Below are 144,179 nucleotides of genomic sequence, written 5' to 3' on the forward strand. Positions count from 1 at the left end.
TCATGCATCTCTGGATCACCTCCTGTATCATAACTGGATCACCTTCTGCATCGCTGGATCACCTCCTGTATCATCACCAGATCATCTCCGGCATCGATGGATCACCTCCTGCATCATCACTTGATCACCTCCTGTATCACTGGATCATCTCCTGCATCACTGGATCACCTCCTGCACCAGTGGATCACCTCCTGCATCACTGGATTATCTCCTGCATCCTTCTACCTCATGCAGTTGTGAGTGGGACAGTGAACTGGCTCCTTTCTAAGCTCAGGTTGGTCCCTAATTATGAGACAAAACACTTTCAGAGAATATGGAGAATAATCAAAAACATTACAGAAGAAAAAATACAAACACATACTTACACATACAGGCATCTAGAAATTTAAAACAATCAAATTAAAAATAAAATCTATTTTACTTTAATAGACAAGTTTCCCGATTTGGTTTAATTTCATTACCATCTTATTGACAGTATATCAAAATTAACACTACAAAACTTCAGTTTCATTTGTAACTGGAGATCGTGGAAATAAAACCTCACATATGTATCAACTAGTATCACAAAGAATCATAAACTTAATAATTTAAAAACTTAAACTTAACATTAGGCAAATGGATTATCAGTAAGGGTAGCTGAAGACAAGACTGGGACCTGAGTTCAAATTTCAGCGACTAGCATGGTAGAAGGAGATGGCCAGTCCCTGTAATTCTTGCGTTATATAAGCACAAAAGCTATGGTATCTGCACACACATAAAACTCATAGGCACATACACACATGGCAGACACAAAATAAAAGTGTATTATTTATTTATTTTATTAATCATTTTATTTGTTTACATTTCAAATGTTGTGTCCCTTCCTTGTGTTACCTCCATGAACTCCCTACTCCATCCCCCTCCCCTTTGCCTCTAAGAGGGTGCTCCCTTCCCCACATACCCACTTCCACCTCACTCCTCTAGTATCCTCCTTCTCTGGGCCATCAAGCCTCCACAGGAACAAGCTCTTCCCCTCTCACTGATGTCAGATAAGGCAGTCCTCTACGATACATGCAGCATGAGCCATGGGTGGGCTCATGTTTGATTCATGTTTACTCTTTGGTTGGTGGTTTAGTCCCTTGGACTCTCAGGGCTCTGATTAGTTGATACTGTTGGTCTTCCTATGTGGTTGCCATCACCTTCAGCTCCTTCAATCCTTCCCCTAACCCTTCCTTTTGGGTCCCCAGGCTCAGGCCAATGGCTGTCTGTTAGTATTTACATCTCTGGTAGTCAGGGGCTGGCAGAGCCTCTAAGAGGACAGACATACCAGGCTCCTGTCTGCAAGCACATCTTGGCATCAGCAATAGTGTCTGGGTTTGGTGTCTGCAAATGGAATGGATCACATGGTGGGGCAGTCTCTAGATGGCCATTTCCTCGGTCTCTGTTCTAATTTTGGCTCTGCATTTCCTTTAGACAGAGACAAGTCTCACTTAAAAAGTTTTAGATGTGTGGGTGGCCCCATCCCTCCACTGGGTACTCCCATCCCTCCACTGGGTGCCAGGGAGGTGAGTTCTTTAGGTTCTATCTCCGCGCTGTTGGATATTTTGACTAATATCCCCATTCAGTCCTGGGAGCTCTTGCATCCCTGGCATCTGGGACCTTCTAGTAGTTCCCCAAGTAGCTCAGCTATTAAAATCAACAACTTCACGAACTTTGTAGGCAAATGGATGAAACGAGAAAATATCATCCTGAATGAGGTAACCCAGACCCAAAAGGACATGTACTGTCCTTTTACACAAAGATTAGCCACAAAGATTAGAATACCAATGATATAACTTAACAACCATATGAAGCTTAACAAAAGGAAGGCCAAAGTACAAGGTGGAACAAAATAATCATGGGAAGCAGAGGGAGGGAGGGATCTAGGTGGGAGATGGGAGAGGAGGAGAGAATGGGAAGCAGGACCAGCTAAGGGAAGAGACAGGAGAAAAGTCTATTTTTTAATTAAAACACTTACTACCACTGCCTTTATATCAGCAAACCTCTTCTGAGTTGATTTCTTTCCAGTCTTATCTAAAACATAAATTTATACTGTAAATATAAGATACATGGTATGGTATAATTTATTTTCATTCTTGACCGAAGATGATGAAGGTCAATTACATACATTTGTCAAACAAATTTCAAACAAGTTTCAATTTATCTATTTGTCTAAAAATTGAAATAGACACTAAAATTTAGTTGTAATCCATTAATTCCACTCTCCTGGTCTAGCCCACCCAAAGATCACAGCAGATGTGGATTAAATATAGATTTATTTGTGATTGTTGACCATTTCTGAACCTGGACCTATCAACTTCATAACAGTTTGTGTCACAGTACCCTGGATCAGGCTGTTACTGTGGCTGGAATAATATTCACCTACTGTCAGCACGCCTGTGTTAAAACAAATTAGTCCTGTGATTAATGGATGTCATAGTAAGTCTATGGGTTTTCTATACAGAAGCCTTAGTGTGAAATCCATCAGCTTCCAAGTTAGTGAGATGATTTCTAGACCAAAATAATGCCCCTGTGGACTTCAGAAGCATGTGGGAAAGTGCTTCAGATGATAGACCTGAGTAGAACAATCCTTGGGTCTCTAACAGATGGAAGACAGGTGAGGTTTGGTGTCTATTCCAGCCTCTGTTGTTAGGACAGAATAGATAGGGGCCTCGTTCATAAGGTATGTAGACACAGCCTATCATAAGGAAGACTGAAGAGCAAAGAGCTATAATCTTATAGAATGGTTTTCTAACATATAATGCTATAGATTTTAGAGAGAGGCCAACTTGCAGAACATCCTTTAATCTGTGTCCATGTCCCAAAAAGTAACCTCACTCTTGTATTGTTTACAATACACTTGTATTGTTTACAAGCACGAAGAGATATAATTTGAAAATATGTGAAGTTGACTCTGGAATGAGCTGAGCACGACTGGGATGTCTGTGTTTGTCAAGCTACAAAACAAATTAATTTATCCATGTGAATATAACACATGACCTATTTTAGAACAGTACATGTAGCTGATACATAAAATATTATAAACAATTTACTAATATGTACATATGCAACCATGCCCACATTGCTACATCTTTTACGTTTATATTATGTACATGCACATACCTGTATATGCATCTCTGAGGCACATTATCTTACAAAAATCTTCAGGAACTAGAGAGATGACTCAGCAACTGTGAGCATGCACTGTTCTTACAGAGGACCGGAGATGAAAGTTTGCTTCCACCACACACATCTACTGGATCACTGTCACCTATAACTGCAGTTCCAGAAGTTTATTGCCTTCTTCTGGCCTTGTGTAGATATTCAGTCTCTCACCAACATTTCTTTTCTGGGACCCCAGCTTATAATTACTCTTTTGAATTGATCTTCTTATTTTCTGCTTATTTTTTTCTCCCAGTTTCCCTCATTGGCTATTCTCAGCCTTTCTCCTGCTTTAAACTTTTTTCAAAGATCTGTTTTTATTTTTTTTATTTATGGGTATGTGTATGTGAACATGCTTCAGAAGTCAGAAGATGGCATTAATTCCAGGGAACTTTGGTTTTATAGGTTGTTTTGAGCCACCTAATATGGCTGCTGCAAACTGACCTCTGGTGCTGTAGAAGACAAACTCTGTCAGTTAATGAAGACTTGCTCCAGCCCTGACTTGGGAATTTTTGGAAAACAAAATTTTTGTTATTTTGTTTTCTTTGTTTTCCCTAACAGCAGATGTGACTCTTAGTTCTTGGGGTAGAGTCTCATTCCCCTTTGGTATCATTAATAGCTTTATGTCTTCTTTATATTCCGTCAGAGGAGTATGCTGCCTGCAAGACTGTGCAGGCAGTGTGTGGTACTGATCATATTGCTAAGAGGTCCTCCACTGGGCTTTCTATAGTTAGTTTTTCAATAAGTAAAAGTAGTGTAGAAAAATATTTTGAGATCATGCAAAAATTGTATTTCTAATTTTTACTTTTCCCAGCTATTTTTAACATCTACCAATGATTCTCATATGGAAAATTGTTACTGTGTATACTTGCTACATTCTGACTTCCCATCTCCAGTAGGTGCAGGCTCTTTCTGTGTCTGCTCATCGTATTTTAAGTTCACTGGGAGAGTCTCTACCTTTTGTGGAGTCAGTGGAATTAGTTTGGACACACCCACATTTATGACATGAGTTTGGACACACCCACATTTATGACATGAGTTATACAAGTTCATTACCATTCTCCCTTATTCTCTTGTACACACTCTCTGAGATTTGACTGTTGGGTGCCTAAGTCAGGTAACTTCTGTGCCCTTTATTATGAACCCAAGTTTTTGAACATTTAACTTTGTATTCAACAAGATGTTCCAAGATGATCTAGAACTTTCTTTGGACCAGTTCCTTCACTAAGGAGTCTTAGTTCATTTAACTTGACAGTGACGTTTAAAACCAAGTGTCTGTGACCATGATCTTTTAAACTCATGATTACTGCAAGATGCTAAGACATATCTAGGGAGACTATATTGAGATGTACCTATATTTACATACAGATATACACACTTATGTATGTGTGGAAATCTATATGAAGAATATCTTTATTTACATATTGAATTGCTTTTACATTTATTTTGTGTATTCACTTATTTTCTGGGGGTGGGGCAGATGCCAAGTCAAGAGTGCGGTGGTCAAAGGAAAACTGCAGAAGTTGGTTCATTCCCTGAACTACAGGTGTTCTAGGAATTATACTCAGGTCCTCAGGCTTGCAAGCAAGAGCTTTTACACACTGAGTCATTTCATCACCCTGTCTGTTTATTTACATGCTCATTTATTTCAATTATTATATTTTATGCAGATGACAATTTTACCTGACTGCATATATGTGCACCATGTACTTGTCTGTTGCCTCCCAAGGCCAGAAAATAGCTAAAGTTCCCTAGAAAGGGAATTCTGTATGGTCGTGAGCTTCCATGTGAGTGCTAAGAGTAGAAACCTGGTCCTCTGCAAAAGCAACAAGACAGCTCTTAAACTAAGAGCTGTCTCTCTAGCCCACAATCCATGTCTGATTTAAATTAATGAATTCATCCACCTCTGATTCAAATCTACTCTACAAAGCCTTTTAAAAAGGCTAAAAAAAAACTGTGGCACTCATGAATGCTTCAACCCCCATGAAACTTGGCTTGAATTTCCATAATACATTTGCTTATTTTCTAACCTATCTTTCTGTCTGTCCCTCAGTTCTATACAAACATGCTTGCACATGCAGGAATGTGCATGAGCATACACACACACACACACACACACACACATACACACACACTGAGTTGTGATATGTAGATTTTATAGATGTAGATTTTATATATGTGCATGCGTACATATGTGTGTGGGTGCATGCGCACATGTGTTGGGAAACTGGCTGACTAGAGCACAGTATTTGTGTTTATCATTTGTCTTTAGCATTTCGTATTGATAGTCAATTGAACACTATTTCCCAGATTAAGTTAGCTCTTATCTCTCTGACTTTATCCCATTTGAGTCTTATAGAGAAATTACTCTGACCAACATACCATACTGACTCCATAGCTGTGTCAAATATTCTGCCACACTATTATGCCATATTAGTCATCTCGTGGCTTGTTCTGGTTAACTATTCCAAACCCAGTATATTTTCAACATAAAAAGATGAAGTAAAATACAATTTTACTTTTTCTCCCTTTTGTTATTTGTGTACTGTAGAATACTTAAAAATAAAAAATATCAGATAAATACACAACTATATTTCCAATTTTTTAAATCCCAGGGTTAGGTGCTCTTTTTGTGTGCTTAGTTACTGTTATTATTGTCAGCACATAGTTCTTGTAGCGAAGGAAATTGTCGCAAACTGAACCACTTCTCATGGTAATGACTTTTCTAATGCTCAGTGTGGAAACAACGTCTGAACTGAAATCTCTATAGTGCCATGTGTATAATCCTATAAGAGTGGTATATGCGTTTCCTCTGATAATAAGATACCTTAAATGACAGTCACTTTTCATCACAGTGTCTCCACTAATAGACCAAAAATTGTACACATATATGGCTGCAGGTCCGTGCCTTCCTCTGCATTGCATGCAACTTTTAAACATCTACCATTTACCTCTCCCTCGGTCACATACCTGAAGGGATTCAGAGCAAACTCTAACCATGAGGAACTGATATCTGTAGTCACAATACTCTAGAGGTTTCTTGCTTATTTTTCTGTCTTTATGCATGTGTGTGCTCTATAGACTTATAATTGGTAAAGCATGTAAGTGGATGGATACAATTAATGAAAATGAAATTTGTTTTAAAAGCCGTATGGAATCTTACTTTTAGGTAAGAAAATCAAAATATGCCTGAAGGGGATGGTAGAAAGCCCATGATGCAAAGGAGGGGAAATATTGAGGGTTAAAGCTTTAAAGAGGGGCAGGAGGATGAGAAGGATGAGGTGTTAAGTAAACTCAAAACTAAAAATGTCTTATGGAGGCATTCCAGTTTGTAAACTAATTCAAAATACATTTCAAAAGCATTTTGAATACAGGTCCCCTGCTTATGAGAACCGTGCTGCCTTGGATAACCCAGAAGACATCAGGTATTAAAAGAAAAGCTTAGTTCCAAGTGAGGACTACCTCCCTACAAATTAAGGGGGGGGGGCCCAAGAGATCTCTACACACAACACACAGCGATGTTCCCATTTCTCTTGATTGCTCACCATGACTAGACAGTAAGGCCCTATTGCCAGAGAAGCAATACACTCTGGTTGATGACAAAGAGAAGTAAGTCTTGAACTGACTTGGAAACCTCCTCACTACTGGCTAGCTTTTGTAGCACCAGAAGGTATGTTGATGCTTATTAAAGAAGAAAAGACATCTACTGATGTCTTGCTGGACCTGGCATGCTAGAACAATAACCTCCCATTCAAATGTGCTCAGTGGTGTAATAGCAGCATGGCTGTCATTGATGTAGTCCACTGACTTCACAATGGGATTTCAGGCTTTGGCCACAGGAGGAAATCCATGCCCTGTACTGTGAACTTTCTCAAAAACCCATGGCTAGGAAGACCAAGGGACCCTAAGCGATACCTACTATGGTTAGTTTGATAGGCAGCTATGTTGTTCAACTACCTTCTAAATATTTTTGTATTTATACCTATATATCTATTCTGTCAAATTTAGTTAAAAATCTTTTTTTTTGCAGTGTCCACTGGTCAACAAAGAGATTCATGACTGATCCGAAGTGCTGAGAGCAAGTCATTGTGAGTACCCCATCATGTATGGGATATATAGCAACTATCCAGCTTCAAGGTCAAGAGAATTCTGAGGAAGAGAGGGAATAAAGAATATCAGGACTGAAGGATGGGGGAAAGTGCTGTGGATGTTGCCTTCTGAATATGACATGTCTGTTGTTCTCATGAGCGAACAATAGGTGGGAATAACCGCACTGGAATTTCACACAATCAAGTCTGTCATAATTTCATTGTGGGTTGAAAAGAGACTCAGGAGCCTTCTCTCCTAGCTGAGAAGCTATTGGAGCAGACACTGCAAGAAAAGAGTAATTTCTCTTTGGCTCTATGGTCATGGGTAGACTGCCCATGCTTCAATGAATTGCCCCACATCTCTGTGCATTCTGGAAGCATCGATCGGATTCATTGAGGTACTTAAAGAAACAAGGACATAAAGCTTTACAGGGAACATGTTAAGTTAAAGAAAGGAACTCAAAGACATGATGAAAACACACTGCATATATATATATATATGGGTGTGTGTGTGTGTACATATATATATGAAGTTGTCAAAGAATAAATCAATATTTTTAAAGCCTCTATTCTATAGAATTTATTTGTTTCTATAAAGGAGACAATTAGTTAACAGAAAACCCCAAGAGGAAACATTTACTGCACATGAAAACACTATTAGGGGACATCTCAGATCAGACATAGTTTTTCAGTCAGATGTTATTATCATCTGATTTAAGAGTAGTGAGGTAATCCCACACCTTTGATTGTCTTTTACTGTCAGACTTGGGGGATGAGAGAAGAGACATACACTGAACACGTGATGTGTGCATGTACACGCAGGTGGCAGTGTTTGGGTGTGAGTACTTGCATGGATGTTCTGTTGCACAGCTGGAAATACATTGGCAATCTCCAGTGTCTTTAACTTCCACCTCCTTTGAGCAAGTGTGTCTTGTTGTTCAATATTGATATTCCAGGCTGAATGGTTCATGAATTTACAAATATTGTCCTGTCTTAGACACAGAGAATTGTAATAGTGGTGCTGTCATGTTGGTGTGGGGACTCAAACTTGGGTCCTCTATAAGAGCAGCCAGCTCTCTTAACCACTGAGAAATCTCCCCAGCTTGAAGAATTTTTTTTCAAAAAAATTTGCATAATTGCCTCCTTTAACCAAAAAGGTCTAAAGCTGCAATAGAAATATTTGGCTTGGAAGGTTGTGAGCTTTCTATGTGCTTTACTAAATCTTAACTTTAGGAGAAATTAGGTGTTTGCAGAATGTTGCTGGGTTTCTAGACAGAGAGCATTTCCTGGCAGTACCTGATGCTATCAATAGGAATCTAAAACAACCTCGGATTTAAGTAAATGAGTAAAATGAGCAATTGAACAAACACCAGGAAAAAGTTTGCTGCAGTCATTTGACTACTCCATCACCTTGGCCCAACACTGCATCTCTCTGTCTGTGTTTTTTCCCTCACCAGAATAGTTCATGAAACTAAATAAAATGTACAACTTTCAAATGCCAAGGTGTCTCTGCTGCCCTAATTCAGTTCAGTCTTGGCATAGATACTGCTGGAGATGCCCTGCATTCACAGCACTGAAGCACAGTGAATACTTACTTGGTTTAGCTACACTTCTATTGTAATAAGATACCAGGGAAACATAGAGAAGAAATAGGTTATTGCTTGCTTACAGGTTCAGAGGGTTAGAGTCCATCACCAGCATGGCCAGCAGGCAGATGGATAGTGTGCTGGAGCAGTACTTACATCTGATCTACAATCAGCAAGTTAAGAGCTAATTCGCGATGTCATGTGCTTTTGAAACCCCAAAGTCTGTCCTGAATGATATACTTCCTCCAACAAGGCCACACCTCTTAATCTTCTCCAGGAAATTTCACCAACTAGAGAATGATTATTAAATATTTAAACCTATTTGGACTCACCACAATATTGGTTAAAATCTTGTTTCCTATGAAGATTTGGAAATGTTATAAGCATATCACAGCATATTATAAATCTAGACTTTCATAATGGATGTGGCTAACCATATTTTAATATATTCCATATATATATTAGTAGATATTATATATACCAGAATTTTATACATATTCTGCTGTTTGTTACAAAATGAATGCTACCCATACCTTAATCATACTGGACAAAAATCTCCTCAAGGAGAGCCTGATGGATCAACATATCAGCTTTTTTGATTTATTTTTTGTGCACATAGCCCAAGAAAACCAACTTCCTTTACTCAAAAATTCCTTTTTCTGTTTACCTGCATTTAAATGGTCAGTCCATTGTGAGTAGACACTCTTTTTCATGTTTTCTTCATTAAATATCCTAGCTGCTTTAGACCTACTGTTTGTGTCTCACATAAGAGACTCTAACAGTTCTAACAGGGTGTGTAATTTCATTAGATTAAGGCAAACATTAATGTGCCTTAATGTTTAGAAGAAGCTCAAGTCTTAGAAAAAGGTAGAAACAAAGATAGTCAAATTTAGGGACATGCACACTCGCATCATAGACACACACATGCACACACATGAGCACACATACACATTTAAAATCAACCTGAAACAAAGTTATCTTAACACCCATCTTTTGAGCAAGAAATACTATAGATGAAAATAAATCACCAAATATTCCTGACAATGTTCCTACCAATACTTTTTTTAAAAAATCAAGTGTTTTTCATTGCACTCTTTTTGGATACATTAAATAGTATTGCAAATATTTTCTATGTTGCTAATGTTTTGATACCGAGACAGCATATATTGAAAGTATGGTTTTGAACTTTTGCTGAAACAAGGCATTATTAGTCTAGATCTGAGAAATGGGTTGCAAAGTTGAGGGAGCAGGAATGATTGCCATTACTGTAATTGTCCCAATCCTGTTCATTGTCACAAACCCTGAAGTAATAATGATCTGAATGCCAGTGTTCAGGAAACTGAAGGAAAGTGGAGTTCCTTCAGTTGTGACTGAGGCATACCACCTTCACCAGGAAAGGAAAAGGAACCTGAGAAATCCAAGGGCAGTTTATACTTGATTTGTAAGTGCTTGCTGACAATTATCTATCCGGCTTGCGCCTCTTGTCATATCTCTGCTCCCATGAAAGTGCAGCAGACCAGATGAGTACAGTTTAATATGGTCACATGTGTCAGGATTTTGTTATTGATTGCTGGTTCGTGCTGTATCTTTCTACATCATAAAAGATAGCTTGCATTGTAGAGCAAGGTAAATCAAAGAGGTTGATATTGAAGTTAATAAAAGGAGATTGATATTTTTGGCATTTATTGAGTTAATTGTTTTCCTTTAACATACACTGAGTAGTTGTATAATATAAAAAGCTCTTTTTTATATCCCTCAGTGCATACTGGGACTTCACATATAGAATGTTGCCGCCCTCGCGGAAAAAAAAAAATTCAGTCGTTGCCAAAATCTACATTTTCATTTGGCGAACTAGTTAAATCTATTCATAATCTGGTGCCTGAATCAAATTTCAGAGCCGACTAGACTGCCTTGGCTCCTGGTTTTTGTTGCTCAACCTGTCTCCGACTGAATTTAGCTATGATGTTACATCTTTAGCTGCAGAATTTCTAATAAGGACGGCTTGTTTTCCTTTGCCACTGAGGGGTTCATACACAAGATTCAGCATTTCCCGAGTAGTGGCTTGCTCAGAGCCACCATGAAGCAGGCTTTAGAAAGAAACTTCTTTCTTTAACTCCTTTGCTTCATGTTCTCCTCTAAATGTTCACAATAGCTATGACTCAACAGAAAAGCCATGAACTCTGTTGTGAATATACAGTGAAGGATGAAGAGAAAGTCATGAAGACTTAAGGATGTCCTTGTAAAGACAGACAGCAACGTTCTATTTATATGGCAGAAAGAAAGTGTGAGGACCGATCAGGGTCAGACAGGACTGTTATCTGGCGGAGGTCCTTGTGTGTTTGCTTGCAATATAGCCTGTGAGAGGACAAGGTGGAAAGAAAAGACAGCACTGAGAAATCAGTGGACAGACCTCAGAAGAACTGGAGTTTCAATAGAAATGAGAAATTACAATTTTGACTTGGTTGTTGGTGGCAAATATAGTTTTTATTCTACTGTGCAGACCAGGTAGTATATCTGGTCTACCAACTGGGAGACAGACTTGGTAGTTAGCCTACATGTTACTCCTTTAGGGAACCCATGCAAAGTAAAAGCTAAACATTTTCATCTACTCATAAGAAATATTATTCTACTTTCTTTTTCTGAAAGGAGTACTAAGTTTTGTGATTCAAGAGTAGCATCAAATTCCATGCCATGACCATGTTTATTTAAACACAACTGTAGAATTATTTGCAACTATACTAAAAATTACTGTTAAGGATCATGCATACAAGCCCACCACTTGGAAATCAAAGACGCGATGATTTAAGTTAACAAGAGGATGCAAGAGGATGTAGTATAACATGATACATAGTTGCAGATAGATGGATAGATGAGAGAGAGAGAGAGAGAGAGAGAGAGAGAGAGAGATGAGGTTCATAAGTTAGTAATGTTTTAAACTCTGTGAGCCATAGAATCTCCATAATGTTTTTTGAGATCTGCCACTGTAGCTCACAGAAGCAACCAGAGACAATATATAAACAGATAGGCACAGCTATATTTTCAATAAAATTTTATTTACAAAAGGAAAATGACATTTTTGCCTTCTGTCACTACACCACGGACCATGGGCTCAATTACTATCATATGAAGTGAAAAATGATACAATATTGTTGCTTTCCTCCTTCAGTTTCAGAAGCAAAATATGAGGTGAAGAATTTAAAAGGAGAAAAGATTTATTTTATCTCACTGTCTCAGCACTTTGAATGCATGGTTTCTTTTTTTTTTCTTTTTTTTTTTATTCGATATATTTTTTATTTACATTTCAAATGATTTCCCCTTTTCTGGTTCCCCACTCCCCGAAAGTCACATAAGCCCCCTTCCCTCCCCCTGTTCTCCCACCCACCCCTTCCCGCTTCCCTGCACTATATAGTCTGCCTGTTTTCAGATAATTTATAACTGGAGTTACAAAAAACAACTGGGCTTCTAATCACTGAACCTTCCCTTCATCTCTTCATCTCTTTTCCACTTTTAATGGTGTCAATGGATTAGGATAAAACCATTGATGTTTAAATGTTTACAATGATGCTTCATATGCAAACTGCAAAAGTGTATGTTTTCTAATATATTTATGTAAAAAACAAACAATCATTGAAGTCTATTGCATGAAGAATGGCTCGAGTCTAGTAAAATCTTTCATGGTTTAATAGTACCTATGTAAACTCAAAGGTCTTTTTTCATATATTTTCTGCAGTGATTGTTATTTTATTCTTCTCCTATGAAAGAAAGGAGGAGGGTGTTCCAGGTTCCAGGTCATGGTGTCCCTGTTCAGGAAGTGTTGACTTACATGTGTGTATGACTGTTGGTAGAAGGACACTAGAGAGAATTGGAAAGTAGTAGTGCTGGATGGACACCATCAATATAAATTGAATAAATGTGTGCAGACTTAAATGGCTCAGAAACACTTAAGGAAATATTCAACATTCTTAGCCACCAGAGAAATGCAAATCAAAACTATGTTGATATTCCATCATACATGTCTCGGAATGGCTACAATCAACCAGGCAAGTCACAGCTCATGCTTGCAAGGATGTGGAGCAAGTATGCTCATCTATTGCTGGTAGGAGTGCAATCTTGTAAGCCACTATGGAAATCAATATGACAGTTTCTCAGAATATTGGGAATCAATATACCTCAATTATCATCTATACCACTCTTAGACATATCCCCAAAGGACACTCTATCCTTCTGCAAGTATATTTACTCACGTATGTTTATTGTAACTTTATTCATAATAGCCATAAGCTTGAATGACCTTAGATGCCACTCAACTGAAGAACAGATAAAGAAATTGTGGCACATTCAAGCAATGGATCATTACTCAATGGTTGAAAAAAGATGACCTGAAAAATGGAGACAAAAGGATACAAGTAGAAAGAAAAAAAATCATCCTAAGTTAGGTAACCCAGACACAGAAAGATAAATATATTATGCATTCACTTATAAGTGGATATTAGCTGTTAAGTAAATGGTATCTACAGATACAAAGAGGTGAATTGAAGAGGAGGGACCTAGAGATGGTTTCTAGGATATTTAAGAGTAACCCTAGTGAGGATTCCTAGTGATGGAGCATATGGAGTCTGAACTGGCTATCTTTTGTAGCTAGAAAATTCTCTACTGATGAGTTGCCAACCATTGATGTCCCTTGGAGATTCCTTAACAACCTGGGCTGATACTAAACAGAAAGTTAATGGAAACTGACAGCAGGCCTACATTGCAGAGGACAATATCCACTCTACTCAATGAACATAGAGAGGACAATCTATTGTAGGCTTGGGGCCTTCGCCCCTACATTGCAGTCTCTTTGACATAAAAAGATACTCAGAGGGCTATGAAATGAGAAACCTGAACACCAACCTGGGCACCAAACCCTCCACCTGCAATCCACCCTGCTTACAAGATCTGCTGGGGTAATGGTGACAAATAACATAAGGGGGAGAACAACCAATGTTCCATTTAACTTTAGACCTATCCCACAAGAGAGAGTCTGGATGGCCAGGAATCAGAAACTAGATAGCCCAAAGACTTAGGGCAGAACCAAACATGACTTGTTAAAAAAAAAGAAAAAGAAAGAAATAGAAAAAGAAAAAGAAAGGAAGCAAGGAAGCAAGCAAGAAGGAAAGAAAAAAAAGAAAGAAAGAAAGAAAGAAAGAAAGAAAGAAAGAAAGAAAGAAAAGAAAGAAAGAAAGAAGAAAGATGGCGTGATGACATGATTCCTAATGATGTTCTGCTACAGTGCCTGGCTCAGTGGTCATTGGAGCAACATCCTCTGGCGGCAAAATGGAGCAAGTACAGAGAGGTACAGAGACCAGACCACAGGCAGACATTATTTGGAAAGAATCTAAATTAAAACTCTCCTTTGGGTCTCTCCCCATGGAGATCCTGGAACTCCATAGAAGGCAGAGAGGAATGACTGCAGGAGTCAGAGGGAATGGAGGACACCAGCAGAACATGGCCCACCGAGCCAACTAAGCAGGGCTCACGTGATCACACAGAGACTGAAGATACACGGGTCTGCATCAGATCTCTCTCTCTCTCTCTCTCTCTCTCTCTCTCTCTCTCTCTCTCTCTCTCTCTCATGTGTGTGTGTGTGTGTGTGTGTGTGTGTGTGTGTGTGTTATGGCTCTTAGGTTGGCACTCTTGTGAGATTCCTTAAAGTGGAAACAGATGTATCTCCTTCCCCACTCTAAGACTCTTCCTACTATTGGGCTGCCTGGTCCAGCCTCTTACTGTATTTTGTTTTGTTCTGTCCATTCATCATCTTTTGGAGACATGCTCTTTTTTGAAGAGAAAATGGAGGAAAGTAGGTCGTGGGTGGAGGAGAGGTATAGTGGTGTGGGGAGCCAGGAGAATTGGAGGAAGAGGAAACTGTGGTAGGGATGTATTGTATGAAAGAATAATCTATTTTCAGTAGCAATAAAAAATGATTATGATAGTGGAGAAGGAACCAAAATGTGATACAGAGGCATGAAGTGAGCACATAGTATTGTGAAAATGAGATAGACTTGTGGAAGTCATCAGTTTATAAGGCAGACATAGTCTGTCAAGTCAAACACTATGAAGAGGAGTAAAGCAATCTATGTCTGTGTTTGGGAAGCGAAGACATTCTCAAGTGAGATGCACTGACTTACTAATATTCACATTTCCATTTGCTACCTGCAATCTTCCATGAATTATATTTGGCTTTACAGCACGGGGTCACTTTCTAATCCATACATCACCAAAATGCTGAACATGTCTATTGAAACGTTATGTCCATTTGTATACAGTTTTTACAACCTTTCAAAGGCAAATTAAACTATTAAAAGGCATATCTATGAAGTGACAAATGTACAAAAACCATGAAAATATAATGATAGTATATGAATTTCAATAACATTTCACCTTAATTCTCAACTAAGAATGAATGGACAAAAGAAAGAAAGAAAGAAAGAAAGAAAGAAAGAAAGAAAGAAAGAAAGAAAGAAAGAAAGAAAGAAAGAAAGAAAGAAAGAAAAAAGAGAGAAAGAAAAAAAGAAAGAAAGAAAAAGAAAGACAGAAAGAAAAACGAAAGAAGAAAGAAAAAAGAAAGAAAGAAAGAAAGAAAGAAGAAAGAAAAAAGAAAGAAATGGAGATTTTCCTGATATATCCAGCAAAAATCAGAATTTCTATGAAGAAATACTTAGGGAGGAAGAATGATAGACTGATAGAAAATGAACAAATATTGGAAAATTAGGATCTCACTGATAATTTGCATAGAGTTTGTACACTTTTTGGTTTTTGAAACAGAAACTCTCATGGCCTAGAAGAGCTTCAAACACTCTGTATAGCTGAGGATGACTGTATTCCTCCTACCGCCATCTCCCAAGTCCTAGGATTATAGCATGAGCATATTTAAATGTAAGTGCTTCCTTTGAGTCCAACACCAATAGGCATGCAGAAGTGGATGAGGAAAACCCCACCCCTACAACCTCAGGCAACAGAGAAATGCAGGGAGTGAGAGAAACTGTGTTCCCCAGGGAAGCACAGCAATTGTTTATCCAATACCAAGCAGTCAGCCCTGGAAACACACACATACAAGTGACATTACATAGACCGAGCAGATCATATAGGGACATATACATTTGCATATACAAAATGTATATAATAACAATGAATAAGGGGGCCATGAATTTAAAAGAGAGCAGGGGGTGGCAAGAGCAAGGAGGAGTAGATGAAAGGAGGGATAGGGAAGAGAGAATGCAATTCTATTATAATCTCAAAAACATGAGAAAAAAGCAAAGTGCTTGTAGTTTTTCCGTTTTCTTCTCCCGTTTTATGTTTGAGGTTTCCTTAGCCTGTTCCTGTCATTTCTCCACATCTATTCTTTGCTTTGTTTTTCTCTCTTCTCTTTGAGTGGAATGCCATTTTGAATCATTGGGTAGAGCCAGAAGCAGAGGCCTACAGTCAATGGCCACGAGCAATAATACTGCTTGCTGATAAATTATAAGCTGATTTCCTATAAATTAGTGAACTTTAAGAGCTTTCAATACTTAATCACATCTCATATTCCACTCTCTCTTAAAACTTTCTTCCTCTATAGTTTCCCAGGTGGGAACCGCTCTGGCTCTTTATCTTATCATCACTATGAGAAATGTCTGTTCCTTCCATCAGGTGAAAGAAAATCCAAATTAAATTTCTATTAACTTAAGCACATTAAGCCTGGCAATTCTCAAATTTTTGATGTATAGCAAATAGTTTACTAATTAATTAATTGGATCATCTAAAACTGTATTGTTTTGCTCTTTATCATTTAATGATGTTTAATAATGCCAAAGGAATATTATTTAGGATATCAGTGTTATTAAAACATTCCCCAAACCATTTATGACTTTTAGTACCACAATCAACAGACAAGATACCATAAAATCAAATAAACAAGCAAGAAGATAGACCTGAGAAAGAAAAATAAACCAATTATTCATCTTGTAACACATTGTGATAGTCCCTTTTTCCTTAGCACTTGAGGTGAAAATTTGAGGATGCACATTTGGATCCTTAGCGCCTTTATAAAAAGCTAAACACAGTGGCAAGCAGTTCTAATCCTGGCTGCGGTGAAATGGAACAGAGAGAGCTGTTTGTGCCTGGAACTTTCTGACCACTAATTTAGCCTACTTGGGAAAGCACGAAGGCCAATAAAAGACCCAGCTGGAAGGTTCCTAAGAAGTGACAACCAATGCTGTTCTCGAATCCCCATGTAGACAAGTATACACTCACTGTATACCCCCACACATGAACAAACACATGTAAAAGAGTTAAAAAAGAGTTGGAAATACTTCTGTAACTATAATGATGTCTGATTTGGGAGCATACCACATATTTCCACTTACCCATTCCTGGTCAATGGAAAGCAATATTAAATCAATAATTCACACATACAAGTCCATATTCCACAAATGCTGCCATCCAGACTTCTTGTATTATACAAACTCAACAGTAACAAAAAAATCACTTAAGAATGAAGGTGATATTTGCCTATGGCCATTATAATGTTTGTCAGTAAAACTTCAACTCTACTCTTGGGACAAAATAAAACAAAACAAACAAGCAAAAAAAAGAAAAAAGAAAACAGTCATTGAGTTACAGTCTATTTTATTATAGGTGGATCTCTTGTGTGTGAGGCCAGCCTAGTCTATAGAGTAAGTTTCAAGATGGCCAGGGCTACACAAAAATACCCTGCCTCAAAAGCAAAACAAAAGAAAACTAAACTAAAACTAGAAAAACAAAACAGAACAATAACAACAACCAAAAGCTGGCATCACTGCTTCACGGGCTCAATGAGCTTTCTTAGCTCTTTCCTCAGTTTGCCTCACTTCTTACACTTCCCTCTTCTTGGCCACTATTCAAACAATGCTCTATTGTGTATACAACCTGGAACCATTCTTATTTAACATTAAGGTCCTTTCCAACAGAAGACGTGTTTACTTTTTATGGCGATGTAGAGAAATATACACAATTCAGAAAACAGGTATTGTCGAGAGTTTGAGCTTAAATTCTCTTCACTGCTGATTTAGAACTCAAAGACTCCAAGGTAAATATATGTCAGCTGGAGATATACTTCACACTACCCAGGAGCAAAGACAGCTTTGCTCTTTGTCCTCAGACTAAAACAGTCCCAAATCCAAACCCAATTTCTACTAATTTAAGCCCATTTAACCTGAAGAGAAAGCCAAGAGGGTGGGTTGGTTAGGGTCATTTACTCTGCCAAGTTTGGGTGGGTTTGTACTCGCTGAGGTTTGGTGCCAGGCCTGATCATTACAAGCTGGCACAGTAAAGTACGCTACCACACCTTTAATGAACTTAATTCCCTTAGTTTGACAGAATTCCCATTTCCAGTGATTCACACTTTATGTTTTAGACACTTCTCCTATAGGTGTTTGCCAAGGACCCTTCCTGGCAGCCAAGCATTGGATTAGTTAAAAACTAGTACCAGGGAGAGGACCATCAAGAAGTCAATTTCTTCTTCTCTGTAAGCCAGACTTAGACATTTGGGCTATCCAGGTTCAAAGCATTTAGGGTGACCATGACACTCCCCTCAAATTGTACCTAGCCATTGTGATTTGGTTGGATTTTACACAATTAGGCGGCTAGGTTCTTGGGAACAGACTGTGAAAGCTCTCAAATCTGGACAGGTACAAATGTATTAAATTTTCAGTAGCTGCTAAATGCCATCACCAGGAACTTGAGAGAGGGGCAGGGGGAGCACATTATTTGGAGACAGCAAGCAAAGCTTACCAGAATTGAAACAGAGTATAGTTCTCAGTCATTGGTCTGTAAATGATACCTGGTTTCCCTTAGGATATTTGAGGCTAGTGGGAGTGGAGGATATAATCTTAGTTTCTCCTTGCATCTCAGCAAGAGGGATAACAAGGAGTAGCAGCAGCTTTGTTGGGGGAATTGGATGTTTTGTTTTGTTTAGATTTATTTATTTCATTTTATAAGTATGAAAGCTTTGGCACAATATATGTGAGTGAACAACTTACATGCCTGGTGTCTACTAAGTATAGAAGAGGACATCAGATTCCTTGGAACTAGATTTACAGATAGTTGTGAGTAACCATGTGACTACTGAGAATAGAACCTGGGTCTTCTGCAAGAGCAACAAATGTTCTTAGTCACTGACCCATCTCTTATGCCACCAAGCATTTTAATGCAATACCTACATCAAGCCTTAAATTTTTATTTAAGGTTAATGGCTATTAAGTATTAGAACTAAGACTAAGATCCATGTTTTAGTTCTAAAACCTTCATCATTTGTCAGCAAACTGCCATGTGTGAGTACGTATATAAATGCATAGTCTATCACTGCTCATGTGTGGAGGTCAGGGGAAAGCTTGCTAAAGTTGCTTCTCTCCTTACGTGATCAAAATCAGGCCAAGAGGTTGGTAAGAGCACCTTTGTAGTGTGGTTGGCCTTATGCTACTTGTATCATAATGTTAATTTTGGTCCCCAAAACTGCTTACATGAGTGTCTGCATATAAGACCTATCTCTAATTAGTTCTGTTTGGTAAATAAAGATGCAGTCTGAGCAAGGGAGACAGAGGTGGGGTTTTGAGGATTCCTAGGCTTGGAACAGAGAGGAAGGAGGAAGAAGGAGGTCAGCCATGTCAGGAGAAGAAGGAGGAGGAGGAGGAGGAGGAGGAGGAGAAAGAGGAGGAGGAGGAGGAGAAAGAGAAGGAGGAGGAGAAGGAGGAGGGGAGAAAGAGGAGGAGGAGGAGGAGAAAGAGGAGGAGGAGGAGGAGAAAGAGGAGGAGGAAGAAGAGAAAGAGGAGGAGAAGGAGGAAGAGAAAGAGGAGGAGGAGGAGAAGGAGGAGGAGAAGGAGGAGGAGGAGAAAGAGGAGGAGAAGGAGGAGGAGAAGGAGGAGGAGGAGAAAGAGGAGGAGGAGAAAGAGGAGGAGGAGGAGAAAGGAGGAGGAGGAGAAAGAGGAGGAGGAGGAGAAAGAGGAGGAGGAGAAGGAGGAGGAGAAGGAGGAGAAGGAGAAAGAGGAGGAGGAAGAGGAGAAGGAGGAGGAGGAAGGAGAAAGAGGAGGAGGAGGAGAAAGAGGAGGAGGAGGAGGAGAAAGAGGAGGAGGAGGAGGAGAAAGAGGAGGAGAAAGAGGAGGAGGAGGAGAAAGAGGAGGAGGAGGAGGAGGAGGAGAAGGAGGAGGAGGAGAAAGAGGAGGAGGAGGAGGAGGAGGAAGAGGAGGAGGAGGAGAAGGAGGAGGAGGAGACAGAGGAGGAGGAGGAGAAAGAGGAGGATTAAGGAGGAGAGAAAAGATGTCTGGCATTAGAAAAAAATAATAGGCTGCTAGGAATGCCGCTTAGTGAGAAAGTATCTGATTTACACGAGCAAGCTCCTAGGTTTCATACTCAGTACTGCAAACAAACAAGCAAACACATGTAATAAACAATCAAATCATGAAAGGAGATGGAAAGGCAACTTAGCAGTTAAGAGAGGTCATTGCTCTTGCAGATGACCTCAGCTGGATTCCCAGAACCCACCTTGGCTAGCTCACAGTCACCAAAAACTCCAGACCCAGAGGACCTGAAGCCTCCCACTGGACTCCACAGGTCCCTACCCTCAAGCTCACATATCCAGCACACACACAAAACACATACTTTTTTTTAAAAAATGAAGTAAATCTTTATAAAGCAAATGCTGCATTTGTTCTTTCATGCAGCCTTGAGGACTGGGTCACACAAGATTGCATGTTGTTATGGTGTTTTTTTTTTATTCTAGTCAACAAAGATAACTGAATACAGATTTATGAATATATTCTCTTCATTTCTTATCTTTGTTCTTCCTTAGTCACTTTTTCCTCCTTCCCTGTTGTTTGTCTGATGTTCCCTGCCTTCCCTTTACAAACAAATAAACAAAATCTTTGCTCTTCTTTCTAGAAAAATCAAGAAATCAATTTCCACTCACACCATCAGGTGATGTCATTTTAATATGAAGCTGTCCAGTGCTGCCCCTTTGGTCTCTCTGTGTGTCCTGTAGACTAAGCAGTTTAGGAATCTGCCACGAATTTGTCAGAGGGCCACTGTAATGGCAATGTCAGGACCCTATACTAAAACAGTTGTCAAGAGTTCTTTCAGAAATACAGAGTTTACCATTTTCATTTGGTTGAGCTTTCTGCATCTCAACTGTAAGTGGGCATTGCCACCTGGTGGAAAAAAATACTGAGGGGGTTGGATGGCCACCGTTCAAGAAACACAGATACCACATTTAAACCACCTGGAGAGTTCTACTCTATTATTCCAGAACTTTGTGGTGCTTTTACAATTCCCCATTTTGATCTCACCACCTAAAACAATTAAGTCCACGCAAACATAGCCAATGATGTGATTTCAATAAACAGGGTCCAGTTGCCATTGCAGAATGGAATTGTGTGAAGGGCTATTTGTTTTTTCTACTTATTAAAACTCCATGGAGCTATTTCCACCTCGTTATAGAATTTCCAACCTTTTCCCTATAATTTTAAATGACTTTTCCTTGGGTATTTTTCATCCCTATTTTCAATAATGCTCATGTCCTTGAAATATATCTCATTAAAATTAACCTCATTTGTATTTCAGCTATTTATGACACTTTTCTTCTTCTCGGTTTGTGGCTTGTGTCCACTGACCCTTGATTTTATCTTCCTATGTTCAGCCAACCCCCTTTAATTTCTTACCTTTCATTCCTAGGTTCTCAGAAATAGTATAGATAAGATCTATCTAAGTAGCTATCTCCCATCCTTATGGCCCTTGACCTCTTGGCAACCTCAACTTTATCTTTAAAACTTCTTCCTTGGTTTCCAGATGTCTGACTTCCTAATTCCATTCTCACTGTGTCTGTCACCTCCCCATCTCTGTCTGTCTCTGTGGCTCTGTGTGTGTGTATCTCTGTCTGTCTGTCTGTCTGTCTGTCTATCTCTATCTATCTATCTATCTATCTATCTATCTATCTATCTATCTATCCATCCCATGCATTCATCCATCCATCCATCCATCCATCCGTCTATCCATCCAACCATCCATCCATTTCTTCTTAATATGACCACTTTGCCTGGTCTCATGTTCTGTTTTGGGGCAATCAAAGATGAAGCTGTTACCAACAGGCCTTTCTTTCTCACAGTCAATCCTTCTGGCTGCATTCATTTATTCTTATAAATAACATTTCTTAGACTAAGTGGTTATCACCATACTCAGAGTGGTACCTCAACTCTGCCTCTAAACTCTGCCTTTTCATGTGTATTCAGGGAATATCATATGTTATTAATCCCCAGCATTACCTGAATTCTTCTCTTGGTGAAAGCAAGGGGACTTAGTTATTTTTTGTAACCATTTGATTTCCCACCTCTTCTACTTAAATTAGGGGTACCATTTCCAGTACTCAATATTATAAATCATAGAGCAATTAAAATAGCAAACTGTCTACTGCATTGTCTCTGCCTATCATCGTGGGCTTCTTTAAAACTCTTTAACAGATTCAGTTTCATGAACTGAAAATTTCTCTTTTAGTCAATCTGTGGGCACACAGCTGCACAATAAATATTTATTGATAAAGAAGTGAACAGGGACTGGTATGATGGTACAGTCTATAAAGTTCCTTGTCACCAAGCCTGATAACCTGAATTAAATCCCCATAACATACAAGGGGAAAGGCCAGAATTGACTTCCTTTGTCCTTTAACCTCCACACATGTACCATAGCATGCATGTATACACCCCAAGTACAGGATAAACAAATAAACAAGTATAATGCAAAAACTTTAAAAAATGAATTAACACATGTTTCAATATCAGAACCTAGCTTCTATTTCATGATCAATTCTCTTCATTTCAGGAAGTAAGGACACGCTTTTAGATTGTAGAATTCCAGTGTGGGTATGTATCAAAACTGCATGGAGGATACTAAAAATCGAACTTCTTTGGACACACTTCAAGATACTATGGATGACTGGGACATATGTGTAGATTTGAACTAAGTGCAATATATTGTCAGAGATTTTCTCAGTGGTGTCTGCCCAGCTTTATTTTTGTAAGCTTTTATCTGAGCCACTAACACTCTATCCTCCTGAGGAAATTCATACAAAATTAAATTAAAGATATTTCAAACCATTTCTGTGGATTTGACTCCCATATGAGAACATTCACTATGCTGATCGATTACACTGTTGTTTATATATTTCGTCTTTATAATAGTGGCAAAACAGCCATGCAGTGCATGCAAAAACTAAAATGTCCTTGGAATGCTTCACTTCCCATCTAGAGCTCTCTGATATAGTATATCCTTTATTCTGCTCCTAAAGCATAATTCATTATTTATGGGAAATCATATGTAGACCACTATCTAAGGGTGGAATTTTGGCTCTGTCCTTCAGAAGAATTGAATAATATCCAAACGTTAAAAGACGGAAACTGACAGAAACTAATAAAAATTTGTCTTTGCCCAAACCAAATAACTTGCCATGCATCAGGGTAACACATTCCTATAATCCCAGCACTGAGATGCTGAGGCAGGAGGATTGAGAACTCAAGCACAGGTTGTGCTATTTGATAAGACTCTATCTCAAAAAAAAAATCAGTTTCTTAATTGATTATTAATGCAAAGAGAAGACATGATTCTCTATATGTGAAAAAAAAAAGATAAAGGAAACACTGTGAATGTAATCCACTAAGTTTGTAACCAGTAAGTAGGAAATTTAAGAAAACCATGTCTGACCAATAGCAGAGCTCTGATGAGCTTTTGTTGTGAAGATGTCAAGTTTCCTACTAAGGAATCTCTCATTTCTAAGTGCCTGACTCTTCTGAAACTCTTCCTACCTTCTATTTCCCATGTGATCCCACAGCTAGGTAACAGCTTATATGCCAAGTGAGAGGCTAGCTAATTTCAAATATTGGCTAAATGAATAAAGAAGTAAATTATATTGTAAATGAGTGGGGCACTTATTCCATCTCTCTCTTTAAAAAATGGCTGTTCCTTTGAACCTTCGACCTAGACTTGAACGTGCAGGTGGACAGCAGGGTTGGTGAGCTTTACTGTGTGAATATGAGATACCAAGCATATTCTCAGAGAAATAGTCAACTGTGCTCTTGTTGCACCATAGCAGACATAGGAACTATATTAATTATTGGGTCTGACTGTGTTCCAATATTACTTTTATACACAAAAATAATAAAAGACATCAGGCCAGGGTTGAGATTTGGGCAGTAGCTTGCCAACACCTGACATAGGGCTTAATACAAAACACGTGGCAAAAGAACTCATGTGACTTAATCACCAGAGCAACCTGAAAGGCTCTTCTCATGGTAGAGATCTGAAACACAAACACATTCTGTGCTTCATTTTCTGGTTTCAGATCTCCAGAAAAACAGCTAATGTATACAGGACACACCAAAATAAAGTACCATTGTATTTATTCTTGTTGCTCTTATCATTATTATTATTATTTATTATTATTATTAATTTATTTTTACCATCACTATCTAAGTCAATAATTGTCAACTGATTGCCCATGGCTCACACCTGAAGTAGTCTTTATCTTGTTGCTGCTATCCACATGGTTAGGAAACTGACTGATGCAAGTCACCTTAGCTTTGCAGTGAACGGCGCATGCTAATTGTACCGTTGACAAATGAGAAAACAACGTTTCATTGTCCTGGCAAACTACAACACAGATCATAGAACTGGAATCTAAGGTTGAGATGTGCACTGACATCCACCTAAATCCCAAGCATTTGTGCATCATGGTCTCTTTGGGGGTAAGTGTGAGTTCTTTGGATGCTCACTTTGATTATTACAGGTCAGCATATTGTAGACTAGGATGAAAACATGTACCCATTTTCATTACTTTTACATTTACTTATTTGCACATGTGAGGGGCCATGCATCTGCCCCAGTTCCTTGCTACCCATATCTGGTGTATGTGAGTGGGCCACCTATCGTACAGTACAGATAATTAGAAAGTTCATTGGAGAAAACCCTGCTTTTTTTTTCTCATACTACATTTGGTCTTTTTTTGTTTCCATGTAAATTCAATCTCTCAGAACTTGACCTTTTGAGAACCCAGATACTTTTTTCATTAAGGGCCTTCAGAGGAAGCTACGCCCCCCCCCCCACCAGAAGTCTTTATTTAGTTTCCCTATGTTGCCTTCCTTTCTTTTTTTTTCTTCCTGCCCTATTTGACTTCGTACGCTTATGGTTCTTCCACTTAAGTGTTGGTTGTCAGCTCTTCAGCACTAATTGCTTCTCAGCTGGATGGAGACAGGGGATCCAAATTCATAAAAGGAGGAGAAAGGAGAAAGGGAGAGTCAAGACAATGTGAGGAATCTATCCTCCGAGTGTGGAATCTGTACACTAACTCCATTTTCGCACAGTCTATATGAACAGTTCCCTCAGTTATTATGCCTAAGAATGCCTGCTTTTTTTAAAAACTATTCTGATAACACTGAACAGGGGAGACTATGAGATACTCAGCCTCCTTCATTTTGAGTATAGTATGTTCTTGTGCAATTGGTCGTCTTTCTGTGTGTATATTTTCCTACCTCTTGGCAAACACAAAATCTCAGTGTTGCATGAAGAGCTTTAGCCACACCTGCCCACCCACATAGTGTAAATTTAAAAAGTTACAGTTTGGGGAAATCCACCATGTGTCTCAAATGCTTTTGTTAAAGCTGGATTTTTTTAAAAAAAAGAACAGTACCTAGAATTCATGAAGCTAGAAACTTCTGGGAGTGGGGGGTGGCACTTGTCTGAACAGGACAGAGTGCAGGTAGCATTTCTTGTATCCATGATCAGGATGGGAACATGACTACTCCTGCCTTCATTAAAGGGTGAAAGAGGCAAGACTCATGCTTACCTGCTGTATTTGCATATAGGATGTGAAATGCTGGGACATTCTTCTTAGTGGCATTCCATTAACAAGCAGGGTGAGAACCACAATAGGTCCTGGCCCTTTTTATCTTAAAGAATAAGCTTTTTAAGGGTAAAGATTCACACATACTGATGTTAGGGTAAAGATACACTCGTACTGATGTTAGTTAGTGTTCCCTATTGTCTGTCACTGTATTTGTGAGCAGAATACCATATTCATTAAAAGCTAACTCCATACTAGAAATCATGGGACTCTTTGTTATTCCAAGAAGAAAGTGAGAGGGACTTTTCTCCTCTTTTCCTATAGCAAGAATGGCTTTGAGAACCATGCTGAGTTTTGGATATTTAATGAAATGGCTAATTATTTGTCTTCTGGGGTGAGAATGGACTTTCCCTAATTTTCATTTAGAGTTCTCCATTGGAAGATAAGTTCAAATACTGATAAAGCATGAAATGAGATAAAAGGACATAGAATATGTGCGTGTTAGATAGTGTGTCACCAAAGGAAGAAGAAAACAAAACCTAGGGGCCTCTCCCACAGTCCTCAAGGGCTGGGAAGCTTCTTTAGAAACAGGAACAGTAATAACATGGATTAAGTTTATAGTGCTATACACATCAGGAGAGAGACTTCGTTTTGACATCCACAGGATCAAATCTTGGTATTGCTAGAACTTTCTTTTTGGTGTGTATCACAATTGGGTACATGAGAAACAGATGTTTCACAGAAAAAGATGTACTGCATGTCCCATCCCCAAATGTTCTTAGAGAATCCACAGCTACGGGTGTCACCTATAAAATCACCAACAGGAAGGTAGAACTTGATGGGACAAAGGCACAGGAAATGGATTGGCTAGGTAATGTCTTTGAGATGAGAGAAAAAAATCATCCCAATATTTTACGTTATACATTGAATAATGAATTTTTCACACTCAAGTGCTTCGAACTTCATTAGCTGATTTTTTTTCTCTAAATTTTCCTCTGAAGAGCAAAATAAGAAGAGTGAAAGGGGAATATCTTATTTGTGAGAGAAGCAGGGTTAAGGATTCAATGGATGACGAATTATTGGCTGGACAAACAGAGAATTGTGTGGTTCCTAGGTGATATACATTAATATGTTTAATGTATGGGAGGACAGAGAAATGGGGAGTTCTCACTTTCCTTCTTAAAATATTTGCTATTAAAGTGATCACCAGTTCCATCAGTCCAATATTTACCTAGAAGGTTCCAGAGTGGGATGAAACACGTGGCCATTCATGGTGCTACTGCCCATGCTAGAGTCAGATTACCTTGGTTTCACTATTCCTTCCTACTCTGACTTTTGTCATGGAGAAAATATGTTGCTAAGGAAATGTTTGCTGTCCACGGGTGGGATACTTTGTGATAATTAATAGTACAATTCTTGCTTAAGAATATATATATATATATATATATATATATATATGAAATATATTTCATATTTTAGAGATTATTATAAAATCATAATAGAATTATTCACTTGGAAAGATGTGTGTATATCTTTATATATTATTCATATACAGCCAAAGGCATGTTATACATCTTTAAACAATCATTTTAGAGGATATTTTGCATGCATGTATATGCATAGTTCATATATGCAAGTATGTGTGCAGACCAGACAGCCTCAGAGTATTATTTGACTTTTTGAGATAAGGTCTCTCATAGGCCTGGACCTCACAAAATAGGCTAATGGTTCTCATCAGATTCACTGCTACAGGTCTTCCTGCTTACACTCCCCATAGTGCTATAATTTCCAGGATGTACAGGGACTAAACTCATGTCCTTGGACTTGAAAAGCAAACACTTTACCAAGTGAGCTTGCTACATCCTCAGCCTGCTTCAAGATCATGCTTGGGCCAGACCTATGTCCCCTACACATATGTAGCAGATGTGCAGCTTGCTCTTTATGTGGGTCCCCTAGCAATTGGAGTTGTGGTTGGCTCTGACTCTTTGCCCTCCTTTGCATACCTTTCTCCTAGCTGGTCTGTCTCATTTGGCCTCAGTAGGAGAGCATATACTTAGTCTTTCTATGATTTGATGTACCAGGGTAGGATGGTACCCATGGGGGCATCCCATTCTCTGAGGAGAAAAGAAAGAGAGGGGATGGGAACATAGGGGTAAGAGTAGGACTGGGAGGAGAGCAAGAGACTAGGATGGAAATGTAGTATCCTGTTTTCAACAAATAAATCACATGCTTTAACATTTAAATTCATACTGGATCAAAAGGTTAACTTGAGTTTCTACTGGATGAGAGAGATGGAAGGGTAGAAATAGAGAACCCATAAAACCATGCAGATGCCAGGTTCAGAAATGTAGACAGTGATCTCTCCTTGGCCACATGCCATTTTTTCCATCCATTCCCTTTTACCTCCATGTTGATATTTCACTCGAGACAACTTTCTTTTCAGTAACTGTCCAACACAAGCAAATGTGGTGCTGTTTGTTGCAACAGGATTTACACGTCTGAAGTGACTCAGCTTTCAACACTTCTCAAAGATTTGCCACTTGAGTCAACTTCCTAACAAAATTAACCAAAACACCTAACTGGAGTCCTGGAATCTGTTTCTCAGGAATTTGGGCAAAGAGAGATAAACAGAGACTTGTGGGATGTGGGTACCATCCTGTTGTTTCTGCTAGGAAGTGGCTGGGGCGGGGTAGTGGGGAGACTTTCCTCCTCACCTCCTCACCTCCTCACCTCTCTGATTTTTCTAACACAGAAGTGGCCTAAACAAAAACATCCATTCTTTCAGTGTTCCCAGATTTCAGTCAGGTGTCTCTTGGTTGTCATTCTAATCTTTGAACTCTTTGACGTTAGAGCTATAAATCCAGATGAGGATCAGTGAATTTCTCCCTTAGCTGACTGACTTACCTTCTTCAAGATGAGGCCATATTATCAATGGTATTCAAGACTAATACTGATTTGGGGAATCAGTTTACCCAAGACCAAGGAAAATGCCCAAGTCAAATTTCCTTTAAATTCCTAACATTGAGAACAAAACTATTTTCTTAGTGTCACATAATTTCTGCAACCTTTTTCTGTCTGAAATTGTTTTCCTTAAAACCTACATCTTGAACTGTGCATGTCTTCATGTCTTACTCACTTTTTACCATAGAACTACTTTCTTTTTTTTTAAAACTCATTTCTTTTTTTTATTGACTATCGTCTTCATTTACATTGCCAATGGTAAAACCTTTCCTGATATCCCCCCTCCCCTAAGATTCCCAAATCCTCCCCCTCCTCCTTCCCCTTGCCTCCAACTGTATGCCTCTCTACCCAACACACTCCCTACCCCCCTCAGTGGTTTCCCTTTGTTCAGGCCTCTGTTGAGCCTTTACCTGACCAAGGACCATTCCTCCCACTGATGCCCAACAAGGCATTCCTTTGCCACATTTTTGGCTGGGACCATGTGTGCCCCTTGGTTGATGGTTCAGTACCTGGGAGTCTTGGGTCGTCTGGGTGGCCGAAATCATTGTTGAACTACTTTCTAAAGAGAGTGTTTCAAAATCAGGACTTGAAAATACAGATAAGATTTAAAAAACAAAACAAAACAAAACCTTTGTATGCTTTAGATATGTTTTTAGAGTTTCATATATACATGTAATATATTTTAATGATACTGCCCCAACCTTAGGAACTCCTCCTAGAAGCATCCCACACTTCATCTCCTCACAAATAAGAACATTTTTATTGTTCACTGTTCTCATCTCAATAACGATTCGTGTCCACTGATGACATGGGGCTGATGAGACACCAGATAGTCTTTTCATTTTCAAGAGTATTGGGAAGTGTCTAGAAAATGCAATAGCCTGTCCTCATCATAAAGCAATTCTGTATAGTTGTCACCATAAAAGAACTTCTTAAGATAAGGGCATCCAGGAGGAAAAAAATGAGGATGTGGCAAGTGGCTGCCTCTGGCCTTTTGACCCAGAGTGTTTCCAATGTGGTATCCATAATATTTACCAAAATATTATAGATCTCCTGGCCTGACCTCCTGTGTTTGTGCCCTCCCTTAGAGTTCCTTACTCTTCAGTGAAATAAGAGAGGCCAATGACTCTCTCCTTTAAAGAAGCTCTTCAGATGATCAGTGTGGCCAGCTTCTAAGAACCAGGTAATGTCACAGTAGTAGGGGACAAAAAAAATAGGTGACAGCTGGAGAAAGAAGTGTTCTAGAGAACAATGTATTCTGGATATGTCACGACCATCGAACCCATGAACATGCTATAGCTACAGTTACCAGCAGAAGTTCCACATAAGCTCTAGACAGAATTTTCAAAATATGAAAGAGGAGAAGAAGATAGAAGGAATGTAGATGGGGAATCATACATTGTATAACAATGTATCTGTCAATGAATAAGTCAAATATACTCTTAAAAATCAATTTATTGGGGGGTCATAATTACCCCACCACCACAAAATTGCTTTTCATGCTAAATTTTGAAAAGAATTTGAGTTTCAATGAACCAAACCACAAACGAATCTTAAGCTAACATTTGAACATAAAATAAGAGATCAATAAGGGCACTTGTTCCACAGTAATGAAAGACTATGTAACAAAAACCATCATAAAATTATACCATAATAGGAAATGGAAGAGAAATAATAATTTTGTATGAAGATCAACAGGTCATAGAGAAACATAAAGGTAACTGAGAAAGTTATTTGAAAGACATTTCATTAGATAATAAGCTTAAAGATTTAGAAACTTTAAAAAGTATTTAGTTTCATTAGCAAGAAAATGATAGCACTCATGAAGATAACCCATAGCAAACACAGACACAAAAATTAAGTAAAAATAGTTTTAATTAGGTGCTAAAAGAAAGTAACAGAAGAAAATAAATATAATTTTCTATATGCATAAAAGTTAAAGCACAATATGTGCATATATGCAGACATGAATAAATTCATCCACCCTGGGAGCATATACATGTACTGTAATGTACACTCTAAACTCACCACAGTTTCTTTCTAGAAAAATAGATAGGACCAAGAAAAGAACCTACTATTATAAATATTGCCAGTAATATCCCCTTGTTTCTAAATAGTATTCTATCTCCCCCTTTCAAATGCTTTATTTCTGGAATAAATACATGAAAAATATCGACCTGGTCTTTTGATAAAATAGAAATACTTTTTCTTCTCTGTTTTTCTAGCTTCCCTTTTATGTCAGGTTTTATTCATCATGTTTACAATTTACAGAAATAAAAATCTATCTTTCATCTTCTGCTTCATCTCATCTGCATTTTTATTTGCCTTCCAACTTCTAACTCTATGATTGCAGAAAATCTTTGTATCTCGGAGGTAACCCCTTTTATAAACCCAAGGACTGGCCAGTGGGGCTTAACTACTCCCATTCAGATTCAATAAATTAGACAAAAGCAGAAAACATGGTATGTTCAAAGGACATCAAAAAAATTTGGCTAGCTCTATGTGGGTTGCCTGTCCCCAGTCTGCAGTTGATGCGCACTGGTCTTCTTAGGGTGCGGAGGACCTGGAGAGCAGAGTCTCCATCAGGTGATGATGGCTGTATAATCCACCCAAGAGACTGTTCAGAATAGGGGCTAGAATGCACAGCTCCAGTCACGGGGGAGGGGAAGAAGAGAGGCAAGGGAGGAAGAGGTGAGGCAGCCTTCCAAGCATATCAGCTAGGTTAGCAGAATGCAGGTCACATGATCTCTGAGAAGCCAATTTGGCTTTATCAAGATGTGGCCTTTATGTCTATGGAGTTGTAGGGGTGCAAGCCTGATTTGGCTAGGAAGTAGCCTGCATCCTGCCTTGTTCTCTAAGAACTGTTTTGAGAGCTGTATGGGCAGTCATGCATCAGGCTTAGGAACCCACAGCTCCAGGGACCGGTGGCCAGGTGCTTACATAGCACATGTAACACCCTAGGTTCAAGCTACACAGTTGGGCACTGGGATGCCCTAAAGGATGACTACATTATCTCACCCTGAAGCCCTGGTAAGAGCCACATTTAATGCCTGTCACATCCTGTCACATGGATCTTGGTCTTTTAAGCATGAAAGTGTGCAAATTACTTCAGCTTCCTCAGCTGGTGCTGTGAGGAAATACCATCTTAGGCATGGAGAGGCATCTGCCTATCTTGTTCATAAGTACCTGTGGGAATATAGCCTATATGAGATTTGGCTGCAGTTTTCTGTGTGGGTGGCTCTATTTGCATTGCATGGTTGCATAGGAAAGGAGGTGGTTGCTTATGCCAAGGGAGAGATAATATTCCAGGATGGCAAGCAAACTCTACATTTTCTGATACTTTGAAAGACTGTCTTTGCCTCTCCTTTTTATACAAGGTCCTAAAATATTGAATAGGTGTAAAATTAAAGGATTATCCAAGTTTCAAGATAAACAGATCATGTATCAACGGAGAGGAGTAATTTTCCTGTGCTGTATGGAAAACAGACATTGACTTGTTCCTCATATGGACAGACAAGATTTGATAAATTCCCAGATGATGCTAAACAACCAACTTCTTTACTCAGGAAGAGAGAGACAGAGATGGAGGCTTGCGGTGGCCAATGCCTTCAGGTTTTAGTTTGCACTGAGGAAAACAAGACATCTGCCTTCTCTGATGGAGACACACACGTGTGCACTCATATCATTTCAGTTCTCTAAGGTGCACTTTGGATATCTTCTTTCCCTCATGAAGAACAGGATGCTGAAGAGTTTAAGTGACCTAAGTCCATGCAAACTCCTATCAGTAAGCAATAGATAGGAGACTCAAGCTGGTCTTACATGACTTCACAGCCAGTTTTGATGCCTTGATGCCCTTACACTATAAAGATTTTTATCACCTACCCAAAGCATTAAAGTACATGCAGCAATTCATCTAAGTAGACACGTGGGAAGTCCAAGATGCACTAATCTACATATTCATACACTATATATAAATGTGTGTGAGTAGACCTATTTATCATATATAGTGGCATAAATATAAAAAATGTTGTACCTCTTCTAAAAACAGTAGTAATCATTATCTTGAGAAAATATCATATTTATGCTCTATAAATCATTATGCCACCCCAAGACAGCTCAGGAATGTATGTGGCCTCAGTTTCCCACTCCCTGATTATTCTTAGAGCCCCATTTTCTCTCCCAATTTTTGTTCTGATAGTTGGGCATTACCACTTTTCCCATTTCCATTTATCTCCCTTTTGAAATGCTTTCTTTTCTTCCGGCAAACTCTTGTGGAAACACAATCTTTTGGGGGCACGATTAGGACAGGAATTATTCTATCAAAGGGTTAAGATGTCAAGATTGCCGTACCTTTAAATGATATCTTGCATTTGTGGATATTTTGAGGGCTGACAAAATGCTCTCTGCAATGCTGGATTTCTCAACCCTAGGAGCCTACTCTGGGGGTGCCATTCACCTCTCTTATCCTTTCCTATTAGCTGGCCTTTGCTTTTGAATCTGATCCCTGAATCCTATTATGGAAATTACTGCCCTCTTTGAATGTCTTAATCCCTAGAGGCTGGCTGATCCCTCCCAACATCCAACAGGAAGGAGAGGGCAACAAAGGAGAAAGAAATCGGAGAGCTTACTTTTCTATGCCCCTCTATGGAGCACAGCAGATGTATCGTATCGCTTTGCACAAGCACACTCAAATGCCCGAGCTTCCAAATTCACTTTGCCAGGGGAAGTCTGGGCGATCATTTCTGCACACACCCACATCATATGTCTGCTAATAGCCTAAATTCATGCAGCGCTGAAAGAATTGTGAGCTTTTCTGGGGGTACTGTTTTCCAAATGCTTTTCATCTCTTACATGAAAAAATAATTTCAGTAAGTACTCAGTGGCCTTGCAAACCAGTCTCCAAAGATTGGAAGTCATATTCTGAAGAAACGCTGCCATATTGCCATGTTCTCAAAACTCAGTCCATCTGGGTTAAGTTGGACATGTCACATCAAAGTTGTTATGGGTGATGAAAAACCGTTCAAGATCCCATAGTAGGTAAACAAATAGAAGGAGGCTAAGAGTGTCCCTTAAGTTGCCCTCATTCATGGGCCTCTGTTAACTTCTGTAGGCTTGGTTTTTCCTGCAGTTTTAAAAGTTGTCTACTGAAATAGGATTTTTTAAAAAATGACTTTGTTTTAGTTTTATCTCATTCTGGGAGCATCTTTTTTTTTTTTTTCATACCTCAATTGTTCTCAATTGAACTATGTCTTTTCTCTTAATGACAAACGTGTGAAGATCTCCATTTCTTCTGTGTAAATTCCAGAAGACTCTCATTTTATTGTCTTAGCTTCTTCAAGAAATGCTCCATGATAAGCATTCTCTGTGTTTATGTTTAGTCTGTATCCTGGGCTTCTTCTAAAACATAATGTGGTTGTTTTCCCAATAACTAGTAGCTGTTAGGCCTATGCAAATAAACCCATGAAAATGTAAAGTTAATAGGATAGAAACACACACATACATACACATACACACACATGCACACATGCAACACACACACACACAGAGATGAGAGAGGGGGGAGGGAGAGGAAGAGGAAGAGGGAGAGAGAGAGAAGATGGGATCTAAATTATTTACTTGCTTACTGTGGGGGTGTGTGTCCACTGGTAAAGTGCTTGCCTGATAAGCATAAGGATCTGAGTTATGTTCTTAATATCCACATAAAATCTGGCTCACATACATAATACAGGTTTTAAGAGGTCAGAGACAGAAGGGTCCTGGAACTCACTGGTCAGGCAATCTAGTTGATTGACAACATTCAGGTTCGGCTTTGTCATTCACAAAAAGTAAAGTAGAAGGGTACAGAGGACACATCTGATGTCAACCTCTGCCTCTACAGCAATGTGAACATGTACCTGCACACACATATGTATACATATGCATGTGGGTAATACCTTAAAGCAGCAATCAGCTTCAGGTCTATCTTATATGAAAATGTGTCTGAATTAACAGTCTTCCTGATGACAGAGAGGGTAGATATTCCTTTTTAGAGACAAGGTTCTACATACTGGAAAAGCATGTATACCTTGTCTTCCCCTTCTTTTTTTGATCTTATCAATTCCACATCTCTCCACTCTTCTGACATGAGTTCATGACCACCAATGGGCCTCCCGATTTCCCGGATCTTTGCCAAGGGCTTCTATTTCTTTCATTCATATCAGCTTTTCATTCTGAGAAACTGAACCTTGTTTCTCTCTGCCTTGCTTTTATAGAATTCTGGAACTTAGCCAAAACACTTGTTAACATGAGAGTCTTCAAACCTTACCCTTGGAAAGTTGAAACAGCTTCAGCAGGGTTGAGAAGTGTCACCTTCCAATTCTCATGTCTACTCTACAGCACAGGATGCCTGTCACCTTGAATGGTAACGGGGGTCTTTGCAGGTATAATTAGTAAACACAAGATCCTATTGACTTCAAGTGTGCTCTAAGTCAATGATGGATTTCCTTATAAGAAGGCCAAGAACAGCCAAGCTCATACACGGGGGAGGATTCCACATGACGATCCAGACATTTACATTAATGTGACTATAAGTCCAAGTGCATGAAGGATCCAATCTAACCACTGCAGGAAGTTCAAGCAGAGTAGTTCAGATTCCACCTGAAAATACCTTGCTTCTGGAACTGCAGAGTCTAGAGTCATGATGAAATAAACTTCTGGATGCATTGACACCTGCTAATTTGCTATATTCTGTTACGACATACCTTAATCAATGGCATCGGGAAATGGTCAATTCCTTTGGATTAGAATACATCTTCTACAGACTTGGGGATTTTTTTCTCATTTTCTTTAGAAATATTTGTTAGATTTATGGATCACCTGGAGCAATAGTTATAGGCAGGTATGAACCACCTGATATGGGTACTAGAAACCAAACTCATGTCTTCAAGAGCAGTAAGCACTCTTAACCAGTGAGTCATCCCTTTAGGGATTATTTGTTTTTCTTTTTAATTCCTTAGGTACTCTGTAACATCAGCACACATTCTTAACCACTGAGTGATCTCTCCACACCTGACATTAAAAAAAACAATCAATGAAACATTTTAAAATTGAGCAGCTATGCAATTTTATAATAACCTTGAAAAGTCATTTTGTTTTGTTTTGTTTTTGTCGATTTTTTTTTTTTTTACTAAGAATCTGCTTGGATATTCTGGTCTCCTCAGATTCTCCAGTGTATTCTCTTCTCAACTGTCAGCTTGACATTTAATGTAATCCTAAAGCATATATGCATCTGAAATGTTTCTGGGGTTCAACTTGGACATCAAAAACCAACCCCTCCATCATCCAATCTTCCTCATCAAAACAAAGTTCTGTTGCCTAGCATCACTGCATCTCTCACCTCTATTGCCCCAAGTTACAGGCGACTTAAGCTTGGGTTTTTTGCACAAATATTTTGCATGCCAGTCCTCCCCCCATCGTGCTCCCCCTCCAACAATGAAATTCTCAGAAGCAGACTCCAGTTTTCATTCATGCAGGTATGCATCACAATGCCTAATATGTTCATTCAATACCTGTCTGTTTTGAGCCCACAGCGTAAAGTGAACGTGTCAAAGTACTTAATAGATGTTTGGTCAACATGCCTTGGAGCAAAATAAACGGCACCCAAAGCTTTTCATTTCTTATTGCAACCTGCTGAAAACTGAGCCTGGACTTCTTGCTTTCCTTTTATCCTTCTGGTTAAATTACTTGATATCAGACACCACTGGCATCCCTTCTTTTCTTTGTAACAGGAAACAACACCAAGAATAGCTTAATTTTAACTCACTTCACTTGTAAATCGCACCACATAGAGAGCAGGAAGAAGCTGGAGAGAATCCAGAAGTGACCAACTTTATACCCCCACCCTGTCTAATCTTCCCTATGTATCCAGCTGGCTTAAAAATTCTGTCCTTATTTCAGATTGGCAAAGGACTGGACATTAGAATTGGGTGCCTACAAATTGTTGAAAACCTTTCCTTGTGTGTGTGTGTGTGTGTGTGTGTGTGTGTGTTTGTGTGTGGGGGGTGGGGTGGGTGGGTGGGTGCACAAGTGTGGGAGTATGCGTTGTATGTGGATATGGAGTGTGGATATGTGTGGATGTGTGTTTATGGTATGTATGCATGTGTATGAGAGCACGTGTTTGTGAGCATGAGCGTGTGTGTGTGTGTGTGTGTGTGTGTGTGTGTGTGTGTGTGTATTCATGAGAGCTAGAGTATCATTTTTTCATAGAACGTCCCAAGCCTCTAATTTGAGAATGAAGCTCTTCACTCTCTCTGACAGAAGCCCTATCAGCAGGATCCATGGAGCCAGGCCACAGAAAGAAATAATTGATCTCTGCACTTAGGGAGGCGGGTGAACAATGCAGTTCTCAGTCTGTGCACACTGAGTTCTGCCAAGAGGAAGAAACATATAAACCAGGCAACTGCTGAATGCATTGCCAAAGAGGGAGGATTCCCCATCATTCACAAAGTGTTTGAAACATGAAATCAGATCCTAGAGCAGCCTGGCTTCTACAGAATGGGGCCACGGTTGTAAAAACTTACCCTCTTGTACTACAGACATTACCAGATATTACATAGCCTGTTCTTGTGTTGTTATTCACATCATATTCCTTCCAGAAAAGTCTCATTGTATCAGATGACCAGCTTCGATCCTAGACTCTTAATAAGAATCCCTGATGTAGCTCATACATAGAGCTAGAAATAGTAAGGTTTTCAAATAATTCTGTCATGTGCACAAGGTAAATGATACATCGGATGTTTCCTTCTGACTTGAGTGCTACCATTAATTATTATAAATTGACCTGAACCTACACAAATCTCAAGTCTAAATGGATCAAATACTTCAACATAAAAACAGGCACACTTAATCTAATAGAACAGAGTCAGGGATAACCTTGAACTTCTTGGTACAAAAGACAACTTCCTGTACAGAACACCAATGGCTCAGACACTAAGGTCAAGAAATAATTAATAATGGGACCTATGAAAGTGAAAAGCTTCTGTAAGTCAAAGGGCACTGTCATCAGGACAAAACAACAGCCTACAGATTGGAGAAAGATCTTCATTAACCCAACACCTGACAGAGATCTCATATCCAAATATATAAAGAACACAAAAAGCTAGATACCAATAATCCAAATGACCCAATTTTTTAAATAGGGTACAAAGGTAAACAGAGATTGTTCAACTGAGGAATCTCAAATGGTCAAGAAGCACCTAAAGAAATGTTGGACAACGTTATGGAACCATGGAAATGCAAATCAAAATGGCTCTGAGATTCCACCTTACACCCGTCAGAATTGCTAAGATTAAAATTTCAAAGGACAGACATGCTGGCAAGGATATGGAGCAAGGGGAACACTCCTTCATTGCTGATGGGAGTGCAAAGTTGTACAATTACTCTGGAAATCAATTTGGCAGTGTCCCAGAAGATTGGGAATAGTTTTATTTCAAGACCCAGCTATACCATTCCTTGGCCTATGCCCAAAAGATGCTGTACTATAAGGACACTTGCTCAACTATATTCATAGTAGCTTTGTAATAGCCAGAAACTGGAAACATCCTAGATGTCTCTCAACTGAAGAATACATACAGAAAATGTGGCACATCTACACCATGGAATATTACTCAGCCACTAAAAACAGGACATCATGAATTTCATAGGCAAATGCATGGAACTAAAATTATCATCCTCAGTGAGATAACTCAGACCAAAAGACATGCATGGTATATATGTGTCCATAAATGGATATCAACCATAAAAAGTACACTCCACAGTCCCAAAGAAGCCAAATAACAAAGAAGGCCCGAGTAAGGGTGGCTGAATCTTTCTTAGATATTGGAGGTTGATGGAAGGGGGGAACTGGTTGGAATAGGGGTGGGGGATGGGGAGGAGAACAGGGAATAGTTGGGGGAAGAGCATATGTAGGGAGAGCAGGGAAGAGAAAAGGGAGATCCTCTGGGATGAGAAGGTAATCTCTGGCATGTTTCAAAGACCTGGAATGGGGAGTGGCCCCAGAAGATCTAAGGGGATGACTCTAGCTGAGATTCCTAGCAGTAGGGTATATGGTTCCTGAAGTGGCCATTTCCTGTAGCCAAGCAGGACTTCCAGTGGAAGGATAAGGACAGCAACCCACCCACAAAACCTTCAACCCAAAATTTTCCCTGCCTACAAGAAGCGCAGTGACAAAGATCCAGCAGAAACTTGAGATGTCCAACCAATAACTGCCCCAGTTGATACCCATCCCATGGGCAAGCACCAAGCCTTGAAACTATTAATGATACTCTCTGTTTGCAAACAGGAACCTAGCATAGCAGTCCTCTGAGAGGCTCCACCCAATAGCCAATGGAAAGAGATGCAGACTCACACCCAAACATTAGATGGAGCTTGGGCTGTCTTATGAAAGAGCTGAGAGAAAGATTGAGAGACCCGAAGAGTACAGGGACTCCACAAGAAGAACAACAGAGTCAACTAACCTGGACCCTTGGGGTCTTCCAGAAAGACAATCACACAACCAAAGAGGGAGCACCACAGGCTGGACCTAGGGCCCCTGCACATATGTGGCAGATGAACAGCTTGGTCTTCCTGATGGTCCCCAAACAACAGGGGCTGTTTCTGAGCCAGTTGCCTGCCTGCCAGCCTGTGAATCCCACACCCCTAAATGGACAGCCTTGTGTGACCTAGTGGGAGAGGTTGAGCCTAATTCTGCAGCTACTTGATAAGGGAAAGGGGGGAGCGAGGCTGACACCCAGAGATGATCTTCCCTTCTCAAAAGAAAATGGGAAGGGGGAATTGCAAAAGAACTTGACTGAGAGGTATTGGGAAAGGGTGAAGGACTGATATTGGAATGTAAAGTGAATAGATAAATAAATAAATAAACAAATTCACCTAAGGCTGATTTTTCAAATCCTTATCCTAACCCTCAACTCCATACAAAGATCTGTGGCATTACAGTGCTCTCAGGAGAATGACAGAAATGGTTCTGTCAACCATAAAGAGGAGGCGCATCGTGTGATAGTCAGAGTGAGCGCTTAATGCACACCTATAGTTACCAACCTTGCAAGGGTCTGAGCTGAAGGCCCTGGCAGAGTACCAGGGGCTCTCAGGAGAGTTCACTCAGAAATTCCTTGGCAGTGAGCTTGGGAGAGGACTCACAGAAGACCAGAGTGAGTGTGATTCCTGGTACTAGATGGTACAGGAGAGGAGAGGGTAGCACAGTCTAGAGAGAAACAGATTTCTTAAACTCTCTCACAGTTAGTCTAGTCAAATCTATGACCTCCAGATTCAGTGAGAGACCCTCCCTTAAAATATAAGTGAGGAGTGATTGAAGAAGACACCAGTAGTTAGCCTCTGTCCTTCCTTCACAGAAGCTGGCATGCAAACAAACACGAACACACAGACATAACACACACACACACACACACAAAGAGTGGGGGGTACTAACTTCACTTGCTGGATCAGTAAGCCTTTGAAAGGAATAAATACCCTGCTCTTCCTATTCCATTTATGTATTATAAATGTTCCTCAAGTATTTGAGCCTCTGAAAGCCCTCAAAGGCAATGAGATGAGTTTACTGTGAGCAAGTCTTAAGTCTTTAGCAAGAGAAAAGTAAATACTAAACCTGTGTCTCCTGGCAAAGATGAAGGCTCAGAGATCAAAGAGTGTTAGGAAGACAACCGTGTTCCTGCCCATAGCATGATTGCTGCCCTACTGATAAGGCGGCTGAAGTGAACCTCCACCTGTGGCCTCCTTATGGTTCCCACCCTCATTTCTGCTGGCAGGAGAGACTTTGAAGTGTCTATAACTTACATTTTAATTCCAAGAGCCATTGTTTTCTTTGTGACTCAAGTCTACACCTGTAATAGGCTTTTTTTTTTTCATTTTTCTTTCCTCTTTCTCTTCTTCCCTCTCCTCTTCCTCCTCCTCTACTCTTCATCTTCCTCCCCACCTCCTCCTCCTTAAAAAGTTCAAATAAAAAAGCAGAAAAGCACACTGTGATCTCACTTGTGTGCTGAATCTGAGAAGATCACTCTTTTAGAAATAGAATGGTTACTGCCAGAAGTTAGGCAGGTGAGCAGGGAACTTTAGGAGATGCTCGTCAAAAGATACAAAAGCATAGTTAAATAAGGTAAATAGATCTGGATCTATTGTATACCACAGGGTTTATAGTTAGTAAGGATGCTTGCCTATGTTAAGAAATGTTGAGTAGGGTGCTTGAGAGATGGCTCAGTGGTTAAGAGCACTGAATGCTCTTCCAGAGGTCCTGAGTTCAAATCCCAGCAACCACATGGTGGCTCACAACCATCTGTAATATCTGATGCCCTCTTGTGCACTTATATATAATAAATAAATAAAATAATTTTTAAAAAATGCTGAATAGATAAGTATTTGCATTACAAAAATGACAACTATCCGAGGTCATGCATATGTTCATTCTAGATGTTGCCACCCCATGACACACACAATTCTAAACATTGTGTCCTAGACGATCAATATACATGTAATTTTATCTCATAAATGTAAATAAGTAAATATCATAGAAAATGGAGACAGTCTGGAGAAGGCAAGTATGTGAACGTCACCAAAGGAGCTAAAGGGCCCCTAGGGACAGGAAAGTAAGGCAGAGAGTGAAAGTGAAATGCACATAGTGAGAGAAAGAGAAAGACAGAGAGTCAGAAAGAGACAGAGAGACAGAGAAGGCTGCCTGTAACAGACCGGCCATGTTCAGGGAAAGCACACAATATAAACTCACCATTGCTAGCAGGCACTAGTCTCACACCCTTCTAGTTCCACCCTTCTTTCTTCCCTGGACCTGCTTTCTTTCTCAATAAACTCTTACTACGTCCTCCATGACCCCTGAGTCAGAAGGCCCAACCCTGGTTCCTTTGAACAGTCTTGTATCTTTATCAGGTCCTAGTATGTACAGAGCCATATTGGGGCAGTCATGCACTTGGTCTGAGTTTGACTTTGGTCAAGGACAATCCCTGGCTTCCGGCAGGAATCTGCCTTTAGGACATAATAGGGAAGTAGGTTAAAGCAGGAATTTTTATCCTAGGGTGGAGAAGCTCAGTGAAGGCTAAATTCTTTGTTCTTCCAGGTCTAGGAATTCCTGAATTAAGCAGGTGACCCACCCAGCTGCCAGTGCAGTCAAGACGAGGACCTCCAAGAGAAGCTAGACAACTTCCACCAGAACTCAGCCCGGAGTCTGGGGGGGGGGGGGGGGAAGGGTTTGCCCAAACTGTTAAAAGGTCTGGCGCCATTAAAGTTTCCTGCCTCGATCAGTGAACATTGTCCTGGCCATTCTTCTTTTTTTTTTTTTTTTTTTTTTTTTTACATTTTTTTATTATTATTCGATATAATTTATTTACATTTCAAATGATTTCCCCTTTTCTAGCCCCCCCACTCCCCGAAAGTCCCGCAAACCCCCTTCTCTTCCCCTGTCCTCCCACCCACCCCTTCCCACTTCCCCGTTCTGGTTTTGCTGAATACTGTTTCACTGAGTCTTTCCAGAACCAGGGGCCACTCCTCCTTTCTTCTTGTACCTCATTTGATGTGTGGATTATGTTTTGGGTATTCCAGCCATTCTTCTTTTCGCACCTTCCCTATCCATCCCTCAGCTTCTGTTCCAGCTACCCACTTCGTAATAGCTGCAGGCAGGTATGGAACCCAACACTAGTATTCTTGACTGAAGATCAAAAAGCAGTTTACAATTTGGTTTATGTAATTTTTTTTTTTAAAAAATCATGTTCTGTGTTTTCTTAGGGACAGTATTTCATTATTTTCCATTGTTGATTTGGCTATGTTCATAGTATACAGACAAGATGAGAAGGTTAAGGGTTATTCCTTGAATATCATGACTCATGTTAAACAGGCTGGGCCAGAATTCACTGGTACACTTATGTCCAGGACCTTACATGATTTTCCTCTTAGCATGATTTAACTTTGATGAATGTTAGGATCAAGGTAGATATTTATTAACTTAGTTTCTTAATAAATAATATGCCTAACATGAACTGGTAAGGTGGCTAATTTAGTAAAACACTTGCTGAATACGAATACAGACCTTTCTTTGAGCTGCAGAACCTATATAAAGGTTGAAGGCAAAAACTGACTCCACAAAGTGGTTTTCTAATTTTCAATCATATGTTGTACTGTAGCACACAGGGCTGTGACATATGATCATACCTATTTGTCATCCATGCATACAACAATAACAATAAATCAACATATAAAAACACAACTTTGGAAAGTAATATAAAAGATTATTTTAAAGCATTAAATTATTTCAGAAGAAATGACTACAAATAGTCACCATTTAATACTTTTTAGCGTTTCTTAATAGAGTTATCTATCTTGAGAGTTTATACAATGCATAGCTGTGTATGTTTGAATGTTCTAAATTCTTAAAAAGACATATGCAAATGAATTTTAGTAATGCTTTGTTTAGACTATTACATTTTAAATCCTATCTCTTACAGAGATAGCCAACATAAGAATTATTAATCAAATATCTTTAATGATCATTTTGATTAGTTCTCCTGTTCTGTTTTGTATTTTATACTAATTTTAAGTTTTCTCACTCTGGGCAAGGTATATATCAAGTGTACAGTAGCCACATTTGGCAATGTGGTTATTGCTTGTCAGTGGAGAGCTAAAGAATAAACTAAGGAACCCAGTAAATAAATGAATTAAATGTGACAAAAATCACAACAATGCTAACACCATCCAAATATATGTCTGTGTAGATCCGTATGTATGGATATAGATTATGGGCTAATTATGATTATATCTTAACATCTTAAAGAGCAAGGAGACAAACAATGCATTTATTTATGGATAGAGATTATCACATTCGTCTCTGTCTCATAACCTCTTAAATTGCTCAAAAATATTTTTCTATATTTTATTACGACTTAATCAAAATACATTGTCTTCCTATTTATCATCAACATAGCATGAACAATGCCCCTAATTGAAAGGACAACTGAGACTATAACAGCCAGTGTTACAGTAGACATCATGCTGGTTTCTTCACTATCTAGGAAGCTGTATATCATGACTTTACTCATCTATATATCTCAAAAGTTTATAATAATACAAACTACTAAAACATACTGCACTTCTATCATTAACAATAGTAAAACTATAGAGCATTGTTCGAGGTTCTCTAGAGTCATATCTTTCTGTCTGGAAATGCTTTTTTTTTCCTTTTTTTCCTTTTTTTTTCTTTTTTCTTTCTTTTTTTTTTTCTTTCTTTTTTTTTTTTTTTTTTTGGTTTTTTGGTTTTTTTCGAGACAGGGTTTCTCTGTGTAGCCCTGGCTGTCCTTGAACTCAGAAATCCACCTGCCTTTGCCTCCCAAGTGCTGGGATTAAATGAGTGTACCACCACCGCCAGGCTGGAAATGTTTTTAAAGAATACTTTTCTGATAGGGTGAAGTGTCCATTTGCTATTGCACTTATCACATTTGAATGAACAACTATTGATTGTCAACATATATAAGTTAAGATTTTCTCTGGAGAAGTATATTACTAACAGATATGCATAATGTTAATAATTTAATGAGAAACTCATTGAATATGACACACACACACACACACACACACACAATTCACAAAGTCTTCTTCATGCTGCCTACCCACCTACTGGCTTCTTTACCCAAAGTCATTGCTGTTTTGTTTCCACAAGCAAGGGACTTAAACCTTTGCTCTCTCTGACCATTGTCACACACACACACACACACACACACACACACACACACACACACACACATTTCTTCCCAATTTTACGCAATCAGTTCTAACTTTTAATTAGATTGTTAGCATCTTGGAAAAGAAAAAAGTCCTCTTTTCTCCTACACAGTAATATTCCCAGGGAATATTCATTGTCATTATTTAATCCCATTCTAACATTCACCATCTTCTCTTGAACCTCTAATAGACCAAAGTACTAAGATTCATTCAAAAGTTCTTAGCACTATAGTATAGCTCCATCCTTCCACTGTTGGCTTGTCTTCTGAGTCCTCCCAATCTGTCACATACTAACTACATCTACTCTTTCAGCAATTACAGTCATCATCATCTGCTCTCCCTGGGGTCAATGAATGACACATTGAGGATTATTTCAGCACATCTCAAAGCAGATTCCAAGATTCTTCACCTCTTTTATGACCTCAATTCTGTAATCAGAAGATGCTTCTAAAACTTAATACAGATCATTTCTTCCTTCTCTTTAAGACCTTGAAATAACTTGATCACTCACTTAGACTGAAAGATAAAGGTGTGGGGCTGGAGAGATGGCTCAGTGGTTAAGAGCACTGACTGCTCTTTCAAAGGTCCAGAGTTCAAGTCCCAGTAACCACATGGTGGCTCACAACCATGTGTAATGGGATCCAATGGTGAGTCTGAAGACAGTGACAGTCTACTCATGTATATTAAATAAATAAAAAAAATCATTAAAAATTTAAAGACTATCTAAGTACAATTTCTCAAAAAAAAAATCATACCTAGCCTTCAAAGTAACTGTAATCTCTGTAGTGTTCATGTTCATTTGTCACTCTTGTAGAGCGAAACAGACATTTTATTACCTTTGGGGAGATAGCCACAGTTTTGTCTGGGTATTATTCCATTCTCATTTCCTCGGGAAATTATTTTACATTGTTTCTAGATATTACATCCTTACTTGACTTTTTCAAATATCCACTTCTTGGCACATGGCAACTTATTTCAATATAGCAAACCCTACTACAAATATTCCCACTCTTCTAGAACTTGCTATATTTTATCTCTAGCAGTTATCAATGTATAATATACACTCTTATTTACTTATACATTTTTTAGTCTACCTACATTCTAAAAACTGTGTTATAGATCCTAGAAGAATGTCCAACATACAGCAGGATACTCAATATGTATGTGTGATGTGCTAACAGTCTGAATTCATAGGAACTGTGTTTTCAGAGTTTGTAAAAGAAAGAAATGTTAAAAAAAAAAAAAGAGAGAGTGCATAGTAAACCCAGTTACTGCTTATATTTTGTGTGCCATATACTTGGGACCAAGCAGGAGAACCAAATGAAAAACAAAAAAAAAGCAAAAAAGCAAAACAAAAATAAATACCAAAACAAAACAAAAAAAAAAACAAAATAAAACAGAATAAACAAAAAAACCCACAAAAACCAAAAAAACAAAGAAGAGGAAAATCACCCTCACCTTGGAAGGAAAGAATGAAATCAGACAGGGATTCAAAATGACCTGCATTTAAAATAAGATTATGATTATTAGATCCTAAGTCCTCACTCTTTGAACTTAGAAAACCAAGAGGGGACCATCCATTTATTTATCCTGCTATGTAGATTCTATTTTCTCATCAAACATTTTAGAAGTTTTTTTCTTTCTCTCCTGAGCCTTCTTTCCATTATAAGCCAGACTATCTCAGCTATTTACAGATGCCTAGAGATTTTGATTTCTCTAGAACAATAATGAAAATTCCCTTCTCCTGCGAAAGCAGGGGCTGTAGGCAGATCAGAGCAGTTGGTGTAAGGGAAATTACATGTAGATTTTGTGAAGATATGATTTCAGTGTAAGGGGGGCATGACAGTCTACTCTGTTTTATCTTCATGCTCTCTGACACACAAGATGATGGGCTTACCATGATGTCTTGGACCACAAGATCATACTTAGTTATCAGAAGGTAGATTGCCACAATAGAAGAACTAGTTATTTTTGAGGCTTGACCTCATGTATCCTAGGATGACTTGAGCCGTGAGAGCTTGAACGTGGAGCCAACACTCAGACAGAATGCCATCCAAAGCCTGAGACTCAGCATCGCCAACAGCCTCCTCAAGCTCTCATTGCAACAGAGAAAGGAGTTTTTTGGTGTTTTCCTTCACATGGGAATTCTCACATAGAGACTTGGGAAAGGAATCATTAATATATTTTGTAAACACGGTTCTACATCTTTGCTGATGACATACTTTTCACGAGAAAGAATGTATCTGTTGTCCATGGTGTTCTAACTGGACATTACAGCTGACCACCTCAAATCTGTAATAAAACACTTTGTTACTGTCTGAACCCATTCTTTGCTTTGGGTTAAGCACCAGCGTACTTAAGAATTGAAATGTGGGTGGCTAAAGAGATGGGTGGGTATTAAGAATACTTGCTGCTCTTGTAGAGGACCATGGTTTGCTTCTCAGCACCCACAAGGGCGTTCAAAACTCTTGAGAACTTTATCTCCAATGAATCTGGTACCTTATTCTGATCTCCATTGGCACTGCTCATACACAGTGCGCATACATTCATGCAGGCAAATACTCATACATATAAAATAAATAAATCTAAATTTCTTCAAATACTTGAAACTTGGAATATTAAAAAGGTAATTTTAGACTAGAATAAAATAATACAATTTTCATCATTTAGTTGATCAATACAAAAGATGGTACATTACCATATAGGAATACTTCCATTTCCTTATTACATTGAATTCTTTGTTAAAGCTATGTTTTTCTCTCAGGCTGGGATTTGAACTGAGGAACTCACTAGGCAAGTGCTCTATAACTTAGCTATGTCTCCAGCCTTTGGACCTCCTTCTACTTGTTAAGACTGTGATTAGTGAGAGCTACATAAAGTTTTAATCTCTAGAGAGAATAGCAAATGGATCCTAAAAACAACTTACCAAAATATACAAAGCCGGTTCCTTTTCCTATGTAATTCTATACCTATGGAAATAATTTGAGAATCATTTGTTCTTCATTAAGAGTTGAATTGTTTCATTTCCTCCCTTCTTTCATGGGGTCACTGGGGGTTCACATGGGGAAGTTCTGGAAATTTTGGGTTCAGATCAATAACTTTGTCATTTATAAGTAAATTGAGTATTTCATTTATAAGTAAATTGAGTATCCCATTTAACTTCATTTTGGGGAGGGGGCAAGGAGTAATTGTAAGAACAACTTTTGGCAGCTCTGTAGTGGTTATGTAAGTGAGCGTATGCAAAGCAGTTAAGAACCCACATGGGACTCTGCAAACATGGAGTACAAGCAACAGAGGTTATTCCTTATCCTAACTCTGAGTAGCTCCCACACCCCAAGTAAGAGCAGGAAGACATGGTTTCAAAAAGAATGCACAGAGAGATTTAAATTTAGGAGCAGCAAGCCAGACAGACAGCAGAGATGAAATACATAGAGATGTGGGTCAAGGAAATGACTTTGCTGGTCAAATACCTGCCATGCAAATATGAGACCAGATCATGGGTTCAGATCCTTAGCACCTATGCTAAAGGCAGAAGGTGTGGCGATGCAAATATATAACCCTAATATCAGGAGGCAGATTCAAATGGATTCTCCAAGCTTGCTGGTCAGCCAGTAGAGCCAGTTTGGGAAGCTTGGCATTCAGTGAAAGATCCTGTCTGAAAAAGTAAAACGCAAGGCAAAACAGGAAGACAATGGAAATCCTCTTCTTTACATGCACACACATGCATGTGAATCTGCAAAGGCACACATGAACAAATGTACAACCAAGCACTCACACACATACCACATATACACAGATGCACAAATATATCATGATAAAGAAGCTTAGGGAGTAGCATAAAGTGATAATAGAAGGCCATCAAAGGGTTGGTGGGGAGGCTTCTACAGAACTGTGGCTACTCTGGAAAGTAGTAAGAGAATAGATGGCAGAGTTAAACAAATCACAGAGATGAGATGAAAGTCTATATAGTGATTACCACAGAGGTGAGCTGAATCTCAACAAGTAGCATGCTAAATGTCTTAGGGCTTCTAGTAGTGATATGAAGAAAGTCATGACGAAGGCAAGTCTTAGAAATGTGTTTAACTGGGGACTTGCCTATAGTTTCAGAGGCTTAGTTCATTATCATCAGGGTGGGAGGCATGGAAGAGTGGTGCTGGAGCAGTAGCTGAGAGCTACATCTCAGTCTATAAGCAGCAAGCAGAGAAAGAGACACTAGGGTTAGCCTGGGCCTTTGGAACTTCATAGCCCACTGGCAGGGATATATTTCCTCCAAGACTGCATCTTCTAATCCTTCTAATATTCAAACAGGTCACCAACTGGGGACTAAATGTGTGAACACAGGAGCCTTTTCTTATTTAAATTACCACACTAACTAATGTTTCCATATTATGAGAAATCTGAGGAAGCATCCTTAGATCTGAAGTGGATCATTCAATCCATCATGTGCAAAGCATGTTCTCCTTTCCAGCAGAGCAAAAGATGAGGATGGAAAAGATGAAATTTAGACTCTTGAAAGAGTAACTGGAAATACCTTAAAAAAAAAAGTCAACAGTTAGGAGGCAAATACAATGAGGAAAAATATAAATGGAAACCTGACAGGGATAATGTCATCTCTAAGGGGAGTCGGAGAAAAGAAATCCCAAAGAAATTAACAGAATGATCAGAAGAGTTTTATGTAGGATTGAGAAGGAGCTTCTGTATTAAAAAGCATCACTTGCATCCAGTTCTTCTTTAATAAAATTATATGCACACATATACAAAGATGCACAGCAGTGGGAGGTCAGAAGGCTTACAATATAATTTCTGATATCAAGAATAAAGAAAGTGTACTACAAAGCTTTCATAAACCACACAGCAAGCCACATGCAAGGAGCTACATTACAACAGAAATATGAGCTCGTATTTCTCACAAAAAATTCTAAACCCATATCTAACATACTGATTAAATGGCTATGGGTTGTAATAGTAGAATAAAGATATTTTCAGGTCTGTCAACTCTCAGGGACATCACAAGCTTTTTATGTCTTTTTTCCAGGTAGCTCTTAGCGCCATATACAGAGTCCTTCATCCACAAGAGAGGAAGATATGGGATCAAGGGATAGGAAGAGAAGTCCCAAGATTGTGGGAAACCAAAGTTTGAGAAAGTTAGTTGGTGTTATGCTATAGATCTAACCTCAATACAGGCTGAGGTAGCAGTAAAGGATTATTTTTGTTTTTTAAAAAAAAAGCATATATGTGTTCATGTTCACAAACATACAGGGGTGGGACCAAAGACAGAAAGACAGAGATAGAGAGAGAAAGAGGTGAGAGACAGAGAAAGAGATGAAAGACAAAGGGATCTACAGGTAGAGGCAGCAATATAGTCAGAGACAGATAATAAACCCAAACTGGTCACTAAGAGATTATAGTTAATACACTGAGAGAAGTTTTATCATTCTCTAAAATTCTTTGGAGACCAACTAAGCCCCAATAGAAAATATGAAGCAAAACAAAACAGGATAATTATTAGCATTTAAAAACATGCAACAGAGAGTAACATGCTATTTTAAAGGATTTCTTTCCCTTATAGTCTCTGGACAGCTCAGCCACAGACCCAAGGATGCTTAGTGATTCCAAGGTAGGTGTTAAGGACTACTTTAGCCAAACATCCTAGGAGCAGGCATAATGTATCCACTGAGAAATACCTGAGCTCACTCCTAGTTTAGTTAAATAAAAATTTGAAACTCGTAAAGCAATATTTTGCCCATGCAATAAAAAACTGCATTTATACACCCTCAGTTATAAAGAATTATTGGCAAAGGCTGGGGAGTTATAGCTCAGTGAGTGCAGTGCTTATTGTCCGGTATCAGGACCTAGGTTCGAGAGCCAGAAACCGTGGAAAAGCCAAGCATTTGGGACCTCAGCTACTGAGGACACTGCAAGTTTAAGTCCTAAAAATTTAAAACTTAAAAAAAAAAAATTAAATGTGCTTAAGCATTGTCCATAGAGATTCCAAGTCCAAGTCCTATGCAAAGTAGCCACAGTAGCTCTGTATATAGAGTGGTCGTTCCAGGTGAGAGGAGGGTAGGCTGTGAACAGCTGTTTTTCATTATACCGCAGCGTTTTTCAACTTCTAAAAAGATGTTTAGTGTAATTTATAACATACATATGAACATTGCATAAAACACATGTGGAAAGCTTAACAATATAATGAACGTCTGTGTAGCCACCACCCAAAGCAAGAATTAGAACATCACTAGTCCTTAGCAGCACCTTTGCCTATCAAGAACCCTTCCGTTGTTTCCTCCTTTCAGCCTATGAAGGTCACGCCAACTTGATCTTCGTGATAGTAAATTATGCATTAATCGATGTTCTATAACTTCTCCGTGCATGTGACAACAGTAACGTATAGCTTTCAATGGTTTTCATTAGATGTTGAAGTAACATAGAGTTCAGTTAAATGAAATTTGGATTTTTTTTCTTATAGCAGTGCAAATAAAAGACTGCATTTATACACCCTCAATTATAGAGAATTATTGGCAAGGACTGGGGAGTTATAGCTCAGTAGGCAAAGTCCTTGGCAAGTCACCCATAAGGATCTGAGTTTGAGACCCAGGGAGAAAGCCAAGCATTGTGTTATGTGTTTATAACCTCAGTGGTGGGAAGGAAACTACAGGCAGACTCCTAGGCTCACTGGCCAGTCCACCTAACCAAATGGACTGTCCCCACTGAGAGAACCAGCCTCAAAAAGTAAGGTAGACAGTTTCTGAGGGACAGCTGTGGAGGAATGGAGGATAAGTTCTGGCCCCCACACACATACATATGTACAGACACACCCACACACATGTGCCCATCCCCAGAAGCCCATATATATTAAAAAATTATTAAGAATACTGTGTTTTCTCTTTTGACAATTTTAAAGCTAAAGCATTATTTTGCATTTTCCCCTGAATAGTTGCAATAATACCTTTACCTGGTACAGTGAGAACTACCCATCAGGAGTACTTTTTACTCCATGCCACGAATGGTCAGTTTTATTTTAATCTTGTCCCTCAATGTTTATTCTTAAAAATAAGAGTTTTCAATAGAGCCGGGTGGTAGTGGCGGCACACGCCTGTAATCCCAGCACTCTGGGAGGCAGAAGCAGGCAAATTTCTGAGTTCGAGGCCAGCCTGGTCTACAGAGTGAGCTCCAGGACAGCCAGAGCTATACAGAGAAACCCTCTCTCGAAAAAACCAAATCCAAAAAAAAAAAAAAGTTTTCAATAATTATTATGAGTCATATGCAATTTAAAGAGCCCCTCCCCCTAAAAAAGGAGGGAAAAAAGTGAATTTCAGACATAAAGGAAATATAACTGTAAAGATAAGTCACTTTAAAAACAACAGAGAAAGAAAACGTGGAAACTTTTGGTCTAGACCACAAATCTGGTCATTGTAAGTAGTGGTTTCTTCCCAAGACAAATTTCAATGAGAACTTCAGAGTTTTAGAATTCTTCCAGTAAATGCCAACCAGCTTAACTGATGGGTATATCATAGGAATGGGCAGTGGGTAGCAATTGTGTGTGTTTTAACAACGAACAATGTCTGGGGTAACAATTTTCTTCTCTCTCATCTCTCAATGCACACAAAAATTGACTTCTTGCCTAAGAAAAAGATGTTCCCCACATCCCATTGTTCTATGGTCCTTTCTTACGGTTTCTTTAATCCTTAGTATCTGGCTATGTGGAAGATTCAAGCCTTGTTAGGCTCTACCATTGCTCTGAGATTCCCTGGCCCAGTATTTTAAGCTGAACCACCTCAGCACTACCGTTTCTCCACACTAGCCAACATGTATTCATTGGCCCTCATCCTGGCCTGTGGAACAAAATGTAACAGAACAAGGCTATGCCATTAGTAGAAGCCAGAGATGTGGAGAATGGGCCAGTTTGGCTGCAGTGAGCATGACTCCTCCCTGTTGCTAGGGAGGAGCTTTGTCTGGTAGTCAGAGGCCAGGATGGGAGCCCTGAATCACAGAGCAATTCTCACTCACTTGCTGACTCACACTCTATGACCTTGGGCAAGTCTTACCTTTGTGGGTTTCACTGACCCTACTTTGTCCTGTTCTGCAAGTCCTCCTGAGAATTTGAAAGTTTGCAACTTGGATTTAAACTTTGTGCTAAGATGAACTCAGAAGGAAAATTGGTTCTGGGGCTCAAGAAAGTTCTCATATCAAGCTTTAGAAACAAACGTAGGAAGTGACTACCTATGGGTGTTGTGTTGTTTTCTTTCCTTTCTCTACCTTGAGTCTTATTTAAGGCTAGTTGGAGAATATTAAATTAACTATACATTTTGGTTACTTTTACATACATCATGCTTAGCAGCCTCTAACACCTTCACGTTGCTTGTCAAACAAACAAACAAACAAACAAACAAACAAACAAACAAGTTGATATTCCATCGAGGTGGATTTACAACTAGATCCCAAGATGTTCTCTCTGGCTTTATGTTCCCCTTTCTTCTCTTCCACACTTTCTTTATGATTTAGATTGTCTGGTCTCCTATTTTTCAAAGAAGTGCCAGTTCCCAAAATGAACGATCTTGCCATCTTGATCTCATAATGAAAAGAACACCTATGAGATGCTGATCTGTTGGTTTCCTTAGTCATGCACCTAAAGTACTTCTTGTAGTGCCTCTTGACCAAGCATCACTTCACTGGTTCCCTGAAATGGAATGACAGACTGTATGTCTCTGTGAAATCTCACTTGCTTGCCTGCCCCTCCTTGTAACTTTAAGTGTAAAATAAGAACACAAACTGGACCCAATATGGAGGCCTTTCAGGAGCTACTCTGACTTTGGTCTACTAGTGTCATGACCTCTCTTCCACTATCACTGCTGTCAGAGTGCTTAATCCAGAAAGATTCCAGCAATGATGACCCAGAGGAAAATAGAACATCTTACCTTAGGTGTTGTTCAGTGAAACATGAGCTCCTGAGTGCATGAATGACTGGCTGAATGAATGAATGAAAGAGTTCTCTTACTTCACCAAAATGACTTTAAAGTATAAGCATAACTCATGTTTAGCCTAAAATAAAACATCCTCTACAAAGCCTTTCTTTTAAGTTTTCTTCTAAATATTTTATTAATTCTTTAGGAATTTTATACAGTGTATTTTGGTCACCTTTCTCCCACCTTCCTAACCAACTTCCTATGTTCTTGCTTTGTTGTTGTTTTGTTTTTGTTTTGGGGGTTTTCTTCTTTCCCATAGACTCCAATTCATGCTGACCATACACTCTTGGATGCACCTCCTTCCACTAGAACATAATTGACCTAACAGTGGGAATACTGTTAAAGAGAGGTGGTTCTCAATCTTCCAGAAGTTATACATTGCCAATATCTCCTCAACTAGCAGTGGGACTTCCTGTGTTCCCTGCTTCTCCATCATAGGCCTTGGTCTGACATGAGATTTCACATATCTTGAAAATGCTGTCATAGCTGCTCTAAGTTCATTAGAGTAACAGGAATTTTGTTCCTGAGAAATACTTTCCTTGGAGTTGTTCACTGCTTCCCCATAAAGCCTTTCTTGACTCTCCCTGTGGGAATGGCTTTTCTTCCATCCTTGGTAGCAGATGTCTACCTGCTCTGATTATTTATTTGGGCACATTAAACTTACACACAGACAGTCAAACATCTACACAGATACATGTCATCACATCCTTCCAGGGTACCTGAACATTGAGAAGACACAAAGGACAAAGTTCTTTCCACTTTTGCACTTGTAAGCACTAGTATCTTGAGAAATAGTCTTTGAACCATGTGTGCATTGAGCTTGAGGTTGAGACAGCATCTTGGAGAGGTCTGAGTGCACGTATGAAGATCAGAGTTCGCATTCTCAGAACCCACATGAGAGGCTGGGTAGACTTGTGGTCCTTCCTATAATTCTAGCACTTAAAAAACAGGCACAAGGCAAGCTGACTTGTTTGAGTGAACTGTTTAGCTCCGGGCTCAGCAAGAGTATATATATGCTTAAGTATATGGCATGGAAAATAACTAAGGGAAAGATCTGTTGTAACCTCTGACTTAGTGTATTAGTCAGGGTTCTCTAGAGTCACAGAATGTATGGGTAGTCTCTCTATAGTTAGGGAATTTGTTGATGACTTACAGCTTGTAGTCCAACTCCCCAACAATGGTCAGCAGCAGCTGTGGATGGAAGTCCAAGGACCTAGCAGTTGCTCAGTCCCACAAGGCAAGCAGGCAAGGAAGAGTGAGTGAGTCTTCCTTTCTCCAATATCCTTATGTAGGTCTCCAGCAAAGGGTGTGGTCCATATTAAAGGTATGTGCCACCGCACCTTTAATCCCATATGCCCTTGAACTCAGAGATCTCCTTGTCTTAATTTTCTGGAATTCATAGCCACTATGCTTCAAGATCTCCATGCCAAGATCTGGGTCAGAAACTTGTATCTCTGAGCCTCCAGATTAGGATCATAGGTTAGCCTTCCAATTCTGGATTGTAGTTCATTCCAGATATAGTCAAGTTGACAACCAGGAATGGCCACTACAAACAGGTATAAGCAATTGTATGTGTACCTGCACTTATGTACATGCCTGCACCCAAACATACAACCCCCAAACAGACACAGACAGACAGACAGACAGACACACACACACACACACACACACAAACACACACACACACACACACACACAAACACACACACACACACACGATGTTCTCATGCTGTATGCTCACTACACACACCTAAAGAAATGCATTACCAAACGCATTTGGGCATCACATGATTTGTTTATATTTTTTAGTAGGTCATTAAGAAACTTTGGTTTCTCATGGATCTTTTTCTTTATCTATTCTCATTTGCTAATTTTCAAGGTCCTATATCTCCTAGCTAAATTAGTAATAAAAATCATATGTGCTATAAACAGAGATTATACTATTTTACCTGGAATTTGGGATGCCTGAGAATTCTAGCTTAAAATTAGCTCATTAGAGCCAGTAGTGAGGACTCCTATCCATTTTCTCGAACAAGAATAGCAAACCCTAAGATTCATGAACTCACTTCTTCCTTTATCTTTCTTTCATTTCCCTTTCGTATTATTTTGTTAATGTTGTGAGATGAAAAAAATAAAAACAGTTTCTGGATTTCAGCAGTCATCCTATCAGCATCTAAACATGAGCTCCTGTTGGGTACACTGGCATCCAGGAAACCATGACAGAGGAGACAGAATCCAGCCTAACTCCAGCTGATACCTCAGAAGTCAATGAGAAAAGCATCAGGTGGAGGGCTGGGGTTCCTGGGAAACACCCCACACTCTAGACAGACCTGCATCTTTTGTTAACTCTGAGAGGGAATTCCCTCAAGACATATATTTTCTTTCTTTGACAAATGTCTCAAATTAAAGAGCAACAAAGGAAAATGGTTGAAACACCAAGGGTGTGATACTTTAAGAGACTTAACTCGGTCTTGGGCTCTCCTGAGCTGAATAAGTCACAGTTCTCTACTGGGAGAACATTTGTTGATCAATTTGTAGCACATTAGGACTCCAAGGGCAAAGCAAACATGGTCATTCATTTATTTGAGGTTTAGCAATGAAATAGATGGATCTTTTTTCTCCCCAGCTTTACTAACTTTTTTTTTAAATAAAACATTCCAACTATCTTTTATCGTTCCCTGTGGTAGGCGATCCTCTTAAGGGAAGGTTAGCAGAGAAGGTAGACGCCCCTGGCATTGACATATGCTCCCATTAATCAAGTCCAGAAATGATAAAGAATCTTGTAGGCAATTCATACAGAAAAAAAATGAACCAGTCAAATGGCATGCTTATCCAGCCTCAAGGCTATACGTTGGCAGAGAGTTTCTCTTCTCCCTTCTAAATCGGGAGCATTCATATTCTTACTCAGGGCTATAATATACTCCTGCATGAGCCAAAGTTGATGCATTTGAAATACAAAAATTCTTTAAGAACACTAGCCACAAAAGGTCTCTTTGTCTAGATTAGCAAACACAGTGATGTATTTCCTTGAAGCTGGCCTTCTCAATGTTCCATAGTTCATTTTTTTGTAAGCGCTGAAAAAGATGCTGCATCTGAATGCAACCATGTTTTTAAGTACAAACTGGACTGCTTTTACAGATGTTCAGAGAGGAAGAGGATGTAGGTTTTGTAAAACTTTGATAAATGGTGAGGAATGTGACTGGTCTGATATCAGGAATTAAACCCAACTGTCTAAAGTCTGATTTTTTCTTTGTTCCAAACATTATTCATTTGTGTTTGTTTGTCTACCATATTTAACGAAGGTCTACTACTTTCTGGGTGGGTTTTTGATTCAGTGTTTATTACTCATATGGAATTCCATATGAGCCTAATTAAGAGACCATCTCTCACTCTCACCGTTTCAGGAGGAGCCATGCATGCATGCTTCCAAGGGAGGAAAGCAATCGATAATCCTGTCCAACTGCAATTTCAATGATCCACAACAATGATCAATGAGATAGTTCAGTAGATGCAACAGGGGCCCTTATGTCCTGAGAATAACCAACAGTCATCTAGTTGGACATAAGTCCCGCTTAGGACAAGAATGTTATGGACAGCACTGTACATTGAGCCTTCTACCTGGGGCTGTTGACACAATAGACATCAGAGGAGAACTGAACACCATCACTTTCCTAAGTCATTATAACCTTTAAGTACATCATGAGTACTTGTCCTTACATGAACTAACAAGTGTATGTCTCATCCCTCATCAAAGACGGCAGATGGGGATCATTACAGGAAGTCACAACTGGTCAAAATGCAGAGAACGACCCACCATCACTGTCAATCCCCAGTCATTACATTTACAACACAAATGGTGTTCTTAAAGCTCAGGGAACATCATAGAGCTAGGTGACCATGAGGGCTATGTGAGATAGTCTTTTCCAAACAAAACAAAACAAAACAAAAAAGACATGAAGGTGGGGAGGAAGGAGTGAATCAGAAAGAAGTTGCAGAAAGCGATGGGAAGGGGTAAAATGCTCTATGAATTAATAAAATTGTATAAAAATGATAATGTCACTCAAGCAAGGCTACTTACTGATCTCAACATGCTCAGTACTACTTGATGTAAATGTGACTATCATAGCTCCCTGCTTCCCACATCCTGCTCCTTTCCTCCAAGTAGCCAAGCAAGTAAAGCTAAAAAATAATGGCAAATATTAATAATGCTATATTATATACATAGCTTACATTTTTTCTCTCTTGAACCCCTATAATCTTCACACATGGGTGATCTTACTGTATTGTAGTCCTCTTGCTACAGATGGTACAAATAAGAGAGGTCAAGTAATGTTGTGCACATAATAAGATATAGACAAATCAAATACCTGACTCAAGGTTAAAGAAACAATCGAGGCAGTAGTTAGAATGCAACCCAAGCTCTTGGCTTCTTCTACTTGTCTGAACAGTTCATCCAGCTGCCTCCGGCGGGTGAGTGTAGCCTGTGCTCACATCACTCAATGTAGTTATGAATGCAGTCAGAACAAGGGTCAGAACTCTTTAAATATCCTGAGATTGTCGTGTAGGGTGAGGATGGTGTGTGTGTGTGTGTGTGTGTGCGTGTGTGTGTGTGTGTGTGTGTTTTAACTTGTATATGTCATTCTTGAATGTGAACTTTGTAGATATCAGTATAGTATCCCAGTGTCAAAAGGTTGAACATGTCTGCTTTGGTAGAAAATCTCTTTGCTGGAGATACTACTTGCAACATTTCATTATCCAGACATGAGTGCATTACTTATAGTAGCCATTGCATTCTTATAAACAATGAAGAGATCATACTCACATGGCACAGATACTAGACTAGACTTAAAGATATGTTTAAAATTTATCTTTTGCTGACACTTCTTGACACATCATGGAAAGAGGAGCAAGAATAATAGCTTACCACCAGGAAATCATAAACCAGAGAAATCAAAGCCCAATATTAGAGGCAGAATATAAGACAGCGAATATGTATCATATATACCTGTGGTCTCTAATAACACTGTGACCATTGGAGAAAAACTAACAGGGCATATGCTTTAATAATTGTAAGCCTTATACCAAGTCGTGCCCAAAACACTTGCTTTCTAAGAACCGAGTCAGTGCTACATTTTGCAAAAGGGAATTGAAGAAACAGTAGTTTGGAACAGACTCTATGGTATCTCCTATGGACCCCAAACTTCAAATGTTCTACTATTTAAAATGATAATAAATCAACCCAGACTGAGAAGAATATTTATTATATTTGGAATTAACAATAATAAAACTAAATATTGCCTTCTGCAATATTCAGAGTGGAATTTAATGGAAATAAAACGATCCAGTGAAGTCTGATTTTTCTACTTCGTACACTGTCATATTTTTGGAACCAGGATCCCTCTCAGATTATATTACTTGAAAAGTTGAAATAACTGCATTCAAGTGTAAATCAGACTATTTTTCCTGGAGTTAATATCACCACCATGGCCTAGTTTTACCTCCGTAGTCTTTTTTTTTTTTTTTTTTTTTTTTTATAAATGCACTTAGGCCAGTCTGCTTAAATTAAAGAAAGAAAAAAAAACCCAATTTCTTCTTTCTGCTTAAATGGGAAAAGAAGCTCCCTTGCAATAAGAAAGGATTTTATATGTAACAAATTTCCTTTAAGCAGGGAGAAAAATTTTTTACATCAACTTCACTCTTTAGTTAAACAAACAAACAAGCAAAAAACTAAATGCAATACAGATGTTGAGCATTAGACAATTCTTTTCATCATGATGATTTACAAAAGTTAGGAAATAAAGTCTTTGCCTCTCGATCCTAGCTTCTCATGGGTGCCTTTTTAAAAATGAAGTGTGGATCATGGGCGTGAAGGAGAACGTTATTTCCTTCTGATGTTCAGCAGTTTCATGACTACTAGAAAGTATTATGTAACTTACAGATGCTTCACTCTAAAATATTGGATCAAATGATGAGCCTCTAATAGGAGTCGCAGACCAGCTCTTGGAATGACATACCTGGGCTATATTTGGAGATTTCTGTGTAGACAAAGCAACATGCTCTTGGACAAGAGGGAGAAATGTGAAGTGCGGCGGCAGACACTCTCCGGTTTCACTGTCTACACTGATCACATTTACCAAGTAATTGCCCATTATTTTCTTTGCAGCCTAGTGCCTCAAGGCCGATGGATTTGCTTTCAAAGTGAAATGAAGAGCTGAGGTATGGGCTGAATCACGATGCTTTTGTTCCTTATCCATCTTCCTTCCAAATTTATTTTACAAACCCAAATTGAGTTTATCTTGAGGGCTGGATAGACAGTAAACTGAGTTTCTCCACTTTTTAAATTTTTTTAAATTATCAATAATGTCATCTGTTTGTATCCCAATTGTTGCCCCTTTCTTCTTTGTCCCCCATCACAGAGTTCTTCCCCCATGCCTCTTCCCCTTTGCCTCTGAGAGGTTGCACGGAAGGACTTGGGGAGGGTGGAAGCATGAAGCTTCTACAGGATTAGGTGCATTCTCTCTTACTTAGGCCAGACAAATCAGTCCTTAGTTACATATGTGCCAGTGGCTTTGGATGAGCCTGGGTATGCTCTTTGGTTGTTGGTGGGAGATCCCAGGAGTTTGGGTTGGTCTTCCCATAGGGTTGCCATCTATCCCTGTCAGTTCCCTTCAATTCTTCCCCTAAGTCTTCCAGAGAGGTCCCTGACTTTAGTCCAATGCTTAGCTGTGAGTATGCATGTATCTGTTATATGATTTTTAAGTGTCTCTGCGTACTAAGTAGAACCTTATAAAAATGAAGCTATATATAGGGTTAACTATGTGTGTATGTGTGTGTGTGTGTGTGTATTTGTGTGTTTGCACATGTGCATGTATGTGCATGCTGTGTGTCTGTATGTGTGTATGTTTGAAACTATAGGTTCACATATCATACATGCATGTATATGAGTGTATGTATGGACAGGCATGACCATGGTAGATTGTGGGAGGAGGAAATATTTTGACTCCTATGAATGAGTAGACCAGAGAGTTTGATGTCTGGTACATCTGAAGTAATTTATGGACTTGGAACCTCAACGGTCCCTCAAAGGCTTGTCTTCTTCATTTCACTGTCAACGTCAAGAGCAAGCTGCAGCTTTCGATACTAGGTAAATGGTTATTTGAGACGTGCAAACCTATGTTTCTCTCCCTTCCTAAACTTTCTATTGATACCTGCCGGTTACATGGAAGCCTATTCACAAGCTTTTCCAAGCAACACAATTCTGACTCAGGAGCTCTTATTCATCTTCTTCCATAGCACTTGAGGCTTATAATAGCAGACGCTCAGATAGAAATCATTAATTATAGATGCACGTCATTGTATACAGATCATTAACTAGCCGTGCACATCATTGGATACCCATACATCAGATATCTACACATACATACACATATATGTACATATATATACGGCATGCATACATACATACATACATACATACATACATACATACATATATTATGTATCAGTAACACATGTAGCTTGTATCCCTAGAACCCTTTTCCAAGATCTATTAGCTGGTATATCACAGATATTGTTTAGCTGTCTGAAAGAACTTTTGTACCAGGAAAAAAAAAACTCATTCATTTTTTTTAACACTTGGCTGGATACTCTACTCCGTGCATGTTCTATGCCAGATACGTCTTCAGGGACTACTCAAGATTTACTTTTGCTTTAGGTTAAAAACAATATGTATGAGGAAAAATAATAACATGACTTCTACCCTTGAAATTTTCATTTGGTTAATTTTTATAGTTTCCAGACTGTTTTGAATGTCTGACATGGTGAGTAAAGTGGCGTAGAGTTTTATATAAAATTCGGGATGATTGAAAGGAAAAAAATAAATGTGCTAAATAACAAGTGAGATTGGGTGAAGAGTGGAATTAAAAACTAACATTCACAGCACGAAGATCAATTATCGAATTCATGAGTGAGTTCAACTGCAGTTGAAATGCATGCCCCTTTATAGACTGTCCTTTGCAGAGAGGAGCTGTTATGATCCTGATTCTAATGGACTCTTGAAGGATGATCATTTATTATTTTAAGTAAGACCTTATGCCTGGAGGATAGTTCAGGACATGAAAGTGCTGACTTAGTCTAGTTTCCTGCTGGGCAAGGCAAAATAAGTGGAATTCATGCATGAGGTCACCATATTATCCAAAGCACGATCACATAGAGTAAAGCAAAGAGATAAAAATTAGGTTTGGCAGCATCACAATAAATAAGACCATGTTAAAGAATTTTCTCTGGCTGAAGATAGGAACACGGTCATAACCCACAATTGTAACACATTTGGGGTTCTCATTTGGCATTTCAGAAATGGTAACTATTCCATAAATATTAAGAAAGTATGTGCTTTGTGCCAGATGACCTGATGGTATTTTGAGTAAGGATATAAAAGATGTAGTGTGGTGATGACCTAAATTCAGTACCCGGAAGCCACACAGTAGAAAGAGAGATTCAACTCCTGTAAGTTGTCATATTTCTCCTACAGACAAAAGATGCTAAAATAGCTCTTTGGAAGAGATACTTCCACATTGGAACTCAAACCATTGTAAAAGTGAGTTGGATAGAAAATCTGGAAGAAGGTTCTAGAAGGAAGCAATGCTAACACAAAACAGGAAGAGGTGCTTTTTTGGCGTTCACTCTACCCTCCATATGCAGTTTTAAAGTTGTAGGTTGGGACTCGGAGAAATTCATATGAAAGCAGGAAAAGCAAATGATCCATTAGTGGCTACAATGCGGAGTTAGGGAAAAAAATCAAAAACTAAAATGTAATAAGAAAAGTAGTTGGCAAAGGAGTCAGCTGACTTTTATCTCCAGAATAAAGTGCTCACACAGCATGCAATCCACAGTAGGTCCCTCCAAGCTCAAATCCCCAGTATTATGTAAACAAATAAGTAACAAATCACAGATGGAAAGTCAGCCAAAAAAAAAAAAAAAAAAAAAGCTAAAATAGCTCTTTGAAAGAGGTACTTCCACATTTGAATTCAAATCCTTGTAAAAGTGAGTTGGATAGAAAATCTGGAAGAAGGTTCTAGAAAGAAGAAATGCTAGCACAACACAGAGAGGTGATTCGTGAAATGTGTGCATGGTACATTCAATACATTGTATTCATTTGGATGGCTAGAATACCGGATTGCTTACAGTTTAGGAGAATCAGGTGAAATCGTGGGTGTTGACAGATGTCAAATGCTAGACAAATGTACATTTTGCTAGTGTTGATTTTATTGTTTCCAGTAAACAAAAGAATTGCAGCTGGGAAAATAATGGGGCTTCACTAGTTCATGTAATGGTAGCATGATCCAAGTTCTGATTTAGACTTTTGTGTACGAGTGTGGGTACACACATGCTATGGTGTGTATATGGAGGTCAGGTGACAACTTTTGAAAATTGATTCTCAACTTCTGCCATGTGGGGTCTTGACTGAACTCAGACTTTCAGTTTTGACAGAATTTATGTTTATCTTAGGGTTCTTCTTGCTGGTAACAACATATTGCCTTCTCTGTAGATGTAATTAAAATTCTACCTCATCAGATATTAGGATAGGCATTTGTTATAGTTGTCAGCTCCATTGCATTTGAAATTAGTCATAAACTCTGGCACTCCTGGGAAAGATTTTCTTCATCACATTATCTGAAGCAAATTAATGACACCTTCTGATGGCAGTCCAGGTCAAAGGACATAGAATAAGAAAAATTATTTTCTGTTTGCTTGCTTTCACTCTCACTGGGAGTTTATCTGTCTTGTTGCTACAGCATTCTTTCTCCCGTATTACAACCGATATCTGGACTCTAACTTTGAAGACCAGCAGTTCTCCAGGAATTAACAGGCCTACAGTGCCAGGCATCCAACACTAAGACATCCAGCCTCATGGGAACTGGGTAACCAGGTTGTTAGCCTCTCAGTGGTTGTGTGAGAAAGCAATTATTGGACTGCCTGGACCACACCCTGTATATTGATCTGATATATCATGTGTATGGATGTATATTCATTTTCTCAATTCTGTTCCCTTAGATAACCCTACGTGATGTAACCCTACTATTTACTTGTGTATCCTACTTGCTTAGTATATTGTTTTCCACTATTTCATTTTAATCCTATGTTTATCTTGCTAATGAGGTGCAGTTTTGTAGACAGGAAAGAGCTGGCTTCCATTTCTTAAAACAAAACCTTCTAGTCTGAGTCTCCATAATACAACATGATATTTTCATTTTAATTTTTAGATATAATATATGTTGTAGTTTTCCTCCTTCCCTTTCTTCCTTTGACCTCCTGTTATGTACTCCCCATTTCTCCCTTTACATCCCCCCACACACTAAAGAAAATATACATGCATATATATATCAAATTACAACCAGTGAAAAGTGATGGAGGAGGTAAATTTATTACCAACAAGAAGACTCATTAGTTCTATGTATGTATATATGCATGTATGCATGTATGTATATACATGTATGTATGTATCTGTCTGTCTATCTATATTTACATACATATTAATATATACATATATACATATATACACAAATACATATATATGTGCATACATACTTAGGAATATACTCATCTACCTACATACATACTTGCATATATCCTTCTCAGTCCACTTAGTGTTACTTGTTTCCATGTAATTCTTCAGGGCTAACTATAGAACAGCATCAACCATGATACTAAAGCAATATGGCTGCCTACCGAAGACCTAAAGAAATATCACACCATCAGAAATAGAGAAATCTCAATGGCCCTCAATCCTCAATGAAGAACTAGAGACAGCTATGGAATGGAGAGAGTGAAAGAGATAGTCCTTCCCAGAGTGAAAACCCTAATTGGATTTCTAATACCATGGAGTCTGAGTCTTCTGATTGGAGACTTGAAACTATTAACATTCAGATTTATTTAATTTATTATATATTAACATTAACCTATATTAATTTATATTATAGCATTATAATAAATTAAAATAGTTTATATTAATATTTAATATTCAGAGAATCGGTATATATGAAGGATTTTTACTAATTTCTCTTATTCAATTCTGTGATTTTGTATTGTTTGATAATTTTGTGTAGTCTTCTTTTGCTCTTCCAGCCTTTCACAGCTTATTCATTCCTGCAACCACACGGCTAAGTGATTACTTTTCTTTGGTGTGTAGGAGTATATTAGGTATCTTCTGTCATTCTAACTTAGTATTCATGACTCTTCTAGCTTGTGCATATCATGGAATATTTTTATGTTTTCTTCAATTATGAAGGGTAACCTTGCTGGGCACAGTAAACTTTTTCTTTTGGTTTGTTTTTATGTTTTTTTTTTTTGATACATGGTTTCTCTGTGTGCTTCTGGGCATCCTGTAACTTGCTTTGTACACCTGGCTGGTCTCTAACTCAAAGATTTTCTACCAGTGCTTCCCAAGTGCTGCGAATTAAAGCAAGTGCCACCACTGCCTGGCGTGGTTGGATCTGGTTTTGGTATGGATATTTGGGAAGTCTGAGTAAATTAGATTGACATAGAATTGAGATAGAAATTCTTCCCTTTAGATTGGATATCTAGTTCAGTAGCTAATGTACTTGGGACACAAGATCTAATCTACTCTAAGGATAGAAGATTAAGTAGACAGGGGTGTAAAGTTTGACTGTCTGCCATTTCTCTTTTCTGTCTACTCTGTTGTGCCTCCAGTGTAAGGCAGTCAGTCCACCTTAAATGTTAATATAAAATATTTGATGGCTACTCAAATCCAAGGCAAGGATGATGTGAAATAAAAAGTGCAGCAGTGTTGACCCTGGCTGTTTTCCTTTGAAGTCCAATAAAAGCTTGAGTGTGTATCTTCCAGATGTTCACGTTCTAACCTCTTGATCTTTAGTCTTTGCGACATTCCAGTAGGAGAGCAAATATGCACAGATGCTCTGGGGCTGCAATTTTCCAATCATAATTAGAAAGTATTTTATCTTCAGTGTAACATCGACAGTTATCTCCCATAAATTACCCCATGAGTATGTGTGTCACATGCTCGTATTTTCCCAATACGAAGATCCAGCAGTGAATTTCACCAACCATGCCAATCTAGAAACTGAGAAGGAACCAAGATCAGGACATTTAGAAATGCTAGGTAAGACAACTAAAGAGATATGACAGGAAGGATATTGTTTCCGTGTTTCATTATTGACAGAAAAATTATGAAGACTGGCTTCAAGTTGCATATATAAATATTCATCATCCTAAGAATTTTGCTGTATTGTGCTTCATTTTCTCTACTCTTGGAAAGAATTGTGTGCCTAGCAATTAGTTCTAGTTATTTTCAGCTTTTTCTTTAGAATGCATACATCCATATGCATATGTTGGAACATATATTTAAATGTCAGTGAGAGATGTTTGAAGGGGTCTACTTCAAAACTGAATATATTGCTTTAATATATTCTCCAAACAGAATATATTACTTTACATAGTTTTTGTACTTTGTTCATCTCAGTTGGTCCAATACAATCATCAGAGACAAAAGCTCATGCCATGCATGTAGTGTTCAGACCCTAGTAATGTCCATATATTTGCTTGAAAAAGAAGGATGATTTGAATATATACATACCTGATATTCTTTTTCTTTGGGTTCCCTTACAATTGATAATCATTACATTACCAACATCATCCTGTCCCTCATGGTCACTTGATAGTTATAACAATTTTAGGTATATTTATTGAATCGTTCCTATTTGTTGGGAACTGTTACTGTGTATTCTTTAGGGCTTTCCACCCTTTTCATTGCTGTTTTCTATGTCCTGGGATTTTGAATTTTGAGAAAATCATTCCTCAGACTCTCTTCTTTATTAGATTCAGTTGACTACAGCTTGTGACTGGAACCAAAAGAGATTGAGAATGGAGAGAATATTAACTACTTCTTTTCCTGAAAAATCACTAAGAAGGCAGGTACCTTCTGTCTAGATAACTATTGCTTATGCTGTGGTGCAAGTTCCCATATATCCTTGAATTTCTGCTTTTACACATTTTTGATAACTATTTATTCTCTCTGTGTCTTGTGATATATCAAAACCTCAGCAGCTTCTAAGTCTCCATACATTTTGTGATTCTTCTTTATGTCTCTATTCTACTGTATCTTTATTTGACTTCTGCCTGTAAAATGTGCTTTCTTTCAGCATCTTTACAAATTAAACCAGATGGAAAATAATCATATAAACATAATAGGAAATTCACAATAAATAAAATGATACAAAATATATGACCATATATGAGTGATTATTTAACTATATAAGGAATACAGTTTTAGATTGGATATTTTTATTTAGAGAAAATTTATATGTAAAGACACTAACCAGAAGTCACACAGGATATATTTGTCAATGTCAGCAATCAATATTTTCAATCAGACGTCTTTAGTATACTCCAAGATTTCTTGTAGTATACTAATACTTACCTGAGAGTGAGAGGATGCTATATAAGTAAACTATATAAGTAATAGACTGATCCTTCCTAATTAGATTGTAGGTTAGTTGTTATCAATGTTGACTACTAGACTGTTTTTTTGTTTTTAAAGGTTGGCAAACTTAATTTTTGTTTCCAGTCTAACCAGACAGGTCTGGCTATAATGTTGGAGGAGGTTTTTGGTAGTGGTTTTTCTTTCTTTCTTTCTTTCTTTCTTTCTTTCTTTCTTTCTTTCTTTCTTTCTTTCTTTCTTTCTTTCTTTCTTTTTCTTTCTTTTTTCTTTCTCTCTTTCCTTCAGCTGCTCCTCATTGCTCGGTGCACATGGGTTTGGCATTTATTTTTCCTCTCAGTGGGAACACTCAGAGCTGTGGGTGGCCTCTCTTGAAACCTCCTGTTTGAAATGAAGTTGAGGAGGAAGCATGGTGCTTTCTCAAATCGAGAGGGAACATCTGTTCTCTTCCATAGAGAATAAACCGAGAATGAAGATGGACCCAGAGAGAGCTCATTTGTCCCCTTCTCCTCCCCCATTCACCAAACCCATTTTTCCACCATCTAATGGTCCCATAGCAGACAAAGAGGCAGTCTCTATGCCTTAAATCATGTGCTCTTCCTGCCAGATGGAGACACTGGGACATGGTGCCATCAATTACTTGCCAGGGAAATTGTGTTTCTTTGCTGCTTGGGATTTCCAAAGGAAATAAGAAACAATTCCATTTAGTTACCTGTCTTTCTAGCTACTCTCCCTTCTCTACAAAAGAAAGGATTCTTCTGTCAAAATTGAATTTGTCTTGCAGTGCTTGGTGTCACACTTTTCTCCTTATTCTTCATTCCCGTGAGAGACTTTTCTGGGGAAGATTCAACACACACACACACACACACACAAACACTCAGAAAGTGAGTCCATGACAGATCAAAGTAACCAAGGTCCAACTTGGTGAACTATGAGTGTCCATGGAGGTTACATACCGGCATGTGACTGAATGGTTACTTACAGGAGCAAGGATGTCTCCAAAGCAATCACATCACCAAACAGCCCACTGGCCTATGAGTGATAGCTCATGGAATCTGAATGCCTGGATCACTCTACATAACTTGCAAAGAGCTAGTTGGGTCTCAGAGATCTCATCTCTTCTGCTTGTCTAGTTAGTTTTCTCTAGCAACTGACTACTGTTCTTATAACCTACGCTGAATCATTCTAGTTTCAGCTTTCACAGACTGGCAATGGAGGTGTTGTTTATCTCCTGAGTCTCATGGGCCTCCTGCTCATGCCTGGAGGGAATATTTCAATTCTGATAACATGGAAACACATCAACTTCTCAGTGGCATTTTGCCTCTGTCTTACAAAATATAGCTACCAGCATTTTTTCCAAAAAACATGAAAATAGTCTATATATCCCATAAGGATAAAAGCAATAATTAAAAAAACACACAGAGATCACATCCCCAGGGCCACCCCTGACACAGACACTGTCCTCTTGGTTTCCTTCTCTTCTGTCACAAAAAGCATAAGTGACTGTTCATCATAAGGGCACATTCCAGTTCTATCATAGATTAGATTACCTGTGTGATTTTCCAGCCCTGACTCTGGCCTTGAAATTCTGTCTTCGTTTTCCTTTGAGCTCTATGTTGCTCTCATTTAGGATCTATTTCAAAACGTCTGTGGTCATCCTTAGCCTTTTCGGCGAACCACTCTCCACCCATCTGTCAAATAACACCCTTTAGTGTTCTCCAGAGAGTGGTCGGTGCTGTTTCTGCAGAGGCTTACCAGCTCTCCTGACACTTGAGAGACATTGTAAGCTAAGAATATTCTGAGCACATCTCAGCCTGTTTCTCGGGCAAGCACTGTTTCTCTTCCTCAGTGAGTAGGTCCATCTTATTTTCAGAAAAACACATGAGAGAGAAAACCAGAGAGATGTACTAACACTCTTTTATATTCACTGTCATATCCAAATTAGCTTTAGGTTGACCATCAGGTATGTTAAATGCCCTAAAATCCATCTCCGGGTTTGGGGAAATGGACCCACGAATAAAGAGCTTGATCCACAACATCGATGATCACCCATGTTGGAATTCATCCATGTGTGTTGTAATATTGACTGGCTTCATCCTGTGTAGGTATCATGCCCACAACTCCAGCTATTGTGAATTCCTAGGCTCAGTGGTCATGGCATGCCAAGAGAATGCTTTCATCATAGCTCTTCTCCCCATCCTCTGATTCTTACAGCCTTTCCTCCTTGTTAATAGGAAGTGTGACACTGAGGTTTTCTTGAGGACTGAGCACCCCATAGTCACTTACTGTTCCTATTTTAACCAGGTGTAGATCTCTGTATTGACTTCCATCAATTGAAAAGAGAAACTTTGTTGATTAGTGCTGAAAGCTGTACTAATCTAAGAGCATAAGAATAAGAGAATAAGTATTTAGATACTTGATACTATATATTTGATACTATGTTTATTTAGGGAGAGAGGGGTAGTAATTTCTCCCCTAGGGACTATAGCCTTTCCATCTATAGGTTCTTGGCCAGTTATACAGTACTGTACTGGTTAGTTTGGGTAAATTAGATATAAACTACAGTCACATTGAAAGAGGAAACCTTAACTGAGGAATTGCCTACAATATATTATAATCATAAAAATACAGTTTAAAAAATTAAGCAAGCTAAGTACCAAGTCAGTGGTTTCAATAGTTGATGAATTATAATTTTTTATTTGTCACTGTGATTGTGTTATCTTGTCCATGATGGCTTTGTTTAAGCATATAACATAAAGATACCTACATTTTGTCCTAAAAGTGATATAGTTTAAGCCTTCCATTGTAATTTGTGATTGAGTTAGGATAAGTCTTATTGAAGACATTTTTTATTGAATAGTTTAAGCGCTGGTGTGAAAAATCAGTTGGCCAAGGCCCCAAATGTATATTTCAGAATTTGTAGTTGTTTGTCATTGATTTATATGCATAGTTTAAGGATAAAAGCACAAGGGTCCCCTTTGTCCAGTGTTGTCATTAGTTTTGATTTGAGAGATGTGAGTCCCTCCACCATCTTCTTTTACTAAATATTTCAGATACACTGAACCACTTGAGACTTGAATTTCCCTATGGATTTAGGGATTGGCTAGACAATTTCTAAAACTAAAATAAAACAAAATACAAAAGCTTGCTGGGGGTTTTATTAGAATCCTATTACATCAGTAGATCAACATAGTACTTCTGTGTCTATTGACAGGACCAGGAAAACCAAGCTTCCTTTTTGAGGGGTTTTCTTAATCTCATTAATAAAGTAATCTAGAAATGGACACTAAAGGAAGTTCAATGAAAATTGTCTAAGCATCAGAGAAAGATGGAAGGATAGATGAGCTATAAATCTTACAGGTCCCAGGAGGAAAGATTTGGAGAAACGAGAGAGAGGTCCATGCTGTTTGAACTGACTGTCCTCAGGAGGAGAGTGGGGCTTCAGAGCAGGAGGGAAAGGCCCAGAGTGTCGGAGACAGTATGCCTAGCCCTTGGCTAGGATCCACAAAAGGGACAAAACAAGTAAAAGAAGAAGCTGTGCATTTCTACATTCTGAATCAAGATAGCAGGCAGCTCAGAACCTTAGTGTTCTTTGCAATGGCTGTGAATGACTGCACTGAGAAGAGGCTTCCAGGAAGGAACAGTCCATGATCTCAGTACAAGGTCTAAACCTCTGAAGCTATAAGACAGCCTCAATTAAATGGTTTCTAAAAGTTGTCATGGTCATGGTGTCTCTTCACAGCAATGAAAACCCCAACAAAGACAGACACTTTATAAAGCATAATCTTGCAATACTTCTGTCCCATGTATTCCTAAATATTTCATTCTCTATACTTCCACAGGAATGGCTTTTATCACTTCATATTAAATATTGAGTTGTGTAAAAGTAAAATAGGTTCTTGCATATTGACCTTACATTTACAAATTGCTCAACATGTTTCTTGTTTCTAACACAATTAACATATGGTACAGTAAGAAATGAGGTAAGTAAGCAGGGAATGTCTTTTGATGGACAGTTAGACAAAGGCCAAAGGTTAGCAAGAAGCATCAATTGTAACAGAAGTGAATGAATAACCTCCCCCTAAGAGTTCAGGTAACTAGTGTGTTGTTGGATCAGTGACATAAACCAAATGCCTCCTCTAATAACCACTTTGTTGTATTGAGCAAATTGGATATATATATATCCAATTGGATATATATATATATATATAATATACAATTTTTTCATATACATATACAAGCATAGTTGGGCCACAGGCATAGACTGAAGGCATCTTCTTGAATCTACCAATTCTTTAATTTATTCAATAAGTACCTGATGTGTTAAAGTATACTTCAAACAACCAACAGAATATAGCCCTCTTTCAAAGAGGAGTCAGCCTAGTGATGAGTATCCTGAGCAACCAGAGCATTCAAACAGTGGCATCTCTATAAGCTGTATATGCATCGTCCATGCCTATAATCCTAGTTCTTTGGAGGCTGAGGCAGGAGAATCACCAAGTGAATTTCAGGACAGCCTGAGAGTCTCCATCTCAAAGTACACAAATAGATAGACAGACAGACAGACAGATAGATAGAAATTATATTTATATAATATAAATAGTGTGTGTGTGTGTGTGTGTGTTATCAGTATAAAGTGAAATAGTTACAAAGACTCTGGAGAGAAGATGAATTTTCTCTTGGAAGATATTTTCCTCTCTCCCTGCTTTCAGTGGTATTTTCCACAGAGCAGGTATATTTTGGATTAGCAGGGAGAAGCTCCACCGTCCCTGTGGGTTTTTTTTTAGTGGTTGAAATATGACATAAAGTGAAAACCCTACATTCAATGTGTCTGGCTGTTTACGGGAATCCCGCCGCCAGAGAACTGGCACGGGAGTGTAAGGTTACGCCTCTGTATTAACTCTGAGGATAAACACTTGCTTGCTAAGTGTAACACAGGCTATACATTTCCTCATGAAATTGTTCTCCATGTGAAATGGAATATCTGAGCTAGGAATTGGTTTAGAAGATATATTTTAAATGGGACAAATTACATCAGAGTGAGACATAGACTGACTGCATCTTCCTGAATCCTAGCTGGGTAGCACTCTCTAGACAGATCACAGGGATTCTATCTGGGACTCCCTCCTTGGCTCAGTAGTGTCGATCAGCTGTGGTAGTATTGCAATGATTTCTTACTGAACACAGTAGTTCAAGCCCCGTGGTGGTGATTTTGCTTACACTATTTATTTGTGAAGCCAATTTCTGCATCACTAACAGAGCAAGAAGACAAGCGTCCACCTCATACATTTGAGAACAAGACCCAAGAATAGTAGACAGGTGGACTTATTGCAGAAACCCCAAATGATGATGATCTACAAGACAGAAAACTAGACAATGCTTTCAAAGGCTTACCACAGCCAGCTTTCTGCTTCCCTTCATTGTAATGGGCACAGAAAGGACATTTCTTTAAATATTAATTTGCTAGTTTTCTAAAAATTAAAGCATATTCCTGGTATTAGAAGAGACTCCCACCTGTTTATTTGATAGCTGAGGATTTTCTGAGGTACTGTGTTAAGTAGCTCGGTGTACTGCTGCCGAAACTTAGAAAGAGAACGAGTGGGGAGGATGGAAGGGGAAGAGAGGAAAAAGGTGAGGGAAGAAAGGGAGGAGTGAAGAAAGGAAGAAAGAAGAAGAAAAGATGGAAAAATAACTTTCCTCTTAAAATAGCTGTTTCTGAGAAGATTCTAGACAAAACAATCAAGTTCATTAAAATAAATAAGTGCCCGTATATTCCCATCTTATGATTGAACAAATGTGACCTAGTGGAAGACCAAAGACAAAAAAAAAAAAAAATACAGTTTTGTGTGTGTGTGCCCTTACACAAGTTAATGGCTTTGGAAAAGACTCTGAGTTTAACAGGACCACTGGCATAATAAGAAGGTTAAATTGTTATTTAAGCAACAACTTTCTTCTAAGTGTGAATGCTAGTAAAAGCAGGGCCTTTGCTTTTATGGGTCTAAAGAGGGACAAATGGCCGGTTATAGCAGCAGTGTCCCCTTGCCAGGGTGGATACTGTTAAATGCAAAGCTTTCGCTCAGCGGAGGACCTTAATGTGTTTGGTTATGCACAGTTAGTTGGATCTGGAAAAGAAAATGAGATTATGAGCTCAGAGTTACAAAACATTGGGGCAAGTTCTTGCTTTCCTTGGGCTTGAAATTGAGTGTGTGCCCAATGGTATATAAATCCTAAGATGCAGGGAAGGCTCAGCTTCATACTTGGAGGCTTTTAGGAAAAACACAGGCTTGTCCAACCCTCAAGACTCAGTGGATTTGTGTTCTCTATGAAGCCTTTTGTTGCAAGATTTAGGACAGAACTCTATTTGGGGCTTCACCATCACCTTGCACACATCAGTTTAAAATTAATCTCTGAAAACAATCAAAAAACTAAATATGAAATTGACGTTTGTTGTACACGTTACATGCAAAGAGTTTGCTTGCATGCCTCAAAGTTGCCTTTTAATAAAGTGCCTAGTGTCTAAAGAGCTTGGCACACCTAATATGGAAGTTCCCTCGCCAGGGGATGGGAACTACACATGTCTGTATGTATTAGGACAAACATCTAGAATGCTGTGAGGATGGATATGTCTACAAATCAACCCACACACCACAGCCTCTGGAGACACTGTGGAAGAGAAAGCAGAAAGATGGTAAGAGCCAGAGGTTCAGGGAGTTTTCTGTGAGTTGGTGTCTTCTAAAACTGTCAGAAGCTAAATTCATGATGTCTCACTGGTATGAGCAACATGATTGCCTAAACATAGGCTGAGCAAGGTCAACAGCAACAGAAATTCTAACATGGAAGGGGAAAGGACAGGAGGCTGCAACCCTACACAAGAATGGACAGGCAACAAATCAATACTGAGTGTGGGAGAAACAGTATTCCCCAGGGAAGAGAGGGCCTATTGGTGAGGAAATATGTGTGTTTGTGTGTCTATGTGTGTGCATGTGAGTTCACATGTGTTTATGTGTGTGTGGTTGTATGTGCACTCTTGTGTGTGCCTGCATATGCATGTGTGTGTGTGTGTACTTGCTTATGTGCACTCCTGTGTGTGTATGCATTGTGTGTGTATATGAATATATACACACAGATGCATATCCATGTGTGTGTGTATATATATGTGTGTGCTACTATGTGTGCATGCATTTGCATGTGTGTGCACATGTGTATATGTGCTCCTGTGTGTGTGTGTGTGTGTGTGTGTGTGTTTGCTTATAGCAACAATTAATGGAAAAGAGAAACTATTTGAAAAAGAGAATTTGAAAAAAAATAAGTAGGGCCTATTTGGAGGGAGGAAAGGGAAGAGAGAAATGATGTAATTTTATTGTAATCTCAAAAAATGAAGTAAGAAAAAGATACTGAAATTATATCCATGGCATCTCATGCCAGACCTCTTACAGTTGCCAGACCAGTCAAGCGTATCTCCAGAACATAACTACTTCCTATGACTCATGGGGACCTAAATGTCTTTTGGAGATCAGGGCTGTCCTAGCAGCAGGCGTGGCTCATGAGAGGGGACCTAGAGGAGGGAGGGGATGTTTGCTCCTAAGCCACACTCAGACAGGAGTGCTGAGTGTCAGCTGAAGCCAGAATGACCACAGTAACTAGCTCTCCTCCTAGTACCAACATCAATGCCTTGTGGACTCTCTTCATGACTCCCCACATTTGCCCAGAAATAATTAAAAGGCAGTACAGGTCTCCACCATTTACAACATCCATAAACCTTCTTACCCCGAGAGAGCATCCCCCCAACTTTGATTTCCTCCTCTTAGATTTCCATCGCTAAGTCAGTCTTGTTAAAAGAAGGAAAAAAAAAAGAGTAAACCTTAATTCCTGTGTGTAGTACTACCCTTAGAAACTTCTGTTTCTCTCTGTAGGACCTTACAGTATGAACATCTGCATTTCCAAGTAAGTTTACCCTGTTTAGCCTAAAACAGTGTTCTAGACTTTTTTGTTTTACAAAGTCATGAATCCTTATCTCCAATACTTTTTATCTGAACATTTCATTCCTGCTTATTCTTTTTTGTTAGTTAATTTCATTAACGTATTCTCTCATATATTATATCCTGATCACAATTTCTCCTCCCCTACTACCTCCTTTACCACCACCTCTACTTCCTCTCCATCCATTTCTCCTTCATTTTCTTTCAGAAAAGGACAGACTTCCCAGGGATATCAACTTAACATGGCGTATAAAGTTACAATAAGAATAGGCACCTACCTTCATATCAAGGCTGGATTAGGTGACCCAGTAAGAAGATAAGGGTCCCCAAAGCAGGCAAAAGCATCAGAAGTAGCCCGTACTCCTTCTGTTAGGAATCCAACAAAACATCAAGCTAAACAACTATAACATATATACAGAGGAACTTGGTCAGAGACATGCAGGTTCCCTGATTGTAGGTTCCGACTCAGTGAGCACCTATCCAGGTTAGTTGATTCTGGGGATTTTCTTGTAATGTTCTTGACACCTCTAGCTCCTAAAATCCATACATTTTGCATGCAAGAGTATTTTTTAAATATTTTAAATATTAATATTTATTTTTCTTACTAGAATGCATAAGCAAAAAATAATTAATCCTATTAGTACTGTTGACTAAAAATTTAGAGACAAACTTCATTTCCATAGATCAGAAAGAATTTTGGGGATCAGTGGGCAAAATAAACCATTCATCCATTCATGGTGTAAAAAAGGGTCACAGCAGGAACACCTATAAGAAAAGGCAGGATAACAAGAGAAAAGCATCACAGATTTGTGGAATCCAAGTCTATGTAACCAGGGAACTTTTAGAAATTGGGACCCATAGTCCTAGGGAACATTGGATGTTTCTTCTCCAGTCTGGGGACGAATGAGCAGCTACATAGAAATGTAATAGGGTTTGATTTTTTTATTTTTTTTTATTCGATATATTTTTTATTTACATTTCAAATGATTTCCCCTTTTCTAGCCCCCCACTCCCCGAAAGTCCCATAAGCCCCCTTCTCTCCCCCTGTCTTCCCATCCACCCCTTCCCGCTTCCCCGTTCTGGTTTTGCCCTATACTTCTTCACTGAGTCTTTCCAGAATAAGGGGCCACTCCTCCTTTCTTCTTGTACCTCATTTGATGTATGGATTATGTTTGGGGTATTCCAGTTTTCTAGGTTAATATCCACTTATTAGTGAGTGCATACCACGAGTCACCTTTTGAGTCTGGGTTACCTCACTTAGTATGATGTTTTCTAGCTCCATCCATTTGCCTAAGAATTTCATGAATTCATTGTTTCTAATGGCTGAATAGTACTCCATTGTGTAGATAAACCACATTTTTTGCATCCACTCTTCTGTTGAGGGATACCTGGGTTCTTTCCAGCATCTGGCAATTATAAATAGGGCTGCTATGAACATAGTAGAGTATGTATCCTTATTACATGGTGGGGAATCCTCTGGGTATATGCCCAGGAGTGGTATAGCAGGATCTTCTGGAAGTGAGGTGCCCAGTTTTCGGAGGAACCGCCAGACTGATTTTCAGAGTGGTTGTACCAATTTGCAACCCCACCAGCAGTGGAGGAGTGTTCCTCTTTCTCCACATCCTCTCCAACACCTGCTGTCTCCTGAATTTTTAATCTTAGCCATTCTGACTGGTGTAAGGTGAAATCTCAGGGTTGTTTTGATTTGCATTTCCCTAATGACTAATGAAGTTGAGCATTTTTTAAGATGCTTCTCCTCCATCTGAAGTTCTTCAGGTGAGAATTCCCTGTTTAACTCTGTACCCCATTTTTTAATAGGGTTGTTTGGTTTTCTGGAGTCTAACTTCTTGAGTTCTTTATATATATTGGATATTAGCCCTCTATCTGATGTAGGATTGGTGAAGATCTTTTCCCAATTTGTTGGTTGCCGATTTGTCCTTTTGATGGTGTCCTTTGCCATACAGAAACTTTGTAATTTTATGAGGTCCCATTTGTCAATTCTTGATCTTAGAGCATACGCTATTGGTGTTCTGTTCAGAAATTTTCTCCCTGTACCAATGTCCTCAAGGGTCTTCCCCAATTTCTTTTCTATTAGCTTCAGAGTGTCTGGCTTTATGTGGAGGTCCTTGATCCATTTGGATTTGAGCTTAGTACAAGGAGACAAAGATGGATCAATTCGCATTCTTCTGCATGCTGACCTCCAGTTGAACCAGCACCATTTGTTGAAAAGGCTATCTTTTTTCCATTGGATGTTTTCAGCCTCTTTGTCGAGGATCAAGTGGCCATAGGTGTGTGGGTTTCTTTCTGGATCTTCAATCCTGTTCCATTGATCTGCCTGCCTGTCAATGTACCAATACCATGCAGTTTTTAACACTATTGCTCTGTAGTATTACTTGAGGTCAGGGATACTGATTCCCCCAGAATTTCTTTTGTTGCTGAGAATAGTTTCAGCTATCCTGGGTTTTTTGTTATTCCAGATGAATTTGTTAATTGCTTTTTCTAACTCTGTGAAGAATTGAGTAGGGATTTTGATGGGTATTGCATTGAATCTGTATATTGCTTTTGGCAAAATGGCCATTTTAACTATATTGATTCTGCCGATCCATGAGCAGGGGAGGTTTTCCCGTTTTTGAGCTCTTCTTCCATTTCCTTCTTCAGAGTCTTGAAGTTCTTGTCGTAAAGATCTTTTACATGTTTGGTAAGAGTCACCCCAAGATACTTTATACTGTTTGTGGCTGTTGTGAAGGGGGTCATTTCCCTAATTTCTTTTTCAGCCTGCTTATCCTTTGAGTATAGGAAGGCCACTGATTTGCTTGTGTTGATTTTATATCCTGCCACTTTGCTGAAGTTGTTTATCAGCTCTAGGAGTTCTCTAGTGGAGTTTTTTGGGTCACTTAGGTAGACTATCATGTCATCTGCAAATAATGATAGTTTGACTTCTTCCTTTCCAACTTGTATCCCTTTGACCTCATCAAACTCAGGGCTGAAATCAATCAATTGGAAACAAAGCGAACCTTACAAAGAATTAACTAATCCAGGAGCTGGTTCTTTGAGAAAATCAACAAGATAGATAAACCTTTAGCCAGACTGACCAAAGGGCACAGAGAAAGTATCCAAATTAACAAACTTAAAAATGAAAAGGGAGATATAACAACGGAAACCGAGGAAATCCAAAAAATCATCAGATCCTACTACAAGAGCCTGTACTCAACACAACTGGAGAATCTGGAGGAAATGGACAATTTCCTTGACAGATACCAAATACCAAAATTAAATCAGGACCAAATAGATCATCTAAACAGTCCCATTACGCCTAAAGAAATAGAAGGAGTCATAGAAAGTCTTCCAACCAAAAAAAGCACAGGACCAGATGGTTTCAGTGCAGAATTCTATCAGACCTTTAAAGAAGAGTTAACACCAATACTCTTCAAACTATTCCACAAAATAGAAACAGAAGGAACACTACCCAATTCCTTCTACGAAGCCACAATTACGCTGATACCAAAGCCACAGAAAGATCCAACAAAGAAAGAGAACTTCAGACCAATTTCCCTTATGAACATCGATGCAAAAATACTCAATAAAATTCTTGCCAACCGAATCCAAGAACACATCAAAACGATCATCCACCATGATCAAGTAGGCTTTATCCCGGGAATGCAGGGTTGGTTTAATATACGGAAATCCATCAATGCAATCCTCTGCATAAACAAACTCAAAGAAAAAAAAACCACATGGTCATTTCATTGGATGCTGAAAAAGCATTTGACAAAATTCAGCATCCTTTCATGCTTAAAGTCTTGGAAAGAACAGGAATTCAAGACCCATACCTAAACATAGTAAAAGCAATATACAGCAAACCGGTAGCCAGCATCAAACTAAATGGAGAGAAACTTGAAGCAATCCCACTAAAATCAGGGACTAGACAGGGCTGCCCCCTCTCTCCTTATCTTTTCAATATTGTACTTGAGGTACTAGCTCGGGCAATTCGACAATATAAGGAGGTCAAAGTGATTTTTTATTGTTATAAGATGGGAGAGGAATTCCAACTAAACCTGGAGGCTAACATCCTTTCTTCACAGTACTCCTTCTTGAGTCCCTCTGGTCTTCAAGGGACAGAGAAGGTGAACACTGGAGTTAAGGACTTGCTGTGGAGAAGGGTTCTAATCCCTAGGGCTTGCTTGAGTGAAGAAAACTCCCTCTGGTGGCAATTGTTTCTTTTAGAGGAGAATGCCACAGAGTGGGTAAAAAGAGGATAGGAGGAGGTCAAAGGTAAAGAGGGACTACGCTTTGGAGGGTCCTTCTGTGAACTTCTAGTCCAGTGGTTATCAACCTGTGGGTTGTGACACTTTTCACATGATCACATGTCAGATATTTACATTACAATCCATAACAGTAGCAGAAATCACTGTTATGAAGTAGCGATATAATGATTTTATGGTTGGGGGTCACCCCAAAATGAAGAACTGTACTAAAGGGTTGCAGCATTAGGAAAGTTGGGGATTACTCTTCTAGATTCTTCTACTACAACATTCTGTGCATGCCCAAATATGGTTCTCTGGACTTTCAGACTTTGATCCTCCAAAAGATGATACTTCGCTTATAAACACAAAATCTATGGTGTTTCATTCCATGTAAACCAAACTCTCTCTCTCTCTCTCTCTCTCTCTCTCTTACTCTCTCTCTCTCTCACTCTCTCTCTCATCTCTGTCTCTCTCTTTCTATGTGCATGTTGATAACATTATTGTTTCATTTACATAATCTACATTTAAACCTACAGAAAATATTAGAGTTCATATTTTGGAATGTTTGAAAATGAATGTTTTAGTTTGGATAATTTTATGTAAAATATTTTAAAAATAACACCATACAAAGGAATCAAATGATTATATATTAACAAATAAGCATGCAGTTTATTTATTTATTCCAGTACATTTGATCACATAACAAAAAAAATGCTTGAACAGTTACATAGTTTCACTATATGTTTATGTGATATAAACAAAGATATAAATTTCTACAATATGACATGTGTAATTGTCTCACTTTTTATTCTGTTACTTGATGTGGATATAAGGGAAAAAGTCACCAATAAAAATACTACATAAATATAGCAGAAACTTAAAGAGAAGTTGCTTACATCTGGTTTTTAAGACTCAGTTATCTGTAGGATCTATAGGCTTAATTGAGTTTCATAAAGGATGTTGTCTTCATCTTAACCCTAAAAGATATATTGGTAAAACTACTACATATTCTTCATTCTCATTATTATTTTTTTAATTAAATGTATGTTATGAGTGTTTTGCCAGCATATATATCTCGGCAGCACTTGAATGCCTGGTACTTATGGATAATCTTGCTGGATCTTCTGGAATTGGAATCACAGATGGTTGTGCATAGTCATGGGAATGCTGGGAACTGGACCTGGATCCTCTGCAAGACCTGGCAATGCTCTTAATCACTGAGCCATTTCCCAAGCCCCTCATCCTTACTCCTTACTATTATTTAGAAGTCTGATTTCATTCTGAGTCCTGGTAATTTATATTTCCTTACATTGATATTGCCTCTTTTACCATCAAAAGAAAAAAATAAGTCATTTGCTCTCTAAATTTAGATATGGGAAATAATTTGATAGAAAATATTTTTCAAACTTTAGGGAAAAGCAGTTTAGTTTGTATCTATAATCACAGGTATTTTCCTTGGGTTTAAAATGAAGCAGTGTTTACACAAACATCTAAAAATTACCATAGAAAAACCTATCACTTCTCTTTTCTACGGTAGCAATTGGCTGAGAGTAAATATTTGTTTATTCAGTAATTTATTTAAAATACACTAAAAAAGGAACTTGGGTTTTAGAGCAAGCTTTGGGTTTGCTAAGCAAACTCCCACTTGGCCACAAAGTTCTTTGTAGCTACTTAAATACATTCCCTAAAAAGGATGAAAAATAAAAGTTGTTTTTGCGAAGCCTTCCATTTAGGCAGGATTTAACACAACCTAAAGAGAAATGTTAAACCTCCTGGTTTTGGAATGTGTACTTTTTCCTATCACAGATTGCATCCCACTAAGTGTTTTATCCCGAGGATGCCACACTGTGGTCCCAATAAGTATGACATGTGGCCCTTTATTAATCATCCTCCAATGACATCTTACTTAGATCCCTACCTGAGGGGAAAGATCCTGCATTTCTGGCTGTCATCGAGATCCTTCCACTAGTCAGAGAAAATGCTTTTGTCTTCATGTTATAGACACTGGAGATCTACTTTATGAGATATGATGTCTTCCCATGAGTGGAGAAAAGGGAGCGGAAAGTCAGGCCTCAACCTATCTGTGTCATAAAGAACATAACTGCTATACACATACTGCAATTTAAAATTTTATTTGAAAATTTGGCATTGTAATAGATTATTTTTCTCTTCCATTTCATCATAACACCTTAGGCTGCATGGAATAAAAGATCAAAAATCGTGAGATTTCGTTGAGTACATATTTTTTTAAATTAAATATGACTATATCATTTTCTCCTTTTAATTATTCATTCCCCTACTTCTCCCAGACTCCTCTCCTTGCTCTTTCTCTCAGCTTCATGACCTCTCTATCTTTAATATATATTAAAGAGAATATGTGCATTGTTAATGCATATATGTGTCACACACACACATAAAATCTGCTCAGTCTGTGAAATGCTAATGCGTATAATTTACTATGACCTGATTCCATGTTTAGTTAGTTGGTTGGTTAGTTGGTTAGTTGGTTTTGTTTGTTTTTAAAGATGACTCAGATAGTCCATTTTGGACTTATACTAAGTAAGTATCTAAAATCTTAATATGTATCTTGAAATCTTTGTCATCCTGTTCCTGTCTCCCAAGTGCTCAGATAACATTTCAGGCCAAGCTAGTAGACCTTGTTTTTGTTGTTGCTTTATTAACCATACCATGCCATGTCTCCCATACTTTAAGGTATGTCAACAGTAGGTGCACATTTTCAACAAAAACTTGAGGTTTCTAAGTATTTTCAGAGTCAGACCTCAGATTCTGAAATCATTTTCCTAAAGCTTCACTCACTCAGCTGATCCTGCTTCTGTTCGCTTGAAGACAAGGTGTTGGAGAAACAAAATCACAAAGACGGAAAGCAGAGACACTGACCTGAGGGTAAAGGAGACATACTCTCCCCATTGGTGGATCATTTTAAATCAATCCTGTCTGCTGTCTTCTTTCATATTCATTTTTATCATGTTTCTATTTCTGAACTCTAATCGTTTTCTTCAAACTGGAATTTGGCTTCCCATGTGATCATAGAGTCATAATGATCATTTACCAGCATACCAAAGCAGAAAAGCAGAAACAAGGCCAGCCCTTCTTCACCTATCTGGGTAGACATATTTGTTTTACAAACCATGGATCATCTTGGGTATATGTTTTCTTTGCTGGGACTGAATTTCATATTTATACACAATAGAAATTTTAATAAGGCAAAGCACGGCAGGAGAATAATTTTTCTGTGGCAGTAAAGAGTTCTTTGGGACTTAAGAGATGGCCTACAGGAAAGGAGCTTGGTTTGTTTGCAAACATGAGGTCTCGAGTTCACAATTTCGGATCCCATACAAAACCTACATGTTCACAGCAGTTCGTTCACCTAAATTTAGCTCTAGAGGTAGAGACAGGGAAGGCCTGAGCAAATTGACTATAAAGATCAACTTAAAGCAGGAAAGAAAAGGTTCCTGTCTCAATATATCAGTGGCTTGCTATTGAGGAAGACACTAGGGTTCCAGTTTGCAGTCTCCATATACATGCACATACTTATGCATCCATGCACTGTACACAGGCATGCCAGAGTACATGTAAGTATGCATAGGCACACATCACTCACATCTCCAGTTCCTTCACAGCTTCTTCTGAAAATTAACTCAAGTGTAATTCAAGCCTTTCAGATCTGCTGCATGGAGCATGAAGGACCTTAAGATGGAAATGAAATCACATGACTCCACAACAGCCTTTCTTGTGCCTGCAATGTCTACAAATGGCCTGTCAGGGGCTGGGGGGTGTCTGTCTCTTGCTAAAACAGTTCCACAGAAGTCTGGTGGAATTCTGTGGGAAGGTAGTAGTAGGGAGTAGCAAGGCTGATTAAGCCATCGTTTATATTGATTTAGTGGCCAGTGGTTTGAACTGATGCTTTATCAACTCCAAAATTCAAACCCTGGCTGGAACCCGAGTTATCCATCAAGAAGGATTACAGAAGGAAAATGATCCATAAATTTAACAGACTGATTCTTGTTATCTCCAGAGATTTCTCTGCCACTTAAAAATGATGTCTAGAGAACAATTTGCATCTAAAATGGCCTTGGAAAGAGGCAAAGGGCCAGCACTTCAAATTAATGAATCGTCGGGTTACAGAGGAATGCTCCTAGCAAAACAAGACAAAACACATTGCTCCAAATTCCAATCCAATCAATAATAACCTGCTGGATCGCTGCTTTTTACTCTTTTCACAGCATTCTCACTCAAATCTAAGTCCTAGTAAGGGTAGTAGATTGAGAACAAAAGGTTGGGTGGCATATTCAAGAAGCATGGGTTCTAATGCAGACTGAGCTATCACTTTCTGCAGTGAACTGCAGGCCTCCCTGGACTCTTCCTTCATTAATTGTGAAATTTAAGGTCAAGGACCTTTCTGTACTGTTATTAGAAAAGATTGTAAGAACTTGTGATATTGTAGGTACAAAAACAGCTAAAAGCCAGCAGTATTTTTCTAATGGATCACTGTATTCTTTCTCTCTTCTCATATAGAAGAAAAGGGATTTTGCATTTTAACTTCTTTGAAAAATCATTTGATTTTTTAAACTTTATTAACAGCTGTGTGTGTGTGTGTGTGTGTGTGTGTGTGTGTGTGTGTGTGTGTGTGTGTCTGTGTGTGTGTGTACTGTTGAGGCAGACTAGTATTTTCAAGAGAAGGTTCTCTCCTACTAAGTGGGCCCCAGATATCCATCTTAGGTCATCATGCTCAGTTTCAAGTGCCATTTCCTGCTGAGCTATTTCACTTGTCTACCATGTATGATCTTAAATAAGATTTGTATATGCATTGCTGTCTCAAGAATATTCACTGGTTATGTCAGTATGAGATTGCATACTGTGGATCACTTCCGGTGAGATTGTATATGTGTGTTTGTATGTCAACCATGCAATCAGTGAACATTGCATTTTCATTAGAGTTTATTATTTTAGGTGAACCCACACAGATATCAAAAGTCATCATATGTAAGTCAAGTACTAGTAAGATATTTATGATACAAGAGATTGCCTTGTGAGGCCAATTGTATGGTAAGATATGTCATTAGGCACCATCAAATGGCAAAGAGAGTCAAATTCAGGATAAAAATGAGCTTTTATAAAACATAAGGAAATTCAGTAGATTTCTTTCTGCAACCTCATAGTAGTGATATACAACATATTATTGTCATACTTTATCTATGTTTTGGAACCTACTAAGCATAAAAAAAACCAATGTTCTGTGCATGGCTAATTATTAAAGTCAGTATGTATACGAAATACAGCAAATAATTTTGACCTTTTGTGCCTAAGCCAACATAGATTAAATATTTTTATTTGCTCCAATAAATGTATATGTATGTGTGCATGTGTGTGTGTTTAGAAATGTTTTGATCATCCTAATTATATGTTAAAGAATACTCATTGTCTATCAAGAAGGTGTATAATAACTATTGTATTATATAATGTATTATATAATATATTATATAATATAATATATTATATATTGTATAAGATATATATATATATATATATATATAACTATTTTTCAGCTAAAAGCAATGTTCTTTTTGTATGGCTTCACTTTATATAATACATGATATTTTATAATTATTTCAAATAAAGAGCTCTGAATATCCAGTGCAGTGAACTCAGCATGTTTGACTTCTCACTATGATGCTACCTTTAACCATGAGTAGTGTCAAATGTCTTTGCAGGCACTAGGTTCTTGAGTGAAATGTGAAGGTAAGAAACTGGAAGCTGTTAGTCCAGGGAAAACCTTTATTGGAAAAATGCTCAGTGATAAGTAGTCTCATTCCTCTGCTGTAGAACCTCACTGAGAGCTTGAAGCTAGAAAAGCTAATTTGAGAAAGGAGACTGCTTTTAGGACGAGATTGGGACCATCTCTGTGCTGTTTGGGCTACTTCTGTAACATGCTTATGATGTTTCCACTTTCTCTAGCAGAAAGACCAAGTGATGAAAGTGGAGACCAGATAAGGAGGAGGAGTCAATGTCTAACAGTGTTTCCTTGAATTCCATTGTGTAAACAGCTAGTTGGTCTACCTACCTTCCTGTTATTCTACAATGTTGTTGTAAGATATGACAATACCCTCCGGGTGAGTCAGTCTGAGGACTAGAAATGTAACATTCTGCTACTCCTAGGCTACCTGATTATGATAAATCCTTCAGAAGTAACTGCATTTTAGAACCACAGACGAAAATCTTTGCACTCTCTAGAATCTATTTTATTTTTAGAAGTAAATACACAAAATCTCCAACTGAACCCAAAGTGTATCACAAGTTCAGCACCTGCCCCTCTGTAATGATATCCTAAACTTAGCATGTGCCATCAAAATCTCCCATACTGCTTTATTTCTGTTAGAGAAGAATTACAAAATATATATAGATCTTTCATGGTTCCCTCATGCTGGGCACAAATTCCTGCTGCTTGGTGTGTTGGGTTGCATCCTGAATATTACAGTATTACTTATTTGGTTTTGGCTATGGTTTTAACAAGGCCTGCCTTAACCAGATTGGCTGTCTTGAGGAAATAGTCTCACATGTGCTTTTTCACTCAGAGATTAGATTTATTGTTATTGTTATTGTTATTTAGATTTATCCAGAGAGAAAAGACTCTTAAAGTACAATGCACATTACATCATAATAGGTGCATTTAACATCATAATAGGTGCATGTAAGATCATAATAGGTACACATAACAAGGTGTCCCTTGTAGCCATATATCAACATTTTCTTAAAACATTTTTTTCTTTTTTTTTTTTTTAAAGATTTATCAATTCATTACTTTCCCACAAGTGCTCCGTGAACAGCTGTTTCCCCAGTATACATACTCAAGGAACAGTTCTGGGACAGGATAGATAACTATAAATATTTCTTGAATGAAGTTCAGGAAGTAAAAATGAATAATTAAGGGGCTTTACACCAAACCCCGCATTCTCAACCTTAAGTTCCTTTCTACTTTTGACCCTTTCTCTGCTCCGTTGTCTTCATCGTTGGCCTCAATAGAGTTAGTGTCCTGCTCAGTATCGACCTAATATCAACCCCTTGTTCACAGAGGGATTACCACAGTGTTCAATTAGGGGGTCTTCAATTCACGCCCCTTGATGTCACACTGTCCTGGTTCTGCTTTGATATGAAAGGGAAATATCTGGTGGCTGGTGTAAATTCTGCTGGGTATTCCATGCCTAACACATAACCCTGAACATTTTCTCCCTGACCGTTTCTCTGCTCCAGAGCAGATCATTAAATTGCTCCCAGGCAGAAAGCACAGGACCAGAACAGCGGGGCACTTTTGTAATAAGACCTTGTAAATTGAAAGCCCTGGATCCCTTTCCCACTGTGCGAACCCGCTGAGACTGGTTCCTTTTAACATTGCATTAATAGGACCTTCAGACCTAGTTAATTAAAGGCAGTATATCTAGGCAGACTTTCATTGTTTACAAGGATTCCATGCACGACAATCCTTAAAAATCAGTTACTATCTTCATACAGCTCTGGGCAAACTGAAATGTTCAGTGATCACCATATACTGCTAAAAGCTCGCACTTCGTCTGAAATGCTGTTTCTAACTTACATCTTTGGCTAGACCTGAAGTGGCCCGATTTAAGAGTCCTATCACGCTCTTATACATACACACGAGTGTCCGGTTCAGTCAGAAATGAGGACCATCTAGCAGTGATTAACCAAGTCCATTTGTTAAATCCCTGCTGGTTAAAGGAAAGGCTTATAATTGCAAATATCACGGCCATACAGTTACAAACTGGATACCTGCTGGGAAATGCAGACCTCGATGTGGCGGTGTCATTAAAACCTCTAAGTGAGCCAGCGTAGTTAATCACTCAATTAGACTCTCATTATCATCTGCCCTGCATCAAAAAGGCCTCCCGCAGCCCAGAAGGGGTTGTAACCAGTCACTTTGACAGGTGATCCCCCTCCTCACATACAATGGCCACAAAGGGCCTTGGAGGGGTTATCAGCATGACGTGGCCTGTATCTCGGCCTAAGCAGACGCCCAGGGAGTTTAGACAGCCAGGACCGAGGAGATCAAAGGGGGAGAAACAGCTGATTCCAGACTGGCTGGTGTCAGCCTGGAGTTTCCTCTGTCAAAGGCAGAGGGAGAACTATCTTATTGATTGCTGGCCCTGGTGCTCAGCCTGCAATTAAAGACGTGTCCTCTGGGAACAGCTTGGAGGAATGTCTGGCCTTTGGAGGCTTCGGCAGTGGCGATATTAAAACTAGGCTTTCCCTCAGTTCAGAAAATCCTGTTTGAGAAGACTGGGGTGTGAAATCGTCACCTTGCCACCACACAGTGGCAGGCAAATGACTAAAAACAGCGATCGGTACCGTGTAAGCGACCATTCCGGTCCACAGACATATATTCAAATTACCAGGCAACTTTGTGAGGTGTAGTAGTTCGCTTCCCACGCGTCCACCCAACGTCGCTACCCTGGATTTAATTGTTACGTGTCTGGCTGCTTCTCAGATTTGCTTTCGATCTCCTGGACAGCTTGGACGATGGCGGCTGTGTTTCCAGACTTCCCTTCAATTCATATTTGCCTGAATTGTTGTTTGCTTTGCAGTCTTCATTATCATCAGACTAGGATAGCACCGAGGTTTTTGGAACTAAAACTGTTGAAAGACCTTTCCCCCCAAACCCCGAGGCTTCTGGGGAATGTTGCCGATCACATGGCCAATATAATTGTGAGGGTTTTATGGGCAGATTCATGACTCTTCAGTTAGATTTTGGCCTTCTTCGCTAATTTATCTCAGCTCACCATCATGAGAGCAGTTTCTGCCAGCATGCCTTATCGTCATTGTTAACGTTAAGCACTTGAGGTAGGCTGTGTTAGCCAATTTCTCTGTGATGAATTTGCACCTCCCCCCATCCCAGGTCTGTACTGTAATCTACAGAAGTCAGTAAACAAACAAACAAATAAATAAATAATAAAGCCTAAGGGATGGGTAGTCATAGCCATAGAACAATTTCTGCATCTTTGATATCAAGACATATACTCTCCTCCTGCATGTAATTGTTTCATAAATAATTTATTACTATTTCCGGTTTGCACTCATGACCTGACTTTTCTACTTGATTTTATCTGACATATCTAGCTACATTCGAGCCTCTCTGTTACTTCGCCTAGGTTGTTGGCATTCCTTCTAGGCTCCGCCCAACAGTTACCTGGCAACAGCCAGGTAGGCCTGGCTTGCTCTTAAAGGGACTGTTCTGCCCTTTTCTCTCTCTGACCCCATTCTCCCTCTCTCCCTTTCCCCCTCCCCGCGCTCTCTTCATGTGTCCTGACTAAGGTCTTCCCTCCTCTCTGTCTCTGTCTCTGTCTCTCTGTCTCTGTCTCTGTCTCTGTCTCTCTCTCTCTCTCTCTCTCTCTCTCTCTCTGTGTGTGTGTGTGTGTGTGTGTTCTTCACTGTCCTCTCTCTTTTTCTGCCCCTACTCCTTTCTTAATTCTCCTTCCCATACCCCTAAACTCTCTTCTATACTAGATCTGTCCCTGTCAGACATCTGCCTCAGCAGGGGCCAGCTGAGGCACCCCCACCCACGATACCTACTGTGATCCATAAAACATATCCTTGGCTTTTTTAAAGCACAACATAGGTCTTAAAGGGTCAACTGATTTTTCCTTTAAATTGGCAACTTTTCCCTCCAGCTCCTCAGTCAACATTGCTTTACACATGGCCGATACTGGAGGAGCTTTCTGCATTTCTCCAGCCTACAAAAGCTACTTTTTATAAGTTCTTTATTTATATGGAAAACTCGTGATGTTTTAGTGTTTATATGTGTAATAAGCAAGAGAAACAAGAACAGTAGCATGTGTGTGTAGGATGGATAGGTAGGTAAATAGATAGACAGACAGACAGACACATAGATAGATAGACCTGGGGGGAAGGAGCAACTTGACCATAGAGAAATTATATAACACATCCTCCCTCTAGTGATTAAGGTTAAAATCAACAATGTGTGTGTGTGTGTGTGTGTTTGTGTGTGTGTGTGTGTGTGTGAGAGAGAGAGAGAGAGAGAGAGAGAGAGAGAGATGCACACAGGAGATATACTTGGTTGAATCTCATGTTAGGGGATAAATCAACCCAATAATAGCTTCCTGCATTCTAAAGAGGCAGACATCAGTAGCCACTCAGCACATTAAACTGGGTACCATAGCCATCCCAGTATAGACTACAAGCCTGGATGTTCACTGAGCCTCTATATTGGAAGGCTGAAGCTGGATGGATGGTGGTGGTAACAGCAGCAATGGTGGACCCACTTTCTAAGGAGGAAGCTAAGGCAAACGTGTACACCTGCTCTGCTCAGGGTCCCCTCTCATGTCTGGACCACTCATTGCAAAGTGGAGCCCAGTGGAGAGCAGATCTTTCTCTTTTGGCCAGTCTTATCTGGAACTGGTCTGGCAAACACTTGTGGAGGTAAGTAAGCCTCATTGTTCAATATAAATGGAAGAGTGTTTGGAAGACTCATTCTAATATGTGAGTAGGATCTGAGTAATTTATCCATGGACAGAAAATGCTTACAACACACACACACACACACACACACACACACACACACACACACCACACACTATTAACAGAACCAGACCATGGGTTCAGCAGAAACACAATAGAAACATAGGAAATGGTTTAAGACAGCTGGCTAAAATTTTATAAACAATAATTCGGGAAGAATAAGCAGAATTAAAATTTGGAGGTATTTAAATATGGCCATTCTAAAACACTTAATTCTTCATTTAGCAGGAAAAAAATCCATGTGCTAGTTTGCTACAGAAACTATTTGAATGCAGCAATTAATAGAAAAATCTGTATGAACGTTTTAAACATTTCCTGTGGATTAAAACGTTTCTAAAATGGTTTAATCCACAGGAAAAAAATGATTGTAGTAGACCCCCCTCACACTTTCTTATTTAGACTGCTAAAACACTCAAGAAAATACTGTATTCTATATTTTCAAAAGTTGTTCTTTTTTCATAATAATTTTTCATAAAATTTTTCATAATTTTAAAATAAGTATTTAGTAGTTTGTAATTAAAATTTTGGTATGATGGTTTTTGCTAAGGCTTTTGAATCATGAGCTTAGACTAGTGACCAGGCAAATGAAGAATAACCCATCAATATGCTAAGTTACTCACTGATTCAGTCATTCATTTCTTGAGGTATTTTTCGTGTTTAGTTTAAATAACTTTGAATTAAACGTATTTTTATAAAACATTTTGACACATCATGGGGTAATATTGAAAGATTGTACTAATTGATTTTGTGTCTAAGGAAGAGGGTCGTAAGAATCTTTAGTCACATAAAAAGATGTATTTTGCTTTAATTTATGTGTGTGTTTATCTATGTGCCTGCCTGGGAGTATATAAAATGTATGAACTGATGTCTGTGCAGGGCAGGGAAAACTCTTGAATCCTCTAGAGCTAGAGTGACAGGGAGCTGTGAGCAGCCAAGCTTATGAGCCTTCCTTCCATGCCAAATCCATACATACATTGATTGGAAACTAATATAGTTATGTACAATAGTAAAGTTACCAAAAATAGGGAAAAAGATCTTTATTCCTGTACTGCTGGTCCTCTCTGTACTGTAAAAACATTTATGAGAAATAGCTCTTTCACAGTGTGTGAGAAGGTTTATACATATACTTTAGTAATTAATGAAATTTCGGTCTCCTTCCCTCCTCTTCCTTCCCTCCTCCTTGCCTCTCCTTCTCCCCTCCTCCTCCTTCCCCTTCTTCCTTCTCCCCTCCTACTCCTTCCTTCCTCCTCTTCCCCTCCTCCTTCCTCTTCTTCCTCCTCCCCTTCCTCCTCCTCCCTTCCTTCTCATCCCCTCCTCCCCCTTCCCTTCTCCTTTCCTCCTTTCCTCCTCCTCCCCTCCCACCCTCTTCTTCCTCCCCTCCTCCTCCCCTCCTCCTCCCTTCCTCTTCCCTTCCTCTTCCTCCCCTTCTTCCTCTTCCCTTTCCTCCCCCTTCCCTCTCCTCCTTTCCTCCTCCTTTCCTCCTCCTTTCCTCCTCCTCCCCTTCCTCTTCCTCCCCCACCCCTTCCTCCTCATCCCTCCTCCTCCCCTTCCTCCCCTCCCCTCCTCCTCATCCCTTCCTCCCCTTCCCTCTCCTCCTTTCCTCTTCCTCCTCCCCTTCCTCCTCCTCCCCTCCCATCCCCTTCCTCCTCATCCCCTCCTCCTCCTCCCCTTCCTCTTCCTCCCCTCCTCCTCTTCCCCTCTTCCTCCTTCTCTTCTCCTCCTTTCCTCCTCCTCCCCTCCTCCTCCTTTCCTCCTCCTCCTTTCTCCCGTCTTCCTCATTCTTATCCTTTCCTTCTTACTACAGAAGTATATGTTCTGTAATACTTTGAATACTAATAATTATAAAAATGCTGTAATGAAAAGATATATCCCCAGGCACACACAGATACAGGCACCCTTATCTTTACATTGGAACAAAAGGCAGACTCGATTCTGTGACAATAACCTTTATGTGAATTTCTCATTAACTTAGTCACAATGAATTAAGTGACACTTCAGCTCTTTTGTAAACATGACTCTTGGTCACCCATCCATCGACTTTTCAATTTGTCCCCTTGCTGGCTCTTCCTCCCATCCTCTTTTCAAGTGAGAACAAAATCTGTACCTTTCTGTGCTTTTATTTTAAACTAAAGGAAAGGGAGTGATGACCTGTGGAGGTTAGAACACCAACAGAGCACCAGCAACGCATTTGATGTGTACCGGAGAATTTTATCTGTGATTATTAAAGGTATAATTAATAGGAATAATTTATAACATACATTATACATTATGATTATTGAAGCAGATGTCCAAACAGTATCTATATATTTATTTGGTCTTAGGAGTCAACATTTCACTTGATTTCTGTACCTATTAGAAGAACTAGCATAGGTTATGTAGGAATCAGTGACTGACAGGGAAGGCTTCCAATCTCAGCTTCCTTGTCTTCTTACCTATCTGCGCAAAAATGAGAAAACTGTTCTATGTCCAATTTTCCTCTTCCTTAAAGTGAGCAAGAATATCATCTTCCTTACAGGACTCACAGTGGATTCAGTAGTTAAAACATCCAGAAGAATGTGTGTCTGGGGGTGATTCCTAATTGTCCTGTGAGATTCTGAAACTGTCCAGGCACCTTTCAACCACCATCTTCACTGGTGGGCATCAGGGTATTCAGCATCTGCAGATACCCTGCTAGAATTTGCTACTAACCATTATTTTCTCATGTCTCCTACACACAGTAAGAAACACACGGGTACCAGGAAACCTCTGGGAGTGCAGAATCATGGAACTTGTTTTGAGCCAGGGCTCCCGGCAGGAGAGTACAGCAGAAGCCCAGATGAGGGCAGCTGTCCAGGCAGTGATGTATGACAGATGACTTGTTGCTGCAATGGATCATCAGAACCCGGCTACGCTAGTGACATGTCACATGAATACTTTGCCCGGCAGGAACAGCAGCCTGTAAACCACCCTGCGCCATAAATTTTAATCCAGACAAATAAAAGAGCTGTAATTTTCTTTTCTTCTAAATTAAAGATTGACACTGGGGAAAGGCGGCACAGAAGAACCTTTCATATGACCCAGTTGCTTGCCAAAGATCCCAGGAGTACCACAGTCCTCTAAGTACTATCAGCAGCAGCCACACAGAAGAGGGAAACCCTGGTACCTGATGTAGACTGTTTCTTAACCAGACTGTTCCAGCATGTGACCTCCTGGTGCTGACTCCTATATGAACTGGATATAGCCTGTACTGCTCTCTGGATGCAGCAATGGTTTTCCTATGGGCCAATAGTCTACAGTTTTTGTATCATTTGCTAAGAGTGTACACAATGTGTTTCTTCATTGAAATGAAAATGGTGAATGGGAATAAATCTAGTGAATTTTTAACCAGAATGGCAAATTATTGCCAAGTTTTTGGGCTATGATAGAGAACAGTATAAGTCTGTCCAGTAGCTTGCATTTCACTGGAGCTGAAAGGGGATACTAGCAATTGGTACACGAGTGAAAGAATTCCACCTATTGCTAAAAATGCTAAAGGCGCATGAAGGCATGGTAACAAGGTGAAGAGCAGCCTGGCTAAGTTGTCAGGAAAAGCTTAACTAAGGAGGTTCCTATGATCTCATTGAGGAGAAGAAATAAGGAAGATTGAAGACTAAGTTACCCTGAGCAGATGAAAAAGGAAAATTGATGCTCTGAGACACAAATGGACTTGACAAGAAGACCCAGAAGTGAGAACACATAGCACCCACATTCTGAAACTTAGAAAAGATCGAGAGGAAGGGGCTGAGATGATTGGTTAATTTGTAGGTCACATGGTGTCTTTACTCTTTGCTAAGAAAGAAAAGTGTGGGAGAAGTGCATAGGTGTACACATGCTTGTGGGCACCAAGGAAGTGGAGGCAAGGGAGGAAGAGGGGGATGTAAGGAGAGAGTAGGGAGTGAGACAGAGACAGAGAGAGAGGGGAAAGATAGATACAGACAGAGTTAGAGACAGACAAGGTTGAGGACATGGATACTAACTCAGACACAGAGACACGCAACCAAACACACAGACACAGACACAGACACATACACAAACACAGATACAGATACAGACACAGACACAGACACAGATATACATAAACAAAGACACAGACAGACATAGAAAGGGACAAAGACATACAGACACAGAAACAAAGACAGACAGACACAGAAACAGACACTGAGACAGACACAGACTGAGACAGACACAGACTGAGACAGACACAGACAGACACAGACAGAGACACAGAAACAGACAAAGATATAGACACTGAAACAGACACACACACACACATATAGACACAAACACTCAGAGAGATGGAAAGCCTTACAAGATTGACTTTAATGTTGGAATATCTTGACAAGCATACTTTCAAGAAGCTAGTGCTGATCTTCTCTGCCACTGGATGCTGTAGGATGGTTTCATAGGAAGGTGACTAGAGCATCAGCTGTCAGAAGATAGTAAATTTAATGTAAGACAATCATGGAGTGAACTGCAGAGAATTTCTTTTTTAAGTTTATATTTTGAGACTTTTATATGTGAGCACTGCATCTACACCTCTCCTAGCCCCTTCAACTTCTCCCAGGTCTCTTTTCCAAGCTTCATGTCTTCTTCATTAATTATTACTGTTTCACACACACACACACACACACACACACACACACACACACACATACATGTGTACATGCATACACACCATAGTGCATCTGGAATTCCTTATATGAATGAGTCCAGGGTTGACCAATTAGGCTTGGGTAGCCTGTGTAGGAGCTTGTCCTGAAAATGATTCTCCCTCTCTGAGTAGCTCTTCTAGGTATGGTACTTCTTGACTTTTATTTTTTCCTGTCCACATTGAAAACTCAATAAACCAGCTGGCACCAAAGGGATCAGATAAAAAGAGTTATTAGAAGGTGACTGTTAGACCTGGGGCATTCTCTTAAAGATATGATATATCGAGGCAAATTAAAATACTGATTAAAATTAACCAGAAAGAGAGAAATGAGTATAAATAGGAGAAAAGAGAAAACAGAGAAAATGAACTTCAATGAAACATGGGATCACACATCAAGCATATAAAACTGGCAGGAAATGTTCGTAGACTTTACAGCATGAGAAATGGCCAGAGATGACATAGTTTCGATGGTTGTGTAGATTAGATGTGGGAAAAGATCAAAATTCTCCTCTTAACGAACAATTCTCTCTTGCTATATAGCACCTGTGCATTTCACCTACAGGCTTTATCTTTTTTTTTTCTGTACAGACCCAGCCATTATAAATCAGCTCTTCACTGAATTCATATTTATTTCTTTAGAAGGTCAATTCTATGAAATATTTTCTTTATATGCTCTTGTAAAGGAAGTACAAGACAAATGCTCAAGGACCAATCCTGAGTTGAGCGTACTCCCTAGCTTATTTTAAAGAAATGTGTTGTTTCTGAGTTGTAAAGGGTATGAGACAATATGTGTGTGTGTGTGTGTGAGAGAGAGAGAGAGAGAGAGAGAAGGGGGGGAGGGAGGGAAGGAGGGAGGGAGAGAGGGAGGGAGGGAGAAGTAAACAATAGAAATAAACAAAAGCCGACAAGGTCACAAGGCTATATTGTTAGAAGAGTGTCTCTAAAATGCTGGAGAAAATCCATACTGTGTAGATGTTATGCCAAACATCTCTTGGCTTATGTGAAAAAAAAATGTGAACATATTCCACTGACTGGCTGGAAAATACTCTCTGGGGCCATCGCTGTTTTTCCTGCGGCTGTACCTGTGTGGTTTCATTGAAGACTTACTTGGGCAGACGGTGTTGGCAATTCAAGGCCGAGGCGCCAAGGGTTTCTTAGAAATGTATTTCATGGTACAGTATCAAGGAGTAACATTTATCTTGGAAGTGCTTCCACGGGAGAATCGGGATGCTGTGGGGGTAATTTTGTTGTTTTCCCATATAAGGTTAATGGGCCTAAATTAATTATAAACCAACAGTTCCACGGAAATACCTTCATGTTTCTCTTTTACTTTTCAAAATCGTAGGCTACTTGGCTCAGAACAGACTCTACTCTCTACCTATCAAAGGATCCAGTGTGTATTCTGTTAGTCACCCACATGTAGTTTTTTTTCCTTTCCTTTCTATGTCTCAACTGACCGAAAGAAATATTGCAAAAAAGAGCATGGGCTGGGTTCAAGAAATCTACAAAATAAATGAATCTGAAAATACTTCATCAGCACTCAGTGACTTGAAGCAATATTTAAGGAGGAAGGAAAGAGCACTACACATCTTGGTTCCCCTCACAAAAATAAAATTAAAAATCTAAAGTCTGTGCACAGCCCAAAGTGTTTCTTCTCATAGACTGGAAGGAAGGGGTCTTGTCTTCTCCTCTCTATTTATTACATAGTGCCCACACTCAGTTATGTACCAAGGATAGTTGTGGTCCTAAACACAGATCCCCTAGAGCACATTACTGTCTGCTCTCAGATACTTGGCACTAGTGAATAGAAGAGAGAAGGGGCTATGGTCCTCAGGACATGGCTAACTCGACAAAGAATCATACTGTGACATGAGTCCATTTGGGTTTTGAAGGCTTATATTATGAGATTTTGATGAGGAGTTTTAAAAAAATTTTCAAATAGTAAAATGATTTTTGTAATAAACCTTAGTGAAGAAAAACCACTTTTTTTATTCCCTTCTCCTGTTAAGTTTTTCTTTGTTTCTGTAAAAGGAGTTATTTACACCATGTTTAACCATGCTTACTCCAATCCACAAATGTGAAGAAAAGCATTCTCTTACCAACTGTGACCTCTCATGCTACCTTTTGTTAGGAAACAACCAAGATATCTATTTTGGCTTTTTAAACATTTCATCTCTCCAGGGTGGCTTCAAGTAAATACTTGTGTGTTTAGAAATATGCATAATTATCTGAACCAGTGATAATGCCAACGTGCACTTGAAAGTGAAAATGCTCATAGATGAACTTGAGTTCCAGTGACCCACCCAAGATCATTAAAAATTCCCTCATCATTCTTAGCAAAGGAGTGGGCCATGCATCTTGTATACAGAGACCTTCAAAGCAAGTCTCATAGTCAAGGAGAGTCCAGAGAACTGAAGCGGGAGATGGATTGTTTCCACGTAAGGAAAGACAAATGAAGAGGTGTATTTAGTCTAGAAGGCAGGAAAACTGTGACGCTGTGATTGCTTGTTTGCTCGAGATTGGCATGAGTGGTGGAAATGGAAATGTTCCTTAGTGTTCAGAGCTTGCTGAATATGCCTACCTTGTTCCTCTTGAAAAAGCCTGACTTACAGAGTGAACCTGGAAATGAATTAACCAAAAGCTCGTGACCCAGCTCAGTACTAGAGGTCTCTAAGAATCATGAAGATATTGGATCATACCAAACGAACTATTTTGTGATGTAAATAATATCTTCAAGTATCCTTTTAGAACACGACTTTCCCCAATGGACAAAACATAGGAGGAAAATAGAAAAAGACTATCCTATTTAGTATGTAGCTATGATTTTCATTCTTAATTATTATGAAGAATATAATTAATATTTCCTGAATATTCTGACATACATTTAGTCCATTATGTATTTTATGCATCTTAATAAATTAAAAAATACTAATAAAGACAGCCCCAACCCAGGGCCACCAACCTTTACAGATGGCTGGAGTTTTTTCTTCATAACCTCATGACTCCCAAAAGTATCTGGTACTCTTTCATTATCTGCAATGATTTTTGTTTTTTTGTTTGTTTGTTTGTTTGTTTAGATGGGTTTTGATGTGACAATTTGATGTTAGTTATATATGGTAAGGAGTACAACTTTAAAACATTTTTTCACTTAACATAATTATTCTTATTACTTTAATGTCATTTTATTCTATGGCATTCAGTCTAAATGTAGTAAAAGCTAATAGTCTGCAGTGTATGCTAAGGCAGGATGTTGACAGATTAGGGTCCATGAGTCTTTCTCACAGTTAGAAGGTTGTTTAGCTAGAGGACCAGGTTTCCAAATGCCAGGCCAACGGGACAGATGGGGGCTCATAATTTTTTCCAGTATGTAACCTAGCAACACTTTCTAAAAACGTATTTTCATGTTTTTGTATTTATGAGTGTTTGCCTGCACGTATATGTGCACCATGGGTGTACCTGGGAACCTCAGAAGCTAGAGTGGGGGCCTGATACCCTGAAACTGGCATCGGAAATGGTCATGAGGTACCATGTGGGTGCTGGGAGCCACACCAGAATCCTCTGCAAGAGAAGCAAGTGATGCTGGGCCATCTCTTCAGCTCTTTAGCAACATTTTCTTTTCCCTTTTAAAATATTTTCTTGGTTTAACCCTCCCGCAGTTTCTCTTTGTTATAATTAACTAATCGAAGATAATGAGTTATATAAATATTTTTTTTTTTGAAAATGCATGTGGTTTGCTTGTTCTCATGCCTGGCAAGGGGACACAAACTGTAGCAGGTCATTCGGAAAAGTCATCCGCGTCGAAGTGTTTCTCCTACAACAACGGATAGCACTTCCTCTGGAGCGACTGTCTCCTCTCGCTGGTGATCTAGATGGCACGGGGTCGGGGAAGAACGAGAGAGAAGTTCTGCTTCCTGAGAATGTGACCGTATAAGTGTCATGAGCAAATCAGAGTTCTGGGGGTACTGTGCGCAGGGTGCTCCTCCCAGATGCTATACAAGAACCAGTCACAAATAGTGGGGATGCTTAAACACATACGGCTCTCCACATAAAGATGCTTCATAGCTGAAATGATCGTCGAAGTTTTCAAAACAAACCATCACCCGCATAATAAGAAAAAGAGGACCTGTCCACAAAGGACATAGTGAACAAAGTAGTAGTGGCAAGAAAATTCTTAATATTCATTAAAAGCCTTCCAACGTACATCATAGCGCAACTCCTAACCAATGCTACATGCGGAACGGAGGAGTGGCCCCTTGTTCTGAAAAGACTCATTGAAGCAGTGTAGAGCAAAATCAGAACAGGGAAGTGGGAAGGGTTGGGTGGGAAAACAGGGGGAGGGAAGGGGACTGATGGGACTTTCGGGGAGTGGGGGTCCAGAAAAGGGGAAATCATTTGAAATGTAAATAAATATATAATTAAATTTAAAAAAAAGAAGCCATAGTAGTAATGCGTATGATGTGGTCATAAACACTATAAAATACACTAATCAAAATTTAAGATTCCCTGAACTCATGTTGAAATCAGCCTGCTACAATGATGATACACGTTTGTAGAACGAGCAATGGGTAGATCTGTGGGGCACGTGGGGCAGCCACAGAGAGACTCTGCCTCAAAGAAATAAGTAGCGGAGACCTGAGCAATTATACTTGAAGATGTCCTCTGGCCTCCACCTACATGCATGCTCCCCACCCTGACATACACTGTACACATATGCATCCACATACACAGACATACAGAGAAAAGTCCACAAGGTCCCTCAAGCAAGAAAATAAATGGAACCTGGCACCTTTGCCTGTATTGTTCTATCACTGTAAGATGCAAAAGAATGATATGTGATAGAGTTTTTTTTTAATTAAAAGGGACATTTCTTTCTTTATTTTTCTATACTTTTATTAATTAATTAACATTTTTACCCTCTATATTTTATTCCCTCCAACCCCCGCCCACCCTCCAACTGTTCCACGTCACATACCTCCTCCCTACCCCGTCTCTACATGGATGTCCCCATGCCTCGATGCCCCCTACCACTAAACTCCCTCGGGCCTCCAGTCTCTTGAAAGTTAGGTGTATCATCTTTGAATGAACACAGAACCAACAATCCTCTACTGTTTGTGTGTTGGGGCCTTCATATCAGCTGGTCTATGCTGCCTGGTTGGTGATCCAGTGTTTGAGAGATCTCGGGGGTCCCGATTAAATGAGACTGCTGGTCCTCCTACAGGACTGCCCTTCTCTTTAGCTTCTTTCAGCCTTCCCTAATTCAATGACAGGGCTCAGCTGCTTCTGTCCACTGGTTGGGTGCAAATATCTGCATCTGAATCTTTCAGCTGCTTGTTGGGTCTTCTGTAGTGCGGTCATGCTTGGTACTGTTTTGTGAGCACTCCATAGTATCAGGACTTGGGAGCTCCTAAAAGGGACTTTGCTTGACACTGTATTTAGCCATTCAAAACTGTGTGCTTGCCTCTCTCTCCTCCTGCAGAAAATAGGATAAGTGACCCAGATGGACATGTTTCCTCATGTTGGTTATGTTGCTAGACATCTCCCTGCCTTAGGCTGCTCCATCCTACTTTGTCAGGGCCACTAACACAATGAGTCAGTTCTTAAAAGAAAAGTAAAGTAATTCCATTACAAGGCCAACTCTTCACAACCAATAATTCCTTAGTATTGCTTTATGTAAGAGAGAGCACAGCTTTGTTTTATGAAGGAGAGAAGGGGAAAAAAAAACAACTAGACTTCCGGGACTGTTATAAATTCACCATAGCGCAGTGTGCTGCTGGCAAATTTTGCTTCCAACTACATTTGTGACGCAAAGAAATTCAAATGAGTAATATTGTTGTCAGAGATGATTAATCTTCTCTTACAGTGAAGACGTCAGCCATAATTCACCTTTACCAAAGGACTTGGCTTTGTCAGAGTCAGGGGAAGAAGGGATTGGGTTTTATTCTTGTTCCAGGTAGGTGGAGTTCTAAACAGTCACCCCTGAAACATGGATGCAGGGATATTATGCAGACTGAGCAGGTTATACTTACAGATATATTTGTATATACATATACATATGTATTAATGAACAAGAATGACTTTGAAAGAGAGCAAGGAAAGATGTATAGGAAAGTTGGGAGGAGGAAAGGAAAAGGGAGAAACAGTGTAATTACAAAATAATATTAAAATAAAAAAATAAAAAACAATAAAAGTACAATAAAAGTAACTAGAAACACCAATGGGGGAGACGCAGGATTATTAGATACCTGGGACCTCCTTAAATGCCATCATGATGGCCCAGGAGACAGGGAACCATTTCCAAACATTCTGCTGTTCTTGAGGTGGTAGTAATTAATGACAACAATTCTTGATATCTGAGTCCTTTCTTCTTTTTGGTGTGTGTATGCGGTGAGGACAGGTGTATATGTGTATTCACATATGTGTGGGTACATAAGTGTTTGTGTGCCTGGGAAGTCTAGAGGCTGACAATAGTGTTTTACTTGATTGTTTTATTTATTTATTTTTATTTTTTTTGGTTTGGTTTTTTTGGATTTGGTTTTTTTGAGACAGGGTTTCTCTGTGTAGCCCTGGCTGTCCTGGAACTCACTCTGTAGACCAGGCTGGCCTTGAATTCAGAAATCTGCCTGCCTCTGCCTCCCAGAGTGCTGGGATTACAGGCGTGCACCACCACCGCCCGGCTTGATTGTTTTATACTCTGGATCCCAAGGCAATATCCCTCACTTGAAAACAGAGCCCACTGATTCTGTTTCTCTCTCCCTCCCTCTCTCTCTCTTTGGAGAACTTGTTCTGTGGAATCCTCTATTTCAGCTTCTGGTTTATAGGTATATTTCAGGCTTTTTATAGACTTATAAGTCTATCATAGGAGGTGTACTTACATGCACTGGCCAACTGATTGCTGGTCTTTACACTTGTATGATGAGTGCTTTCATTGCTGAGCCTTGTTTAAATCCCTAATTAGTATTCCTCTTTCACCTTTGATCCTTCAGCAATGAGCTAACACATGATGATATTGGACATGTGCTATGCATATAAATGTGCCTGAGACTGGAGGTATCTAGGTTTCTCTTTAATCCACCCTAATATTTTCTATGACAAATGTTTAAATATTTATATCTCCATAAGTTTGATCTTATCACTCTGTCCAAGATTACATTCCTAGTCCCACCTTAACAAAACGTAGAAAGCTAAAAGATAGCTAGTAACATCAGACAGTTTTCTCTCCTAAAATTCTCACTTCAAATTTGTAGACAAAAATCTGTGCACATAAAAGTGATAGATACCTAACTAACTCTTATAGGTGTTTCAAGAAAAGAAATACTGTATTCTTAAACCTTAGCATTTCATCAAGGAGGGGAGAAATCAAATGAATCCAACTGTTTTCTTGAGAAAATAGTGAAGTACAGCTCATTCCTTACCTTCATTCTTGAGTCTTGCCACTGTCAGTCAATGACCAGTGAAAACAGCCCAATAGTAGATTCTAATAGATTCTATGGCTATTCACCTTTGTTTTCTTATGCTCAGCTGGTTTTTATAAACAAGAGTTGGGGTAGATAAAACAGATGTGTGAAATGTTCACAGATGTACTTAAAGGTAAAGCTCAATGTCAAAAATCAGTGTCTTTTCCATCTCCTGTCTCTTTCAGAGTCTAACCTTAGGATAATGACTATAGATCAGAGTAGGTTTTATAAGTCTTTTAACAGTGCTTACTCATTATAGCAAACTCCAAAGGTGGCTAAATGAGCTATTTACATAAAGTTTTTCAGTGCTTTGCCTTTTACACTTGAAGAGCCAGAGAGAATGCCGCTATAATGCAAATATAAACCTCAGGTTCATAGCAGAGCATCCACGGTTCACTTTGAACGAAGGCGGTCATGCTTCATTCGATTAAATGTGCTATAAAAGTCGCTTGCATGGCTGTGGTAGTTTCCTTCCTCCCTGGTCTACCCCACTCTAGCCTCTTCCTGTGTCTTGGCTGCCCCAACAGGCTCCTGCCAGAGTAAATTTCCTGCTATCATGGAACCTGACCAAACTGGGTCTGGCATGTTGTTTACAGTAGTGGGGAGGGCCAAGGAGAAAATGGCCTCCACAAGGGTTGTCAGAAGCTTCTCATGAGCAACTTATCTTCAGAGAACAACATAGTATCTGAGTTATAGGAGTCAGAGCTGATCCTGAGATCAACAGGAAATGAGCATTTGATTGTCCTGACTTTCAATCTTCATCTTGAAGAATGCCCAGAGGTTGAAGGTGGAGAAATCATTTTGCTACAACCACTGTACAGAACAAATTCAGCAGCTGATGGCACATTCTGTAAGCTAACAGAAGCACAAATGTCTACGGGCCCTTGCCGCCATTCTCCAGCCATTCCCAGGAGCTCTCACACATTACTGAAACCCTTGCAGAAAACGGACAGTTTGCCCTGTTGAATGGTTTTTCTCTAATGAAATTCCATCAGAAGATGGAGATGCACTGTGCAGCAGGCCTAACATTCTACGGATCCCAGGTTACAGGGTTTGGTAACAGCTGCCTATGTTTTCCAGGAGATGACTAGGAGCAGACCATGATCCCTCCCACAGGTTGTATTTAATCTTCTGCATTAATGTATTCTCTTTATTATAATGTTCCTATCTCTGACTTATACTTAACATACATGCTTACCTTCCCAGATTCTAATGTCTAATTTTGTTCCTAGAAAAGATTCTTGAGGGCTCTGGTGCAAGAAAGGAGTTAATCCCTTGATGGACTCATATTATGATGTAGATTGTAAAGATTTTATAATAGGTGGAACTTTCTTGAAGGGAATAGATCCTGGTTGGAGGCATATCCCGATGCCTTCTTATATTTCTTCTTTCTGCTTCCATGCTACATAAAGTAAACAATTTCCCTCTACCCCACAATCCCATCCCTGCTATGATATTGTGCCCATCCACATTCATGGGGTCAGATGACTATGACCTGAACCTCTGATATTGGTGAGAGCCAAAAAATATATATTCTTCCAGTTTTTGGATTATTTTCCATGGTATTTTCTTTTCAAGCTGATAACAAAGCTAACAGACCCAACAATTGTACTGGTCACTTGAAAGAAACATTTGTTCACTTTAACACTTAGAAGTTCATGGTGAAGTTAATCATGACAATGGCTCTCATGCCTTTTTAAATAGAATTGTGACAGTTCTATTGCCACATGGGTCGGCTGAAAGTGAGGGGGTCAAAAAACTGGGAGATGGCGGAAAAGAACAGAAGGCTACCAGAGACAGCTCTTTTTTTTAAAAATGTGTGTATATGTGTGCATGTGTGTGTGCATGTGTTTGTGTGTGTGTGTAAATGTGTTCTTGTGTGTATATTATATCATTTCATGGGCAAGAACTTCCTTGTGATTCAGAGCAAACAATATATTCTGTCACACCTGACTTTGTTCTACACAGAGTTGTTGGGTAGTCAAGCTTTTTAATGTATTGATTGATTGATTGATTCATTGATTGATTGATTCACTGATTGGTATGAAGGGTAGAGTGGAGGGAGAATCTGTGGATTGAGAGGAGAACAGATAAAGGCTCTCATCCTGGTCTCTGCTCCAGATTACGGGAATCTCACGTAAGCGCCAAAGACTGCTACCCCATTAGAAAGAAAATCACTTGGCTGCCCCAATCTTTTGCGTCCAATTTATGTCCAATTTGCAGACTTTCAACATTGCAACCTCACAGTTCATAAAATCAAACTCAGCCTGAGCTAAGTCTCCAGGTAATGGGTTTAGGATCACGGAAGGTGTTACCTGCAGTTCATGATGGGTAACTTTCTTGTTAACTAAAGTCCCTTTAGCTAAATGAGTTCCAGCTTTAAGTCTCCCCTCTCTCTCTTTTTTTTGGCATGAGTTTTTGGGGTGGGGGTTGGGCAGGCGTAGAATTTTATTAGGCTGCGCGTGGAGAGCTTTTCATTGCAAAGGCAACAGGGGAAAAATGGGATAAGCCAGTCTTTGTATAAACGGAAGGTGGTGAAAGGAAGGCTGTGTATAAGGGCGAAGGGATCAACCCTCGGGCTCCTCTTGGCTATATGGAGACTCCAGGAGACGGCCTGGTGCTCAGAGTGGAGCCTGGCTATTTCCGCAGGTAGCTGAGGCTCTGCAGGGAAGTCCTAGCTAGAGAAACCGCAGAAGGAGGGGGGCTGGAAGGACTCTGTGGGAGCACTTACCATCAGTTGTCCAGTCCTATACCTCTGATTTTAACAGCAGCCTCCATTTCCCACTCTTGCCTTAAGAGAGTTTTAATCTTTTGTCAGCCATTGAAAGCAGGTCCCCAGCATTTTAGGTGTGTATCTCACGCTAAGAATCTGTGTGTGTATAGAGTCATCAGTCTGTGTATACAGACACACTAGTGATTTGAGGAGCTGTTCCAGAACCCTAAATAGAAGAACTTCCAACTTGGTGTCTCTTCTGCTTGTTGTTGTTTGAGAAGTGGGCTTAATTTGATGCGCATGTTTTCAAAAATAGTCATTTATGGTCCTGCGTGGTTTAAACAGCTCGTGAAATTGTATTTAATGTGACCCTCTGTCAACTGCCATGCCAAGACCAGCTGCCTCTATATTTTGACTTCATTTTCTTTATTGAAATCACCAGGCAGCAAGCAGCTCACTCCTTATCTGTGTATACACCCCTCTTCCACTTGGTGAGTCTAATCTTGGTTGTCAACTCGTTGTACCTAGGAAGAGAAAGTCTCCATTGAAGACCCACTTCTATCAAACTGATCTGTAGGTAGCTCTATGGGGCATTTTCAGGAATGCAGACGGGTGTCAGTGGGTCTAGTCGACATGGGTGGTACCTTCCCAAGACAGGCAGGCCTGGTCTATGTAAGAAAGCTAGCTGAGATAGCCAATGGGAGGAAGGCACTCGACAGCACTTTTCCATGATCTCTTACATCCATGACAGCTCTGTGCATCCTGGTTCAAGACAGAGCCTCACTAAGCTGTCAGACAGGGTTAGAACTTAGAATCCTCTCCCACAGCCTCTTCAGCCCCCTCAGCATCTGAGATAACATACAAGCTCATTATTATTACTTAATCACATACTTAGAGTATGTAATTTTTACATGTATTTAGTCATAGTTTTTCCTATCATATAGGGATAGGAGCTAATATAGGCCAGATTTGATATTTTCTACAAAGCTTGTTTCAAAATTGACAAATGATGGCTTGACCATTGTGATATTATAACAGTTACTTACCAGAATAAACACACACACATACACACACACACACACACAAACATATATACTACACACATGCACACACACATGGACACACACATAGACATACACATACATACAGATAAATACACATACAAATTCATACACACATATACAAATACACATATACATGCCAAACCAGGCATATGCATAAACAGGCATGTACATAGATGCACATACATATAAATAAACACATACATACACATGTATGAGGTTTTTGGGGTTTTTTGTTTTGTTTTGTTTTTTTGGGGTTTTTTTGAGACAGGACAGCCCTGGCTGTCCTGGAACTCACTTTGTAGACCAGTCCGGCCTCGAATTCAGAAATCCGCCTGCCTCTGCCTCCCAAGTGCTGGGACTAAAGGCATGCGCCATCACTGCCCGGCTATGTATGAGGATTTTTAATGGAAATATATTCCCATGATAATAATCTTGTGTCTTTTGATATAGTTTAATACAAGAAAGCAACTGCAGGGGAGTTGTTCTTCACACTTTTAATGCCAGCACTTGGGAGGCAGAGGCAGGCAGATTTCCATGAGTTTGAAACTAGCCTGGTCCACAGCTCAAGTTTCAGGACAGCCAAGACTACACGGCAAAACCTTGTCTCAAAATCAAACCAAAGCAAAGCAAAGAAAAAAATAGAAAAACAAGTCAAAAAGCAAACAAACAAAAAAAGAAAACTACTGTTTTTCCAAGCTAAAATTTCTAAGTTCACAAGGAAGCTTTTACCCACTTGTAGAAAAATAATCATCACCCAAGCCTGAGAGAGGACTTCCGGGAAATATCCTAGTGTTTCTGGGAAATGGGTAAGAAAAGTTCTGAAGAAAATTAATCAACAGAGTGCAGACTCATGGGAAACGATTCAGTGACAATCACAGATGGAACTTTACTGTTTCTTCTGGAACTTTCAGGGCCGAGCCATTAGAACCTGAGAGGAAACAAGGATATCATTGTTTGCTAGCTTTTGTTTGTGTTTTTGCTACCAGAAGCTGTTCTTTGCTCTCTGTAAGGACGGCCTTACCAGCTTCCTGCCTCAGGTCTGGTAAAGACACTTCCACCCAGGAAGACCCTGCCTTCTGTGTCCCAGTCTGTGAGTCTGAAGGAAAAAGGGCTTATGGGAAATTTGAAGCCTTCTCTTAGTCCTGTGCCCTTTGAAGACTAACTTGTTTGCTCAGAACTTGGACTCCAGACTCCTGCCTTCTGGTTTTTGTCAGGCCCTGGGAGGGGACAGTCAGCCAAATGTGGTGTTCTGAGTGGGAAAGCTGGTTAACCTGAACCCCAAACACCTCTCCCTACTGTGGGCCCCCTGGGTATCTCGGGGTTTGCTTTTAAAACCAAGCATCACAGGACATCCAAAGATGAGGTCAGGCAATTACACAGTGGCAGTAGTATCTTATTTTAAAAAATGATGGGGAACCTCTAGGTGTTAGGGTTTGGCAAAGTGACTTAGCAAAATATTTTAGTTTTAAAAATGTGGAGAACACCATGTCCCAAGGACATTTGTCTTTTAGTTTTCATAATAGCTTACAATAAGAACGTAAAACTTATTGCTTCTATTCCATCTGAGCTCTACTTGTTCAGAATAGATATTATAAAGATAAATATTAGAAATATAATATAATAAGATTTTCAATAGTTTGAATAATAATTAGTATTAGTATTAATAATTTTGGTATAAGAGCCAGTAAGAAATGCACAGGGATAGCAAGTAATGGCTAGCCACAAAAGCAATATAGAAAGATCATGTGTCTCATAAAACCTAAACTTTGATGTGTATTCAGTTTGGGATTAGTTACTAGCTTGCCAGGGTAGTATGTTTAACCCTTTCAATGCCGATTTCTTTAACTATAAAATGAGACTGATAATAGTAATATCAAACAGTAAATGTAAGATAGATGTTCTTGGACACATGTTTACATTTACTTCTTTGTGTATTTGGTGGGGTGGTCAAGTATGTAGAGATCAGAGGGTAATTTGTGGGTCTGGGCTCTCTGTTTCCATCATGCGGATTCTGAGGATTGAACTCAGCATCTTTACCCACTGAGTCATCTCACCAGCTCAGAAGTTATTGGTGTAGCACTATAAAGCACTTGACAAGGCATCTCCAAATAACAAGGAGAGAATATTTTATTTAGTTGAAAAAGAAAGAAATTAATGGGAAGGCTAATAAGAAAATAAATTTGTGCAAAATAAATCTTGCTCCCTTTAATGAAATAATGTTCGGGGTTTCTAGATTGAGGAACTTAATAACATAAAGGCACCAGCACCAGCATTAGCACCAGCTTTAGCATCCGTTCTCTTCATTGAGCTGTCGGTGAAGCTTCATCGTGTGTCTAACTATAGGAAGTATCTGTCCTTATGTGACTGCTTATATCGTGCTACTTAGGAAAAGGAAATCTCATTTTACAAAAGTGGTGGTTGGGACTTTGAAAATATTAAAACAAGAGCCAAGAGCCCATGAGATAGCTCAGCAGGTAGAAGTGCTTATTGCACAAGTCTCCTGGCAGAAGTTTGAACCCCAGATCCCAAGGAGGAAGTAGAGAACCAATTCCTAAAAGTTATCATTTAACATCCATCTGTATCCTGGCACACATGCACCCCTACACACACACACACACACACACACACACACACATTAAAATAATTTAATAGCAGAAAATAAAAATATGAGTTTTCAATAAAATACTGGACACCTTGTATTGATCTTATCATCTTTGACCTCTGACAAACCAAAAGGCTGGGGATTGACATTGTAACCATTGTAACAGTTAAGAGTAAACACCTGTATGGAAGCATAAAAGCTCTTTTAAGAAGTTTTATTCCTAGTTAATTTGAAACAGTTTCTGCTATTTGAAACTTACTTCCTTTCTCTAACAAAATAGTTTTATTTCATAATGAATATATGTGAACTTTGACTATTTCATTGCCCAGGGTTGCGCTTTCCCTATGTAGCAGTCAGCTGCATATAATAGTGAGTGCACAGTGCTGAGTGGATAAAAGATAATATGGCCAAGGAAACTTCTAGAACACCCTTGAATATATTCCTAAAAATCAACATTTTAAAATCAAAGGGGTGTGTATCCATTAGAGCTGCATATCAATAAACATATTGTGGCAATTTACATAGTTCACTCTCCACTGTCAATATTTTTTACATGAATTTATTTACTAGAAGGGTTTATTTTTCTGATAGGGTTAAAGAAGTTGTCAGCTGGTGGGGGGGGGGCTTCTAAATGTGCAAAGATAAAGTTTCAAAAGTGGTCTTATGGGGAAAATTGTCCCTTATCAGCCTTCCACTTAGGGTCCATGGGAGCTGTATGTTGCAAGGTCTTGATTGACTTTTTAATTACATCTGTTCATATTCTCCACTGAACTTCTAAGAAGACTGACGAAGCCTGAGCATGCCTTGCCTTCTACCTTCTGCCTTATGCCATCTTTTTTCAGTAGTTCCAGCAAAAGGTGACCAGAGTCTATATTTCCTAATTTGGACTAGAGAATGAAAGGAAACCAAGAATGGCGTAGAAACAATTCAGTTTGGAAAGCACAGGACTGTCTCTACATCCAGTGTTAAAAAAAACTGCTGATCATTAAAAAAAAAAAAATCAGGAGAAGTAAAGAACGCTTCAGAGATGGCTCTGTGGGTAAGGTGGTTGCTCAAGAGGACCTGATTTCAGATCTCTGGTACTGAAGAGAAAGCAGGGTATGGTAACAAGATCGATAAACCCAGCAGTGAGGGGAAAATACACCCAAAGTCCTGCGTCTGCTCAGCCAGTCGATGTAACAGAAAATGATTTCCAGGCTCAGTGAAGTGAGGGGGCCTTGTCTCATATATATATGTGAGAGAGATAGTAGATATAGATATATAGAGAGATAGAGATAGATTGATATAGATACACACACACACACACACACACATATATACAAATAAGATAGGACTGAAGAGACAGTTGAGCAGTTGTGCTTGTTTTGTTCTTGCAGAGGTGGGAGTTTGGTTCCCAGTATCCATGTCACATGGCACACAAGAGTCTGTAACTCCAGCTTCAAAGACCTCAACATGTCTCACCTCCATAGGCATGTTCCCATACATGCGTGTGCACACACATACATATACACACACAGACACACACACAGACACACAAGTACCATAATTTATGCCCACACACATACAGAGGCACATACATAGATTCATAATTAACAGTAGTAAAATACATCTTAAAAAATAAGGTGGAGAAATGAATAAAGAATATCTTACAATGTCAAATTGTGCCTTCCACATTTGCTTATGGGTGGGAATATTTGCACATTCTTCCAGGCATCTACTTCTGTGCCACATACTCTGCAAAGTGTGTGACATGAAATAATGGCCTGCTTTCTCATTTGTTCATGCTGCTGCCCAAGAGGTCAGTGCTTTGTCCTCAGATCTGTCTTGACTTAAGGATGTGTTGCTGAGAATACAGATGTCAAGATCACGTGAGTTGAAGACTTTAGTTCTCTGGGACTCAGCAGCAGCAAGGCACAGCCTGTGTTCTAAATGCTACTGGGCTTCTAGGTTTGCTGCCTAACTCTTTCTTTATGACTAGCTTGCAAAGCTGGCTTCTTGGTGAAACTGGTTTTTAATGCAGCCAAGCTTTCTAAGGACCAAGCTCAGAACTGATCCTGGGGGCTGTTGTCACCTTTTATGTGTTAATTTGATACAGAGTCAAACTGTGCCCAATGTGAGAGGGACAGACAGTAGACATGTTTTGTTGGGAAAACCTGTATACCACACAGGAAATGGGAAAACAAATGTATATATCAGTTTGGTCGTAATTGCTTCAAACTGAAAGCACTCAGATAACCTTGAATGAACACAGGGTTAAACTCCATTACATCCACACTACTAAATGCTGCTGGTGGTCAGTAGTGAATAGAAACAAGCAGAGTTTAGATTAACCATAGAATTTAGATTAACTATAGAAAACAGTAATGAATCACAATAAAAAATTAATCAACCAACCAAACAAAAAACAGAGGTGTATTACTTTGTGAAATAAATATTTTATGGTAATATTTAAAATGGCAGTAGTTGTTCAATGGATCTAAGATGAGGCAGGAGATGGCATGACAGTCCCCAGGTGAATTTCAAATGCTCTATGATAGCAAAATATTGTCAAGTGGAGAAAAGGGACACAAGATGAACACAGCACACCTCTCTAGGAGCAGTATCACAGGAGTGTTTCTATAATTTGCATGACAATGCATGCATTCTATAAAGTGACTTTGAAGACTAAGTCATAACCTATATAAAATGTAACAGTCCTTGACCCCTAAAAACCATTCAGTGATAATATTGTGTCTTGGTTTCATTTCTGGTACTGTGATTAAAATACCATGACAAAAAAAAAATAGATTACATAAGGAAGATGTTCGTTCCGGTGTGCAATCTCAGGTTACAGCCCACCATTGTGGAGAGGTTGAGAATGAAATTTCAAATATCAATCATATCTACTGTCAAAAGTAGAGAGAAGTGGATGAAAATATACTTCCTTCGTTCCTTGCATCTATTTAACCACTGCTGCAGCTCAATCTACCCATTGTTGTAGAGTTTAGGGCCATTCGCTTTAAGGAATTATACCTCCCACAGTGGATTGTGTCTTCCAGCATCAGTGAACTTAATGAGATGTTGCCTCACAACCATGCCCACAGACCAATCCACTGTTAAAAAAAAAAAAGGAATCCTTCATTTAACTCTTTCCGGGTAGTTCCAGGTTGTGCCAACCAACAAAGCTAAATAGGAATGATATCCATGTATCCTTGACTAACCAACCAACTACCACCATGGAATATGGATTTGTAGATTTCAGTACATCTCTGCTTAAATAAAAACTTAGAGGACTGCTTGGTTATGTCAAGAAGAGTTTGTTGTTCATGCGAAGCAATAGTTAGTCATTATTTCTTATTTCATTGTTTACACTAAATTCAGGGATAGACTTCAGAAGGTAATCAATTTTGGTTTGAAAGGAAACTCTCATAGTATCTTATCCTTTGATATGTCTATTAAACAGTCATTCCACAGATGAAAAAGTGATTTAGAAATGATCAACAAAATATAAAATTTCAACCATTAGACAGAAATGCCCCATTCTTTCTTCCACAGAATACCAGCCTCAATTTGTGCCTCATTGATATAAAATGACTTAATTTTAAAGTGCAATATACTTAAGAAGATATGGCTGAAAAAATGTGGGTACATTCAAAGGTTTAGTTCACTTTCGTTGCACGAAAATAAATTAAATTCTGCTAGCTAGAGAAGGTTAAAAGTTAATTAATTGGTCAATTGATAGTTTCTCTACTGATCTGGGGACCTTCAAAGGGTGTCTAGTTCACCAGGACACCACTTCATAAATTGAAAACAACCTAAAAGTAATGACTTTGTAATGACTGCACTGTAATTAGATGAAAGGACGGCTTTTTGGAAGGGAAGTTATGGGGAAGATAGCAGTTCTAATTTAAAAAAATAACGTCCCTTAAAAGGCCTGTTTAAATGGTGCTCAATTTTAGCCAATGTGTCAAGGTGGACATGGGTCTGATGAAAACCAAAGATGCATAAATTGTCTAAGACAAGACATCAGTGGTCTACAAATACTGATGTGACTAGTGCTATTTTCTCTGCAATGTGATATGCAATTAATTCCTCCTTAAACTAAAAAACGATGAAAATTTCATTATGCCAACATCTCACAATAAACTGGGATCCACTGAGTCTTTTTTCTTCCTGCTCATTTAAGTCCTTATAATTAATTCTGGATTTATGTCATTTTCTGGTCAGTGTTTCAGTCACCTCACTAACTATTTAAGCAATTTGAAAGCTGCTGGGCTCCCGGGAGCCAGGGAAACAGAGGTCAGTCAGCTTCCACTCTAGTTCTAAACGAACCTTTCTTGTGTGAACCTTCATTTTTCAGTGTTGTGGATTTTTCCTTCAGCCTAGTAATTAAATGTTATTGTCTTTGTTTTATGTGCAAGGCTTCAGGGAGAGAGATGGGGCCAAGTATTCACACCCAAAAGATAACCTGGTAGTGCCATTTTCTACCTTTTTAATTATTTTCTTGGTTTCATTCCCTGCAACTCTTTTGCTGTAATTAATAAATTAAAATTAGCAAGTTGCACACATGTTCTAGAACCTTTTCTTGTTATCTGTTGACACTCATTTGTACAGTCATTTCATTCTTTACCCAGTACTGACTCACTTGCATGAAAATATTTCAGGGTCATACATAGAAGGAACTCCCAAAATACCTCCCCTCCCCAGACACTTAGAGGAAAAGAATCCAGCTCCAGACAAATGATGATGTCTAAAATGAGACATAGCTTGGCAGAACAAAACAGTCTTTATCTGGCTTCTGCACACATGCATGGCCCTGCACACCTGTGCACAAACACATGCTCATGTGTGTGTGTGTGTGTGTATGCACTACACATACATATAACATGTATCACATGTAGACACACAGCATGCATACAAGCACATAAATGGAGAAAGACAGAGACAGAGAGAGAGTTTTAACCTTCCTGCTAAGTCAGTATATCTGATTCTGATCCTGATCCTGATGAAGGATTCAGCAGGATGATGAGGCTTAAAGGGGGAAGTATAGGGGTTAGGTGAGTGTGGCTAGGCGGTGTGGGGGAAGGTGTCCAGGCGGGCCCTTGCCTAGGCACCTCTGCCCCTGAGGGACCACACACACACACAGACATGGTATAGAATAGAGTTTATTCAGAATAGGGGATGGGAGTTAGTGGGAGAGAGAGAGAGAGAGAGAGAGAGAGAGAGAGAGAGAGAGAGAGAGAGAGAGAGAGAGAGTGGAGGGAGTGGAGAGAGGCCGGCCATGACCACGTGGAGGGGGGGAAGAGCCCCAGGGGCAGAGAGGTGAGAGAGTATGGGAGAGCTGAGAGCAAAGAGAGAGAGGAGGGGCAAGTAGCCCCTCTTATAGTGGGCCAGATCTCTGTGGTGGGGCATACCTGGCTATTGCCAGGTAGCTGTGGGGTGGAGCTTAGACAAAACCCCAACACCTGATCCTACATTGCAAGACATTACTTTGCAAAGGTGTCTTTGTACTTAGGTAAAGGGCATTTATACAATGCCTTTAGGCCATGCTTTCTGTGTTGAAGTTTGTCTCACTGCTCTGCGTCTAAAGACTGCCAATGCTTTTTTGGATTCTATATGAAATAATGACCTTCCTTTCTTGTCTAGCCCCCCTCCCTTTTTATGCGTCTCACCATTTGAGAAGAATGCTTTGCTGTTCCCTTAGGCCAATGTTCCTGTTAGCATTCCTTCTAGGCTCCACCCTACAATTACCTGCCAATATCCAGGTATGCCTGACTCACTATAAAAGGGGCTGCTTGTCCCCTCCTCTCTTATCTTCTTGCTCTCTGCCCCTCTCCCTCTCTCCCCATCTCCCTTCTCCATCTCTCTCCATGTGTTCCTGGCCTGCCTCTCGTCTCTCTTCTTCTCTCTTTCTCTCTCTTCTCTTCTCTTCTCTTCTCTTCTCTTCTCTTCTCTTCTCTTCTCTTCTCTTCTCTTCTCTTCTCTTCTCTTCTCTTCTCTTCTCTCTCTCTCTCTCTCTCTCTCTCTCTCTCTCTCTCTCTCTCTCTCTCTCTCGATATATATCTTAAATGTGCATCTGTAAAATTTCCAGTGCATCCTATACCACGTCACACATGGGCTGGAGAGAGGATAATTTTAGGAGAGAAAACAAAGTTGGAGTAAAATTCTGCAAAGCCGTGAAATGAATTTTCCCTCCTCTCTTCTTTCTGATAGCATTGGGAGCGAAACATGGGTTGATCTATCTCATCATTGCTCTGGGCAACACAAAGCTTACCAGGTCATAGCTAGAATAGTGACACAAATCTAGCCAGCATGGGGGCCTCAGAAAGACTGTATTAATCTGCTTAAATTTGCTTGTACTGATTAACGAGTTTTTTTTAAAGTAAAATAAAAGATTTTTTTTTCCCTTTCCTTTTAAAACTTGGTGTCTAAATGAGCCAGCTGCAGTTGCCTTTGGGGATTTTTTTTCTTGCAGTGGCAGTGTGAGAAACCATCTGTGTCGGTTTCTTTCAGAGTCTCCCAGGCTCTGCCCAGGTGTTGAGATTTAAGGATGTGTCCTTCCTGACATCAGCTGCACAGGATGGGCACTCACCCTCACTGTCAGCACCTTGTGAACAAGAGAAGGCCCTCTTTGTGCCCTCGCTCAAGGCCCAGCAGTGTGGCTATCTCTTTCTGTTTCAAATTAACATCAGTGGTAATTTCCGGCTGGTTATACGCCTTAAAAGGAACTCTATATCCCTCCACTGTTCTCTGCTTGCAGGGCTCCATGGGAGGCTGTTAAGATATGCAAATGGTGTTGTCTCAGTGGTGTCCCCTGGGTAATCACTCACACCCGCCTTCCTCTTAACAAACCAAAAAGGAAATGTTCCAGTTTGGCTCTTAATACTGGAGGGAAAAGTAACTGTGATTTCTAGGATTTTCCTGAGATCCTTTTCATCAGCGAGAAAAAAAATTTTTCCCAAGTAAGGTTAAATGTGAGACTTTTAGAATATTGGGGGCAGATAAAAAAAAAACAGTAAAATCATGAAAGCAATTTTTAAAGGAATTGGGGAAACTGCCATTGTGTGTTTGTCAGTTCTTTGCTAGAAAACAAAATTTTAACGTTATTGAATTCTGGAGACTGAACTGTAGGGGATAAAAGTGTGCTTTTCTTACCCTTTTCAAGGTTCCTGACTATGAGCCTTACCAGGAAATACAGAGGAGCAAGAGAAAGGAAAATAAATATTAGAGAAATATAGGATATTAATGTGACAGAAATTTCGGGAAAAAAATGACCCAAAGAAATGGGGGGAAATCATGGTTTTCTTGTGATCAGCTGAGGTAAAGAGTGGTCAGTCATGAAGATGTGTGGAGACTGAAGAGCACCCTGCAATATTAATAACCTGAGAGGAAGCCTCTGAGATCTTAGTGGTTGGGAAATCTCTCTCCCTCTCCCTCTCCCTCTCCCTCTCTCCCCCTCCCCCCTCTCTCCCTCCCTCTCCTTCTCTCTTCCCCCTCCCTCTCCCTCCCCCTCTTCCCTCCCTCCCCCTCTCTTTCCCCCTCTCCCCTCTCTCCCTCTCCCCCCTCCCTCTCCCTCTTTCTCCCCCTATCCCTCCCTTTCCCTCTCTCTCCCCTTCCCCTCCCCTCCCCCTCCCTCTCCCTCTCTCTGCCTCTACTCCCTTCTATCTCCCCTTTCCATGCCCTAAATAAACTATTCCATACTATATCTATCTTATGGCCTTAGTAGTTAGCCTTTCTGTGTCCTGTGTGTCCTGGGTCTTCATGATGTAGCTGCTTTTTTTCTTCAGATGTAAGGAGGATACCACTGAAACAATGTTTGTATGATTGTATTTGCCCTCCACAGGACCACAGGTAAAATAAGGAGAAAGAGAGTTCTTGCTTCTGCTATGCTCCAGAACTAAAAGAAGCCACATTTTAAGAACATCCCACCAAGTCTCTCTCTCTCTCCCTCCTTCCCTCCCTCTTCCTCTCTCTTTCTCTCTCTCCTTCTCTCCCTCTTCCTCTCTCTTTCTCTCTCTCCTTCTCTCCCTCCCCCTCCTCTCCCCTCTTCTTGTTCTTCTTGTTCTTGTTCTTGTTCTTGTTCTTGTTCTTCTTCTTCTTCTTCTTCTTCTTCTTCTTCTTCTTCTTGTTCTTCTTCTTCTTCTTCTTCTTCTTCTTCTTCTTCTTCTTCTTCTTCTTCTTCTTCTTCTTGTTCTTGTTCTTCTTCTTCTTCTTCTTCTTCTTCTTCTTCTTCTCTCTCTCTCTCTCTCTCTCTCTCTCTCTCTCTCTCTCTCTCTCTCTCTCTCTCTCTCTCTCTCTTATGTGCATGTGAGTGCAGGTGCCCCAGAGGCCAGATGAGGAGTTCACAATAAGATGATTGGGTGTAGATTGGTTCATGTTCAAATGTTTTTAAAGTGTTGACTGTGTGACTTAAATTACTTTAACATCTCTAAACTTTGGTGCTCTCTTCTCGAACTTTGATAACAACTGACCTTGTACAGTTGTTACTCATGTAAAGCAGGCCAGGGTTCCCTTCACCTGCCCTACCATTTATTTTAGGAATGCTTTCCCACTGCGATTATTTAATTGTTTAGGAAATAGTGGTTGCTTTGACATTTTACAAAGTGTGTGGATTTTTTTGATGTATTTTGAGATCATGCATCTGATAAGCTGCCTCTGAATTTATTCTGTTATTTTGTCATATGTTGTTGGGAGGTGAGTTGGACAGGTAGCATGGTCCTAGGTTGAACACAGAGTTGAAACCCTTTGACCCAGGAGGTGGGGCTTCCACCTATGTGGAACCAAAGGAGTTTGGTCACAGCTCCTCTGCCCCTGGGCCCTGTCACAGTTACAATCCCCACAGCCCCCCCCCCCCCAGGAGAGGTGTGTGGCTATCAGTCACATAGGAGCAGAGCCAAGCCTTATGACATGTAAATAAGGTTTCCCCAAGCTCGCAGTCCAAGCCAATGAGAAGTACCTGCTGAATTACCCCCAAAACTATACATAAATCCTATCCAGGGAATTAAAGATGTGCCAGAACTACTCCATCATTACAGAGCTTCTCTCATAAGAGCTGTAATAGGAGGGGAAGATGTCTGTTCCGCTGCAATCCTCCCTGGCTAGGTGGACTTTCTTCAGCTCACCAGACGCAACTCAGCACAGGGCTGACCAAGAAGATAGCACAGCCACAGGGAAGACTGAGGTGGAACCTGCTGTGGTGGACGCAACTTCCCCGCCTGCTCCAGACCTCTTCTCTCTGCCAGACCTCTCGCACCCCGCCCCACAATATGTTACAACAACTTCTAGCGTTTATATTAGCACAGTGTGATATAAGTACTGTAGAAGGGCTTTTCTAAAAAGACATATTTCTAATGTAAATATTACATAATGGAATATACTCTGTGACATAACTCTTGTTTTTCCTTCTTGACCCTCATGACATTCTCTCCTCCTGTCCCATCCTCTCCTACATCTCACATGTTCATCTGCCTCAATGGGTCACATTCTCTCCTGCATCTTCCCTTTGACCCTTCCAGACACCATCCAAATTGTGTAAAGAGTGCGTGGCAATTCACAGGATGATCGATCATCTTCTACCAACTGCTCCTGAAACTATTCATGTTATAAGAAAACATATACTTTATGAAGTACAGTATGAAATAAAGACTTGTGCTAACAGTAAATTTGTTTTCTTTTTTCTTTTTTCCTTTTTAAATTATTTCTGGATGAATCTCCGACTCGTTTGCCTGCCTTTGGGATTCTTTTTCTCCCACTGGATTTATTTTGTCCAATCTGTAGTATGAGGGCTCTTACCTCATTTTATGATATTTTGTTTTGCCATGTTTAGTTATTGTCTCTTGGAGGCTTTCTTCTTTCAGAGGGAAATTGGGCAATGGTGGGGGAGGGTTCTGGAGGAAAGAGAAAGTGGGTAGGAGCTGGGAAGAGTGAAAGGAGGGTTAACTGTGGTCAGGATATTGACAGAGAGAAGAATCTATTTTCAATAATAAAAAAATATATTTCTAGAGCTTTGCTCATGAGCTGCCTTTGCTTGATAAATATATATGTGGCTTCTCATCAAGGGAAATACTCTTTGCAGCAGATTGAGACCATGGCTGAATACCATAACCGGTCAAACTACAAGGGAAAACAGACCATGGGCATCCCAGCATCAATAGATACAAATGCAAAATGATTCCTTCACCTGAGGCTCAAAGAATAATGCAGAAGAGGTGGCGATGCTGATGGTGATGTTGTGATGATGTTGATGGTGATGTTGTTGATGTTGCTGATGATGTTGTTGGTGATGCTGTTGGTGATGCCAGTGATGGTGCTGATGGTGGTAGGCTATATGAAGCAGAAATGAGCAATTCTGCTGTAGGATGTGTCTCCTAGAAAGGACAAGAAGCAACCACAACATGACACTGTAACAATAAGACTGTGTGACAACACTTATGGAAATGCTAATGTGGAAGGGCAAATCTCATGGGACCTCACTCTTAGACAAAGAACTATAGACAAGTAAGGACCCTGGAGAGAGGGAGAGTTAGTTCCCCTTCCCCATCGGTTATCCAATACCAAAAGTCGGCCCTGAGCTCACATACATACAAGTCACACTAAACAAACTCAGAAGGTTGTATTTGTATATTCGTGCCTTTAAATGAACATAACAATAATAATCAAAGAAAAAAGGCTCCAGAAAGTTGAGAGGGAAAAAATGGGCTTCGAGGGAGGATTTGGAGGGAGGCAACACAGGAGAGGTTAGAGGGAGGAAAGGAAAATGGCGCATTTATATCTTAATTAAAGCATGTTTACAGGGGGGCATATATATCGTTTTATATACATGTCTGTGTATGTTTATAGAGGCCAGAAGATAATGTCTGGCATCTTAATGTATTACCCTCCACTTTAATCCTCTGAGACAGTTTCTTGCTTAACTTGAAGTTAGGCTATTGCCAGCAAGTCCTCGTGATAACCCATCTGTCCTGCCCAGAGGGTTGGAGTTTATAACCCTCCTTTGACATGCCCATGGTTGTGTGGGTTCTGGGAGTGTAGGCCCTCATGCTTGCCCCGTAAGTTGTTTTATCCTCTGAGCTAACTTCCCAACCCATGGTTGTCTCTTTATCTCCACTTATAGAACCGTCGCATGGGAAGAGGTGTTCCATTCACAGCATAAAACAATAAAAGACAAAGAAAAAGAAAGGCTAGAGAGAGATAAAGGAATGAAGACGAAGATCCTATACACAGGAGTCAAATATTTTATTCCTTATAATTGAACACTACATACTGTAACCTTTTAAATTATCTAATATAAAGCACGGATTGAGGGAAAAACCTGCTATGTCAGCAGGTTAATTTTGCTTTCTTAACTATTTACTAATACCTCTCTTAACTATTTAGTAATACCTACTTACTAACCTGCTAGCTCTTTAGAAACCTCTTTCTATCCGTGCCATTCACCTGAGCTAGTCGACCTTTCTCTCAAGCTCTCCAAACCCAAGGGGCCTCCTCAGCTCTCTTTCCTAGAATACTGTTTTTCCTGGGTCCTGACAGCTGCTTCTCTGTTGTTCCTGCAAGGCCGTAGAGAATATCCCTATGTCTTACTGAGAGCACCTTCCATTAAGGATCTTCTAAGCCAAAAGAGAAAGAAAGCACTCTGTGAAAGGTCCAATTACTTAGAAAAGAAGTTTCTAATTCATCTCCTACACACATCAGGCTGAACCAGGTCACTATCATGATGTGTTTTTGTGTATGTGGAGGGACAGTGGGGGACAGTCCAAGCCAAGTCACTAGGAGCCTCCGAACCATCTCACATTTGTGGTAGGGTAGCTAGAGGCTGCCCAGTTGGCTTTGCCTTGGTCTTAGAGCAAAGACCATAAGACCTCTCTCTAGCAATTTTCCTTAAACTAGGCAGGAGCTTTTCATTCTTTAGCACTCTCGTCTATGGAGGCTTTTAGAGGTAGCCCTAAACTGCATCTCTTCAGGACACACCTAACTGCATCTGAAAAATGCATTGTCTATTTAAGCTCTTATAATTTTTCAACAATTAGATTTTCTCTATACAGCTATTAAATATCCTGTATGTATGTGTGTGTGTGTGTGTGTGTGTGTGTGTATATATACTTATATTTACAAATAAAATATATATAATAAATTCCTATATTTACTGATAACTATATATAATATAAACATATATAAAATATAAATAGATAACATATGTGTGTATATAACAAAAAATTTTATCTCAGACAAATGTCTGTAAACCAAATTGATTTGTTTATGGTGGGGTCTCAAAGATGCCAACTCTACAATTAATTTCTAGAAATGTAGTTTTACTGCATTTCCCAGTTATTAAATACTTTATTTAAGGTAACATTTGGAGCCACTGACACTGGTCTCCGATAGTCTCAGAGATCTGGCAAAATAGGCAAACAAAAGTCTAGATGCTTGAAGTTCACTTCTGGAGGGACTTGGAGATAAACCGTGGTTGAGGTATTAGAGGCTGTAGATGAGTCCTGTCATGCTGGCAGTGTTTCATAACATGATGTTATATGAAGTTCAAATTTCAGCGTCTGGAATAAATTTAATTGCGACATAGCTATGCTGTATGTTTATGTAAAATCTACAGCTACCCTTGCCTTAGATTAGTTTGGGAGGAGATTATGTGACTTCCAAAAAAGAAAGCTATTTACTATCAGGGACTTTTCAGGAAAAAAAAATCGACTGGCTTGTCCTACAGAACAACAGACAGACTATGTACATGACCATGACCTTTCAAGTCGTAGTTAATTTTTTATTAGTTATTTTTATTTATTTACATTTCAAATGTTTCCCTTCCCTTTCCCCTCTGGGAGCCTCCCACCCAATTCTCCCTCCCCTTTGCCTCTAAGAGGGTGCTTCCCCACCCACTCACCCACCCACTTACCCACTCACCCACTCACCCACTTCCATCTCACCCTCCTCACCCTCTTGTATCCCCCTTCTCTGCGGCATCAAGCCTCCACAGGACCAAGCGCATCTCCTCCCACTGAGGCCAGACAAGGCAGTCCTCTGCTACATATGTAGCGGGGTTCAATTTGTGCATTTGTTCTGATGATCTCAGAGGCTGCTCATATTTTAAAGTGAAGAAAGTAAATATAGTAAGGTCAATTGTATGTAGTTGTAATATCAATTAGGTGAAATCAACGTAAATCTATGACTTCAAGGAAAAAAAACCTTGTTTAATCAAGGGCTGACTTAAAGCGGCACCCTGCCCCTCACCCCACACGCATCTCTAGAGGGCAGGTAATAAAAACACTTTTAAATGAAACGTATCAGAGAGATAATTTGTTAGATCATATGAACCTTTCATCTCTGTCACCTTCAACATGAGAGTCACACTTGTTTTTGTTTCTGGGAATTAATAGTCAAAAAGCACATCTAGCTAAGTGTGTCTGTAAGAACTCTTGTTACAAGGTCTGTTTGCCAAAACCGACTCTTCATGAATTAAAACGAATGTCATCAGGCCTAACTTCTATGGCAGTTTCAAGAGTCCAAGCTGATTTAAAACAAGTCTTTTGGTAAATTAGGAAAAGGAAGACTTATGAATAATTATGATATGCAAATTTAGAACGCAAAGCATGATTGTTGATGCTAAGGAATACATTGAAAGTCTCAAATGATTTACTTGACTGCTTCTATATAGAGAAAATGCATTTACATAAATATTAATTTAGTGGTGCACATTTTCCATTTCTAATGTTTTGAAATGGGAAAAAAAATAAGGAAAACAAACACCTGAATCTTTGCTATAACTCAAGTAAACCCAGATGGGTATAGTTCCCGCAGACGTTTGCCGCTATGGCAACGAAACACGGAGACGAGAGGGGCGCTTGATAAAGATGTAGATGTTTTGTGTGCATATATTCAAGGCCAGGTAGAGCCACAGATTTATGTAGGTGGACTGTAAGCTTAAAGAATTGTGCCTTAGAAAGTTGTTTTTCCTGATGGAGATTTGCATTGTCAGTAATTTTGTAAATGGGTCCCAGGGGCCAGGCATTTGTTAATGGCCAGCCTGATGGATGAGGCCATTTTTTGTCATTCTTCATTTACAAAGCATTTGTTTGCCTCCTTTTGCTTGTGGCAGGGAGGCTGAGGCGAATGGAGAAGGGCTTCCAGATGACCAGGAAGCCCAGAGTTTCTGCTTTCACTATGCCTTGTGAAAAGTACTTCAGCAGCTCAGCACAACATGAAGGAATCTGACGAAAGTTGAAGCCTCTTCTAAAGTACAACCACAGCCTCTCAACCATCCTTTCCTGCCCTTTTAATAATATCACTGTTCCTTGGATGGATGGCGTTCAAAACAAAAACAAACAAGCAAACAAACAACAAAAAGCAGTGTTCTGCCTGGGAGAAAATATGTCAAATTAATAACAAATAGTGGATGGAATTCTTGCTGTAAAAAAAAGATAAACCATATGAAATATATTGATTAACTGATGTGTTTATTTGCATTTATGTGCATGTGCTCATATGTAACACAGTGTCCAGTGTCCATGTAGAGGTCAGAGGACAAGTAGGGATTTAGTTGTCTTCTTTTTCTACCAGGACTTTGCTTTGAACCCAGAATGTGAGGTCTGTGCAATAGGTGTCTATACCCTCTCATCTCACTGGATATATATTTGGTTTTAAGAGTAACTATTAATTTGTAAAAAAAAAAAAAGCACGCTAATATTGATTGTAATTTTCTTTCAGACTGTTTTGTTTTTTTTTCTTTCAAAGATGAAAGCTAAAATACTGGAGAGAAAACAATACCTTCCCTCCTCCGGCACAGGGTTCACAGAGTTCTATCAACTGTAACAAAAAGCAGACTAACAAGAGAGAAGCAAAGATATTTACCTGATAGAAGTTCTGTGTAACAAACTACTCTTCAGAAAGAAAGATCCAAGGCATAGGGAAAACTGTATTTGTACAGGCAGTCGGGCAGAAGTGTGATTCGGGAGACAAGGTGTGCTCTAGTCCTAATAGATAAGAGGAGTGAGCAAACCTCATTTGTTCAAATTCTTCTTAGTGTGTCCATGACATCTCTCTCCTCAAGTATGAGTTGGAATATTCCTCACAACAGGCATTGTCAGAGTAAAGAGGCCATAGGCAGGTGACTTTCCTGTTTTTTAGAGCCAGCTTCATGGAAAACCAGGGTACTCTAGCCAATGTGTCAGCTTTGGAAGTATCATGCCTTCTGAAATATATATGGGAATACCTCTTTGAGAACTAGCAGTGTGTGCACAGCATGCAGGAGGTGGAAGTCGGAAGGTCAGATATTCAAGGACAGCCTGAACTACACAGAGAAGATAAGATCAGCTTGGATATAGAAGACCCTGTTTAATGACCAGACCTTCTGTGCTGGAATATGGTGGGCATGTGGTTTTATCCAATTAAAACTCAGACTGAGCTGTAGTTCCTTAAATCCATATGCCTTATCAGGTAACAAGGCCTTTAGAGGGTAACTGGATCATGGGTTACCAAACTCAGGGGTACATAACGGGTTCATGAGAGACTGAGTAAGACTCTGACGAACCTAGTCAGGTCTCACCAGACCCTGGTGAATTTGGTCAGGTCACGGGAGCAAATGTGCTACCACACCAACAGGCTATTAGGAGACCTATTCTGCTCACATCAACCTAATACTCTCATACACACTACCACCATGAAATGCTGCCCCCTCCCCCACCTCCCCACAAGAGCTTGCCAGTTCAGGCCATTGATCTTGACTTTGTCTGCCTTTAGGACTGTGGTTTCTTTTCTTTATATGTTTACATCCTCAGGCATTTTGCTATTGTAGTACAAAATGGACTAAGATAGATGGGAACACTATTTTTTCCCCAAAATGGATAATAAAAAGTATTATTATCATCATCATCATTATTATTTTAAATCTGGCAAGATTTTTTTCTGGCAAGAGCACATCACATGAAAGACACAATGGGTTCATGGATGGAGGGTGAGTTCCTCAAGGGCAAGTTTGTATTCGATTCATTCTTCTAACTCCACAGAAAGCCTTACTAACAGAAAGAGCTTGATACTGGGGTGTGCTCTGTAAAAGGAAATTTAGCAAAAGATTTTATTTTATTTTATTTTATTTTTCCCTTTTTTTCTTTTTTTAATTTATTTTCTATATTCTTTGTTTACATTCTAAGAGCCTTCCCCTTTCCTAGTCCCCCCCCCCAATATGTTTCATAAGTCCTCTTCTCTCCATCCATTCTCCTGTCTTTCCCCCTCCCTTTTCTCTGTCCTGGTACTCCCCTACAATGCTGGATCAAGCCTTTCCAGGATTAGGGCCCTATTCTTCCTTCTTCATGGTATTTTATTTTATTTTATTTTATTTTATTTTATTTTATTTTATTTTAGCTTAGCTTATTGCTGCTTCAACAAAACCCAAATGTTTTCCCAGTGAGGAAAAATGTGCAAAAAACCCAGTTCCAAACAGAGGCAAACCAGGGTCGTGGAACCACTCCTTGGTTGCAAACTGTTATATTGTACAGCTGTCCTGGTACATGGTGGACAAGTCTTACATAAATTAAAGGAGACTAAAGAGCTATCCAAGGGTTCTCCTAGCTGCAGAAAGAACATCATGCATGCAATCAACAGTCAGCAATCATCCAATGTTAATGATTTTTGCTCCTTTATCTGACCAACCCCTACCACTATGTCTTTCTCGTCAGCAATGTTCTCTGGAAACAATCTTATATAATTATGCAATAATTAATGTGAATCATAGTTGATTAATTTCTCTAATTATCTAGCCTTTAAAATATTTTTCATAGTAAAGGGTCTATTTGATTCCATCCCAAAGAGATACTTTTTCAATAGCAGGGAAGATTTCGAAGTAAAGGGTAGATATTAAGTGTTGGTCAGGAACTAGTCATCAAAAGCTGCCTCAATCCTACTTCAAAATGCTTGTTACTCTCTCCTTGTCATGTGAGGCCAGCTACCAGGACCTACTGATACATTTAAGCTGTCATCTTGAGCCACTGTTTAGTAAACACTTCGGGCCATGCATGTCGTATGAGTTGTGAGGACTCTGGGCGGAGACAGACAAGAGGTTCTATAGTAACACTACCTAATAGGTGACCACTTGCCATATTTGAGTTAAGTCAACTAAACTTCAATGAGACTAGAAATTCCTTAAGGATACCAGCCACACTTCAAGTGTTCAATGGTTGCAGACAGACAGTGGCTACCTTCTGGAAAAGGCAGATACAGAACAAGTTCATTAATACAGAAAATGTCAGGGCACTGTTTTCTGTTTTGTTTTGTTTTTAGATTAATTACATTTTAAATCATCTCTCTCTGCCCCTGTCTCTTCCCCTCCCTTCCTCTTCCCTCCTTCCTTACAGCTCTTCCTGTCTGTCTGTCTCTGTCTCTCTGTCTCTCTGTCTGTCTTTGTCTCTGTCTCTCTCTGTGTGTGGCAGAGAGACAGAGAGACAGAGAGAATAGGTGCCCTCAGAATCCCTAAGAGTTCATAATATTGCCAGAGTGATTATAAATGATGTTACACGGGGTACTGGGGATTGAACCTCAGGCCCTCTGGAGGAGCAGCAAGTGCTCCTAACTGACGAGCTATCTCCCCGTCTCCTCAATATACTTTTTATATTAAAACCATATAGTATTTGTTTTTTTTTAATGTTTTATGGTCAATGCTGTGGTTCTTTGTTTTGTTGTTTTTTTTCAGCTGCTCAACTCAGCCATTCCAGCCTAAAACAACCATAGACAAGAGCCAAGCTTATAACTTTAACATTGTAAGTTTTGACAAATAAGTATAAAAAGGAAAATAACTTAAAATCCAGTCCTTTTACAAATGTAACTTGAGGTGATCCAGAAGTAAAGTCATCTTTAATTACTTAGACAGGGCACTTGAACATTGGAAAGCATTGACTAGCCCAGGGAGATGCTCTTGGTTTGTATTCAGATAGTAACTAAGTCAGAGAGCCACTAACTCATTAACATACACATTCATGTCCTCCTGTTTGGTGTGAGGATTTATGAATGTTTTAAGTTGACTTTGTTGGCTTGCTGGTGGTTTATAAAATGCATATTATCTCATTTGCTTTTCTAATCAGAGGAGTGTACACAAATGTACTTGAATTTTGGTGGTCCTCGAACAAACACGTTGTTGCCTTGGTGAAGGGAATTGACACACTCAGCACTGCTGCTGAGCCTGCCTGGCTCTATTTAGTCTGTTTCTATCTATATGTTTTATAAACACCAGGGGAATGAGACAAAACAATCATTGTATGAAAGTGGCCAGGCATAGAAAGCTTGAAGAATTTGGGGATAATGTTTAATGGGTTATCTCAGTTTACGATTTCCAGATAATCGTTTTGAATCTAGAGGACAATTTCATAGACAAAAATGTGTTTTTCCCCTCATTAATATAGCCATTTTCTTCATGTAAATATAAAAAAGTGTTTGCTCTTTCCATACTCACACATTGTTGCATCTTTAGCCACAAGGAGTTTATACACGTCATCTGGGGACACCTGTGATGGCAAAACGATGCGACGGGTGGTGTGGGTTCCCTGAGAATTTACAACTAGAGAGAATGACTGCAACAAATTATGAGTCATAAAAATGTATCCACAAACTCTATGGATGTGCGGTAGACCAAACCTGAATTTACATCCGCAAGTCTGTTCTTTAAACCCAGACACTCACACATTATGTGCTTGTGTATATACATGCATGCACCTACTGATAAACAGAAAAAAAACCCCATAGATGTTAAATAACTGAGCAATATGTGAACGTGAAAATATATATTGAATGTAAAATAATTCTCTAAAAATATGCAGTGTATCAGGAAATAGGGCATAATCAGCTGTTCTGGCAATATTTTCATTGGAAGTCAGATTTAACATTAAATATTTTTTTCTGATTATGAAGCAATAGCATACCAGAGGGGATGTTTAGAATTATGAAAATAAATCATGTCTCATTTTTTAAAACACTTTTTCATAGTCTTATTTATTTGGGCTAATTTGGCACAAAATCAACCAGAAAGGCAACTATTTCTAGAAGTCAGTCGCCAGTGCTTTTATATTTAAAATTCTGTTTGCATATAGGCATATATAATTTTGATAATCAAACTTCTGTCAGACTACATTTGTGCATGTAAAAAAAAAGGAAGCCTGTTTCCTTTTGCAGTTGAGAAAACTTCATTTGGGGAATGGTGTGAGTTTTCCATCTGAGATGGTTATTGAGGCATTTGCCAAGGAGGCTTATAGGAAGGGATGGGATGTTAAGCTTCACCTCAGGATTCATTTATAAGTCCTGTTTGGCATCATTTTCTCTGAGAACAGGCTCTGTTATATGTTTCAGAGAAATTGAAACCATATGTTGACACCTAAAAATTTTTGAGAAATACCACTAGAGTTTGCAAGAAAACATATAAATATAATCAACTCGTTGTGGGGTGAGTCTACCAGGAGACTCCATAATGCCTCACTTGTTTTTCGTGGAGCCATGTTGGTGATGTCTTAATTCCATTGCCTGCAACACGGGGCGATCCAGTTGAAACTGACTGGGTTAATATTAAACTCTTCATCTTGTGCTTCCAGATTGAAATGAAAACATTTAATAGTACCTGCTTCAGTTTTGGTAATAATTATGTTTCCTTGATGACACTTGGCATATAAATATAAAGTTTCTTTTTTTAAAAAAAATCAAAACACCAGGTTCTTGGAACAAAAGTCAGGCCAATATGAAGCGTCTAAGAAAACAGTTTGGAGCATATTCAGTCTGGCAGCTATTTGATGAACTACTGAGCCTCCTTCTACCTTCAGGAGTGCTCAGTCCAGTTGCCTTGGTCTACAAATATCGAAAAAAGTGGTCTTTCCCGAAAACTGAATTAAATCTTAATTCAAATATTGATAGACACCTGACACAGTTTCCTATCATAGTCAGTCTTAATTTAAAGCAAAGCATAGAAAAATTCTCCAGTGGCTTCCAAACCTTATGCACCAGAGGTGACTGTGGTAATAGAATATTGGTACACGTGCCTTACTCCATTCCTGTGAACAAGATTTATATTTGTCTGTGTGTTTAAGAATAGGTTTCATTAAAATAAGTAAGATTCCCAGGTCCAAGAGTAAATCAGTCTTGGACTGTAGCTCAGTGGGTAAATTTTAGTCTTGATGGCATGGTGCCCTTGGTTTAATCCGCAAGACAGAAGACAAGACCAAAACAAAATGAACCAGCAAGTCAAAGAAAATCCCCGGGGTGACATCCTTGCCGTGTTAGAATTGGGGGATTCCTGCCCCCCCACCCTGCATGGAGGACACAGAGAGGAAACAGTCATCTTGGTAATGCGTTCCGTTTGAATTGGAAATTTTGTGATAATATCCCTGGAAATCAAAATTGTATCTGGTCATCACCACATCCACTGATTCTCAGTCTTTCTGCCATTATCCCTTTGTGGAGTTGTTTTTACCTTGTTGTGTCCAGAATACCTGACGGAGATAACAGGAGAGAAACGGTTTATTTTGGTTCATGGTTTTTGAGATATTTGACTTTATGTGGGTAGGAACCTGGGATAACTGTTCACATGGGAATAGACAAGGTAGATCCAAAAGTGACTCTAACCTTCAAAAGTGTACACCTAGTGGTTTGTTCCTGTCCGCCAGGTTCATTCTCCTAAAGGCTCTGCAGCCTTAAAGTTAGTGTCCTCAGCACAATATAAGTGTTCAAAACGTGAGTCTGTAGGATATGCTAGATTCAAGCATAATGCCCCATCTTCAGTCTCTTTGCTCTGACTAGCATCATTCAATGTTCCAAAGACTTCTCTAAGAATATCTTTCTTTTTCCAACTTCCTTGATAATTTTATCCATGACTATACTGTATTTGTACCATTTCTACCCCAACCCTTCATGTTCCCTGCCTTATCATCTTTTAAATTCTTGAACTGTCCTATAATCATTTTGGTTTGTATATACTGCTGATAGCTTTTCCCTTGTTGGCATGCATAATATTTTTTTGACATTCTGGGAGCTGTTCTAGGAGAGGAAATGTTCAGGTTAGTACTATTTTGATACCTCAAAGCCCTCTGACCTGATACTGTAGTGTCTTCAGCAAAAAGATCTTAGCTCGATGCTCCCACAGAAAACAAAGAACAATAGCAATAGTCTTTATTGTTCTTGGGGTGGGGGGTCTGTCTCTTGGACCCTAAGACTAACAACATGAATGGAGGTTTCTCTTGCCTGGCACTAGGGTTTTTATTAGAATGGTAGTGGCTCTTTTGGGGGCCACATTATCATCACACTACATGGGGTACTCTCTCTCTCTCTCTCTCTCTCTCTCTCTCTCTCTATATATATATATATATATATATATATATATATATATATATAAATATCAATATTGCCATTATATTCATATGTTTAATGCTAACCTCTTACAATTGGAGCATTGGGATCTCATCCATGAAATCAATGGCTCTCTATCCCCTCAGCCACCATTGACAGCCTGTAGCTCTCTGTGCAGAGGTGGGAACATGTTAAATTTTCATCTCTCCATGTTAACATGTTGACTGTTTTGGTTCTTTGCATGTCTTGCACAGGCAATCATACTATTTAGGGCCTAAGGAGCAGAATCTCTACCTTATCCAGGAGGCATTATTGTGCAGCAGTTATCCTGGTCCTTACAATGCTGCAATCTATCCACCCCACCTCCTCTTACACAGTGTTAGCCCAGCGTTTGGTACAGGGATTATGTTATAGAGGTTCCATTTGGGCATGTCGAGGACATAAATTCTCTGCATTCTGACTAGTTGCCTATCCCTACAGTAGCCTCTGTCTGCTGCAAAATGAAGCATTTTGCTTGTTTGATTTTTATTGAGGAGTGCACTCTGCATTTGTCTGTGGATAAAAGTGTTTAGAAGGCAGTTGAAGAGTATGCTAATTTAGGAACATAGCAGTACTAGGTTCTCCTGTAAGGTTTATTACTTCTTCAGCCATTGGTTTGTGGCTTTGTTTACCTTACCAGAGATGAATTCCTTCCTACTGAACAGGGCTTTGGTCCGACTAGGTTGAACCCCCACAATACAACTGCCATTATTGTATTCCTGGTGATATCTTATCATCTAGTTATTGTGGAGGTTCTGAGGCTTCACAGGTGGTAAACAGGTAGGACTGCTGGTAATCTATTTCCCCTTGGCAGCTTGTCCAGAACCTTCTAAGGCTATGGGTGCTATCAGCTTCTAGTCAACACCAGTTTGATTTCTTCAAGTTGTATGACTTGTGTGTGTGTGCTATCTTCAGCCACAGGGTCTTATGTTCCGGTTCTAGCAGGCAACCAGTTATAATGGTAAGAGTCCATATTGTTTCAGTGATAACTGGAACCCTCACCTGACCAAAGCCATGCCAAAGAGCACTGCAGTAGGGATTTTGTCTGATAGGCTCCTAAGATACTAGGTATCCCACTATACGGAGTAACACTGCTGAATATATATATGTATTACCTATTATCTATCGATCCATCTATCTATCCACCTATCTACCTATCATCTATCTGTCTATCTGTCTATCTATCCATCCATCTACCTATCCATCTATCTATCTACCTACCTGCCTGTCTGTCTGTCTGTCCGTCCATCCATCCATCCATCCATCTATCTACCTATCTATCATCTATCTATCTATCTATCTACCTGTCTGTCTGTCTATCTATCTGTCTGTCTATTTCTCTATCATTCTATTGATAGATTTAGGTTTTAATAAATACTGTTATAAAATAATGATAAGTTTCTTGTTGGCTTTTCCAACATCCTCAGTATATTTATCCTTCTCTCCTTTTTTACTCTCCCTATCCCTTCAACCCCCCACTTTTCTCTTTCTAGCATCCATGTCATGCTATCCTCTCCTGGGTACCTTCTGTATTTTTACAGCTGAGTAGAATTTTATTGTGTTTATGACCCACATTTTCATTATCAATTCATCAGTTGATGAACATCTAGACCCTTCCATTTCTTAGCTGTTGTAAATAGAGTGTCTGTGTACATGTATTTTTTGTTATTGATTTCTATTTTGTATTATTTATTACTCCAAGATTCACTAATAAATCAGGACATTTCTCTTACGATGTGTTCTGGCTGATCAGTTCCTAAGCAACATACTGCATTAATGATGCATGATTAAAAACAAAAGTAGCCTCATGTCTAAGGTAAAGCCATGAAATGAAATAGCTGGGCTGAAGTTCAGAACTGCTAGAACAGGAGCATCTTTTCATATTTCGAATGCTGTCGTAAAGAATGGACAGGATGAACACTCATCTTGATGTTAATGTTTGATGCTTACAGGCAGCCTCACCACCATGGAAGCAGCTAAACTATGTGAGTTCATGATTCTTTCTGCACCCAGACCACAGATTAGCCCCGTGACCTACTTTCCCTAAGATAAGTACATCATTCATAGTCAAATACTGATGTTAATCATGAATGAACGTTTTTGCATTTGCAAGCTCTGGGTTTCACTAACATGTGACTTCTGAGTGGCAGAACCCATAGTCAATAAAGCAAGCTACTGTGCAACTTCTTTGAAGATGCTCATAAAACAGTGGGTTTAGTTCATCTGGGAAAAAGAAACTAAAATGGAGCAGGTCCCCAATGGAAAATGTGGCGCTGTTATGCCCTGTTCCCACCAAATATCTTGGAAACTGGGCAGTTTAGCACGGCTCTCTGGAGTGAGGCCAGAAAGAAACACTGGATGCTCTCTTACAAAAACCCTGAAAGCAGCAAATAACCCATAAACAGTACGCAGCCGGAGTCTGAAAATGGACCGTTTTATGTTCCCTAATGGAAGGATAGCTTATTTGTTCATGGATTTATAGCAACAATGTGATGTCATCAAGTGATTTATGGCCAGGAGCAGAGCAAGTGTCAATATACAGAGGTGGGTGGAAACATCCGCTTCTCACCAAGAAACTCGTCCCCACAGAAGGTTGCCTTTGACTTAGGGCGGGGCACATGTAGGAAAACCCAAGTGGTTATGTTACTGGAAATGGGATGAAGGGGCAGAATTGCTGTAGACATCCATCTTGGTTAAGGATTTGAGGGATGTAATACCAGCTTAGTTAGAATACGAGAAAGATGGCTGTGAATGAGATCATCTAGTTCTTGAGTAATAGCGTGAAAGCTACGGTGCTACACAGGTGGCTAGAGAAAGGTACCTTGTAATAAGATAATGCTGACAGATTAGTATAAAAGCGTGAAACTACTTTAAAATACGTGTGCACTTGCTAGTGTACATGCATATATTAACTGTTTAGTAGACAGTTCTAGAAAGCTTACAAAATCAAAATATCACAAAAGAGAAACATGGAGTTGTGTGACCTCAAAAGATCCTTACTTCCGGTCCCTTTCTGCCCAGCTTTCGTTCTTTCCCAATACCTTCTGAGATCAAACCATGTCCCTTTAGGTATGTGTTCCAACAGTCTACAGTTTTTAAAGATTGCATGCTAAATGTGTGTGTAAACTTCATGTTCTTGTTGCACATGTCCACACTGTTCTTTTCCCATGGCCAGAATATTCCATTGTTTGGAGACAGTTGGTTTATCCATTCATGAGCTCAAAGACATTTTATTTCTCTCCATTCTGTAGGGAGTATAAGTGAAATAGCTAAAAGAAATCCATACACAAATAGATTTTTGCATTACTCTAGACTTTTATGTCTTTAAAATATTTACCTTGGAGTATGTTTGCTGATGTGTATGGTGACTTGGCATGACGGTGTCAGACACAATTGCAAACTGGGCCATTGTTTTGCAGTCCTGCCAGTCAGAGTGATAGCTCCTCAAGCTCTAAACTTCCGGTTGCCAGACCTTTCTGCTTATTTTGTTCCTTGCTCTCTGGACGACATACAGGATGTAACATTTTTATTTTTAATAATATAGTCAGTCTTCTGTTTTTTGTTTGTTAGTTAGTTTGTTTGTTGTGTTTCCAGACAGGGTTTCTCTGTGCAGCCCTGGTTGTCCTGGAACACATTCTGTAGACCAGGCTAGCTTCAAACTCAGAAATCTGCTGGCCTTTGCCTTCCAAGTGCTGAGATTAAAGGTGTTGCTGGGCAGTGGTGCACTGTCAAATGGACAAAACGGCAACCAACAAATTGGGAAAATATCTTCACCAACCCTACATCCAACAGACGGCTAATATCCAATATATACAAAGAACTCAAGAAGTTAGACTCCAGAGAGTCAAATAACCCTATTAAAAATGGGGTACAGAGCTAAACAAAGAATTTTCACCTGAAGAATTTCGAATGGCTGAGAAGCACCTTAAGAAATGTTCAACATCATTAGTCATTAGGGAAATGCAAATCAAAACAACCCTGAGATTTCACCTCACACCAGTCAGAATGGCTAAGATTAAAAACTCAGGAGACAGCAGGTGTTGGCGAGGAACTCTCCTACCCTGCTGGTGGGATTGCAAGCTGGTACAACCACTCTGGAAATGAATCTGGCAGTTCCTCAGAATATTGGGCATGACACTTCCAAGAGGACCCTGTTATACCACTCCTGGGCATATACCCAGAAGATTCTCTGGCATGCAATAAGGACATATACTCCACTATGTTCATAGCAGTCTTATTTATAATAGCCAGAAGCTGGAAAGAACCCAGATGTCCCACGATGGAGGAATGGATACAGAAAACGTGGTATATTTACACAATGGAATACTACTCAGCAATTAAAAACAATGAATGAAATTCTTAGGCAAATGGTTGGAACTAGAAAATATCATCCTAAGTGAGGTAACCCATTCACAAAAGAACACACATGGAATGCAATCACTGATAAGTGGATATTAGCCTAGAAGCTCTGAATACCCAAGACACAATTCACATATCAAATCATTCCCAAGAAGGAAGGAAGGAGAGGGTCCTGATCCTGGAAAGGCTTAATGCAGCAATGTAGGGGATTACCAGGGCAGAGAAGTGGGAGGGGGTTGATCAGGGAATGGGCAGAGGGAAGAGGGCTTATGGGACATATTGGGTGGGGGACACCAGGAAAGGGGAAATCATTTGGAATGTAAACAAAGAATATTGGGGGAAAATGGTGTGTGCCACCAGTCTTCTGAGCATGTTTTCAAGTGCCTATATATATATATATAATATATATTATATATATATAATATATATATGAATATGTATGTATATCAGAAGCATTTTAAAGCTATGCTATATAATAAACTGTTTCTTCTAATGTGTAGCCTAGATTTTTTATTGAAACAATGTTTATAGAACAGACATTTCTAATTAAATAACATTTCCTTAATAATTTTTTCTTTTAATTGGAAATATTATTGATATATCACTAGACATTTTGTCTGACTAATTTACAAAGATATATGATTTTGATTAGAGAAAAAATTATTCTCTCTCTCTCTCTGTGTATGTGTGAGAGAGAGAGAGAGAAGGAGAGAGAGAGAGAGAGAGAGAGAGAGAGCATGTGAGTATGTTTATTTACCTTGTCGGTAGTCTCAGTAGCTCTAATCTCCTGAATTTGGTTTTTACTTATATATTTATATTCAGTACAATGGGTCATTATGAATTTTCTTCCATGGTGCAATGCCTTGAGATTTAGATTCATTTTGTGAAGTATCTTGTCAGAAGACTTTCCATAGTGATTTGAGAATAGGACTGAAACTGTCCTTAGTGGCTACCTGGTCCCAGGGTGAGTAAAAAGGCACATTGTAGTCAGGAGAGTGAAAGCCCTGAACAGTTCTGCATGGGCTTAATTTCTATTCAAGAAAGAGGATTGGCTGACTTTCAGCTGTGGGCTTAAACTAGATTCAGGTAGTATCTTTTCCAACAATTATATCACAAGCCCATTACATCCAAGTTGTCTAATTTATAAGCATTAAGTAGATTTTTATATTCTTTTTAAATGGATATATATATATATATAACTTTATTAAATTCTTTGCATTACCATCTATGATATAATCATAGATTTAATTTTTATTTCTAAGTTTGTATATATATATATATATATATATATATATATATATATATATATACTCATACATTCAAACAAAAAATGTGTACACACATTCATACATGCACACATATAGGCTTATACATTCTTTTAAGATACAGTTTTTTCCTAAGTTATTTTACTCTACTTGTAAAATTTAAATTAAAACTATATCTCTTATTTATTGCTTCCTCCCATCTGTTTATTTTGGTTTTCCTGAAGATTGGTAACTTGGATATTTATTTTTATTCCAAAAATTATTTCTTCCTTTCTAGGGTATACCAAAGAAAACCACTCATGAATCTTCATTAATTTTTATTTTAGAACCAACATATTCCTATAAATTTTGAAAAATATTTGGGTACTAAATTGCAAACAAAGAGACTACTTTTGAAGGAAGTTTAGGAAGTACCCAGTCATGATATAAAGAATGGCGGCATGCTGACGTGTCCAGGAGTCATGATGATTATCAAACTGAACAGAGTCATGGAGTCATAGTGTCCAGCCTTACGGGGCCTTAACGCCAAGTCAAGAACAGAAGCCATGAATGCCTTTGGGTCCGCTGAGAAGAGTTCATGCTGGAACTCCTACACAAATCAAGCCTCTGAAAGAAACCCAAGCCTTAGAAAATGGAAATAGGCAGAACTCCATCTACCAACACGAGTAGAGACAGGAAACTGTCTGTCTGTCTCGGTCTGGGTGTGGAAAAAGTTTCTCCCAAGAGAAATTAACATCATGCCCATTAATAAATTAAAAAAATGCTTCCTGGAAAAAAATGGGTCTAGTAAAAATTTCTCAGCATATATCAGTAATCAACTGCAAATAAAACAAGAAAATAAAAAAGCAATATATACTTATAATAAGAAAGAAAATGCAGAAGATTGATGTTTCTTAGTATGTTGATGAAGAAGAGTGGTGGGCATGCTCAGTTGTTGACAACAGGAGGGCAGACTGGAGCTTTACATTATCTTGAAAAACTAATATTCTCATCATAAGACTCAGCAATCATCCTTGGTTTTAACTACATAGGCTGACAAGTGTTTCCCAGCATACATCTGTGGTATTACAGCAGTTTTTGTAATTACCTGGAGCTGCAAACAGTGAAGATTCTTTTCTACTGGTAAAAAAAAAATAAATGAAAACAAGCAAACTGGGCTATATATTTACAACAGAATATTATCCATTAATAAAAATAATAACCTATCACAGTTCAGTAGATTAGTTCTGATGGGTGTTCTATGGCTTTGGGCTATGATTGTTAATTTTATGTACTGTTCTAACTATGTTATGGCATTGAAATGTCTGGTCAAATACTAGTAGAATAGTACTAGCAAAAAACTTTTTAGATGTGGTTCACATCTAAATTGATAAACTTTGAGCAAAGCATATTAGTTTCCACAATGTGTTAAGGTTTCATCAGACCAGTTGATAGCTTGATAAGAAAAGACTGAAGTGCTTCAGAAGAACTACCTTTATAAATCTAACCTCCAAATAGTCTTCATCATTCATACTACCACTGTTTTAGTTATCACTGCTGTAATGAAACACCATGACCACAACCAAGTTGGGAAAGAAAGGATTTGTTTGGCTTATACTTCTATATTACTATATTCTATACTCCCTCCCTATCATTGAAGGAAGCCAGGAACTCCAACAGGGCAGTGAGGTGGAAAAATTCTAGTTTCTTTATGGAAACTCAGTTGTATCATGTGATGTTTTTCTGGAAGCTGTTTTGCTGAAGCAGATCTGTGAGAGAATGTTTTGCTGAGGCAGACACTTGAGAGGATTCCTGATGTTTGGAAAGAGTCTAAGTATAACCCAACAGACAGCGAACAATGCTCTTGCATTGGCTCGACTTGCTTTGCTGGTCTTTGCTGGTCTTCACTTGCCATGGCTTTGTAGAGTTAAAAGCAGCAAAGAACTCATGATGTTCTGGCTGCTTCTTGCTTGTCACTTTCACAGAGTTGCACCAATTCGGTAGAGCCTTGTAGTTTTTTCTGTCTCAAGCCTCTGCTGCTGATTCATGTTTGGTGTTTGCTGATTGTACTGGACTGCTGATATCCTGACAATGAAGATTGGTATTCCCCCAAAAATCTTCTAAACAGGTCCACATCCCTCTTCTGTTATTAACCGTCTTTTCCCCGTAATTTGGTTCAGTGGGCTAGAAAGAAGTTTGAAGCATTTAGGAAACCTTGTTAAAGCAGGGTTTGAAAACTCTCAGCCTACAGGGCAGGAACCAGGAAGCAAGAGCTGATGTAGAGGTGGCCATGGAGGATTTCTGATGAATGGTTTACTTTTCATTGCTTGCCCAGCCTGCTTTCTTACAGAACCCAGGAAAACCACCCTAGAGATGACATCTCACACAATGCTTTGGGCCTTCCTACATCAATCACAAATCAAGAAAACACCCAAGAGTGTTGTTACTTACAGCCAGGTCTTATGGAGGCATTTTCCCAATTGAGGTTCCCTTCTTTCAGATGACTCTAGCCTGTGTTAAGTTGACATAAGTCTTGTCAGCACAATTGGCCTACTATCAAACTGACGTACAAGCATATCACTGTTAAGCCATAACCTTTCCTTTCTTGTTCATCCACGAGATAATGCATTAATATCAACATTGCAAAACAAACATTGCAAAATTTAAAGGTCCCACCATCTTTAACATCAAACACTTTTAAAAAGTCTCTTCCAAATAGCCAGTCTCCTTTAAAGCACAAAGTCTGTAATACTCCAAAATATCTTTCAAAAGTTCAAAGTCTTTCAACTGTGAGCACCCATAAAAGCAAAAGTAAATTCAAATGAATGCCTTTTTACTTCAAGTTAAATGGTATCAGGTATTAATTCATTGATAGTAAGATGTAACATAGACACCCAATCTGTCTCTTTGCTGGGCTCTATTCACTTCTGAGTTCTCTCTGGGTGATCCCTGCTCAGACACATTGGCTCCCTAGTCAGATATGGTGACACTTCTCATTTCCACACGTGTTTCTTAGATCAACTTTTCCCTCTATGATCTCGTCTCGAATCTTAAAAATTGAAAATTGAATAAAATATAAAGTGTGAGCATTCAATTCTCAACAATTACCTGAATATCACAGTTTTATTCTTTATAGTGACTCTGCTGGGCCTTTTCCAAGATCTACATAACCTAGAAGATTCCACATTTCCTCTAGAAGATATGAATAAGAGATTTTAGCTCTGAAGAACATTCCCAGTGCAGGAGGACAAATTCTTCAACATACTTAAGCTTTACTATACATTCCTCAATAAAATGTATAGCTTTGCCATCAGATTTAAATTTAATTTAGGATATATACTTTTCACCTAAAGTTTTAGGACACCATAGACAAGTCATACTAAAATTCGTTTATCTTGAATGGTCTACTTCTTTCTTAAAGAAAAGAAAATGATGGGAAAAGTGAAATTTGAATGGTCTTATAAATATTTGTGATAATTTCACTCAGATTTCATTTGCAGATAACTTTAAAGGATATCTTAAATATTATGGGGAATATCAGCATAATATTAATGATGTTTAAGTTATATAAATGACTTGGCATAATTTAAATTGTCAGATTGAGTTAACTATATCTACCTAGACATTATATTTTAACACAAGTCATAACGGAAATACATTGTCTTTTACATTGGGTCAAATAATGCCCAGATAACATGAAAAAAGAGAAATGTAATAAGAAACAAACCTCTGTCTAAGGCTCAAATACCAAAATGAGAGTGGCCATGTTTTTCTTTCTCACAGTCACAACCCTGTTTGACACCTATTCCCCATAACCACTTTCCCAAACTTCATGGCTTGAGTGGGCTCTGATTTTTCACACCTTGACTCACACTGGAGCAGGTGTGAGAGAAAGAAGAGAAGACAGCAGTGTGGCTAAAACCAAGCCCAGTTTCTCGTGGCAGCTTTGAGGAGCATAGAAGTCAAGCTCGTTCAATAATTCAACCTGCCTTTCCCTTTCCAATTAAAAATATCTCGCACAGCCAGTGCCTTCCCTACAGATATCACAGCTACACTACATGGGAACAGGCTCTTGTTGCAAAGGAAAATGAAACTGAACAAAACATTAAGTTAAGCACAAAACCAATGGAGAAATAAATATCTTGTTTTATTGGGAAACAAGGCCTAGAGAACACTCCAAGGAGACCTTAAAATGGTGTAACTACCTCCTGTCTCTGCCCTCAGAGATGGCATCTATCCATCAACCCAATCTTCTTGTTTTGTTTTCAAAATCACAGTTTATGAATATATACAGAACAGTGATGCAAATCAGATTGTATGTTTCAGCTCTGCAATGGAAGGGATACTTCTTCTCTTTTTTTTACTTATTTTAATACTTAAGTTCCAAAGCCACTAAATGGAAAAAACTTACCACTTAATGCCAACACTGTACAAACAATAACCATCATATATATGTATATGTGTGTGTATGTGTATGTGTTTGTGTATGTGTATATGTATATTAGACTAGTTTGAGTCTCTAACAGGGAATAAATATCTCTGGAAACTTGGGGTACAGGAAATCTTAGCTCTTGATTTTACTTTAAACTTGTTGATTTTTATATTTGTATTTTTGTGTTCACTAAATCCTAAAAGAGTATAATGGTTTCTTTTGTATCCATGGGAAAGATTGTGTGTGTGTGTGTGTGCCCATATGCATGTGTGATGTATGCATGTGTGCATAAAGAGTTGGTTGTTTTATTGTTTTGTTTTGTTTCCTTTTTTGTGTTTTTGTTCTTGAAACAATATCTTACTGCATAGTTCTGCCTGCTTCTTGCTTTGCAGACCTAGCTGGCTTCCTATTCTCCAACAACCTGCTGTATTTGTCTTGATATCAGAGTCTTACATGACTCTAAATCTATGCACTTTTGTGATAAAAAGTTTCTAAACATTCTATATTTGAGGTAGAAGATACTCTGTATTACATATATAAAAAAGATACAGATCTAACATGGCAAAACCATCTGAATGCTTCAATAATTTTTTTAAACTTAAATACTATGACAAACCTTTGAAATAATTAAGTATTATTTAAAAATTACGAGATGCTGACTTAGTCAACATTTTAAGCACAGTGCAACTATATATTTTTCCCTGATGCTTAAAACGAAGAGTACATGCAAGCTTATTTTTGTCTTTACATGTTCACAGGGCTCGATGGACAATCAGAGGAGGACTCTAAGGACATATTAAAGATTTGACATAAAGTCTGAAATGAGAGGAAATCCAGAGACTCTTAACTATAAAAACAGAAGAAAGGGTAAAGCAGATATTTAACCAATTAACCAAAGAGCAACAATTGATCATTTAGTTATAAGTATACTAGACCCACAGAGAGAGAGGTTTCTAACCAAGACAATTTGTGTGTACGTGCATGTGTATATAAGTATGTTTATATGCTGATGTGAGTTCATGAAAATGAATAATGCACTCTTTCATCTGTCAAATAAATAATCCCCTGAAATCTCAGCTACGGAACAATTCACCACCATAGCTTTGGGTGTCCCTTATTGTCAATAACATTTATGACGTGGATGTTCCTGAGGAATCTCTCTCACCAGAAGCTTGAGTAGAATATTCAGATCAGAGCTGGCAATACAGATTGAAGTCACCTTCCTGGCAGAGGTCAAACCTGGAATTTATTTATTTATTGTTTTTGAGCATCTGGGGTTTGAACTCAAGGCCTTGCCATGCTGAGCAAGCACTACTGAGGTGCCCTCAGCTCCAGCTACTGGAATAAGAGCCAATCCCTTCATCTGCTCAGTCTCAGACAGTAAAAAGCAAATATAATGTATATACATTGTATATAGTAATGCAATTTAAAATAGAGACTAAATTTTAAATTTTTAATTTTTTTCCTATACAAATACCAGATAATTGTAGAAAGAGTACTTGAAAATAGCCCCTCCTATTTTTAAAACTCCAAATGGAGGCAGATGATTGGAACCCAGGTAAGGTTGAGGATCAGACCACAGCAGCGGCTTTTCATTAACCTTAAGGAAAATGAAGCTTTGCTTTTCTAATTGGTTTGTATCTCTGGCTTCTGTCCCCAGACTAATGGATGTAGGGATTCAGAAGCCAGTGAGTGGAATGGATTTGTTCATTTGTCCATGTCACCAGGCCAAGGGAAACTCAAAAGATTAAGTGCTAAGGAGCCACGGTTAGGTAATTCAGAAGGTGCGGTTGTTGCTCTGTCAGTTGGCTGATATGAAGCGCCCTCCGTGCTGTGGCCTTTTCAGAGGACCATAAATGTCTGATTGGGTCAGCTTGTAACCCAAGGAGAAGTGTGAAAACGGAGCCCAGCCTTTCCCTCCATTTAGACTCTGTAAAGGGCCTTTTGACACACTCCCTTGGGTTTGTGGTTTCTCAAGCTAGGAATGACCACTGAATGTCTCTTTGTGGGTGTTCAGGAGGGAAAAAAAGATACATCTATACACTCACACCCCACCCTGTGGTTCTGGAGGGCTGAAAGCTTTCAGTGGCTTAGAATGAGCTTCTTGCCTGAAATTGTCAATATGTTCCTTTTTAAAGTCACCTCTTTTGTTCATATCTGGAAAGGGTCTTTATTGTGGAACTTAAATTTTATAAAAAAAATTTAAAGAAGAAAAAGCCCCTGACTTATTCTGATATTATTCTGGAAGGCTCATGCCCATCTTCATGGAAAGACTTCTCTATTACGTATCAGAAGTCAAAATTTGTTCAAATGGGAAACAATTCAATTTTTAACTTTGAGTGCAATGTTTGTTTTTCAACCTTAAAAACTGACCAAAGAAATAAAAACAGATGTTACAGTTACTACTAAAACTATAGCAGAACAATACAGTGAAATGGGACAGAGAAAGGGGTAAGGATATTTCTGGAGTGTGGTTGTTTGTTTGGAGTCTTCCTTTAGAGCATGCATCCTTTCCAAGCACTTACATCATAATGCACGGGTGCATTTTAATAACTTGACTTCAAGTTAATAAAAGGTTGCACAAGCTGTTTAATATCTTATTACTTCTTTACAGAGATGTCTTTCAAAGGCTAAAAAAATGTGCAATGATTAAATTTTCAGAGGTAATGGATTTAATTTCTCCCCTTTGCCGCTATTTATTTAGTCTACCTATTAAACCTCATTATATCATTTCATCGTTCATTCCTAGAAGCCAGGGATTTCTTTCCCCTTGTTCCTCCTTTTAATTCCAGTAAACAACCTTACAACATATTTTCCAATAACAATGAATTTCCTTAAAGTGATTTGTTATGTCACATATTGACCACAGCCCCTTGCCATCGGCCTGTAAGAACTCTGTCCAATTAATTATGAGAAAGGTAATGTTCATGAAACCTGATTGTATTAGTTATTCTTCTGTTGCTGTAATGAGATACCATGGCCAAAGGCAACTAATGAAATAGAGAGTTTATTTTGGCTTATAGTTTGGTGGCAGAAGCGCCCATCCAGGCAATGGTAGTAAGAAGCAAAGCATGCTGGGAGGAACCAGAAACTGGGTGTTCACATCTTCAAATGAGGGGACAAAGCAGAGAAAGTGAACAGGTGTGTGTGTGTGTGTGTGTGTGTGTGTGTGTGTGTGTGAAGGGAGGGGAGGCTGAGACTATAAACACCCAAAGCCTTCCCTTAAAGATACATATCCTCCAGCAAAAGCTTCTTTTTCAGTGTCATCCACTGGGGACCACTTGTTCAATGATCCCAGCCCAGGGTCTGCAGTTTTCATTCAAACACTAGTGCTTTAGGGGACAGACTTGAAGAAAGGTCTTCAGCCTCAAGTGAGAATACCTTGTGCTTTGTTGTGGGCAGTGGATAGTTCACAGAGAAGGGCTCTGACACAGAAGGTTTGAACATTACCTTTCCGAAATTCATATGATTTCAGGATACTAATACAGGAAGACGTTCAATAAGTGAGAAGGTTATAGCTAAAGGCTCCTTTCTCTTGAACAGAATTGAACTCTTCCAAAAAAGACTTCTCAGAGCTACTTTGATCTGCTACTTTTATACCATTCATAGGCACTGGAGTTCTTCCTTCAAGGATATAGAAGAAGCTATATTAACTCTGAGAGCTGAATCTGCTGGGTCAGGAGACTGGAGTTTTGATCCTTCAGAACTAAGAGCAAAGTTAAATTTCGTATGAATTGCTCAGCCTGCTTTATTTTGTTATAATGGCACCTAGCAGAGACAGTGCTTTCACCCCCTTCTGTGGATGGCCAAGTGAGTCACTGGGTTTGCCTCAGCCCCAGATGCTTCTCATAAGCTTCACTTGACAAGGGCTTGTCACAGTTCCCAAGAATTCTCATTCTCAGAGATAAGCCTCAATTCAGACATCATCTTGGACTAAATGGTCACATTTCCTCTTTTCTTCCAATAAATTAAGTAATCAGAATGTTCTAGTTTCTTCTCCTATCCTTACAGAGATGCACTTATAGCTCATCTCTTCTTTGCTACTCAGGGCAAGGTAGCAGTGTATCCCAAGGCACCAGAAAAGCTTCCAGATCTTTCTGCCTGGATTCTCAAATCAGTGCAGACAAGGGGCTTTTGCTTAGCATCTTCACTGAATACACACAATTCTCTTTAGCAGTTGTCTATCTAGAAAATATCTGACAGCTGTTACTTCCAGCACACTAAAATAGTAAAGTTCTTTAGTATGACCAATCTCCTGTCTCTAAAATATAATATATATAATTTCATAGAGCAACAATTTACCTTTAAGAATCACCTGAATTTCTTCTGAAGATGAACAAAGAGAATCTACTATAAAAATGTGAGGGAAGAATTGGGGCTTCCTGTGGGGAGTTGGAAGGAGGTGTTGGTGATTTGTGTTGGAGTATAAAGTTGGGGCTCCTGGACTTGGGTAGAAAAAGAAACCCCTGGGTATTCGTGTGAGAGAAAGAAGATGGGGATGCTTGGGTGGAGTTAAGAGACAGATTTGTAAGCTCCTGAGGGAGTGGAAGGGTATGTCTCAGTGTGCATGTGATCAGGATGGCTGCTTATACATTGTTTACAATACAAAACTATCACATAATAAATAAAA

The sequence above is a fragment of the Apodemus sylvaticus genome, chromosome 10 (assembly GCF_947179515.1).
Source record: "Apodemus sylvaticus chromosome 10, mApoSyl1.1, whole genome shotgun sequence".
Lineage (NCBI taxonomy): Eukaryota > Metazoa > Chordata > Mammalia > Rodentia > Muridae > Apodemus > Apodemus sylvaticus.